The sequence below is a fragment of the Pseudochaenichthys georgianus genome, chromosome 14 (genome assembly GCF_902827115.2).
Source record: "Pseudochaenichthys georgianus chromosome 14, fPseGeo1.2, whole genome shotgun sequence".
Lineage (NCBI taxonomy): Eukaryota > Metazoa > Chordata > Actinopteri > Perciformes > Channichthyidae > Pseudochaenichthys > Pseudochaenichthys georgianus.
Window position 1 is genome coordinate 8750248 of NC_047516.1, and position 137739 is coordinate 8887986.

At 42.4% G+C, this 137739-nt stretch overlaps 2 protein-coding genes across 5 annotated transcripts; one reads left to right on the forward strand and one right to left on the reverse strand.

The window, feature by feature from the left end:
- Positions 1-31890: 31890 nt before the first annotated feature.
- Positions 31891-84017, forward strand: pdlim4 (PDZ and LIM domain 4). Its single transcript, XM_034098960.2, has 7 exons — positions 31891-32217; positions 41634-41782; positions 55341-55422; positions 64832-65310; positions 66702-66859; positions 80244-80382; positions 81976-84017. The coding sequence occupies exons 1-7, from the start codon at positions 32125-32127 to the stop codon at positions 82178-82180; spliced, it is 1305 nt and encodes a 434-aa protein (XP_033954851.1). The 5' UTR covers positions 31891-32124; the 3' UTR covers positions 82181-84017.
- A 30500-nt stretch (positions 84018-114517) lies between these two features.
- On the reverse strand, positions 114518-132572 carry LOC117458956 (chromodomain-helicase-DNA-binding protein 8-like). Of its 4 annotated transcripts, none has more exons than XM_071205453.1 (5): positions 132383-132572; positions 131770-131904; positions 127440-127595; positions 127156-127301; positions 114518-114557 (listed from the first exon to the last, which is right to left on the reverse strand). In XM_071205453.1, exons 2-4 carry the CDS (start codon positions 131773-131775, stop codon positions 127200-127202), a joined length of 264 nt encoding a protein of 87 aa, XP_071061554.1. In that variant the 5' UTR covers positions 131776-131904; positions 132383-132572; the 3' UTR covers positions 114518-114557; positions 127156-127199. The 4 variants fall into 4 exon arrangements, 3 of the variants coding, with proteins under 3 accessions (XP_071061554.1, XP_033955614.1, XP_071061553.1); XM_034099723.2 differs by lacking the exon at positions 114518-114557 and adding an exon at positions 118919-119190; XM_071205452.1 differs by lacking the exons at positions 114518-114557; positions 127156-127301; positions 127440-127595; positions 131770-131904; positions 132383-132572 and adding exons at positions 118919-119190; positions 119671-119974; positions 123488-123537.
- Positions 132573-137739: the final 5167 nt, after the last annotated feature.

Sequence of the window (137739 nt, forward strand, 5' to 3'; positions counted from 1 at the left end):
TCCCAGGCCAGCGAAGAGATATAATCCCTCCACCTGGTCCTAGGTCTACCCCTTGGTCTCTTCCCAGCTGGACGTGCCTGGAACACCTCCCTAGGGAGGCGCCCAGGTGGCATCCTAACTAGGTGCCCGAACCACCTCAACTGGCTTCTTTCGACGCGAAGGAGGAGCGGCTGAACTCCGAGTCCCTCCCTGATGACCGAACTTCTCACCTTATCCCTAAGGGAGACACCAGCCACCCGGCGGGGGAAACCCATCTCAGCCGCTTGTATCCGCGATCTCGTTCTTTCGGTCATGACCCATCCTTCATGACCATAGGTGAGGGTAGGAACGAAAATGGCCCGGTAGACAGAGAGCTTTGCCTTCTGGCTCAGCTCCCTTTTCATCACAACGGTGCGGTAAAGCGACTGCAGTACCGCTCCCGCTGCTCTGATTCTCCGGCCCATCTCACGCTCCATTGGTCCCTCACTCGAGAACAAGACCCCGAGATACTTGAACTCCTTCACTTGGGGTAAGGACTCATTCCCTACTTGGAGTGGACAGTCCATCGGTTTCCTGCTGAGAACCATGGCCTCAGATTTGGAGGTGCTGATCCTCATCCCAGCCGCTTCACACTCGGTTGCGAACCGATCCAGTGAGTGCTGAAGGTCGCAGACCGATGAAGCCATTAGAACCACATCATCTGCAAAAAGCAGTGGTGCAATCCTTAGTCCACCGAACCGCAGACCCCCTACCCCACGACTACGCCTCGAAATCCGATCCATGTATATTACAAACAGGATTGGTGACAAAGCGCAGCCCTGGCGGAGGCCAACCCTCACCGGAAATGGGTCCGACTTACTGCCGAGGACCCGGACACAGCTCTCGCTTTGGGAGTACAGAGATTGGATGGCCCTGAGTAGAGACCCCCTCACCCCATACTCCCGCAGCACCTCCCACAGTAACTCCCTGGGAACTCGGTCATACGCCTTCTCCAAGTCTACAAAACACATGTAGACCGGATAAGCGTACTCCCAAGCCCCCTCCAGGATCCTTGCGAGAGTAAAAAGCTGATCCGTCGTTCCACGACGAGGACGGAATCCGCATTGTTCCTCCTCAATCTGAGGTTCGACAATCGGCCTGACCCTCCTTTCGAGTACCTTGGAGTAAACTTTCCCGGGGAGGCTGAGTAGTGTGATGCCTCTGTAATTGGCACACACCCTCTGATCCCCCTTTTTAAAAGGGGAACCACCACCCCGGTCTGCCACTCCTTCGGTACTGTTTCCGACTTCCACGCAACGTTGATGAGACGTGTCAACCATGACAGTCCCTCAACACCCAGAGCCTTCAGCATTTCCGGGCGGATCTCATCCACCCCCGGGGCTTTGCCACTGTGGAGTTGTTTGATGACCTCAGTGACCTCCCCCCGGGAGATTGGTGTTGATCCCCCGTCATACTCCAGCTCTGCCTCTAACATAGAGGGCGGAGTTGTCGGGTTCAGGAGTTCCTCAAAGTGTTCCTTCCAACGCCCTAACGCTCCATCAGTTGAGGTCAACAACGTCCCATCCTTACTGTACACAGCTTGGATGGTTCCCTGCTTCCCCCTCCTGAGGTGTCGGACAGTTTTCCAGAACAACTTTGGTGCCGCCCGAAAGTCCTTCTCCATGTCTTCTCCGAACTTCTCCCACACCCGCTGCTTTGCCTCGGCCACGGATGAGGCTGCTGCCCCTCGGGCCTGTCGGTACCTTGCAACTGCCTCGGGAGTCCCCCGGGATAACAAATCCCTGAAGGCCTCCTTCTTCAGTCGGACGGCTTCCCTGACCACCGGTGTCCACCAGGAGGTTCGAGGGTTACCGCCCCTTGAGGCACCTAGGACCTTGAGACCACAGCTCCCCGCCGCGGCTTCGGCAATAGAGGCTTTGAACACCGACCACTCTGGTTCAATGTCCCCAACCTCCACAGGAATGCACGAAAAGCTCCGCCGGAGGTGTGAGTTGAAGGCCTCCTGAACTTGGGCCTCCTCCAGACGTTCCCAGTTCACCCGAACTACACGTTTGGGCTTACCAGGTCTATCCAGAGGCTTCCCCCGCCACTCGACCCAACTCACCACCAGATGGTGATCAGTTGACAACTCCGCCCCTCTCTTTACCCGAGTGTCCAAAACATACGGCCTCAGGTCCGATAACGAAATCGATCATGGACCTTCTGCCTAGGGTGCTCTGGTACCACATACACTTATGAGCATCCTTATGTTCGAACATGGTGTTTGTTATGGCCAATCCATGACTAGCACAGAAGTCCAGTAACAAACCACCACTCCGGTTCAGATCAGGGGGGCCGTTCCTCCCAATCACGCCCCTCCAAGTGTCTCCATCATTGCCCACATGTGCGTTGAAGTCTCCCAGCAAGATTAAAGAGTCCCCTCCAGGAGCCCCATACAGGACTCTTTCCAGGGTCTCCAAGAAGGCCGTATACTCTGAACTGCTGTTGGGTGCATAAGCACACACATAACAGTCAGAGTTTTCCCCCCCATAACCCGCAGGCGTAGGGAGGCGACCTTCTCGTCCACTGGGGTAAACTCCAACAACGAAGCACCTAACCGGGGACTTGTGAGTATCCCCACACCCGCCCGGCGCCTCACACCTTGAGCAACTCCGGAGAAGAATAGAGTCCAACCCCTATCCAGAAGTAAGGTTCCAGAGCCGACGCTGTGCGTAGAGGTGAGCCCAACCAGATCCAACTGGTACCGCTCCACCTCCCGCACAAGCTCCGGCTCCTTCCCCCCCAGAGAGGTGACGTTCCACGTCCCCAAAGCCAGCTTCTGCCGCCCGGGTCTGGTCCGTCGAGACCCTCCGCTTTCACTGCCACCCTTCTGGCAGTGCACCCGACCCCATCGTTGTTTCCCGTAGGTGGTGGGCCCGCGGGAGGGAGAAGCGGAGGTGTTGCCCACGTTGCCTTTTCGGGCTGGGCCTGGCCGGGCTCCGTGGCAAGCCCGGCCACCAGACGCTCGCCGACGAGTCCTCCTTCTGGGCCTGGCTCCAGAAAGGGACCCCGGGCTTCCTCCGGGCCGGGTATCCTCACTTCTTGTTTTTCCTTTCATGAGGTCTTTTGAACCAATCTTAGTCTGGCGCCTTGCCAGAGACCAATTTGCCATGGGAGACCCTACCAGGAACACAAGGTTCCAGACAACACAGCCCCCAGGTTCATCAGGGCTTGCGGAAATGTCGTCATCCGAAAATAACCGAGTGACACAAGTAGATTTTAGCAGAGACCGGCGGAAAGGTTGTCTCAAAACTATAGGTTACTTACGTAACCCCAGGCTTCAGAGTAACATGTAGTGAGATGTCTCACTATGGGATGCGCCTCATCGCGGAGCAAACGGAAGCATCTCATTACGCCAATCCTGATTGGCTGGTGATCTTGACGTCAGCGTCAGGGAATCCACCCACCCTTTAAGTAGCTTGCGCTACGTCGCATGCGTCATTCAAAATAAGCACCTCTTCTCGCTTCACCATAGCAAGGAGGGCCGTCTGGTGAGACATCTCACTACATGTTACTCTGAGCACTGGGGTTACGTAAGTAACCTATAGTTCTCATTCATAACACTCCGTTCGATGTCTCACTATGGGAAATTGTAGCTTCCGTATTGCCAGACGAGCTTATCTCGAAAATCACCAAACCAACCAGAACTTAACAGGTAGAGCTCTGACTCAACAAGGTGCCCAGCACTGCTCGGGCCACACTAGGATCAGAGACGTCTAGCCTGTAAAAGTGGACAAAAGTGCGAGCTGGTCCTCGCCGCTGCACAGATGTATTGGATGGAAACACCCTTGAACAAAGCCCAGGATGTAGCCAGACCACGAGTCGAATGAGCCCGCAGACCCGAAGGTGCCTGCAACCCCTGACTCGTATATGTTATGATGTGTGAAGCAGGTAGGACCCAAATGCAGCTTAACGTGAAAATTCCTTTATTTCAAGGCTATACTAACAAAGACAGAACAGAATAATCACCGAGGACAAGCCAAATCACAAGACGAACCGACAAAGACAGACAGAAAAACCAGAACTTAAATACACACAAGACTAATCACACAAACAAGACACAGGTGAGGAGGGAGGAGAAAACACAGGGACACCAGGTGAACACAATCGGGTAATCAGACACACCAGGGAAACTAACGACAGGGAACCACAGATAGATCTAAACAAGACAAAACACAACGCAGACAGAAAACCACAGACAGATCTAGGCAAGACAAAACACCAACACAGACGGATCTTAACAGTATAGGCCAAAGCAATTGCCTCCACAATCCATTGGGAGAGCCGTTGCTTAGTAACGGGCTTGCCCTTGTGAGGGTTAGCCGAGGACACAAAGAGTTGGTCATTATGACGAAATTCTTTTGATCTGTCCATATAGGTGCGTAAAGCACGGACTGGACACAGCAAATCCGTCTGCTGTTCCCCGGAGGGACACAGCGGCGGAGGAAATGCCTCAATGTCAATTGGGGTACATGAACCAACCACCTTTGGTATAAAGGCAGGGTTGGGCTTCAACAACACTCTCGTTTGCCCTGGGGAGAACTGAGTGCCTGAAGGATGTACAGATAGTGTATGAATGTCATTGACCCGCTTGGCGGATGCCAGGGCCAGTAACAGCACTGTCTTGAGTAGGGTTGGGTATCGTTTGAATTTCCACGATTCTGATTCCGATTCTACTTTTCGATTCCGGTTCTTAACGGTTCTCAATTCCGATTCTTTGAGGGGCAGGGTAAAAAAATTATTAAGTTCTTGTTGAGAAAAACAAGCATATCTGGCTCAGGCATACCAGGAAGAAATGTTTGAACATTTTAAAGCAAAATGCTTCAATCTGGTGCACTTTAAGCAGAATTACTAGAGACTAGATCTAGGGGTTACATAAACACCCATATGAAAAATATCGGTTTACATTTGAATAATTAAATAAGTATGTGAGCATAACCAATAAGCCATAGCCAATAACAAATACATGTAACGTATTTTATGTTTGTTGTTCATTCATATCTTATTTTACTATTTTATTTATGCATATTTTGTTATCTCTCCAGTTTAAAACGATATGTCTGGTTTACTGTCCTATAGTATACATTGGAATGATTTCAAACCGGTTTTATCCCAATAATTATAAAGGAGTGCCTTGGAAATATGTGTTTACATAAATGGTGATCAAAACGTTTGAGACCCACTGAGATAACTTAGAATAAAGTGAACTATCTAAACACTGTAGTTGGCTGTAGTTATCAGCCTCAGTATGACTGGAGAGGACTCTCCCTCCACATCATTGTAGAAACATCTTCTTCTTCCGTTAGAGCAGCTAGCACCAGATGCTAATAACAACAGCGCGTACCGGTCCCTCGCTCCCACGCTCACTCACTCGCACTTTGGCTGTGAGCTGCGGGTGCCAGATAAGCCAACATCCCCCATTTTCATCACTTGCAGCGCCCATCGTACAGGGCGAATGAAACGTGTAACCGGGATGAGAAGGGTGTTACATTTACTTAATTATGAATGTTGTTACATCAAGGCCGAAAATTAGGATGAGCACCAACGGTCAAAACATTTGTTTTCCCTCCCAGAGCTGTCAGCGCAGCGCCTCCACAGATCTGGCGCCCTGGGCGAACAATTTATAATGCCAGTGCAACGGGCCGGCCCTGGTCTCAGGTTACACTGTAGGAAGTGTAGGTACAACGCTACATTTCCCGCCTCGCCGCAGTCATACAGTAGGCTACGGAGAGCAGCGAGAAACATTTCCTCAGGCATCGAAAAGCGGAACCGAAATTCACATTTCTAAATGATGCCGTTGGAATCGAAATGTTGGAACCGGTTCCGAACGTGCGCGAGCGTGTCCACGCCTAATGGTGCGTTTAAATCGCGCATTGAAAAGAACAGCTGACATTGAGCATTTTCTTTTGATGCGAACAGATCTACCGCGGCTCTGCCGTAACGCACCCACAGCTGACTCACAATCCTTGGATGTAGAGTCCAGTCTGCATATAGTGGTGCACCTCTTGACAGTAGCTCTGCCCCGAGGTTCATCACTCCCGGTACGTGTGTCGCTCTCAGAGAGAGGAGACGTCTGCCGCTCCATAAGATCAGTTTGCGTGTCAGCATGTGTAACTGGAGAGAACGCAAAGCGTTTTAGAGTGAGGAACACCGCTAAAAGCTCCAGGTAATTTATGTGCGCCCGCTGGAGGTCTCTGTTCCAGAGACCCCTCACCGGACGACCTCCGTAAATACCTCCCCATCCTGTCAGACATGCGTCCGTGGTGACCACCTTCCGTGAAAGGACAGCACCCATAGGCACGCCCCGTACTAGAAAAGTCGGGTGCGGCCAGTGACGTAGTGCCATTACGCTTTTCACAGTAACCATTACTTTAGTTTTAGAACGGCTACTCGGCGCTGACACTCCCCCATGTGTAAGCGTCCCAGTCGTACGACCAGGATGGCTGACGCCATGAGCCCCAGTAACCGCAGGCATGATCTGAGGAGAACATGTTTGCGCAGCTGGAAATGAGCGAGACAAGCTCTGAAATCTTTCACTCTTTCCGCTGACAGGCGGGCTGTAAAGGGCACCGAGTTCAGGTGTAAACCCAAGAAGAGTACAGTCTGTGCTGGGCACAACATGCTCTTTTCTGTATTTATTATGAAACCCAGGTTGAGCAGGTGCTTTACGAGAACATTTGTCTGCATAATCTGACTCTGCTCAGCGGGTACTATAGATATAGCCCTCTTTTCTAGAAGTGAGAGGATCTCTCTCTCTAGAATATGGGCTGACTCTCCCCGGGCTTGTGAATACAGAATGCCCGAGAAGCGAGGGGGGGTGACAGCGAATTGGAGTCTGTAGCCCTGTGTTACTGTTTTGAGAAACCCAAGCAGATGTTGTGAGCATCTTCCACTGCATGCTCCTTAGAGCCAGCGGAGATGTCACGTCTCTTACCCTCTGAGTCTCTATTTGTTGTGTTATGGGGCCCTCTAGTGTCTGAACACGGTGGTGCCCCATTTCGACAATTCCCACCGATACTGCGGATGCGCGTGACGGTGGTGCCTTCACAGCCCCAGCCGGCACTGCGCATGCGCCGAGCCGAAAATCCCCTCGGGAACGATGGGCATGTCAAGCACATCCTCCTTTTCCCGGTCTGGGAGATTGGTGAGGTTGAGCCATCTAGCTCTTTCCTGCACCACCATGATCCCCATTGCCTTGCCCGTGGCCTGGACGGTGCAGCGTTGGACACGGAGACAAATGTCTGTGACCGCGGCCATTTCATCCAGAACGGCCGGTCCAGGATTGCTCGACAGATCCTCGCAGAGCTCCGCTTGGTATGCGGTTAGCAGCGAGGAAACGTTCAGAGCCCTGGCGGACAACGCTGCAGCTCTGTAGGACCGTTCAGTCATGGTCGACTGGAATTGGTCCGCCTTCGCTGGCAGCATGGGGTTCCTGCTTGGTGACGGGCCCATCCTCGGTAGGAGGTGGGCTGCCACCAGCGGTTCCATAGGGGGTATGCGGAGCAGGCCGAGCCTCTCCATATAGTCACAGCCTAGGGAGGAGGCACCCTGGATTGGGGTCTTGTTGCTAAAGGGCCGGTCTCTCCACGAGACCGACACCTCATCCAACATCTCCGGGAAGACCGGAAGGAGTTGCCTCTTCGTCCTCGTTGTTTGGGGGAAATGTTTCCCCTCGTAACAGGACCTGGAGGTCTCCTTGGCCATTTCGGGCCACGGGATGTCTAGCCTGGACGCGGCACGCTGACACACGGCCAGGTCCATGCTTAGACAGGGCGAAGCTGGTGTGCTATCGCCCGGGAGAGCAGCCATCGCTCCCGGCTTTGCAGCTTGAGCCGATGACATGAAGATATCGTCTTCTTGCTCATCCGAATCAGACAGGAGGAACTCAGAGGCATCCTCTTCGTCCTCCATGTAATCTAATTCCAGGACATCCTCCGCGGGCGAAACCATGGTGAGGTCTAGCCGGGAGCATGGGGCTCCATTCCCGCGTCTCTTGCCGCCACCGGGTCCCAGCCTGACACAGCGCGGGACTCCGGTTCTGCAGCTGCCGCTGTTGATGAGCCCCAGACCGACACAGTGCGGGGCTCAATCTCTGCGGCAGACGCCCCCGCGTCTTGATTGCCAGCCGGCAAATCAACGGACATGAGGGGGTCCTGTCCCGACAAGCTAGCTTGGCGTGCTAACCGTCGGCGGAGGCTCTTTATGGTGAAACGGGCACAATGCCCGCACGAGCTGGGGTTGTCAATAGCCTCCTGGGCGTGTTCCAGCCCGTGGCAGGACGAGCAGACCTGGTGTGAGTCTGTGTCTGATATTTTCAACCCGCAGCCGCAGAGTCGAGCCTCCGAGTCCCTGACTCCTCTGGTGTGAGGGAGAGAGGCGTCCATCTTGTTCGCCGCGTGGCGTGGAGAGGACCCGCTCGTAACAGGTACGTCGTCGAGAAAAAGTGTTACCAACCTGTCTTTAATCCGGAGAAAAAAGGACGGTGTAGGTCTTTTTTCTCAAAGAATATTAACTGGTGTGTTAATATTCTTTTAATCCTTTCCTCCTCCGTGAGAAAGAGAAAACGTCCTTGCTACCGTGGTGTCGGTAGCGAGGGAAAGCAAGCTAGCGACAGGTGTGTTGCTAGCTTGAAAAAATCAAAACCTTACCTTAATTCCCGAGGAAGAAGCGGCGAGGTTGATTATAATACTAACTGGTGTGTTAGTATTAGCAGTCTTCTTGCGAAACAGGAAGGGTAGCCGGCGAGCGCCCGTCGACCGACATTTAGATTTGGGTTCAGTCTGTGGACTGTTAAGCTAGCCCGGCTACCATAGAGATGTGCTCTGAAGCGAGAAGAGGTGTTTGAATGACGCATGCGACGTAGCGCAAGCTACTTATAGGGGGTGGATTCCCTGATGCTGACGTCAAGATCACCAGCCAATCAGGATTGGCGTAATGAGATGAATGCTTCTGTTTGCTCCGCGATGAGGCGCATCCCATAGTGAGACATCGAACGGAGTGTTATGAATGAGAACTCTGTGTGTGTAAAAAGACGATCCACAAGCAGAGATTTGAGATCCACAAGCGCATTTTTGGTCGACAAAACAAAATCGATTCACAAATGCCTGATTGAAAGTTGTAAATGTTAAAGAGATATTCAAAGATCTTTTTTTATTTGTAAAAATATTTTGCGTATTTGCAGATCCTTTTTACATTTGCAAATTTATTTGTGAGTTTGCAAATCTTTTAAATGCATTTGTGGATGGTGTTTTACATTTACAAATCACATATTTACACACAAATTATTTGTATGGTCACACAAATAATTAGACATATCTATGACTATGCCCATAGCCAGGCCTCGCTACATGTACAACTCCTTGCTTACAACATGTTATGTGTGTTTGCCACACACTGCTGTTTATGCTTTGCTCACCAGGTGTCACTCTTTGCCCATTGCACATTTTACACTGCTGAGTTAGAGTACATTGAATAGGATCTGTCACATTATCTGTTACATGTAATACATTTCATTCAATAAAATACAGTACACCTTATGTGAACATGTAGCACATGAAGCTATAGCAAGCCACCTTTCCCACAAATACCACAAGCATCAGAATAATAACTCTTATCATAAATCTGCCTTGTTGACACAACAGGGCGTCTGTGTTGTGCGAAACACAGAGCTATTTAGCTTACATTGCTGCATAGCTTGAGGAACAACACGGCAACAATCAAATGTTCACACCTGTGCAGTTAAAAAAAAAAAAGGCTGTAAAACTATGATTTAGTTATTACACTAAGAGAACTGAATGTCTGGCATGTCACACATCCTGACAACCAGAAACCAGTTGTAGAAAACAAATGATAAAGCAAGCTTGAGGAATGTGTTATCCAACTTTAATTTATAGTGTTGGAGACATTGTCAGTGCACAAAATATGTTTTCTTGTTCAAACTGGAAACACCAGCATCATGTTTGGAGTGTTGCATGATGACAAAATGACTTCAGAAAACCAAGAATCTGTACCTCCACCCATTCATTTAGCAGAGGTTAAGGTTTTCCAGATGTTTCAAGTGCGTCCGTACGCTGAGCCTCATCCTGCGCTTAGCTCAGGCTGGTAAATTGGACAGGTCACGAGGTCAAAGATGCTCCCTTGTTTTTGCAGAGATGATTTAGAGGACACACACACACACAGGAGAGGTGATGCAGTACATGTGTATGTGAGCTGTTATACTATCTGACTCTTAACTTGTGCGTGAGCCCCAGTGATTGACAGCGAACACACACGGAGCAGGTTTGGGGTTTCAGACGCTTTAATCAAACCTCATCAGCTGAGCTCTGGGGCTTGACGGTTGACTCCAGCCATTTATTCCACCCTGGTGGGAGTTGAAACAACACAGTAAGATACATAAGAAGCAATGCAATGTGTGTGTGTGTGTGTATGTGTGTGTGTGTGTGTGTGTGTGTGTGTGTGTGTGTGTGTGTGTGCGTGTGCGTGCGTGTGTGTGTGTGTGTGTGTGTGTGTGTGTGTGTGTGTGTGTGTGTGTGTGTGTGTGTGTGTGTGTGTGTGACAGGTCCAGTGCCTCCAACCAGGTAATGAGCCAGAAAAAATATATTAAAGGTCCCCTGTTATACTTTTTCATCAATATATTATAAGTCTCAGATATATACAGAACATGTCTCGGAAGTGTTTGGTTCGAAATACCAAACAGATCACCCATTGTAGCATCCCATAAACCCCTCTGTTTCAGCCCTGTTTCAAAAGTGCTGATTCTGTCTGTTACTTTAGATGAAAATAAGGAGTCACTCCCAACGCCCCTCTGAGATATTTGGTTAAAAAGAACACAATATTGCTCTAGGAGGAGATTCAGGTAATAAGGTGGGGGGGGGGTTACCTTGGTTGGTGATGGCTAATGGTTACACGAGCCAAAAAATCGTTATGACATCATAAAGGGGCCAATCTGATCAGCTCATTTTCAGACAGGTCTTTATATAAATGGATCAGGATCAGTATTTCTGAAACATTCAGCATCTCTTAACACACATGTTTATGTATAAAATATATGAAAATTGGATTTTGCATAATAGGTGACAAAAGTATTATAAGGTCTGCTGTTTGAAAGGACACAGCTATGTCCCTAAAGCTATTAGTGGATTCAAATAAAGTGATACCATATTTTTATAGTACATGTTGCATGTTTTCTTGCAGTTTGTATGTAACTCCAGCATATAGTAGTAATGAGTGAGGGCCGGCTGCAGTACCTGAGGATTGGGTTACATGAGCTGTCTGTCAGCACAGACAGAATGAGCCCCCTCGGGACAGAAACAGACAAAGTGGTGTTCACGCCGCACAGATGTGAAATACTATTAATAAGATATCCCTCACATTTGTTTTAGGGAGTTTGGTCCACCAAATGGGCGAGAGTTTGACACTAGATACCTTTTAGAATTCAAAGGAATGTTTTGTGAAGTTTGCTTGATTTGTGTGTAAGTGACAACTTTAGTGACAGCTAGTGAATCCATCCATTTTCTATATACACTTTTCGCGTTGAGGGTCGCAGGAGGGCGAGAATTACACCCTGGCAGCTCAGTTTATCACAGGGCTGACACACGAAGACAAACAAGCTACAGACAACAAGTAAGAGTACTAACCTCTACCTGTCTGTGTGGAGTTTTATGTTTGTGGACTGTGTACCACTGAGAAACTAGGTCTCCACTCTGAGTCTGAAGACAGAAAATGAGCTTCAAACTTTTACAATGATTGAAAAAGAAATTATAAAGCAAAAGCAAATCAGTCTGCCAAATGTGTAAAATCAGATAACAGTCTTGATAAACCCTTAAAGCTTGGATTGATGAAAAACACGAAATAAAAGTCAGATATAAGCTATTAATGTGAAGTCTGGAATAACCCTGACATTTAAGAATACACATGACAAGTCAGAGATAACATTTCAAATGTTAAGGGTTATTTATTTTTCTACATTATCTGATTACTTAGGGTTATTACTGTACCTCAAATGAACCTTTATTGTGATGTAATCATTTAATGAATAGCTTAATATCGAATTACTCGACATGTATCCTTCTGTTTCCTTTGCTCTCAGCCGTTCCCCTTCTTTGTTCTGTGTACAAGCACGTATGTGTGTTTGTGAGAGATTGCACGGAAGTGTTTCTTGAACACACCTCATTTGACTAAAGGCTGCTATCACTGAAGCATTATCTAACCACTCAACATATCCGTGAGTTACAGCTTCACCAATATTGACACAGCTCTTTCTACTGAAAGAGGAGGCAGCTCTAATAGATGCCAAACAGGTCACAGCCTATTAAGGCTGTATAATACAGGAGGAAGGATTCAGGAGAGAGGCTGACCCGCCCATTTTTATCCAAAAAACGTTGTAACTTATCCTTCCTTGATGAGGCATGTTAGCTGATACAGAGGGGAAATTACACCTGAAAATGAAATTGAGTGTTTCAAAAACAGTGCTTACAACTCAAAACTTCTGTTTGTTCAAAAGGAGTATACAGAAGAGTTGTTTTTGTTAATTTGTTGCCGTCTACTACCATTCAAACACTTTAGAGTTTAGACATCCATAACAGCAAGAATGGTATTGAATTATATATTCAAAATGTTCCTTTTTTACAATCGGGGGTATGTCGGGGACACTGTAGGATCGCGACACAAATTACATTAAAAAAGAAATCAGTGTACAAAAGCAAGCAAAACATATATGAGTATTCCACAAACCCACTTGGCCTGGTGAAAGCTTTGCGTACCTGTTGGATCTTTACATTTCTTTTAAATAATAGAATCAATTATGAATTTCTAACACAAAGTATTTTGATTTATTTTTTTATATTTATATTCAATATTCAATATTTTTCCAAGAACAAAATCCTCCCTTGCTTCTCACCTTTTTTTCCTTACAGTATGTGATAGCTAATTTGAAGTCTTTAGTTTTGAAATGTCTTTCAGTCACCTTACATGTACTGTAAAGCCTTCAAGAAATGTTTATATCATTATTATTCTGTGACATTTGAGAGGCTAGATGAAAAAAAATCAAATCAAATAAATGAATCAAATATGACAAATAATCGCTTGTTGCTGTCTTAAATGATGTGTCATACTCGAATGGATGACGCGCCACATTCCGAGTTCATTTTCACCCGAAGTATTAAAGTCAGAGTTCTCTGTTAAGGATCACTGACAAGGTCACCTCCACATATAGATCATCTATTATGATCTGACAGTCACTGAAACCAACACATCCTGCTCTACAAGAACTCGCCCCTAGTTGGTGTAACACAAACAGAGTTGTGTCTCAAGGGGAAGACCAAGACACATTTGACTTTTACGAACAGGACCCTGGAGGATGCGTCTCCAGAGAGGGCTCTTAGTCCAGAGAGGGCTGTAGTGGTTTTTGACTTCAAGGACTGGAAGCCTCCCTCCTGTCTGCTGTTTCAGTCGTTCCCACAGCAATAATAGATGCAAATGAGAATTGATTAGGAGACGCTGGAAGGTTGACTCCTTTGCTTTCTCCTGGTGAAGGATGGATGATGCTCCATGACCGCTAACTGCTTGCTGTTTTACTCATGCCTTATTCATATTCTTATTCTTACATTTATTCTCATAATCTTATTTTTGTACATAATATGAGAGGTCCTACACCACCATTGTGAGTTGGGGTTTCACAACTAGACCTGAATCACATCTTGGCAGTCAGAAGGTTCCCAGTCAGGAAGGAGGTCGAATCATCTTCCCTGTTTTACATTTTGAGCCCATACATATCCACAAGAACATAGTTTTGTGTGACCTTGGGTTTACTGCTTCTGCTGACAAATTATGCTGACATCCTGAGCACTTAGTTCTCATTTGAAAAGGGTGGTTGACTGGTAACAGCAAAGGGAGGCATACAAAAAAAGCACTACCTCAGACATGTGCAGAAGCAATCAAAGAGCCGAGGGAGGATGGTAACCTTTCAAATGGGAATTTATAGAATTAGAAGAATTGGGAGGGATGAAACCCTCTTTAATGGTCACACATGCAGAGCACACAGCACACACAGTGAAATGTGTTCTCTGCATTTAACCCATCCTAGTACCAGGAGTCTAGTACTATGAGTACTAGGAGTCTAGTACTATGAGTACTAGGAGCAGTGGGCAGCTATTGAACAGCGCCCTTAGGCAGAGAAAGAGCGTGTGCAGGCCCCCTTGTCTCCTACCCTTTCTTATACAGAAATCCCACTCGATCACTTCAGGCTCAAAACCACAGCCTGTTAAAGGAAGTGAGGCCGATTCCTGGGAGAACGACACATGCAGAGAAGGAGAAAAAGAGAAAGGAAAAGTAAAACTCTGAAACCGGGCCAATCAGATATGATGTCCGTGCAGTTATTCATAGTCTAGGTACTTTCTTTTCATCTAATTCTTCACATCTGCACTGCTTCAAAACAAAAAAAGAAAAGCAAATATAATATCCATCTGTGGTTCTTGTAAGTTTTCCTGCAGGCAATACATTACAATATATCCAGACCACATGATGTCACTAACGTTAGCAGAGTCATCTAAAGTAGCTAAAATAAATAATCCTCCAAATGGCAAACATTTAGTGCACCTGTAATCGAATTAGGTCTTCAAGGTAGAGGGAGGGGAGATTCAAGTACACGATTAGTCTCGGCAGCAGACCAGCCTGGCTGGTGACTGTGATGGGCCAACAGCGCTCCGATTGTTGAAGTTCAGCTATTGAGAGGTTTCCTGAATATCTTCCGTCTGTGTGGGCGTTTTTGTCTAATACGTCTATATCTGTACTTGTTTGAAGCACTTCTCACATGAACCTATTTTGTAAAATATCCTTTAATTTGACTTGACTGGACAAATTGGTGTAATATTGCTTGTACTGGGAATAGTGAGGAAAACATGTTGTTACTCTTGGCAGGTGGGTGTCGTTCACTAAAGCCAAACCAACTCTTGCTCCTGACAAAATGCGGAGCTTTTCAGTAAAAAACTACTAATTCTTCAACACTATACATGATTTCGACATTAAAACACCCCTGAATTCATAGCATAGGAACGTCTGAATCTGTAAACAATCCATTCATAACTTGATAGCACAGAAGTCTGATGATTTCTCTAGGTCAACTTGGAAATGGTGTGCCTGAATTTCACCAATCTGGGTGAGCAACATATTACTTATTGACATGACCTTTCTGATCAGAAAACAGCCTTTAAGTAAGGCAGTGGGAATGCAGTTTTTTCCCCCAAGTGTTCAAAAACATCTAAATGTTCTAACAATCAGTTGTATTTGAATTCAATACGTTTTTTCATTTAGGTTTGAACCTGCTTATGCTCATGTTTGCTTACATCACATTTTCTTTTATCCATGGTGGAAGCAAATCTCAACAAAAAGTTGCATGACTGTCTCATGTCAGTTCAGTAATTTTTTCTGAGATATAAATCAGTCAAATCCCTAAACCATGCCATAAAAAGTTAGTTTCACATGGGGATAAACTCAATGACAGGCGTATGCAGCATAAAAGAGAAGCAACACGTCTGGAAGTCATCATGCAAAGAAAGTTAAACTCTTGGTCTTTTTTGCGCATTTCCCCAACCTGCTTTTGTTGAGATGATGCTTGTGGTGCGAAGAGAGGAAAGCGGATAGACAAGCTTTCAAGAAATGAAAGAAAAGCCAGACACCGGTTAATTTCCTGGGAGTGTGTTAGTGGGTGGCTGTAGAGCTTTGTGTGAGTAGGTGGGAGGGGGGTGTGTGTGTGTTTACTGTTTGATAGTCTCTTTTATGTTCCTTTCTCACAAGTACTGTTTGACATTCCTGTACAGGGCTAGACCGAAGTATTTAGAAAGGATGAAGACATACATAAAGGGGGGCAACAGGAGGGATGAGGAACAGAAAGAGGAACACAAAATAATTGTTGCAATCATATTTGTATATTCCTTTTTATTCAACTTGTTTTCCAAAACCTCACATGTTTTTTTTTTGCTTATCACATGTTTTGGTTGAGATGGTTTAAAGACACTTCTTAACTGTGACATTGCACTCTATCCAAACAAAGACTCCCACCGTGTTTTAATTGGTCTGCTTGTCAGGGTGTTATGTCTCCTTGCATGTGTGTGTGTGTGTGTGTGTGTGTGTGTGTGTGTGTGTGTGTGTGTGTGTGTGTGTGTGTGTGTGTGTGTGTGTGTGTGTGTGTGTGTGTGTGTGTGTGTGTGTGTGTGTGTGTGTGTGTGTGTGTGTGTGTGTGTGGTAAAAGTGGTATTTAACAGCAGCTGCTGACCAGTAGCTGTAATTCATCCCATGTTACAGAGCTCCACAGAGGAACACTGTGATCTTAAATTGTGGACACTGCGTGAGATTAACGTACCGGGGACTGTTAAAATCGGAGAAATGTACGAGTCCTTTGGGAAATGCTTGTAATTCAGCCTGGTTTCTGATACAGACCCAAACAAGGTTAAGGCCATTTTCAGACCGTGTAACACAGTCAAATACAAAAGGAGAAGGAAAGCCACCAATGATTATTCAATGGCATAATACAAGAGTAGGCACAGATCATTTAAATATACAAACAAATATATATCGTATTGGCATGCTGTCGCCTTGTATGGTGGAAATTATCTCGGATGCAATCACCTATACATGTAAGGGACTTCCCTTTATGGTTTTTGAAGTGAGCAGTATTTTTACTTCACAACACTTTTTCCTCGTGTGAGGCCTCAGAGTGAGACATGGTGATGTTTGATGTTTTGTGTCTGCCCTTTGAAGCGAGGCAAAGTGAAACCCTGATGTGGTTTTGACTAAGACTACACATTGTGTTGCAGTAGAAGCAAACCCTACTCCCTTTCTTTATTTTGAGATAAACATTGCACAACACTGTGTACTTATTTAGAATTCAGCAGTTTTACGGGCACCCGAGAATCCCCAGTAGTTTACAGTACAGAGCTACAAAGTGAGCTCTGCAACATTCCCTTAACCAACAAAGAAGTTTCCAATTACTTGCCACAATTAACAGACGGAGGGATCACAGAGCATTGAGCTTGTTAAATCCCCTATGACCCATTTACTGCAGAGGATTGTGGGCACACAGCTACTGTTAAATAACTCACGCAATGTCAATAGTACAGTATGCAGTTGTGGAAGAAGTGCAAAAGTAAAACAGAAAACAAAAACAAGAGAAAGTCCTGTGTTCAAGTCAAGTCAGCTCATTTCAAACTGATAAACAACATATTTTCTTACATAGACTAGGGAGTTTCCCACCATGTGGTTTTGTTTTTTGGTCCATCTTGTTAGATTTGTCTTGATTTCTGCCTCCACCAATGCAGTGCAGGTGGATGGATTTGCTCTTAAGGTGCTGACAGCTTTTTCTTACATTTGGCCTATTCTTTTTGTTCACAATGAAAGCTATAGATTATCCAGATTACCCATTGTATTTGGGCGGAGGCAGACATCTCAGAGACTAACATCCTGGAAACTAGACAAATAAAACCTTATACCTGCATGGCTGGGTACAACAAAAGGTAACACAAATGTGTGTTGCGTGGGAACATTATAAGTGGTTGTATGAAAGTATTAGCAGCACTTCATTCAGTTGTATTTGGTTCAGTTTATACTATTGGATTGAAACATTTTTCAATAATGCAAAGGGCAATATTTCCCTTTGAAACTCAAGTACCCATCTAATACCAGTTTGCCACTGCATTATTTGTTTGATAAATATTCTGTCAAAACAGCCACATATTTTCCAGTTTTCCAATTTCCAGTTAGGACCTCTTTGGTCAGGTTTAAACATGTGGCTTGTGAAACATTTTACAAGTTTATGTCCTTGCCTTTTATAACATCCCTTCCTATAACAATGCTTGCAACAAAAGATGGTTGGCTGATTGATTTGAAATGTATTTCCGTTCATGTTTTTTTACTGTATCGTTTATAACATTACTATATTGCGTGTTATAGTTGCACAGTATTTTATGTATACTATCAACAAGGTTAATCAACTTTGGATATGGACAGAATCTCAATCACAATCAAAATCCTGCGAGCTGGCATGAATAGCAGTGGCCTTCCACTCGACTGTAAACACAAACGAAGAGTGAATGTGCTGAACTCAGTTGTCAACAACTGGCATGTGTACACGTGGAAAACGTTTGTCTTTCCCAGGTCAGAAACATCCAGCACACCAGGACAAAGCCTGCATTGTTACAGTGTTGATCCGGTGGAAAATCTGTGTGAAGGGGCACATTTAGTAGTGATTAAGTTAGATCTAAATCATTATCAGATGATTTCCCAACCAGACTCGAGGCCTGGAGCATTATTTCCTTTCAAACTATTAACTTTATCTTCACCAGAAAGTGGTTCTGTTCCTGGTTTTAATTTCTTAATTTCCTATTTTAATCAGGGAAGAAAATGTTGATCAGTGCCTACGGTTATTTTTTTTGATGAAGCAGGCACAGTTCTAATCAGTAATTTGAACATTCAGAATGTACCACGTAGACATTTTATTATGAGGCAGATAAAAACAAAGACTTATATATCTACTGAACTTCAGACTGAAAAATGTAGATAAAGTAGAATGCTGATGTAGAGTCAGTCATACTTTTGAACATGTTTCTGATTCATGTAATTATGGTTTTCTCTTACGGCCCGTCCACACTACAGCTTCGACAGCTTCAAAAAACGGTTTCCAACGCGTCTGCCCATTCACTTTGAATGGGGTGACGTCACTTTTCGCCGAACTGCATTGTGGGAAGCAGAACGGAGCTTTTCTGGCATTTCAGGCTGCAAAAGTTGAGCAATGTTCAACTTTTGAAGCTTCTGAAGCTTTCGGTGGAAGCGTCAGCCAATCAAATCATATGCCAGTACAAGCTCTAGCCAATCAAACCGCTGCTTGTGTGTCAGGGGCGGGAGGTTCATGTGATTGGTTGTTGGTCGAGCTTCAGACACGCCCAGCTCCAAGCTTTTTTTGAAGCTGTAGTGTGGACGGGCCGTTACTCATGTATTTACTGGGTGAGAGCTGATGTATCTCATTAAGCAGTTTTAAAGACAAAAGTAGCTTGTTTCCTTTCTTTCTGGAATGTTTTAACTCGTATAAAAATACATTCTTCTTATTTGGAGTAAGACCTAAAACATCCCTCTTCTCATGCAAACTCGGAGCCATCGTAACTTGAATTGTGACTATAATTGTATTGACTTGATATAATAAAAAACACGAGGTAAGTCTGGCCCACTGTTGTTCAACCAGCCCCTGGATATGTAATCTAATTACAAAATGCATTTTTCATGTTAGCCCCCTTTTGCTGTGGGTTTGTCCAATGACTACTCTTGTTACCTTGATTGTTTAGAGGTATAGAACAACACTGCCTAGTTTAAAGTACAGATTGCTTCATCCTCAGAGTAATGAGGGGGTTTGGTGTCGATTAGGCTTTTTGTTTGTGAGTCTTGAAAGGAATTCTCTATAGCTACTTTATGTTTAAATGAGTGGTTTTGTGATTCATCCTGGTGAGCTTAATGATATGTGAGAGAAGGAACTAAAAAGAGAGAGTTGGTGTAGGGAGAGAGAGATGAAAAGCGTGAGAAATAAAGGAAGAAGTCACACTTTGCCTCAATACAAGTAGTTGTAAAATATAAACACAGGTACTGATCAAGATTCATTTAAGGTGTATTTAGATTAATATTGTGAACCCCAAACTGTCTCACTACAAAACAATAACATCATTGGGTTGGGATTAAAGAGTACTTCAGAGAACTTCAAAAAAATGAAAATAGGTTGTTTGGGTCTGTCCTCTATTAGCAGAACATATTTGTTGGTGCCATCGAAAACCATAACAAATTACTTTTGAAACATTTCATTTGAGGTTTAGAAAACAGACATGAGTTTGTTATATTTAGGGAAAGATTATGGTTTGGGTTCAAATTACAACTTTGTTAAGGTTAGGGGACCTTGTTGTTATACTAGGCCAGGGAACCACATAGTTTGGAGAAATCACTGTTGACTGTTGGCAGGAAACAAAAATAAAGCATCTTTCTTTTGACCCTGACTTTTTGTTTGAGCTTCTTTAACATTGTCACTCTCCTTCTTTCTTTTGCTCACAGTGAACAAAGCTTTGTCACCGCAATGCAAAAACATGATGCTTTGGGCTATTTGCTGAAGTGGTGCTTTCGTTTTTTTTTATTGGATATCGGTCTTGTAAAAAAAGGGTACAAGTCCAGCAAAGTTAACCCAATATGCGTGTAAAAACCCTTAAAGCTGAAGTCGGCAATTTAACATCAATCCCTTTTTTATTGCACAAATGTTGCAGTCCCTCCTCATTTAACTGCCCCCCCCCCCCCCCCCCCAATACACTTTAGCTGAATCTCATAATTCCCCTTAGTTGATTCTAGGTTATTCAGATCACCTTTTGGCTCCTAACTAAGAATTGAGAGGTGGAGTTCAGGGTGTGAAGACCCCCTTTTTTAGAAAAGAGGTAGAAGATTGCACAATCGGTGCATTATGATCCTCCCTGATTTTATGTATCCTGATTTCACCAGATAATATCAGCCAGAAACTCTGGTATTAAGGTTTGTTCTGTTTTGATTGAGGGGGATTGTGAGCATTCTGAAACACAGCTGGAGGGAATGTTTGAAAACCAACTTTCCGCTATTACCTGCATCAGTGCGGATTGCAGTACCATTCGTGCAAGAGTTTATGCTTGCCTAATGATAACCGTTGCTGGTTTTATTTAGTTTGTTGGTTTATTTTTTATAGAAACCTCCTTCATGCACATTTAATAGCAATTGTGCTATAATTGAAAAGGCCTGATTTAATAATAATTAAGGAGTCTTTTTGCTTCAGTCCATAGAATGTATAGCTTCAGACTGATAAGACTGGTTAAGTGACATTATATTGTTTTTAACACTATATGATTGTGAAACCAATAATGTTTATTAACTTCTCATTCAAGTGTTCTTGTTAAGATTTGACAAATGGCAAACAGTACATAATAGCAGGTTTGGAAGCATTCATATCTGCTGAGAACATTTCAAATGTGTCTCTAAATGTGAACTACTGTAGTTCACCTATTCATGGATCTTTATGACAAGCGTATACCTGGATAATGTTATTCCATTGCAGTTTTAGAGGAAAGGTTGGTCAAACAAAATTAATGATCAGACCTGGTTCCTGTGCTTCTGACCAAACACTGAGAGACATATCTTGCTGTTTCATATGTGACTCTAAACTGTGGTACATTTTTCCAGTTTATAATCCAGCTGAAGTTGTTTTAATCTGTTGTCAGATGCTTAGTAAAAAAGGCTTTTACCATTGCAAATTCAATACTAGCATCGATCCTTCATAGGCATCAAATGATACAGTAATACTATTCTGTAAAGTACGTTAAAATAAAGTTTTTCATAATTAAATGTAAGGGTTTGTCGAAATTATGTCTCTTTGACTTTCAGGAAAGTATACTGCATTTTTAAAGTGAGTGAATATATAATTCCTGTTAGATTTGATCTCCAATTTTTTAAATGGAAGATCCAGAAACATCTGTTTGTTATTCCAGCAACAGTAACGCTTCAGAACTACATTCAATATTCACTGCTAGCATCTGGTCACTGTGCATGTGTCTGTGTGTGGCCAGGAAACATCCATCCATCTTCTCCCGCTTATCCGTGGTCGGGTCGCGGGGGTAGCAGTTCCAGCAGAGAGCCCCAAACTTTCTTTTCCCTGGCGACATCAACCAGCTCTGACTGGGGGATCCCAAGGTGCTCCCAGGCCAGCGAAGAGATATAATCCCTCCACCTGGACCTAGGTCTACCCCTTGGTCTCTTCCCAGCTGGACGTGCCTGCAACACCTCCCTAGTGACGCGCCCAAGTGCTAACTAGGTGCCCGAACCACCTCAACTGGCTCCTTGCGACACCAAGGAGGAGCGGCTCAACTCTGAGCGGCTCAACTCTGAGTCCCTCCCTGATGACTGAACTTCTCACCTTATCCCTAAAGCCCCTGTCACACTGTCCCGAAGTTGACACCCGATGGACACACGAATATGGAATTGTGAATTTTGCACGAAGATGGCCCCGAACCACACACGAAGGCAACATTTACATTACATGTAAGACATACAACTGCAATGAAAGTAACAAAAACAATTATGTTACAGTACTATGATACTGTACTGATATCTTCAGACTTTGTTCTTTACTTTATCCGTCTTTATATGTAGAAAATATTACGTTTTCTCCGTAATGTTGTTTCCATAACAACAACAACTTCCTGTCAACTGTCCTTCAAAATAATATATTATATCCTTTTCAGTTTCACAGAACACAAATTGGGTTATTTACATAATATGTTTACATGATTTTGTTGTGCAATAAAACAACCCGATGGACACACGATAAAGGAAATGTTCAAATTCGGCTGTGATCGTAGGAACATCGGGACATTCGTGAGGGCATCTTAAGCCATCGTATGATCACTGGTGGAGTTTCTCAGGCTCCGGCAGCAACTTCGTGAGCGGTGGCAAAATCTTTGACATGCCAAAAAATTGCCGAAGGACCTTGCGAAGGTTCATTTTCGTGTTGAATTAGTGTGTCAATGTTGCCCTTCGTAAGGCCATCGTGAGGGCATCTTGTTATCATCGGTGCCATCGGGCATTCGCCCCGATCAGAGTGAGGGTGAATGCACCGATAATAACACGAAGATGACACGATTTGACAAGATGCCCTCACGAGTGCCTTACGAAGTTGCCGCTCACGAAGTTGCTGCCGGAGCCTGAGAAACTCCACCGGCGGTCATACGATGGCTTAAGATGCCCTCATGAATGTCCCGATGTTGCTACGATCACAGCCGAATTTGAACAGTTCCTTTATCGTGTGTCCATCGGGTTGTTTTATTGCACAACAAAATCATGTAAACATATTATGTAAATAACCCAATTTGTGTTCTGTGAAACTAAAAAGGATATAATATATTATTTTGAAGGCGAGTTGACAGGAAGTTGTTGTTGTTATGGAAACAACATTACGGAGAAAACGTAATATTTTCTACATATAAAGACGGATAAAGTAAAGAACAAAGTCTGAAAATATCAGTACAGTATCATAGTACTGTAACATAATTGTTTTTGGTACTTTCATTGCAGTTGTATGTCTTAAATGTAATGTAAATGTTGCCTTTGTGTGTGGTTCGGGGCCATCTTCGTGCGAAATTCACAATTCGTGTGTCCATCGGGTGTCAATTTCGGGACAGTGTGACAGGGGCTTAAGGGAGACACCAGCCACCCTGCGGAGAAAACCCATTTCGGCCGCTTGTATCCGCCAGGAAACATAGCCATTCAAAAACAAGTTTGATGATGGATAACTGTATAAAAGATCAATTTTAGGATTGGCAAACTAGAAATGTGGCAATTATGAAGCCAATTGTTGGTCTGAAAATGCTTGACATGTGAAATTATTAAATGTGTTTGCACTTAATCATGCTTCCAATCCTGACATTTATCGAACACATGCTAGCTTTTGAAGACAGTTTCTGTTTCCTACACAAACGCTCCTCAGGAATAAACACATTAAACTATTCTTTTCATAGGGGCTCGACTGGAACATCTGATTTAGAGGTACATGTAAAAGGACTGGACAAATACGCTCAGATAAAGATAATGTATTTCCTCCGGAAGAAATTGTTCTCCATCAATTATTTTTAATCACAATCAACTTTCAAATGGTTAGTGTATTACTCTGCAGCATTCTTATGAGATAGCTTAAGGCATGTGGTGGCCTTATGCTATGAAATCATCTGTTTTTCATTTCTGACTCGGCAATATTGCAACCATATAAATTAAGGTTCATGACTTCCAACTATTTGCTTCCCCATGGGGCGCTCAAGGCATATTGCTGTAAGTGGCACCATTGTTTCCAGCCTGTGCCATTATAACAACTAACCATTTTCAATGCAAGGGACATACTGTAGAGCTACCAAATGATGTTTGAGCCAAGAAACGGCAAAAGAGTTGGGTTTTTCTGGGCAAATAGGTTATAAATCGGGAGTTATATCTGCTACTATATTTTCTTGTAGCAGTATCTTGAACTCAATATCATAATGGGATTCTGACACTAAGACATTGACATTATTATTAGCTTGTCGTGGAAATAGGGTTAGGTATTTATTTACATCTGTCATATGCGTGACATGTTTTGAGTTTGGTTTCTAGACATTTAAGGTGGGGTAGGTAATTTTGGAGAAACCAGCTCGAGTGCGCTAGAATTTGAGAATACACAGCCGGAAAAAATCTGCCTCTTCCTTCAGACTTCCTTACAGAGCCCCTCCTCCAACACACACAAACGCGCACATGACCAATGAGGGAACGAGATAAGTTTGTGCACAGATGGAAGGCTGACAGGCAGGTAGGCCATCCAGTTATTTTAAAATGATTGGTCGTGCTTTTTACAGTACTACTGCTTCCACAGATGAAATATTTTTATGGATTTTTTGTGAAAGCACTTAAGATATTCATTGCTATCAGGATGTTAAGAGCATTCCATGGAATATAACAACAAGTGTATCTCAAGCCGGTTTCTCAAACTTACCTACCCCACCTTTAATTGTTGATAAATCAGCTGATTATTTTCCATCCCAGCTTTCTCAAAGTCCATTGTGATGTCTTCTATTATTTTGTCTTCTAATACAAAACCTAAAATATATTCCTTTTAAAATTATATAAAACTGGTAAAAGCATGAAAAAACGATATCCAAGAAGCTTGAAACAGCATGTTCTGCTATGTCTGTGTGAAAAATGACTAACTCAAAGCACTTGGCTATTATATTTCCATCGATCAACAAATCAATTAGTTGACTAATCCCTGAAGCTCTAGACATTCATTGTAATACTTTATTCACTAAGGCTTAGGGATCAACAATTGTTGAACAGTTTAGATGACATCACTCCCCAGACAGTAGAAATAATCCAGACAGAGGCAGACAGCCCATGATTACAACACCGCTCGTCTTACCTGCTTTCACTCAGGTTCTTTTTGGCTATAACTCAGGGGTAGAATCAGGGAGTCGATAGATTTGTAGGGATTTAAAAAGGACTACTTAGCCGCCGTCTGCCAAGAGGATGTCAAATGATGACCATCCGGAGGAGAAGAACAGAGGGTCGGGAGCTCTCTGTAGTTAGACTCAGATTTATTGGATACAGGCTTTGAAGAAGACACATATCCGAAATGTCAGCCTGCTCATCTGCTCAATAAATCTCCAGAGCAGACTACAGCCCTCTCATCCTCTCTTGTTCTTTGGTTAGTCATCCTTTGATGTACCCTTGGTCACAAGTAAAGGAGTAGTACGTAAATACTGTCTGGGTACACCTTTTAAAACATTATTATTATTGTCCATAAAAAAGACTGTATAACATTGTTTTGTTTTGTTCAACTCTGAAACGTTAGTTGTAGAAATGCAACTTGTAAATACAGTTTGATGCACGGAAATAAAACATGATGAGCTAATAGAGATACACACACGTTTTTTTTCCTATAGTTTGTAATTAAAAATGAGCAGCCAGTATTTCATTTTCTGTCAGTCACTAATTTTAAATCTCACGAGAAGGTTTTGAAATTGATCTGACACACCTTGGTGACTTTGGAGAAACATCACCTGACTCATAGTTTTCATTTGTCAAAACTTGCATCATTACATCATTTCAGTCACTACTTTCTCAACATGCGCTGTGTCGTCAAGCTGCTAAATTCCCAAGTTTTTACAAGACTTGAAAAACACTTTTACTCATGATGCTGATAATGATGATACCCATTGATGAGATCCAGTTTGTTTGACATCAGTGCCACTGTTTTACACATGGGACGGTGTCTGAGTAATATTGAGTCAGACCTTCAGACAGAGCTCCAGATGCCTGCAGTTGTCGTAAAGGCATATTCCCAGGAATGTCTATGAGCTCATTCCCTCTGCAGTAGAAACATCGTATTGAAACTCAGTGACTCACCCTGCAATTGGTTGGGAAATGAAATAATCAAGAAGTGGGGAAGAGGGGATACAAGGATATCCCCTGATAAATGGGAGAGGTCATTTCTGTCAGTGGGTCGTCCAAATTACTTCTTCATTGTTGAGGCTGATATACGCTTTAGACCCTAATCTGTTAGTTATTGACTGTTCTAAGTTATAAGTGTGTGAACATATTGTTTTACAAGCCCCAAAAGCCAGTATATTTGTGTTATCATTTCTTTTTAGTCACGCTAGTGGCTCTATGGATGTCAAAGTCAGTCTGTCAGTCAGTTGGGTTACTAGGGAAATTGTCTCGACTGTTGGACTGCCATGCAATTCGGTACAGATGTTCGTGTTCTACATAGTTCAATTGTAACAACCTTGGTGATCCCAACTTTTATTGTGACAGTATTATGAGGTCGGAATGTTATTGTGTGCAAAACCTTTGCATTTAAACAATTACCTGCAAAAATAATAACATTTACCTCAGCTTATCATCAGATGTTGCCACAGGGGTTACACAGGTTTATTAAACAGGGTTTTACCTTCATTCTCAGTCCAAATAAGCAGTGTTTGGAAGAAGTATAACTAGTACTGTTAGAAATGTTATTTGGTCACATTTGCTGGAAAAAGCAAATGTTGTAATGAACCAAAGAGTTTTGGTGTTGAAAAAAGGCCACATAAAAAAAGCTACAACTGGCCTAAGAGGGATACTATTGCACCTTGTTTTCTGTATTCACGTCACCTTGTTTTTCATTTATAAGTTAACGTTTTTATTTTCTTGTAGGCTATGTATTTAGAAAAATGTATAAAGTAAGAATAATTAGACAGTATGACGATGTCAGGTAACCTGTTTCGCTGATGGTACATTTTCGTGTTGACTTTTGATTGTGTTTTTGGTTGTAACTTGTAGCAGCTGTGATTGACAGACCATCTATTTTGTGTGAGGGGGAGTTAAAATAAGTTCTCATTCATAACACTCGATGTCTCACTATGGGATGCGCCTCATCGCGGAGCAAACAGAAGCATCAATCTCATTACGCCAATCCTGATTGGCTGGTGATCTTGACGTCAACGTCAGGGGAAATCGCTATAAGTAGCCTGCGCCACGACGCATGCGTCATTCAAACACCTCTTCTCGCTTCAGAGCACATCTCTAATGGTAGCCGGGCTAACTAAACAGTCCACAGACTGAACCAAAAGCTAATTTCCGGTCGACGGGCGTTAGCCGGCTACCCTATTCTGCCTCGCAGAAGAGTATAGTACTAACACACCAGTTAGTATTATAATCAACCTTGCCATTCTTCCTCAGGAATTAAGGTAAGGTTTTGATTGTTCAAGCTAGCAACACACCTGCTGCGAGCTTGTTTTTTCCATCACTGCCGACACCACGGATTTTTTACTTTTTTCTTCCACGAAGGAGAAAAAGGATTAAAAGGATATTACCACACCAGGTAATATTCTTTGAGAAAAAAGACCCACACCGTCCTTTTTCTACGGATTAAAGACAGGTTGGGAACCTATTTTTTCTCTCGACGTACCTGTTACGAGCGGGTCCTCTCCACGCCACGCAGCGTATAAGATGGACGCCTCTCTCGCCGCTCTGCGGCTGCGGGTTGAAAGTGTCAGGCACAGACTCACACCAGATCTGTTCGTCCTGCCTCGGGCTGGAACACGCCCAGGAGGCCATTGACAACCCCGGCTCGTGCGGGCATTGTGCCCGCTTCACCATGAAGAGCCTCCACCGAAGGTTAGCACAACAAGCTAGCCTGTCGGGACAGGACCCCCTCATGTCCACTGGTTTGCCGGCTGGCAATCAAGACACGGGGGCGTCCGCCGCAGAGATGGAGCCCCTCACTGGGTCGGTCTGGGGCTCATCGACAGCGGCAGCCGCAGAACCGGAATCCCGCGCCATATCAGGCCGAGACCCGGTGGCGGCAAGAGACGCGGGAACGGGGCCCCACGCTTTACCAAGCTGGGGCTCCCGGCTGGACCTCACCATGGTTTCACCCGCGGAAGATGTCCTAGAGTTAGACTACATGGAGGACGAAGAGGATACCTCTGAGTTCCTCCTGTCTGACTCGGATGAGCAGGAAGACGACATCTTCATGTCATCGGCTCAGGCTGCAAAGCCGGGAGCGATGGCTGCTCTCCCGGGCGATAGCACACCAACTTCGCCCTGTCTAAGCATGGACCTGCAGGCCGTTTGTCAGCGCGCTGCGTCCAGGCTAGACATCCCGTGGCCCGAAATGGCCAAGGAGACCTCCAGGTCCCGTTACGAGGGGAAACATTTTCCCCAAACAACGAGGACGAAGAGGCAGCTCCTTCCGGTCTTCCCGGAGATGTTGGATGAGGTGTCGGTCTCTCCCTTTAGCAACAAGGCCCCAATCCAGGGTGCCTCCTCCCTTGACTGTGACGGTATGGAGAGGCTCGGCCTGCTCCGCATACCGCCTATGGAACCGCTGGGGTCAGTCCACCTCCTACCGAGGATGGGTCCGTCACCAAGCAGGAACCCCACGCTGCCAGCAAAAACGGACCGATTCCAGTCGACCATGACTGAACGGTCCTACAGAGCCGCAGCATTGTCCGCCAGGACTCTGAACGTTTCCTCGATGCTAACCGCGTACCAAGCGGAGCTCTGTGAGGATCTGTCGAGCAATCCTGGACCGCCCACTCTGGACGAGATAGCCGCGGTCACAGACATTTGTCTCCGTGTCCAACGCTGCACCGTCCAGGCCACGGGCAAGGTAATGGGGATCATGGTGGTGCAGGAAAGAGCTAGATGGCTCAACCTCACCAACCTCCCAGACCGGGAAAAGGAAGATGTGCTTGACATGCCCATCGTTCCCGAGGGGATTTTCGGCTCCGCTCTCGCTTCCATGCAGAGGAAGTGCGAGTCGAAAAAGAAGGAAGACGAGGCTCTCCACCTCTGTCTCCCTCGAAGGGTCCAGCCGCTGCCTTCGCAACAGCGGCCCTTCGCAACAGCGGCCCTTCGCAACAGCGGCCCTTCGCCCAAGCTGCACCGAACCCTGCTAGGTTTAAAGTACCAGGACAGCAGAGGTCGCAGCCCACCCCGAGTCCCCAGCCCAGGCAGGAGACGAGGGCGAGTTGGCCTAGAAAATCTCCGGTTCTGGCTGCAGCCCAGGCGCAGCCTACCCAGAATTTCGGCCAGCAGTCGAGGAAGAAGAAGCGAGCAGCCTGACAGCCCCTCCTTCTCCCCTCTGTGACAGAGCTGGAAGTTCTTTCCCCGGCTCTAAACGTGTCCCCGCTGCCTCGAGAGATGCCTCAACATCATCCTCAAGTCCGCATAAAACACATGTCACATCTTTGTTGTTTAAATAAACCATTTTCCGCTGATCCAGGCTTCGGCCAAGGGCGCAGCTCAAAAAAATGAAAAGAAAAACAATAAACAGTCCGTTAACTATAAATCCCCTTCTGAGAGCAGCTACGGCCTCTCTCAAAAGGCGGATAATAAACGGGTCTGTGAAGGCACCACCGCCACGCGCATGCGCAGTGCTGGTTGGGGCTTTAAGGGCATTACCGTCACGCACATGCGCAGTGCCGGCTGGGGTCGTGAAGGCTCCACCGTCACGCGCATGCACAGTGCCGGCTAGAGCTATAAAGGACAGCCCGCCAATTCTTCCCCTTTTGAGAGCAGCTACGTCATCTCTCAAGAGGCGGATTATTGACGTGTCCGTGAAGCCACCGCCACGCGCATGAGCAGTGCCGGCTGTGGCTTTAAGGGCACCACCGCCACGCACATGCGCAGTGCCGGCTGGGGTCGTGAAGGCTCCACCGCCACACGCAGGCGCAGTGCCGACTGGAGCTGTGAAGGCACCACCGTCACGCGCAGGCGCAGTGCCGACTGGAGCTGTGAAGGCACCTCCGTCACGCACATGCGCAGTGCCGGCCGGAGCCGTAAGCGTGACATCTCAGCTGGCTCTAAGGAGCATACAGCAGGAGATACTCACGACATCTGCCTGGGCTTATCAAAACAGTTATACTTTATCTGTTCTCACAAACCCAGAGAGAGTCAACCCATATTCTGGAGAGAGAGGTTCTCTCTCTCCTAGAAAGAAGGGTTTTATCTACAATGCCCACCGAGCAGAGTCAGATTACGGGGAAAAATGTCCTCGTAAAGCACCCGCTCAACATGGGTCTCATAATAAAACTAAACCCCGCGCGCCACGGCGTGCGGAGAGTTTTGGTTATTATGTAATGCGTAGTGGCACTACACCCGACTTTTCTAGTGCGGGACGCGCCTACGGGTGCTGTCCTTTCACGGAAGGTGGTCACCATGGACGCAGGTCAGACAGGCTGATAGGGTATTTACGAAGGTCGACCGGTGAGAGGTCCCTAGAGCAGAGACCTCCAGCGGGCACACGTAAACTACCCGGAGCTTTTAGCGGTGTTCCCCACCCTAAAACGCTTCCTGCCTTCTCTCAGAGGACACCATGTCCTCGTGAGGACAGACAACACAATATCGTGTATGAACCGCCAGGGGAGGTTGTGTTGTCTCCAGTCACACACACTGGCACACAAACTGATCCCTTGGAGCGGCAGACGTCTCCTCTCTCTGAGAGCGACACAGGTACCGGGAGTTATGCACCTCAGGACAGAATTACTGTCCAGAGGTGCACCACTCTATGCAGACTGGACTCCTCATCCAAGGATCGGGAGTCCGCTGTGGGTGCGTTACGGCGGAGCCGCGTTAAGTCTGTTCGCAAAAGGAGAAAATGCTCAATGACAGTTGTTCTCTTTAATGCACGATTTAAACGCACTGTTAGGCGGGGACACACTCGTACACGATCGACCTCCGGGTCCTCTGTGCGTGTTCCCACCCCTGGCTCTGTTACCCCCAACTCTGGCCAGAGTGAAGGAGCAACGCCACACACTTACTCTGATGTTTCCGCCCTAGCCCGCAATATACGGGCTGGCGGAGATATATCAGCTGTTGTGCGGGCAGCCCCCACCACGCAGGGACAGATTGTCTCAGGCGGGGGGGGCGATCCTTCACCCACGCCCAGAGCGCGGGGCACTATGGGCCTGACCCGTGAGTGGTACAATCTGAATACAGTGGGACTCCTTCAGAAGGTGATAAACACTATTCAGAGTGCGAGAGCTTCCTCCACCAGGTCTCTTTACGACGTAAAGCCTTACGTAACCCCAGTCTCAGAGTAACATGAAGTGAGATGTCTCACCAGACGGCCCTCCTTGCTATGGTGAAGCGAGAAGAGGTGCTTATTTTGAATGACGCATGCGTCGTGGCGCAGGCTACTTATAGGGGGTGATTTCCCCTGACGTTGACGTCAAGATCACCAGCCAATCAGGATTGGCGTAATGAGATTGATGCTTCTGTTTGCTCCGCCATGAGGCGCATCCCATAGTGAGACATCTCACTTCATGCTACTCTGAAACTGGGGTTATGTAAGTAACCTATAGACTTCTCCCTGCACCTTTCCATGATGGGGTACACAAAAACTGCTTAAAGTGTACATGTTTTGTTATAATAATTGCCATGAGTGGAATACTACTATTTATTTATATATATTTTTTAACATGTTTCACTTGCATAGTACAAAAGCTAAGAGAATCAGTAATAATAGTCAGTGATGAGTAGGCTACAACTTACCTTTGTGTCAAGAAGAGCCAGAAGAGGAGGAACTGAAAGAAAGTGACATGTAGAAGGAAAATCATGGAAACAGAGATGCATAGGCCTACACCACCCTACTGAGCAATTTAGTGGAATAATGTATAGTTACCCCCATTTATACTTGCACCGTTGAACAACAAGCTGCTTTGTGTGACTCACAGTTGAAATGTCGCAGCGATAGACAGTATATCGCAGCACACTGCAGGCTCGGTCCCCCCACCCACCTCTCCGGGCTCCATGCTCCGTTCCCTCCCACTCTGCAGACCGGCTGAAGGCGGGCATGTGGAGCCGTAATCACACGTCACAGGCGGCTTCGTTATTTAAACTTGAATCGAGAGGAGTGGAGGAAAGTTTTCTCAGACGGGACAGCGTTGCCTAGCAGCTGGGCAGAGGACTCTCTACTTCACCTTTTTGTTTCCCGTAGGCTAAAACCGAGGCACCGCGGATATTTTCCCTCTTTCTATCTGCTTGTCATCCACATCTTTATAGCCAAACATGAGCCAGACCGTGACACTAAAGGGACCCTCTCCCTGGGGTTTTCGCCTGGTGGGTGGACGTGATTTCAGCACGCCGTTAACCATCTCCAGGGTAGGTAGTCTGTTGCTTCGCTGTGTATCCATTCATTGAGCCGTGTGCAAAGTGGAGATTGGCTAAACAAAACCATGATGACCATCATGATTATAATCATTTAACCGACAATAAATAGTAAAAAAAGAAATGAAGGGAACGTTTAAGTGACTCTGTGAAGCTGGAATACTTTGCCAATAAATTATTCTTCAATACGTTTTCGCCAAGGTCTATTATAGCAGTGTGCATGGGGCAGTATGAACAGGAGCTGACAGACGGTGCCGTCTAACTCCTGGCAGCTGAAGTTGCCAGTACAATTTAGTGAGTCATTGCAATTTGCCGACCATAGAGTAACATCTTTCACTATCCAAAGCGAGGGAGGAAAAAAAGCAATATGGTAGTATTGCCTCATAATTTGTCAATATGAAATAAATAAAATACAGTTTTATTATTGATATTTATTATTTTTTTCCAAATGTCTCCTCTTTCAAAAAAGGATTATTGAAATGTTTGAACAGATGCAGGAAATGGCAGTATAATAATAATAATAATAATAATAATAATAATAATAATAATAGGCTACATTGGATTTTGATAGCGTTTTTACTAGTGATCAAAGACGCTTTACATAAAAACAGAAACGGTAACAAATAAAACAAAAAATATAAACAGTCGTCCTTGAGAGATTTTTGTTTAAGGATTCAAGAGTGTTGGCCTTTCGGATCATGATTATTGTGTTATTTTGTTGATATTACCTGTTAAAGTGCCACCTAGTAGTAAAGGTAGGGGTAGTGGTTGTCTTGAACCTTCATGACCCTCATAATATGGGTCAGAAGCAAATATCCTGGCCAGTATCCAATAGTTCACCCCGGCCAGGGTAAACACAGCCCGGACCTGCTGCAGGGCTTGCAGAAGGAGAAAGGGGGGGGGGGCTGCTGACATTTGTTTTTCATCAGAGCTCATTGGTGCTGCTGAGGGATTCCAGGTGTTGTGCTCAGCTGTACCACCAGCCCTAAACAGACCCTTTAACTACAGGGCCCTAGCACTTCAAACTAGACATGTCATTTCTCGATTTACGGGCTGCCGATTAACGACTTTGAGAGAAGCAGACAAACCCTGAAGGTCACTTAAAGTGCTCTTTTCTTCAGAACCTATCCCTTTAAAGGAGTTTGTGAGGCAATGGTGAGGCATAATTTGACTCAGTGTCTCGCAGTGTGTCACTTGCTTGCTTAGTTGGCACCTTTGCTTCTTCAAAATCCCAGGAAGTTGCATTTTTGCAACTTTAGAAAATGTCTACGGACAGATCACTCACTTCATGCTTGATCTTCATGTTTGAGTTTGTGACCTTGTGCACAGAGTAGAGTTTCCATCTGAGACCATGCTGAAGCCCAGAGTAATTTAGAAAAAATGAAAAATCTACACTGCAGGCTATTGCAGGCAGCTCTCTTTGTGTTTCATGCAGAATTTGAAGTCAAATGTTGCCAGCTTCAAGGCATCTCCGGTTTTGTGACGCATACCATCCTAACTGCTTTAATCATTTGGTCAGCATGCAAGTTGTGGTTTCAATTGAGTGATTGAACAACTTCTGAATGTTGCTATTTCTTTTCATACTTGTATGACTGCCAATGTTGAAACCATGACATACAAAGAGAAGTCCTTGCATTGTGAACATTGTATAACTTTGCGATAATGGCATCAGCGAGAATAATTACAGGTTACACTTTACAGACAGTTGCATAGCGAGAATGGCAATAAAAACCGATGCTGACATGGAATAGATGCTTGTAAAACAAAATAGGGGAGTTTTGACTAATCCCTAAATCTTGGCGTGACAATTAGAGAAGGAAGCAGCTGGTGAGATGCAAACATTCATCAAAATATGTAATATCAGCGGCATAAATTCACACAGTGATTTGGCAGTATGACCCAGAATTACCTCCCAAAGACTGTTCTCTCTACCAGCCATCCAGAGCAGTTCAGTGTCCACATGATGTCACATGCTGCAGAAAACAGCTGACACACAAATGTATTTTAATTGGCCGAACTTGATAATTGTTTTATCCTGGGGTCTAATATGCTGGTTTACAGAAGTCAATAAATCACAATTATATTGATGGGGAAGTTATTAAAAAAAAGTAAAAATGGTGGGAAAGAATCCTCTTGCCTCACCATGGGAGCTGGCTGTATTCTAAGTTTGAGTCCCGGTGTGATTCATTGCTGCTGATGTACTGGAGTATCTCCTAAACGTGCTATTCATCACATGCTTGCTACATTCTTGCTGTACAGTGCGTGCCCAAGACGGCAATTACAATGTGTTGAATGGTGACACAGAAAGAGAAACATGGAGGGAGAGAGTGTGTGTTTCAGAGAAGGATAGTTTGTGGTAAAGTATCCAAAATGCCTATTCAGGGAGGCTTAAATATCGTGTAAACCTGCAAAACTCTGTGAAGGTTGTAACAGTGCCTGCTTCCTCTTTATGACTAGAGAATGTAATGTTTAAGACTGCAACGAAACACAAGGCCTTCTCTTATTGTATGCGCTATCCTTATATCATTCCTCTACTTTGCACCATTGACAGATCTCCTCCCCTATTCTTACATGTCCTTATATTAAAGCGAAGAAACACCTGCACTTGGAGACAGTGAGAGTTGTACATTCCAGTAAACAAGTTGTGATGGCAGCTGCTGCTTTTCCCCTTAAGGTGATAATGTTCCAGAATAAGCCCATTAGTCCCCTGCCAGCCCGTTCAGACTTTAGCTAGTTAATGACCTGTCTACTTGACTCTGGAAACATTTGCGCTGATAGTGTGTGTGTGTGTGTGTGTGTGTGTGTGTGTGTGTGTGTGTGTGTGTGTGTGTGTGTGTGTTGTGTGTGTGTGTGTGTGTGTGTGTGTGTGTGGTGTGTGTGTGGTGTGTGTGGTGTGTGTGTGTGTGTGTGTGTGTGTGTGTGTGTGTGTGTGTGTGTGTGTGTGTGTGTGTGTGTGGTGTGTGTGTGTGTGTGTGTGTGTGTGTGTGTGTGTGTGTGTGTGTGTGTGTGTGTGTGTGTGTGTGTGTGTGTGTGTGTGTGTGTATATAAAGGTGTTATGTGCATGAGACAGAACAAGTGACAGAGAAACACAAACATAAAACCAATGATGTAGCGGCTGAAGCATTTAGAGAAGATACGTTGGATTTGCAAGGACGTGTCAAACCGACGTCTAGGCAGAAGGTGACGCAGGACACTTGTCCATCCTGACGATTGTCAAACAGTCATTTTATGGACATGGAAATTCACCAACTGAGTGTTAGGTAAATAAGGACCCCGAGCCGTGCACAGAATCACTGTCCAGCTTCCCTTCTGACACCTTTTTGCTGTTCTTCCCTCTGTGTGGTCTGGCTGGTATGCCCATGCATGATGGGAAATGGTCTGTCACTTTTAGACTGTTAGAACATTTAGAAGGTTGTTTCCACAGGCAATATTCCTGCCATTTTTGTGACTTTCAATAATCATTAAATGTTAAAGAAAAGTTAAATGTGTCCATCCCAAACCCCAATAAGACATATTCAGAGTGCTTGTTTTGTCCAAAACCCAAGTAAATAATAATATAAAGCAGAGAAAAGCATACATCTATAAATTGATGCTGTCCCAAATCAACTACTTTAATATCATTCAATATAATGAAAAGAAGCAAATCTCCACAATGAGAAACTTTATATTGAAAAAGTAGTTTAATTATTAATCCATTATCTTATCAACTCAGCAGCACCTGAGGGCTTATCTTTCATAGAGTATCTGTTTTATTACACCTGTTGTAGCTTACTTTATCTTACTGCTATTTACGGATTTTTCTTTGTCCATCTTAACGGATCAAAGTCTAACCTCAGACAGGCAGATAACTTATCAGTGTAGGATAAACGGGGATTTATCTTAAAACAATTCCTATGTGCCCATATAAACATCCAAGGGGTTATATTAGTTACTTTCTGTAGTTATTCCTCCTGTTCATACTGGCTGTAAAGATACCCCGTCTTAGGTCATTTCAATGTAAAATGTCCTCACAGAAGTGTCCCTTTACCACAAGCTAGTGAATTTGCGAACCTATCTTTTAAAAATCAAATACAAAGGAGAGATAGAGAGTCAGAGTAATGTAGAATCGGTGAAATCCTTGTCATGTCTCATACTATTCTGCTGCATATAGAACTTCTGGAATGTGTCAGAGTTTGAAGAAAGTCTTGTAATCCATATTTGCTAAGGGCATTGGAATCATAAAGTAGGAACACATATTTTAGGTTGCATCAGCAGTAGTATAGTCAATGAACTCAGTGCCCCTTGTACCCTTTAATCTCCCTGTCTAACTTCTCTGAATACCAGAGACAGGACATGTGACCCAAAGCCACATGGGTTGTTTCTGTGACGCTGCTGGACATAATAGTAATGTTTAGGCTTTCCTCCGGCAGCTCTTTACCTAAAGCTAAAATTACAGATTCCTACGAGCTGCTTCCCACAACCAATGAACAAAAAGATAACATGGCACTCTCCAAGAATGTCCTGTTGTCAGTGAAGCTTTGGGGTTCCTGAAGCAGTATGGGCCCGAGAACAATGCAAAAAAACCTTGAGTTGTTGCTGAGCTTTTCCTGCCCATTCTTGTTATCTGATGTAATGTAAATGAGTCTCTGTGATTGATGTAAAAATGGAAGTGTGGTGAGTACGTGCCGTGAAGACTATGGGTTGAAGGATTGGAAGAAATTACAATTGTACGATTGTTTTGTTTGACTGTTTTTGTTAAGCCTGTTGAACACGATTTGTAGGACTATATCGCTGGAGCTCCACAATACTTCCCTCAAATGGTATATTTACACATTTTTGGCCTTTTACACATATTGTTCTTCCTGCGGTTTGGATATTGCACTTGTCAACTGTGGTTTTATAAGTATTGTAATAACAGTTTTCCAGATACACTTGCTTTTAGAGGCCATTATGAAAAACAGCAAGTTCTTATTCTTTGTCTATTTATTACGTTAAGTTAAGCACCCTGCAGTTTGACAATTTCTTCTCTCGCCGAGGAAGTCAGTTTTGATTAATGTGCTTTTTCTTGTGAGCTTTCATGCCAGCGTAGCATGACTGCCAATGATCTAAAACATGGTTCTTGGAAGGCTCTTATAATCATGCCAAACATATTGAAGAGCAGATCCCACATGCAAGAAGAATTAGAATTAAAGGGATGACATCACACTTTTTGATGAGTAATATCATGCTCTTTCTGGACATTCACAAATGGATTACAGACTAATTAATTTCCATTGAATCTCCCATTCTCATTTAACCCCACATAGTTCATTTTCAGCCGCTTATTGGTCTTGGCAGGTTCTGCTTCTTTGTTTCAGTGTGGTAATCACACACCAGTCAGAACCTCACACCCTGGGCTGTGTAATGGCTTTCCACAGCGTCACCAAGGTCATATCCATGGTTATGGTTATCGCAGGTTCAACAAACAAACAAAGGCTCTTGACACATTGCCAGCAATTATTCTCTGTGTTACTGAGACTCAGTGCTCCCGCCCAGCATTAGCTTCTCTGTGGGATTCACATGCATGAGGAAAAGATTGGAAGTAATGTTTTTTTTCACAGCTTTATGACTTTTTCTAGAATTTCAAGAGTTTATAATTATCTAATTTTAAAGTGACTGTGGTCATTTTAATATGTGTATGCAGACCAGAAGCTGGGAGTTTTGCCATCCTGGGTCAAACTGTGTAACTATTAAAGTCAAGAACCTCCAAAGTTAGATTTGTCATTGATTTCAGCCAGGATGATGATACAAGAGAATACTCTACGGCATAAATGTTAATGCATCACGTATAGTGCTATACACTATAACCTTCACACACCTTCATTATTTTCTTTGCGGTCTCTCGTTCATGCTCAAACAAACAGAAAAACATGAGCGCCCACAGTGAAACCACACTGTAGCACACACTCAGGCCTCAGCGTGCCACAGGATGAATCTTTGTGACATGAGGCTGTCATTTGCTAACCGCGCTATCTGTTAGCAATTAACTTTGTCACTGCATGTGGAGCAGCCCCTTTATGGAAACTGTGTCTGTTTTTGGATTGCCCAACAACCAGTAAAGTTGCTTTCCACACCATCACCATTAAATCCTTCTTGGTCTTGATCTTATGTGACCTCATCACAAATGAGCACCATTTTTCACCATTGCAACTTTTATAGTGTCAGAGAAACAAAGAACATCACTTTTTGTTGTTTTGATCAAATACCCATAGTCGTTTAGAAACCACTTCACAATTATTCACCAAAGTTTCAGTTCCATCTTCTGCCTCTGCCAAGATAACACTTTATTATCCCATGGATAAGTCCTTTTTTTAAGACAGACTTCATCTGTTATTTTTGACTTGTACTGTCATTATATCCAACAACATGAAGAGAGTAGAAGTGAATCACTCAGGTGTTGTTACCAATGGTTTCATGTGAGTATGAATGAAGACTAAAATAAAATGTTTGTGTGGTATTTAAAGCCACTTGCCCATGTCATAGAGTAAAACATACTGTAGATCTCTGAGTTAAACCATTACATCACTTTACATCTGCAGTGTGTATATATAGCAGATTATAATTATGTGGAGCACGTAACTCTGCCTACTTACATTTCCTTGCAGGCAGGAATGCTTTGTCCTCTAGTGACCACCTCAGTCTTGCCATTGTAGCACTTTGTGTGTGTGTGTGTGTGTGTGTGTGTGTGTGTGTGTGTGTGTGTGTGTGTGTGTGTGTGTGTGTGTGTGTGTGTGTGTGTGTGTGTGTGTGTGTGTGTGTGTGTGTGTGTGTGTGTGTGTGTGTGTGTGTGTGTGTGTGTGTGTGTGTGTGTGTGTGTGTGTGTGTGTGTGTGTGTGTGTGTGTGTGTTTCATGCACTACTCATGGTCTGACCCTGAGGTGGTATAACTCACTCTTGCTTGTGTGTGTTTTGGGGGTGCATGACATTCGGTCCACTATGACACAGCCCAGACACACACACACACACACACACACACACACACACACACACACACACAGACACACACACACACACACACACACACACACACACACACACACACACACACACACACACACACCACATCATAAATGCGTTCTCACCAGGGAGGTTGTGCAGATTAGTTTGGGGTAAACTATAACCTCTAGTTAGTGAATGTCAACAATGGAACTGAATCCGTTACATTTATGCTTTTGACTTTTTAAAAGACTCCATCTGTAATTTTCCTTACAATAATTCCTGCTCAATATTGTGGTTTATGTTCGATTTCCAACATTGCATCGCATCAATAAAGTTACTTTACTTTCTCCGTAATTCAAGTACACATTACACATTTCCCACAAGGCCCCTGACCTCTGAGTTTACCGGAACTGAGTCAGGGACATTTGGGCGGTCAGAGGTGTTAAATTAGGAATTCCACATCTGAACCACACGACTCAGCTATTAGTGCTTGATGGAGCGTGAACTTGTGTGCCTTTGCTCTTAAAATACTCTTCCCAAGTTAGTAAAGCTGCTTGTCTTGCACAAACTGATATTTTTCTCTCTTTCTGGGTGCTGTTTATCATTCCAGGCAATCATATCCTAATTTATCTAAGATTACTTATGTCTGTAAGAGAAGTACGTTTTCCAAAAACAATACATCGCAATGCACAGCTGTCAATGTAATAACAAGATGTTGTGGGGTCACAGAAAGGTATCCACGTAGAAACTTGGATGACAAGACAAAGATGAATCACTGACACTTGACATGTTAGTTGTTCATTAACTTGAAAATCTTCCTAAATACTCTGTTCCCTGTGTGGTTATGGGTACAGGTAGTCATTTTAGTCTTTTAGCTCTTTGGGATGTTACAAAGTGCTGGAATCCATCCTACGTTGTTAGGATTTTTGAGATTTCTTTTTTGTTGTTGTATCTGTTTCTCAATTAAACAATTCATGTGTCAAACTAAATATTAATCTACAATAATCAAGTCATCAATATTTTAAAGCAGAAATATATGTGACTTTTGATTATTTTCTGTTTTTTTTCTGTATTATACAATTAAAATGAGTTTTTCTTGATTGTTGGAAAAAAGCAATCTTAAAATATCAATTTTTTTTACCATTGTATACAATATAATTAATCAAGTAAATAATCAGAACTTTATTCGATTCATTCGATAAGGAAAATAGTTGTTGTTCTTCTTGTAGGTGCTTCTCTTGTCTTTGCCATTTCAGCCAGGTACTCTTGCCAGCTGCCGACAGCTGTTGCTGCTGCAAGATTTATAAATCTTATTCAAGGCATTGTAAACAGGAAATGAATACTGAATAACCATTGCGCTTTTTCAATTTGCTCACTCTTAGTTAGGTGGTAGTAAAATGTCATAGACTATTGCTTACAATTCCTCCTAAAAACAATGTGACTACAGCAATTGCATCCAGCTGCCGAAGATCTCCTCACTTTAAATTGTGAATAAATAATATAGAAATGGAATATGGAAAACGAATCCACATCATACAGTAGCTTCACAGCACATTGGGTGTACAGAGAAGAACGATGACGTGATGACAAATGTTGGCATTTTATTACATTTTAGTTTTTTTGCTGTCAGAGTATCCTTCTTTGCAGCTTGCTGCCATATGATAGGGACTGTTTCACTGTGGATATCTTGGTGTGACAATGGAATTTAATGGGTCTTTTCACAGTTATTTGTGTCAGCCAAAACCAACTATCAGAGGCAGGCCTGGAAATAGCCACGACATTTGTGTGTGTAATAATGGAAAATTGTTATCAGATGTTGCTTAGTGTGCGGGTATGTGTGTGTTCCCGTATTACCAGTTCCTACTCCCGCCTTTGCCTTATTTGATGGCTTGAAATGTCCACAGACTTTTGAGTGGGTTTCTGGAATAAGAAATCACAGAAAGAAACCTGCTTACTGTCCAGGGGCTCAAAGATAATCTTCCAAATTAAAGTGATGTGGACTTATGCATCAATACAGGCCAAGTGAGAAATCAGAGAAAGCTTAAAGAACTTATTGAGCAAATGTTTGTAAATGAATCTAACATTACACAGAGACAGGTTCAAAGTTCCTTCATGCAAACTCTGTTAGCTTAGAAAATGTAAACCTAGAGTGCTGCCCAAGGCAATATCACATAAATCAAAAGAGAGCTGCTTTTTGTTGTATTTGGCCACTGTGTTGACACTTCCACGCTAATACTCTTTTCTTGTTTTTATTTCTTCCTGACAGTTTGACACCACTTATAACGGCCTTTTCTTTTTCGTGTGTGTGTGTGTGTGTGTGTGTGTGTGTGTGTGTGTGTGTGTGTGTGTGTGTGTGTGTGTGTGTGTGTGTGTGTGTGTGTGTGTGTGTGTGTGTGTGTGTGTGTGTGTGTGTGTGTGTGTGTGTGTGTGTGTGTGTGTGTGTGATTCCTGTAGGTAACACCAGGCAGCAAGGCGGCCCAGGGCGACCTGTGTCCAGGCGACACCATCTTGGCCATCAATGGCGACAGCACGGAGCTCATGTCACACATGGAGGCTCAGAACAGGATCAAAACCTGCACTCAGCAGCTCACACTCGATATCAGGTAACACAAGACTGTCCTTAGAGAGCATTAGTCATCTGATGAAACCCTTATACCAGGGGTTCTCAAAGTGCGGCCCGCGGGCCAATGGCGGCCCTCGGAAATGTTTCTGGCGGCCCGCGATAGTTAATGTGACACGCTGAAATGCATGCGTTATATTTTAATCCTCCATGGTTGTATCTAGTAAGAATTAGAATGGAATTTAAAAATGGTAAAACTGCGCCCCCTGGGTTGTCATTCCTAAATTATGAATGACAGCTTGTGGAAAGTTTGCTAGACTACTGGTTGCATGGCAACTAGGCATCTCGCGAGTTGCGGTAATTGGTTGGTACAATAAAGAAAGGATTTGTTTTGGAATTATTTTTGTGTTCCGTTTTTTCTTGGGCGGCCCTCAATCCAATATTGGGTACCTAAATTGGCCCTCACTCATCAAAACTTTGAGAACCCCTGCCTTATACCAACCTACAGAATGTGTAGATTTCATCATGATGTTGCTGTTGCACCACAAACCCCCTTATGCTGGCAGTAGACATGGATCCATATAGGTGCAAAAAGCTTCTACTTTTATACCTCATTTTGAATCATAATGATCAACATCCTCTCTGAAGAACCAGCACCTTACCGTGGTTTGTGTGCCCTGATGAACCTGGGGGCTGTGTTGTCTGGAACCTTGTGTTCCTGGTAGGGTCTCCCATGGCAAATTGGTCTCAGGCAAGGGGCCAGACTAAGATTGGTTCAAAAGACCTCATGAAAGACGACACAGGAAGTGAGGATACCCGGCCCGGAGGAAGCCCGGGGTCCCCTTCTGGAGCCAGGCCCAGAAGGAGGACTCGTCGGCGAGCGTCTGGTGGCCGGGCTTGCCACGGAGCCCGGCCGGGCCCAGCCCGAAAAGGCAACGTGGGCAACACCTCCGCTTCTCCGTCCCGCGGGCCCACCACCTACGGGAAACATCGATGGGGTCGGGTGCGCTGCCAGAAGGGTGGCAGTGAAAGCGGAGGGTCTCGACGGACCAGACCCGGGCGACAGAAGCTGGCTTTGGGGACGTGGAACGTCACCTCTCTGGGGGGGAAGGAGCCGGAGCTTGTGCGGGAGGTGGAGCGGTACCAGTTGGATCTGGTTGGGCTCACCTCTACGCACAGCGTCGGCTCTGGAACCTTACTTCTGGATAGGGGTTGGACTCTATTCTTCTCCGGAGTTGCTCAAGGTGTGAGGCGCCGGGCGGGTGTGGGGATACTCACAAGTCCCCGGTTAGGTGCTTCGTTGTTGGAGTTTACCCCAGTGGACGAGAGGGTCGCCTCCCTACGCCTGCGGGTTATGGGGGGGAAAACTCTGACTGTTGTGTGTGCTTATGCACCCAACAGCAGTTCAGAGTATTCGGCCTTCTTGGAGACCCTGGAAAGAGTCCTGTATGGGGCTCCTGAAGGGGACTCCTTAGTCTTGCTGGGAGACTTCAACGCACATGTGGGCAATGATGGAGACACTTGGAGGGGCGTGATTGGGAGGAACGGCCCCCCTGATCTGAACCGGAGTGGTGGTTTGTTACTGGACTTCTGTGCTAGTCATGGATTGGCCATAACAAACACCATGTTCGAACATAAGGATGCTCATAAGTGTACGTGGTACCAGAGCACCCTAGGCAGAAGGTCCATGATCGATTTCGTTATCGTATCATCGGACCTGAGGCCGTATGTTTTGGACACTCGGGTAAAGAGAGGGGCGGAGTTGTCAACTGATCACCATCTGGTGGTGAGTTGGGTCGAATGGCGGGGGAAGCCTCTGGATAGACCTGGTAAGCCCAAACGTGTAGTTCGGGTGAACTGGGAACGTCTGGAGGAGGCCCAAGTTCAGGAGGCCTTCAACTCACACCTCCGGCGGAGCTTTTCGGGCATTCCTGTGGAGGTTGGGGACATTGAACCAGAGTGGTCGGTGTTCAAAGCCTCTATTGCCGAAGCCGTGGTGGGGAGCTGTGGTCTCAAGGTCCTAGGTGCCTCAAGGGGCGGTAACCCTCGAACCTCGTGGTGGACACCGGTGGTCAGGGAAGCCGTCCGACTGAAGAAGGAGGCCTTCAGGGATTTGTTATCCCGGGGGACTCCCGAGGCAGTTGCAAGGTACCGACAGGCCCGAAGGGCAGCAGCCTCATCCGTGGCCGAGGCAAAGCAGCGGGTGTGGGAGAAGTTCGGAGAAGACATGGAGAAGGACTTTCGGGCGGCACCAAAGTTGTTCTGGAAAACTGTCCGACACCTCAGGAGGGGGAAGCAGGGAACCATCCAAGCTGTGTAAAGTAAGGATGGGACGTTGTTGACCTCAACTGATGGAGTGTTGGGACGTTGGAAGGAACACTTTGAGGAACTCCTGAACCCGACAACTCCGCCCTCTATGTTAGAGGCAGAGCTGGAGTATGACGGGGGATCGACACCAATCTCCCGGGGGGAGGTCACTGAGGTCGTCAAACAACTCCACAGTGGCAAAGCCCCGGGGGTGGATGAGATCCGCCCGGAAATGCTGAAGGCTCTGGGTGTTGAGGGACTGTCATGGTTGACACGTCTCATCAACGTTGCGTGGAAGTCGGAAACAGTACCGAAGGAGTGGTAGACCGGGGTGGTGGTCCCCCTTTTCAAAAAGGGGGATCAGAGGGTGTGTGCCAATTACAGAGGCATCACACTACTCAGCCTCCCCGGGAAAGTTTACTCCAAGGTACTCGAAAGGAGGGTCAGGCCGATTGTCGAACCTCAGATTGAGGAGGAACAATGCGGATTCCGTCCTGGTCGTGGAACGACGGATCAGCTTTTTACTCTCGCAAGGATCCTGGAGGGGGCCTGGGAGTACGCTTATCCGGTCTACATGTGTTTTGTAGACTTGGAGAAGGCGTATGACCGGGTTCCCAGGGAGTTACTGTGGGAGGTGCTGCGGGAGTATGGGGTGAGGGGGTCTCTACTCAGGGCCATCCAATCTCTGTACTCCCAAAGCGAGAGCTGTGTCCGGGTCCTCGGCAGTAAGTCGGACCCATTTCCGGTGAGGGTTGGCCTCCGCCAGGGCTGCGCTTTGTCACCAATCCTGTTTGTAATATACATGGATCGGATTTCGAGGCGTAGTCGTGGGGGGGGGGGGGGGTCTGCAGTTCGGTGGACTAAGGATTGCACCCCTGCTTTTTGCAGATGATGTGGTTCTGATGGCTTCATCGGTCTGCGACCTTCAGCACTCACTGGATCGGTTCGCAACCGAGTGTGAAGCGGCTGGGATGAGGATCAGCACCTCCAAATCTGAGGCCATGGTTCTCAGCAGGAAACCGATGGACTGTCCACTCCAAGTAGGGAATGAGTCCTTACCCCAAGTGAAGGAGTTCAAGTATCTCGGGGTCTTGTTCTCGAGTGAGGGAACAATGGAGCGTGAGATGGGCCGGAAAATCGGAGCAGCGGGAGCGGTATTGCAGTCGCTTTACCGCACCGTTGTGACGAAAAGGGAGCTGAGCCAGAAGGAAAAGCTCTCTGTCTACCGGGCCATTTTCGTTCCTACCCTCACCTATGGTCATGAAGGATGGGTCATGACCGAAAGAACGAGATCGCGGATACAAGCGGCCGAGATGGGTTTCCTCCGCCGGGTGGCTGGTGTCTCCCTTAGAGATAAGGTGAGAAGTTCGGTCATCAGGGAGGGACTCGCTCCTCCTTCGCGTCGAAAGAAGCCAGTTGAGGTGGTTCGGGCACCTAGTTAGGATGCCACCTGGGCGCCTCCCTAGGGAGGTGTTCCAGGCACGTCCAGCTGGGAAGAGACCAAGGGGTAGACCTAGGACCAGGTGGAGGGATTATATCTCTTCGCTGGCCTGGGAGCGCCTTGGGATCCCCCAGTCAGAGCTGGTTGATGTCGCCAGGGAAAAGAAAGTTTGGGGCTCTCTGCTGGAACTGCTACCCCCGCGACCCGACCACGGATAAGCGGGAGAAGATGGATGGATGGATGGATGATCAACATCTTTTTTTTTGTTGACCTTAAAGGGGAGTTCAACATATTTTACACATTTGGGTCTTTTTAAAATTATTTTAAAGCACTTATAAATCCTTTTTTTACCGTTTGAAACACCTCTGAGCTCAGGGCTACAATAGCCCCTGTTTCCATTACACAATTAAATTGTCTGAACTGCCTGCATTGCATTATGGGTAAATAATATTTAACATGAAAAAATAATGTGTGGAGTAAAAATCTGAACTGACAATGCTCCCACAGTCAATTGTTGTAATAATCATATGGAAGTCCACACACATACCAATAATGTTGATGTATTTAGTTTATTATGTGACAAGCATGTAGTCTACTGTATGTCTAATGTAATTGCTTGCAGACGTGTAATTTAGAGGCGCTTGCTTCTTTAGAATATGTGACAAACTGTACATGAAGCCAGTTTTCCACAGATGAAGACTGATGGGAATTTTGACATTCAGAATAATTGGAAATCAGTAAATGATTCCAACATTAGTCACTGAGTCAACGGTCGTCCCTTTTTTGTCAGCAGTGGCTGCTTTTGGTTTTAGTTTTGAAGCTCATTAACTGCAATTTTTGAGAAAAACGTTTTTGTGACAAAGGTGATTTACTGCCTGTGGTCCAGGAACACATTGTTTCTATTTCGGGTCGATTGCTCAGCTTGGTACAGTGGAGTCATACGGACAGATGACGGGTTTACGACGGTTTAAAGGAATCACTCTCTGCTCCTATAGAGCGCTGTCAAAGTAAATGAGGCTTGCGCATACAGTGAGTCACACAGTGACCTTTTGAAATGGACTTCACAGGTCGATGTTGCTCATTTTGCCAGGACATGAGGCTGGAAAATTAGCTCCTCAAAATATTTCTTAGGCTATGTAAGGATGGATGATTCGGCCTAAAGCGAAGGACAGAAGCAACATGTTTCTGTCAACAGGAAATCATCCATCTAAACAGTTAATGACAGAGAGAGGGGAGGGGGGGGGGTAACCAAGGAAAAACTGAAATGTCAGTTGCTTCCCACATTTATATTAGATGGTTAGTGTAGCCAGCCTACTGGAAAGTGCAGAGCAAATCTGGCAACCTCTGAATCCCGTCCTCTCAGATGAAGAACACTGTGTGGTTTAGCCAAATGGTGCCTCAGCTCTCTCCTTTTAGGGCAGCAGACAACACAGTCTCTTTCCTGTAACTGTTAGGAGCACCATGTTGACTTGCAGATGCGGTGGAAATAAGAATAAATCCCGGAGTAATCTGACCTGTCGGATAAGCAAAGCTTCACACATGCTGCAGGAACCTACATTCAGACAGAGAAGCACTTTTCTCTCTCTCCTTTCTTTCCACTGTGTTTGTGCTTTATAGTATGCACTCTAGCATGCAACAGACGTCCCTTTCCCCACAGACTGTAGTAGAAGCCATCCATCCATATATCAAGCTGAGCGTTAAGTGGTTTATCCACATTGGGATGGTTAATTTATTTAAGGATACAGGAAGTAGTATTCAGCGCAAAGACTGGGGAAGCTCTTCTGCAGCTGCATGACCACAAAAAAAGGAACTCCCTCACATAACCCCTTGCACCTTAACTTCGGCTTCAATCTTCCTTTAAGAAGTCAACATTGTTGGAGACATTACAGCATGTAATTTAGTGTGATTAAATAAAATAACCACAAGTACACCACCAGACAGTCATGTTGTTCATCAACCCCCCTTAATTTTCCATCGAAACTGATGAGATAGCAACACAGCAGATGCAAAACAAGGTTATCTGCTGGTATGTGACCTTTCCACAGATTATTGCTTGAATAATTATAGTCTGAACTGCCCTGCCGCTGGACAGGAGCAGGGTAAGGCGTGTCTGAGAGATAGGCATGCACCTTTGGCTCCAGAGCGCTGAGCTGAAATGAACTGCTGGTGAAGGGCAGGGCAACAAGGGTACAAGGAGAAGAAAAACAAGACTTTAAAAAATGGATATAACGTTTTAGGCTAGCAGACAGATAGGAGTTGAATAAAGGCATGGCTTGAAGGTGTGGATTATGAGAAAAGACAAAAACAACAATGGTGGAAAGAGAGCAAGACAAAGAGAAGTCAAAGCCAAATAGAGGAACGGTGAACCAGAGTGACTAAATGAGAAATCCACATGGCCTCTTCTCTGCCTCGACTGCTGGTTTACTGCCAACATTTTCTGCTGGGTACATTGCTGGAAATTAAATTACACGGACAACACAGTGAAGCAATAGTTGAATTTCTTTCCCTGAGATAGGGGACTTGCGTCACCACAAGTTTTGAAATAAAGTGGATATTAATAGAATATCCCTACCGGACACTATGAAAACACAAGATAAAGAAACAAGACTTTCTCACACACACTTCAAGTCAAATATACATTTCAGGCTGTTTATAGGTTCAAACTCATTCCAATTCTGTTCAATCCATAGCCTGGGGATTAAAGTGTTACATTGGGTGTCTTTAACATCCAGTGTGAGGTAGCTTTTGGCAGGAATAAAGCTGCACAGGAAGTTGAGATAATAAATGGCAACGGTCACTATGACAAGGCAGACAAACAAAAGCCACCCTAATAACCTCAACCTTCACCAACAGGATGAAATAGGTCATGGTTTTGGCCTCTACTTATTAACCACTAAAACACGATTCAAATATTGAAATAAAAACGGCACAATACAAAGCAACTCTAAGGTAGGTTTTCACATTTTCAAAACCTTGAAAATGTTCCCTCATTAAGACAGTATGTTCTCCATTTAAACATTAAAATCCATAGAATGGGGATCTCCTATTCGTTTGAAAAATACAAGTACTTAGGTTATTTATTGAAGGAGATTGGTTTTTATTGAAACATCCCTCAGTTGTGGAAATAATTTAGTAAACTAAAAGAGAAAAAAAGTTGGGAGTGACTCAAAGAACTCATGTTGACTCACTAGAAAATAATATTTTAGAGGTCACCACTTCTCAGCCCTCCATTAAAAGCGTAGGCCATAAAGCACTCAAAACAGACGCAGAGTCGTAGAGGGAGAAACGGGAGACCTATAATTTTGTGTTGCTGCCGATGGACAAATATATGAGTCTACATGTCTGCTGAGAACCAAAATTACAGTATACTGGCTGCATCTGAGCTTGAGGTCTTGTATAACACAATAATGTTCCTTTGTAATGTCTTTGCATTTATTACTTCACAACCCCGATTTTTTCATAACTCCTATTACCGGGCATTTTGAAAAGTGCTCCACATCTGAAGTTGGTGCCCAAGGAAGCTCTTGAAAGCTACATTTGAAAAAAAGAAGCTTCATTAAAATTCAGCCCTGCAGCTGTAGTTTTTTCCCCATGAATGCGGTCATTTGAGGAACATTTCACCTTTCAAATTCTCATATACTGTCATAAATGTCAGTTCTCCCGGATTTTCTTCTTTTTGTGTAATTTACAGGCAATTATTTCTACTGACTTTGATGTCGCCTGTCCTTTCCTTCTTGCGCCACTATGACTTGTGTGGTTATTACATGCATTTAGTTCTCAAAGACAATTCTTCCAAAATAAATTAACTTATTTTGCATTGGTGTTCCTTTCATGATTATAGAGATGTCTCTATCTGCCACCAAAGTTCAGTTTTGTTGAAATTTGGTGGCGAAGAAGGCCATAGCAAATGATCGTTATCATCTATCCATGTACCGCCAAAGAAGACACTTGATGCAGAAAATGGAAAGTATGGTACATTAAACAATGACTCTTGTATTCTTGGACTGTAAATACAGCAACCAAGTTACGAGAAGGATTAGAAGATAAAGGAAACGCGTTAATTGGGGAAAAAACAGAGAAAGAAAGACAAGGAGAGGCAAACAGAAAGAAAGTGCTCTGAGGTCACTGCCGCTTTACCATAGCTTTCCATTTCCATCAGGCCTTCTACTGATCCAGGCCTGTCAATGCTCCACTGTGAGGTGAAACACCCTTGCTAGTTTCTGTAAGTTCTTAGCTTCAGTTATTAAATAGAGCTGTGTCATCTCGCTTAGAAGGAAAAATGTCCGCCACCCCCACCACAGACACGTACACTATCCAAGTTCACTGTAATGTCAGAGGACCCGGACAGACACACAATGGACTGTCCGACTGTGTCATGTCTGCTTTGCTTGGCCTTTATTTACTCGGCCCTAAACTTAGTCTTTGAGCATGTGAACCAGCTGTGGTAGAAACCTTTTCTCCCCTATTTCCTCCTTGTTGTTCTTTTCATGCTCATCCTTTGATTTCTCCATCAACCATTCTTCCATGATTTGTCCAAACCTAATTCCTTCACTAATGCATAATGTCTTTTTTATATCTCCCTTCATCTCGCTCTCTTCCAACCTGTCTTCACCTCCCTGCTGTTTCCCTACATTTGCCAGAGCCTATTGGAGAAGGCCATGTGGTTTAGAGGCCTGAGAGACAGATGATGGCGGTTTGGATGTGTTTCCACCGCTGGTCAGGCAGTTCGGAAAGCATCATGCTGGGGTGGCAAGTTAAATGTTCTGAGAAATGAGTCATGTTGTCTGAGCTGTGTGTGTTACTCTGGCTGTGTGTCTTGTTCATATGAAGGAAGGACACCCTGCTGTGTTTGTTTCAGTTGAACTCACTGTTGAAAGGGAAATGTAGGATTAGCTTCAGGTCAGATGGAGATGCAGATGGTTATAGTTAAAAGGGCCAGTTCACCCCAAATAACACAGAAACATGTTAACACAGACATATAGTTGTGCTGCTAATCCAGTTATTGGAGTCATTTGTGCCACTCAAAACACTGACAATGACATTTAGAAAAAAGCAGCTTTCAGAAACGAATTCCTGGTTAGTCGGGATAGGACCTTTTTGTATCGAAATGTATGCTTTCTACTGAAAAAGAATGCACGTGAAAAAATATACATGAACATCCATTTTATTGGGGCCACAGAAGAACAAGAAAATTGTAGCCATTTTTGTGTTTAAATCAACATTTGCATTAGGTAATTTGGATTTAAATGAATCATTACGAATCATAGTAAAACGAAGGCAGAGCATAATGTGAAATCAGAGAAAACAAGCAGAGAAAAGACCTCTGAAGACTTGCCCCTGCTGCCTTTCTTTGACTCTCAGACCTGTTACTCACAGTTGAGGAATTATGCACGAGGCTGCATGGGACCAAAGGAACACAGGACTCCAGCTGCGATGAAGACAAAAAGAAATACACACACTCACAGCGCTCCACTACAAGCTTCGCTGGATTCCCCTTCATCATCCCTTCATCGCATCATTCTTCTCACGCTCTCCCAAGGTCTCTTTCTTTTGTGGTGAACCATCAATAGAGTTTGAGGCTGCAGCCCCACGAGGACGAATTCGGTCGTTTGCGTTACTGTTTAGTGTCATATAGACCGTTCGGCCACACGAGGACGACCGAATATGGCACTAAACGACTGAGGAAACGACAACGGGTCCCAAGGTGGATAGAAATGCATACGCCACTCTCTGGGGGGTCAAACAGCTCCGTGTGTGCGCCCTATACGGACATATTCAGATCACTGATAGTGATTGCGCAATAGCCCCGCCTCTCCCCACCTCTTCTGCTCACCTCCGCTTACCCCGCGCCAGTGCTGAAGTGTTTCGCCACCAACAACAACAACAATGGCGGATCGCAGAGTTGCTATCGTGCTCCGGACGCTATTGACCATGCTACAGTTGTTTGTGCAACATCTACAGCAATAATGATGAGGCAATAGCCCCGCCTCTCCCCACCTCTGCTGCTCACCCCCGCGTCAAAGTAAACTGCATCCTGAATTCAGATTATTTATCTTTCTCTCGCGAGTGAAGTCTAATCTGACAGGACGGAGACACGCAGCTCTGCCCACCTGCAGCTCCTCCCGCTGCAGCAAAACACACACTTCAAGTCAGATCATCACCCTTAGCTATTTTAATTACCTCTCAAACTACCTAAACTAGTTATAAATATGTTTATTTTTTACTGTCGGCCGGGTCACTCATTACTGGATCAGCTGCTGCATGAGACAGACACTGACGCTGTCCGAAGAGAAGGAGGAAAAAGAGAGGCTCCGTGTATTTTATCATTATATTATATAGAGTCGTTATTCATTTGTTTTAAAGCTCAATAAATAACAAAGAAGACCTTTGACCGGCACTTTTATAATTTTGTCCTGAAGATTTCAACTTTAATACACGCTGACTGGCGAAAAACTCTGCCCGGTTCCCTCGGCCCCCACCGCGGAGAATAAACAGAAGGGCAACCATGACAACCATGCTTCTTCGCTGCTTTTGTGGAGGAAGTTACAGTGCCACGTAGAGGCTCCTGCATATGTACTGCAGCTTCTCCAGCGGTTGGAGCTAAACGGAGCGGTCTCGTGTGGGCAGACACTATCCGGATAATTATTGCATGTGGACGGAAGCCGTTTGCGATTGCGTTTGCGTTAATCCTATGCGTTTAGCCGTTTTCGTCCTCGTGGGGCCGCAGCCTGAGAGGCTGTGAGGATGGGGGAGACCACAAACCTCCCTCTTGCTCACTTGCATCGATCTTGTCATTTCCAAGATGGCGATCTTTTCAAGTGACACCCCAAAATTGTTCAGATCAGACCCTCATCCTCTTTAAAAGGAGGTTATCTACTTTTAATCTCAGGGGAGAAAACATTTAGACTCTTCTCACATAACAAAATAACAAAGGAACTCCTCCAGTGTTGGTAACGTATAATAGAAAACCATACTTTTTCAGATGGGTTTTACAGAGCGAGGCATCGGGGCAAGACTCTTCGGTGAACCCTGAAATGTTCAGTGATCAGCCGTATTTTAATTTCAGGGCATTTTGTTTTATAGCCTTGTCTCATGCTCCTCCTCGAATATGGTGATCCTCTGCAGCCAAAGTAAACTCATCCACCACTTTAAAAACCAGATATCCCCGATCAGGAAATTAAACCTGACGGGGGGAGGTCAGGCAAGGGAAAATATGACCATAGGAAAGTGGTTCTGATGACCTGAGACTTTCTATGTTCTCTTCCGTCTCTGCATGTGTTGTTTTTCTTTGTTTCCCCTTGATTTTGTCTATTTTCCTGTTCTTATTCAGACTTCTGACATTGGTAGTTTTTTTCCTTTCTTTTTATAATCCTAACAGTACTTTTATGGCCAATATTATGTGATCTTTTAAATCATGTCCTTGCTTTTTGAAGTTCCTTATGATGATAACTGTGACCATTTGAAAACAAAAACCAAGTAACTTAACAATATGAGAACATGTGGATCTATATTTCAGAAACGTGTGGTCTATGAGTTTTCTTTGTCTTCCACTTTTCTTTCCATTTATCTGTATTCAATAATGTTCAAATCTGAACTATACAGTTCAAAGCAGATGCTGGATGAAAATCAAAGACAACACTTAAGGAATGAGCCTGGAACTACTCATTCCTATCCTATTTATCATTTTGAAAATGTATTAAGAAAGTGCACCTAAACAGAGGAGGTACAAGTAAATATGGGAAATTGATCATTCAATTTGAAAAAAGCTAGGAGGGTGTTTTATGCCTCAGGCTCGATTTTCACCTTCGATCTTATAAAAAAAAAAAAAGACGGAGGAAATTAAAAAGCAAAGAAGAGAAGAGAAAAAAAAGTTAGTGATGATCCACGGGTTGATGAATGTAAAGCAACAGCTGGATCCTGATTCCTCACATACTGACAAAAAAATTATACAGTTCATTGTCCTTATCCAAAATGGTGTGCAAGAAAATGTTTCTTTGCTGTACTAATGCTACATTACATTTAAAATACTTGATTATGTCCATTGCTCAATATTTAGCCTTATAACTGAAATCGCAGCCAATAGGCTTAGCAGTCACGTGGCAAGTGGAATTAATCATAACAACATTACTGACATCCCTCTTCAGAATGACCTAATGAATGCAACAGTGTAACACTGTAAATCCCAAGCTGGTCTGCCTCTCACAGTTTCCACCTATGCGTATCCATTTAAATCTCCATTTAGATGGATGAATGCAAAAATTCCATGTCTTCTGTTTCGCACTTCTGAAATGTCAATTCAAATAGGCCATTTAATACTGAGCATTTACTTGTTTCAATGGGCTGTTTGTGCGGTAACTATCGAAACTAAACTATCAGTCGGCTTTCTGGCGTTGGAGGGGCATGTCAGCCCACGCAGTCTGCCAGACACTCGTCACCTCATAAGAGTGTCCTTGATAGCAACACCTCCGTGGTTCATATCTGAAGCATTGCCTCAGCTCAGCCAACGCTGTGCCAGCTGCAGCCTGGTGACCTCACCTCTTCAGACGTCAAGCCACCCTCACTGTGGGGTCCATGGATCCATGCAGCACACTCACAGTTAATATTCATGTCCTGTGGGTGGAAGTGTGAAAGAATAGAGGGTAGATGCAGTGTCCTTTAGTTGATCTGCATGATGTCCTGGTGTTACTCTTTTGGAAGTTGGATGCTTTCCCACTGCTGAGCCAACACCATGGATACAAAAGCCACCCAACCCGTCGAACCAAAGAATTCCCCTCAGATCTTTTTTGTTGATATGGCATGTAGACTGCCATTACTTTAACACATAACTTGAAAGTGAAAACGTATTGCAAGTGAAGCGTTGAGTGATGCTACTGAAGATTTATTGCAATGAAATGTGTTCCACTCTATTAATTTCATCAAAACATAGAATTATCTGGAAATAAAAGATGTTGGTCCCTGCTTATGAATGCACACTTGGCCCATTCAGCAGTGCTGTAAATAATGTTTTATCATTTCTGCCAGTCAGTACGTCATGTCGTTTCTTGTAAGGAAATGCAACTGGAGTCAATCACTTGTAATCCGAACAGAAGGGGGGGAAGCTTTAGATACTAGTAATTCAGTTATCACTCCTTTTGAAAAATCATGGCCCAAAATGCAATGTGTTTTTCCAAACAACATTTGATAGTTCGTACCATTGAGTTATGATGTGATGAGGATTTTATCTTTGTACCAGTGGGAGGAGGCCAGAATGAGCTGTATCCCATTCCTAATGTGAATACCTGCCAAATGTACAAATCCAAATTCACACACACACACACACACACACACACACACACACACACACACACACACACACACACACACACACACACACACACACACACACACACACACACACACACACACACACACACACGAAAAAGAAAAGGCCGTTATAAATGGAAATATGAGTGCAGTATATGATTTTTTTTTTTTTTTTTTGTATCTGCAGAGATTAGTCTTTTCTGCACATAAAGGGTACAGCAGTTGGCAGGATATAATGTAACGTGAAATTAATATCTTGAATCTCAATACAATTCGATCATCAAACGACTGTGAAGCCAAAGTCATTATATTTCCCAGCTTAATGTGATTCTTTAAGTATTTAAGTTAAATGTGTCTTGGCATTCCCTTTTTGTCCAGTTTCCTTTCAAACATTCCCACTCAGAAATATTGACACTTTATACACTGGATATTCTGTGGAAAGGAAAATTCATACTTTTCAACATAAACGACTGAATGCCTCAACACTTGGGTGTTGGATGGCGGAACACTTATCTGACTCTCTCTTTCTCTCATGGGTATTGTCTTTCAGGTCTGGATCGGGAGAGAGAGTGTGGTCGCCAACAGTTAGTGAAGATGGCAAGACAAGCCCTTACATGGAGCCCGACTCACAGGTAAACACTGTTTACTTTGGATTTATAAAAAACCAAGTAACAATGGTTGCTTCACATTTATATTCACCCCCACTTGGATGCTATCAAAACCCATCTGCTTTTTTTGTGCTGAGTTTCAGGGCTCGGATGAAAACATGTTACATTACTCATCAGACCAAAGAAAGACACAGAAAGAACCTGCACATTAGTTAAGATGGTGACATCTTTAGTTGGATTTGTCACTTTTTTGTATAGGTTTGATTGTCTCTTGCCTTGTGGGGAGACACATCAGGTAAAATATATATTTGAAACATACAGAGATGGGTTGCTGGTTCTTGTTGTGATATATTATATTTAAAGTTAGGATTAATGTTAGGGTTGGTTAGGGTTAGGTCCTATGAACAGGATCTTACACTGTAACTATTCATGAAATATCAGCTACACCAAATTATTCGATTATATTCTACGTGTTTTACTTACCTATGCATGTTTGATGCTGCTCAAAAGCATATCTACTAACCAACCAGTTTCAAACGCTATAGGTAGCTTCTTGTGTCGCACACATTTCACTGGTTTGATTTATTTTGAACATGGTTTTAAGCCTTCAAAATCTACTGCTTTGTGTAAGGGTCCTTTGCTACGTACTGAATCAGCCACGAGAGGATAAATCAGATCATGGGTCATAACTTTAAAGTACAGGTCTGTGTCTGGGTGTGAGACTCAAGTCCTCCCAATCTGTTTATACCACAAACAGAATCCATGGAAACAGCCACAACACTGGATCATTAAATTGCATGTACGCTATTATTCACATGATATAAATGAGATAATGCGTCCCACTGTTCACTGGAATGGTTTTGAAATAGTATCTTGATTGTTCTTCAATCGTACGAGCTGCCAAATGGACGTCAAAGGCATGATGAACTCTAGCAGATGATCTTTCCCAAGTTTTCCAGTGCTGGGAAGCCAACAGATTTTTTTAGCACAGAGGGAATAGGAGGTGTGTGTGTATGTGGTGTGTGTGTATATGTGTGTGAGAAGACTTTGTGACTGAAACAGACAAACAATGAGCATATTGTGGCTCCGACATGCGGGTGTCCATTTGTCATGTATTGTATTGTGGAAGTTGTGAAGTCTGGACTGACGTGTCTCTCAGCCCTCTCTGTGGCAGGGTCTCCTTGTCTGCAAAAGGGTGGAACAGACACACAAAGAGCTAAGTGAAATCCATCTGTCCACTCATCAATGGGAGTTTTGATGCCTTGCTTACAGGAAAGTATTGTTTTCAGTGGCAGAGATGAAAGTCAAAGAATCTTTAGCATATGCAATTCATCTTTGTTGTTGTGGCTGTGAGAGTAGAATTCCCATCAAATGATACCTCACTCGCACACCATTGTATATGTTGTACTATATAGCCACAGAAATGACACGTTTCCTATTGTGATTAAAAGAAGAACAAACTAACCCGATAACATGTTACCAAAAATTAGAATTGAATACAATATTTTCTCGGCTACCCAGAAACGAAAAAGAGAAGAAGATGTGTGTCATTTGAGCTATGAATTCATATGTTGATACATTTAACAGTAACTCTGCTCCAGTCTTCATCTCATAATCTCCGCACCAGCTCTGGTCTTGCTTTGATTAACACAAGGAAATAACAAACTTGTGAGAGAGATTAACAATCAGCACAACTATTTATACAAATACTGAAGTGCACAACAGGAGGACTTTTTGTTCGGGTGCGCTAGAGGAGTAATTCTGTCTCTCAGGCACTTTTCTCTAGGTCTGGCATACTGTATCTCTGTAACATCTTATCCAGTCATTCCTTCTCCCTCATTGAAGCCTTCAAAATGTTCCCTAAAGTCTCTTTTAATGAAACAAACCTGGACAACTAGAAACCGCAGAGTCGGAGCCATTTTATCGCCACGCTCAGGTGGATTCTTCTGTGCATGAAGAGAGGAAACATCCGCTCCCCGGGGTCGCATAAAAGACCAAGGCTCTCTTTTTCTTTCTCTACTCTGACACATAACAATGCCAATTGTTCCTCAATGGAAACAATATATGCACCGGGGCCTCTCTCACGCCGGATGAACCATCTCCAAACTGAAATATGTGAAACGGTTGGCCCACAGTGACTTCATGATGAGCCAGTTTTGGACAGCCTAGGCAAACATTTACTGAATCAAATCACTGTATGAGTGACATTTTTTGTTTGTTATGCTGGCCTGAAGGTTGTTTGTCCGTCATCCACTCTCTGATTCAATATGCTTTGGCTAGCAGGGTGAGAACTGAGTCACACCAGGGCTTGTAGCTATAAAGAAAACAATTCTACTTGAAAATGACCACACATTGTTTTTGGCCTACACAGGCATTTATTGGTGTTTTTCATCTCTAGATTGACCCCATGAACTAAGAACATTGCAATATTTTTCTACATCAGAATGCTACCACTAGAGCCCAATAAGCAGCTCCTGAGTAGTAACGAACCCAATGACGCCAGTCTTCAGGACATTCTCTTTTTTTATCATTTCCCTTTACATTTTGTATTCATTGACTGGAAATTCCAGTCTCACTTGTGGGAATAAGCTTCTGAGCAGGAAGTGTCACATGGAAGCTATGAGGTGTTTCCTTTCCCCTCGGGAACAGGGTAGACTCTAATAAAAGACTGAGGGAACTGCATACATTACAAGTGTATGACTCTATGACTTGACTTGATGCAAGTGTTTTTGCTTTAGGGTGTTCAACGTGTTGGGGTATTCAGTGCAACTGTATGATGTGTTTCCAAAGAACTTTCCTCATGCCTTTGAGCACAGACTACTGGATGTGACACACAACTTTCCTGAAATAGAAATAATTTGATAACGGAGGGTGGGAGGTTGAGATAATAATGATGTGTCACACAGTAAGTAAAAAAGTAAGGGTATGTGTTGGTTCTGCATCACTTCTTTGGCTGTGAGAGTTGTGTCAAGCCTTGTTAAGTAGCCCCTGACCTCATCTGTTTCTGATTGTTCATCTGATATTTTCCTCAGTGGCATTAAAGTGTTAGCGGAATTATCACTTCAAGATGGAAGTTACATCAGTTTTTGCGAGATGACCGTGATGAATTAATGTCTCGTGGCTTTAGCACATATACTGTTGAAACATAATCTGCCGAAACCTTCATAATCTCATCACCTCATCGTCTTAAATTGGAACTTTTTTCCGATGAGAAAGACCGATTTGGAAAGAAAATGCCTCTATGCCTTGTGAATGGTTATCTCATTGTACATCTTTCTGTCCTACTCCTGGAGCAGTTTTATTCAGAAGTAAAACGATACCACCACTTACTGCCATTTCAGGTTTTCTAAGAAATGCCTTCCATTTAATTAAATGGCAGTTTCAAGTAGGTAGGAATGGCCTTTAGGTCCAATTTAAGGCCAAACTGCATTTTTTTTGTTTATCAGAATGCCATTCATTTCCGCTACCCTATTATTAAAGTGATAGCTATTGTGGTGAAGCACTATGGCCCTGTGGAAAGAATGAGGCCTCACAATGCGGAAGCTAAGAGGTCTGGATCACACCAGATGTAGCCCCGGAGCTGGCAGCTCAAGGCAAATTCTGGAAGCTAGCTTTAATACGAGCTGACAGATGGAGTCCTTGCATGACTTATAGACCGTAATTCCTTCACTGCTTGGAATTGCATTTTACTTCAGATAAAAAATGTGTGCATGATACAACATAGTTTTATGAATGGAACAAGGCAGTTACTTTCCAATATCTGTCATTGAGAATAATTTGCCTTTTTAAAACACAAAATAGTACAAAGTTGTAAACCTTCGTAATTTTCTAAGATGCATATTTATGGATAGGAATGATCAATAGTGAATAAGGCCAGTTAGAACGATAGAGTTTGTACACAACTGGATAAACACCATAAAGACCATTAATACAAAAACAATATGGGGCCATTAAAGAGTATTCTCATTGGTTGCAAAAATATGTTTACTAGGTCCACTGCTTCCCAATCCCCTGCCAGGGAATCTCATAATCGTCATTCACACAGCAGGCCTTTAGATCACAGACCTCTGACCCCACTTATTTGGTTGTTTGTGTTCACTAATCAGCCAGTAATCCCCAGAAATGTCCAAATCAGTCTTTTGATTTTCCTAATGGAGCCCTCTCTGCTCTGCTTGGCTGTCAGCATGCTGAGGAGGGGACGGGGTCATTGAGAGCAACTCTGCTTGGGTAAGAAAGACCAAAATACTGCAGCCATCCAGACTCAGTCAGTTTGACGGTTAAAAAAAGAAAATACTGAGTTTTTTAGGGACTGAGACTGGGAAATTCCAAAACAAAGAAAGTTATTTTAGTGTATTGCTGTTGCACCATCCACTTTTACGTAACCTTATTCTGCCAGACTATAAAGTGTTCAAAGTAACACACATGTCTTAAATAAACTGCATGAACTTATTGGTCTTATAACCAATAAACTTCTTGCTGACAGTTAATGTTTGTTTGTAGCCTTTATTTAACCAGGTGAAAGCCCCTTGAGATCAAAAGATCTCTTTTTCAAGGGTGACCTGCAGGACAATAATAAACTCAAACATTGAATTTTGATCAAAAGTAGGATGTCTTTTTATCATAATCTGTAATTGGAGACATCTTACCAAATTTAATTCAACCCAGAAGTGACTTTGTACGGTCAACATGGAAGTAAACGTTTCTAAACAGCTGCAGGAAATTGATCAAATGCGTGACATTGAAATTGATTCAAATGCTAAATCCTTTGCGCCTTAAGCATTTGTTTTCTCTCAGACATGCTCATGGCCCGAAGCCCAACAACTCTACCATTTTCCGGTCTTTCTCCCCCAACCCCCCCACGTCAGCTCTCTGCTACCTCCTCTCTAGCCTGTTTGTCTGTCCCTCCAGAGAGGCACCCAGGGCCAGGCCCAGGGAGCCATAAAGGGCTGGTTTGTGTTTGGTTAGTGGTGCAGAGCGCCATGTGAAAAGCTTAATTTCAAAGGTCCAGGGGGATTAAACCATGCAGGAGGCAGAAAAGAAGGAGGTGCTGTGCATGTGTGTGTGAGTGTTATCATGAATTTGTGTTTCTGTGTTCTCGCTTAAAGACAGGCATATGATTTCAATTAGGGTCCTCCACCTTTTTTCCCCTCCCCAGCCCCTCCTCCTCTGGTGTGTTGGTGTAAGCCTCCCTGACCAATCTGTGGTTCAACTTAAACTGTAGTCTTCTCCTATTAAAGCTCTTATTAATCAGGGTAACATTCAGTCAGGTTGATAAATGGAGGAACGTGGTGCCTCTTGGCTGAATGCACCCTAATAAACATAATGCAGTTTGTAAGGGCTTACACAGGGATGAATGAACATGCATGCAAAAGCAAACTTTCTTTCTCTTTTCTGTCTTTCTTTCGTTCTTGGACATCGGTCATCCTGAACCATTAGCCATGCTTGGTTACCGTTGTAAAACAGGTCAGTGAAATCGGATGACAGCCAGAATGTGCTTATAGACAACGCCGGTTCCCATAAGCAGTTTCTGTGATTGGATCTCATTCCTCTCCTTTACTTTTTTTTTTTTACCTTTCAAAGTTTCTCTTCATCCAAGCCAGAGGAATGTAGTCAAGATTTGGGAGAAAATGAAAGAGTAACCATGCTCAAGAGAGAGAAATTAGAAAATAGATGATCTCACAGATGGTCTTTTTCAACCGTTGTTGAGTTTCTGTCGGACATAAAACTGCAGCTGGCAGCTGCTCATATTAACTCTAAACTGTTTTGACTACATTGGTAAAACACGATAAGGTTTCCAGGGGGATTAGGGTAATAAGGCATTCACTAAATGAATGTGACTGTCACCTTAAAACAAAATCTCAATTAAACCTATATGTAGTCCAGCAGTGAAAAGGTTGAATTAATCTTTTTAATGAGACAGTTGGCTTACAGCTGATTTTTGTTAGAAAAAGGAATCCAAGCCACCATACCTTTAGACCAACATGAAAGCACTTACAGGTCCTGAATGTTACCAAACTGGTATTTTTATAAGGCAAGCACCAGATGTGCTGCCTTATAAATCTGCCATCCACCCAGAACAAATATCTTTGCAACAGGCATGTGAGGCCAGAGAAAGTGTTGAGAAAAAAAGACAAAAGGAATGGTTAGTGAGGGGGGGTTCAGCTGAAACAGAAGTATTCACAATGTCAAGCAGGAGTGTGAGGGTGAGAATTATAAAACATATACTTACTGCTGACAACAGGGAAATCTCCCCGGAGAAGCATTTTTAAGGGGTCCATTGGCCTTCAAGGTATTCACATATAACTTTTCCTCTGAGTGCTGCCTGTGTTCTTTCTTATTTGTCTTTCAAACCTGGACCCTATTTCCCCATGTTTTTGTGTCTAAGTGACTAATGAGGACAACAATCTTTGAAATTGGTCAATTATTGGGGCAATTGCTCACCGTTAATGTACGCTCATTAGAAGTGTTTGCTTTGGCCACTGACGAGCCTGTGTTTGACAAAATATGGAAATCACAAGAGGTGACAGGAAAACAACAGTGAAGACCTGAATGAAAGAATGAAAGTTGGAGGAAACAGTTCGATGAGGAGATTTTTTTGTTAGGGTACAGAAAGCTTAGTTTAGGTTCTTAAAGATCATAACTGATTATTAAACTGATTTCAACAGTGTGTACAGGGGTAGAGAAAAGTGTTGTATTCCTCTCTGAAGTCCTTACCATAAAGAGAAAATAGAGTCCAGGTTATAAAACACTGAAGTCAATGTCTATATTGTTCTGCCTCAACTAAATCAAGGATATAGGCGTCTGTTTGTTCAGATTTTTTAGCACAAATTGTGATTTGGGGCAATGTAAATAAAATGTGCTTCATTGCTCCATCAGGAAAATGTCCCATCTTGTCAATAAAGCAAGACAGGAATGTTTTTCTTACCCTTTTATCACCATATATGTCAGCATGCATTTACCTGTCCTCCTTCGCATGTCATGTTTGTACAGATTAGGAGTCATAAATTAAATGTCTTTACTGTCAAGCCACTGCATGCGGTGTAATATAATACACTCACGGGGATTTTTCCTCTGCTTGCTCCTTTATTCTTAGGACAGGCATGAATAAGCTCGCCTTACAGTCTTACGGTTATTGTCCTGATTGTTATCTGCAGATTTAGCCCTTGTCTGAATATGAGAAATGAATAATGGGTTCTCATTAATACTAAAAACACTGAAGAACTTCACCCTTCCACATTGGGTATGTTCTCAGGAAAATGAAAGACGTCAGATGAATCAAGTTATGAAATAAAAGATAGTTAGGTTCAAAAGGGCACTTTAAAGAAAGCAGGAGGAAACATTAATATCCATTGGCAGAAATGTTCTTTTATAGGAAAAATGTAGAGGATTTGACATGATCATTAAAGTGTAAGCAGGACCAAACAAACTGTGCTTCTAATCCACTTTAAATCGTCCTTGAACTCTTCTATAGCATGGCTGGGATTATTAATCAGAAGATGTTAATGTCTTGAGAGTTTTTCTTGGAGCTGCATTTTGCAACAGTGGAATCAAGATTTTTAAAGCACTCTCAATGTAACATTCCTGCTTAACCAGGTAATGCTCAGCAATATAACTGGGGCATCTTTGATTTGATCAAATGGCCTAATTCTTTCTATATTCAGAAAAAGAAAGAGGTCGAGGGAACCTTTGATTAAAGTCACATGAGGTCCACCATCTGTGAAAATAGAGCTAAAGATAACGAGTAGGATCTGGTTGGGCCGTGCGGTGAGCACCAGGCTTCAGAGTGTCTGGTTTACTTGGAGAGAGAGCCACAGAGAGCTGGGTGTTTCTGACATCCAGCCCAAACAGGGTTTGGCTCTGGAAGAAAAGCTGCATTGAGCGCTGACTCCCCACTGCTTCTACGAAGTCTAACCATCAATAGCTATCTGCTAGCATTTTGTTCAGAGGGTTTCTGGACTCATCTATCTTCACTGTCCGAGGTTTTGGGCCGAGTAGGAAGAAGTGGTTTTAAATGTATCTCAAGTTCTCTGTCTTAACTACAGGAGGCAGGGCAATGACAGAGCAATTGTTTGTCCAAGCTGTGGGCTTATTGGTGTAGGAGGACTGAAAGGTAGTGATTACAGAAGACCTGGGTGTTTGTGTGTGTCAGTACATGTGTGTGCGTGTGGTCCGGCCAAGGACAGGATGACATCCAGCAGACCCATCTGTTGAAATGACAGGGGTCCTTTCTGGAGAAGCTGTGAACCTCCACCTCCTGTGGTTAGGATACTTGAGCTCAAAACACACACACACACACACACACACACACACACACACACACACACACACACACACACACACACACACACACACACACACACACACACACACACACACACACACACACACACACACACACACACACACACACACACACACACACACACACACCATGGCTCACAGTTAAACCAGTCTGACTGTCTCCAATCCTACTGCATTGCCTAACTTATAAACAAGTCACTCTCTCATCTAAAATGTTTATAGTCTGAAGTTATGATAATGTGCAGCCCTGTTTATTCTTTCAAAACTGCAGGCTATCTCTGAAATGCAAAGCACTATCAGAGGTGGTGACATCACTGCGAGCCATGCAATAAAAGTCTTATCTGTGAAGTTCAGTCTCTGAAACGGTAAAGCCAGGCTGGCAGTGAGTGTTATCACTATCGTGTGCTGATAACTGTGGTAAACACTGTGAGGCTCAGTGATGTCACTGTGCAGTTTGTGCAAATGCATGAAAAGGGCGTTGACTTCAGCATAAACACACCGAGTATAAAGTGGTGTAAGTGTAGGTGTCTGCATCTGTCCTGAATTAGTGCAGATTCTTCCAAAGAGCTCCAGCAGAGCATCTATGTGGCAAGAATATAGAAGGTAGCATGTCAAAAAGATGATATTTTAATCTTTCTGAGCTCTGTCTGCTTCTATAAACTGTTCAAGAAGAAGCAGCTAAACTACATGTTTCTATTTACACCACAGAATTTAATTTGTTTTGACAAAATCATCTGCATGAAATCTATTACAAGCTTCTTGTTAATAAGCCTTACCATGAGAAAAGGAAAAACATAAATGAAGTGGAAAAAGCCTTTTCTCTCAACCCTCACCACTGCGAAGCCTCATTTAGGAACAACCACTATATTCGCCTTTGAAGATGTGTGGTTTTTCAGCACCACTGGGCTTGTTTTCTCTGTTGACTTTCATTTCCTCAACCTAAACATAATGGGGCATTCTGTTATGGGCCCATTACCCTTTTTTCTTTTTTTCTAACATTAGTAATTACATCTATGATGCTCTTTCACTTTTACCATTGTATCCATGTGTGCTTGGTTTTAAAGGATTTCAATACCACTAAAAGCTTTATCGAGTCTTTTGAATAAGTGTTGTTCTTTTTCTTCCTTTGTAGAATTTCCGTCCCATCACCAGCGGATATGGTGGTTCCAGTCTCAAGTCTTCATACACCCCTGAACCCCAGTACCCGCCTTCCCCCCAGTACCCGCCTTCCCCCCAGTACCCGCCTTCCCCCCAGTACCCTCCTGCCCCCCAGTACCCTCCTGCCCCCCAGTACTCTCCTGCTCCCCAGTACTCTCCTGCTCCCCAGTACCCTCCTTCCCCCCAGTACTCTCCTGCTCCCCAGTACCCGCCTGCTCCCCATTACACTCAAGCCCCACAGTCCCCAGTGGCTCCTCCCCCTACACCGGTTCCCCAGCCCCCCCACCTGAACAACGGGCACTCCAAATCCAACAACGGCTACAGCTACGGATACGGGAAAGGAAACGAACGCGCTCAGTTCAACAACCCAGCAGGACTTTATCAAAACGGCAGCAATGGAGAAAAAATTCTGCCAAGCAAGATGGGAGGCCTTAACCTCAGCGCCTCACAAAGGTGAGGGGATCGAATTGTGCTGCAAGGGGGAGAAAGAGAACAAAATATAAAGAAATGGGTTGTTGTGTATCCAGGACTAGTATATACTAACTGTAGGGTTTGGAAAAGAAAATTCTTAAATGAATTTAAGTATTGAAAAGATAGAAAATGTAGTAATTGGAAACAGTGAACATCTTTTAATAGACACTCAGTTTGTGTAAAAAAAACAAGAACATTTTTACTGGGGATTAGGTGCCTGCTGCAGCATCAATTATGAGTATATTGTGATACTCCACAGACACATGTGTTCATGTGCTCTCTACCATAACAGATATAAACACATAAACACACTTTGTATCTCTTTAGACTCACGTGCACAGATGGTCCTGTCGACTAGAGAAACACTTTGTCGTGGTGCACCACTTGAGCAGGCAGTACATCTGTGTGTTAAGTCTCACAGTGAACATCTTCTCCAGAACTCAGCGCTCCCCAGGACTGGATTGTTTAACTTAGTCCCTGACACATGTGCAGTACAAACAAACACAGCTTAAAACCATTTGAACTCTGCTCAATGCCCCCTGTCAATCACGTTTCTAATTATTTTTGGTACACAATGTCTCAGTACTCTCCTGACTTTCTTTCTCCTTTCTTTCTTTCTCTCACTCAGTCAGTCAAATGTTCACCAGTTAGGGCTTTCTCTCTCTCACACACACACACACACACACACACACACACACACACACACACACACACACACACACACACACACACACACACACACACACACACACACACACACACACACACACACACACACACACACACACACACACACACAGACTGCAGTGATCCCTTCCCTCCTGGAGTGGAGACAATCGTGCAGTAGAGTGTGACAGAATTGGAACACATCCGTCAGCATCCCTGCTCCTCTCCCAGAGGCTTGAATGTATCAAGTGAATGGGATCCATCCTGTTGGCTCTAGGAAAACGTGATGGGTGATTGAACATGCAGATCCATAGCACAGGGCTTTTGTGATTAAGACTTTATGCATGTGGAATCACACGCAGACTGTAACATGTACCCCTCCTCTGCTGTCTCAGCGGGTCGAGTTTCTTTTTCTGCCTCCGGTGGTCTGGCAATTGTCATCTATTATTTTTTCTGTTAAGGCCACTTTGGCTCCTTTAATTATTTCCTTGCTCAAACATCACATCAGGACATCACATGATAAAAGACACAAAACGGTGGCCATATGTAATACAATAAACAAATGGAAATACATATTACCCTAACATCAGCACATTCACTTGTTGTCAGAACGTCGACCCTTCTTTCTAAATTGATGTGATTTGTCTTTTAATCACCATTCATTCGATAGCAGAACAATAATATCTCTCCTCCCTTGTGTCTTTCAGCCCGGAGCCTCCCTCACAATCCACTGTGAGCCGCAATGGTTTTGACCCGCAGTCAGACGTCTACAAGATGCTGCAGGACTATGAAGAGCCCGTCTCTGCACCCAAACAGTCCGGCTCCTTCAAATACCTCCAGGGAATCCTGGAGGCTGAGGATGGAGGTAGGGATATCTGATGGTGTGTGTGTGTGTGTGTGTGTGTGTGTGTGTGTGTGTGTGTGTGTGTGTGTGTGTGTGTGTGTGTGTGTGTGTGTGTGTGTGTGTGTGTGTGTGTGTGTGTGTGTGTGTGTGTGTGTGTGTGTGTGTGTGTGTGTGTGTGTGTGTGTGTGTGTGTGTGTGTGTGTGTGTGTGTGTGTGTGTGTGTGTGTGTGTGTGTGTGTGTGTGTGTGTGTGTGTGTGTGTGTGTGTGTGTGTGTGTGTGTGTGTGTGTGTGTGTGTGTGTGTGTGTGTGTGTGTGTGTGTGTGTGTGTGTGTGTGTGTGTGTGTGTGTGTGTGTGTGTGTGTGTGTGTAAAAAAGCATATGCACTGCAGCATTCATTCCTAATGTCGAGCTACTTTTCCGTGAACTGAAAAATGAATTAGGCCAATGCTGTGGTGAAATGCTGACAGAAGCACACCTATTGACCTGATTGTAAAAAGGTTATAAGGACATGTGAAAGCTATAGGGCTGTGCCTTACACTTATTTCGTTTTTAGAGATTCATCTGAATTATTTCCTCATGCAGTTGATTTATCTTAGCATCTATGAAATATCAGAGTACAACATACTTCTCACACACTGCCAAAAAGTGAGAAAGCGTCATTTGTGAAAAACAGTTCACCAACCAAATCAGTTGTTCTCAAATATTGTATTTCCGCTAATTTGCAATGAGCACATCAGCTATTTTAACTTTGGTAGACGTTGCTGCTCCACAGTCAAACGACTATACTGTTAAACTGACTAAGACTGTTGAGCTAGTATTTATTAAGATGGCTTTAACATTGCGAGCATCTGGTTTACCCGCGTGCATCCAAACATCCTCACAAAATACTTTGTTATTTATAAACTTATCAAGGTGAAAGTTTGAGTGTAACTATGTTCTCTTATGCAAACAAGTGTCGTGATTCCAGCCAAAAGGAACATCTTGCCTCGCTCAGGCAGTTCCTCTCTCTCTGTTTTGATCTGCTCTGTCTTACTGGCATAGTTTTCCTTTTATAGAAAGACACTAGACAGGGAGATTAGGGGAAAGAGGGATAAGTGAGAGAGGCAGAAAAGGAGAGATGGAGGGAGCAGGAGAAAGATGAATCGCTTTAAATAGCTCACTTACGGTGAGCAGGGGGGGAAGTTTTAGTTTACTGCAAAAACAACTTCAGAAAGGACAATAAAGTGAGAAATATAGTTTTCCTGTCTGCCTTTTGACCGCTCAGCATTCCAGCTTTTGAGCAGGAGTCATGTGATGCTGACAGCAGCAGAGGAGGGCTAATCCTCCAAAGTAAAACAGTTTTTTCAAGTTCTGCGTTTACCCCCAAAGCATGGCAAACGTTGTGTATGTCGTATGTATAATCCGAGTGTTGGTATGTTAAAGCGGAAATAGCCTGGACCTCAAAGTGGCTCTTGACCTGTTAGCACGGATTGTCTATGATTAATGTTACTTTTTTAAACCTCAGAAACATGTCCGCTATGAGAAGTATTAATGCCTTAATATACATATTTTTTCATACTGTATACTCCTCTATGTTAACTCTTAACTCTTAGTTAAATTGGAGAACCCCCTTCTTTACATTCTCTGGTTTAACTGATGTGGATTTTGGATGCCAATACTGGTACAGATGTGTTTTGTTAGAGGACTTAATGATGGCTAATTCCTTTGTGTTTTCATGAAACAAAACAACAACACGCAGTCAATTTGTCCTCCTGAAAACATACTTGCATACAAAAAACCATATGAAATAGAATTCAAGCCGAATACACAGTGGCCTTTTCTCTCTTTAAAAACTGTGTATTATACATTGATATAACACTTTCAGAAAATTTACCAAATTGTTCAACTGATAATGTATAACCGATTGATACGTCTATTGGTTGACTGAAGCAGGGGCTGTGTTTCCCCTTAGACTAATATTCTCTCAGTGCCAGAATAAAAATGTCCCGCTCAGTTATCACTTCGCTTGGTCTGCGTTTGATGTGAGAGCCGACCGGATTATCTACAGCACAAGAAACAATGCTGCCTGCTCCTGAAGTGAGGCCTGGAGCAGAGCCAGAACATACTGTTTCCTTAATTTAGCACTTACCATTACACTCAAAGTAATGAGAGAGAAAGAGAGGTAAAGAAAGAGACCGACTCCAATGACAGACAGAGGGGGTTGGAGGGGGAGAGACACCACTGATGGATTAATTTAAAGGGAACTCTTTTTCGTGTGCTGTCGGTGGTCTTTCAGCTTTGGGAGACTGACAGGATGATTGACAGGTTAAGCCCTTGATGAAACAGTGAGACACCTCAGGTTTACATTTGGGATCTTTTTAAAAGCTGTCTGTCTGTCTCTTGATGTATGGCCGAGTCATTTAATCTGTGTGAGAGTGTTAAATAAAGTCTCTCTCTTGGTTATTATGAAGAAAAAAGTCAAATGTACAGTTGATCATGTCCAGCAAAAGTCAAATCATCCTGTTGTTGAATGCATACCTTGCCGTCAGGCTTTTAAATCACAGTAGTGGGTCCTCTTTTGAAGGTGAAAGCCCCTGTAGAGGCCATGTTGACTTTCAGGGGGCTTTTAAAGTTAAAGCAAACAAGAGTGTCAGTTTACCCAGAATTCCTCAGGCTCTGCCATGATTGGATTGCAATGTGGATGGAAAAGGTGCAGTGAAAGTTAAATACTAGATTTAAGTTGGATGATTGGAGCAAAAGAAAGTTGTACTTATTGTGCCATTATTAGGGTCTCTTTTTTCCATAATGTCATGGTATTACTTGGCTATAGGCTTACAGTACAAATAAGCCTTTACAGATATGATCTAATTTAAGTGGTTTCCAATTGAATGTGAATATTTGGGATTGCTCTGCTGCCGACAGGATTTTATAATTTCCATGAGAGTTGAATTTAAGGGGAGGACAGACAGGAGACGTGATGGGGGAATGTTCCTCTAACAACTGGAAAGAGAAATAAACAACGTTTCTGTGACTTCTCTTAAACGTCACTTGTTCCTTGAACTGCAAGCCTATTTGTTTAAAGGAACTCCTGAATAATATCACAGTTTCTACTCTTCTTTCATTTGGTATTACCAGATGAGTGGCTTAACAGTTTGCCGTGGTTATTTTTCCAGCAGATGGCTTGTCACAACACTATGAAAGATGGTCTAAATACCCAGTTTTAGTAAACGCAAAATACTCAGGAGGGAAGCAGGCTGTGTCCTTTTTGTAGAATAAGACCTCTACTTACTAGGATATCCTTCAGCATCACTTCAATGCAGAGCAGGAAATGATATACTTCCAGTACACTCGTCCAATGATTGGATTATAACATGTACATCCAGTAATGTTTGCCACTTTTATCTTACTTTGCTTCATATGTATATTTAATCAGAATTGTCTGTATTTGTGACCAAAGATAAACATCACAACTGTCACGTCCCCCTTCAAACACTCGGAGTAATTCAATTCTGGATGTGAAGTTCCAAGGAAAAGTAGGGGGAGCATTCCAGGCAGATCGTTATTCCACAGGGATCAAGACAGATCTGAAAAGATACAAGATTTAAAGCCCGAGCAAGACTTCTGGTCCACTGGGGGTAAACATGTGATGCCAGTGGTGAGGGGCTTAACTCTTCACTGTCTGGTAGAGCAGATTGGTTCTTTAGAAAGCACTAGAGCCAGTGTCCAGTGTCTTTACTCATATATATATATATATATATATATATATATATATTATTGTATATGTATAGTATATATATTATGTATATATATAGGGAATATATATGTATATAGTATAATATATATATATATATAAGTATGTATTATGTATAGTCTATAAATATATATGTATGTATATAGTATATGTATATATAGTATATGTTATATATATATATATGTATATAGTTATATAATATATGTATAATGTATATATATATATAATATGTATATATATCTAAATGTGTAATATGTATATATATATATTCATATGGTGATATATATTAATTTAGAGATGGATAGATATAATAATATATGTATCTCATTTATAGTTATAGATATATAGATGTATAGAGATGTATCATATGTATAATATATATATGTAAGGATATTTATTTATATATATAGATGTATCTATATATATATATATTATATATTGTATATAGTATATATATGTATATATGTTATATATGTATATATATATATATATATATATTACACCTATATGTATATCATATATAGTATATATATTATATATATTATTGTATATATGATATATATGTATAATCATATATATGTATGTATTATATATATGTCATATATATATATATATGTGATATGTATGTATATATATGTATATATATATATATTTGTATCTATATGTATATATATGTGTAATATAAGGTATATATCTATTATATGTGCTATATAATATGTTTATATATATGTGTATATATATATATATGTGTATATATATATATATATGGTACTCTATATGCGTATATTATATATATGGTTATATATATATATATAATATAGTATTATATGTATATGAAGATTTATAATGTGTAGAGGATAATTGTATATATATATATAGATAATATATATATATATATGTGTATATATATATATTATATATATATATATTTATATATATATATTGTTATATTGTTGTATTTATATATATATATATAGATGTATATATATTTATATATGTATTATATTATATATGTATATATATGTGGTATATATAATTATCTATATATATCCCACATATAATACATATTATATATATATATAACATATATATAATATATATATAGTATGTGTGTGTATATATATATATATATATGTGTATTATATATATATATATATATATGTATGTGTGTGTATATATATATATATGTGTATATGTATGTGTGTGTATATATATATATATATATATATGTGTATATATATATGTATGTGTGTATATATATATATATGTGTATATGTATGTGTGTATATGTGTATATGTGTATATGTATATGTATATATATGTATATGTATATGTATATGTATATGTATATGTATATATATGTATATGTATATGTATATGTATATATATGTATATGTCCTATATATATGTATATGTAATAATGTATATGATTGGTAATGATATATATACATATATTCTATTTGTATATGTATATATATATGTATATATATGTATGTATATGTATATATATATATGTATTATGTATATGTATATATATGTATATGTATATATATATATATACACATATGTATATATATATATGTATATATACATATATATGTATATGTATATGCTCAAAATGCGCTTCCAGTGCCCAAAGTGAAGCCACTGTTTTTATTTGTTTGAACTAAAGCTGAAAACCTTGAAGTACTAGGAAGCAATAGGAAAGGGTCATTCTTAGGTTTGTTCATATACGCTTCAAATTGAATATCAAACGTATCATTAATTCATTTTCATTTCAACACTTTCTCTTCTGATTTTACTTGTTTTCTCACTTACTGCTTGTTTGACCCCAGGGTTTATAAGTGTGTCTCTCTGACACATTTGATCTGACATGTAGTCTTGATAAAAACCCTTTTTAAATCCCACGGTGACACACAACCCGAGTATATGTGCAGCGTAATCAAGAACAAATCCTGATGGTTTATTATTTTACTTTCTCAAAAAGTAAATACAATATCCCAACATAGCTGTCTGAAATGATATTATTAGAGCTGTCTTTTGACACTGTGACTCTCTTTGCATCACATTCCCTGAGGCTTCCCCCTCTGCATTTGACAGGTTTGAGTTAGGATGAGGGCTGTTTTACAGTATGTCTGGGTGATATTAGTCACAGCGTAGCAGACATATTGTGCCGTGAATGTTGCTTGGGGTGAGAAATGTGTTGTAATCGCCCAACGTGTCACTGTCTGTCAAATAAAAATATCTGTCTGCGTTTGGAACGTATGCACAGGCCCTACGTAGACTGGCTATTTAATAATGTAGGAGCAAGATTAAACGCTCATTCATTCTGCTTTCTGTATCTATGCCTGACTTTGGTGTGAAGATTTTTTTATTAGTCAACCTTTCCCTCTGTGAGAATGTCATGAGTGTGCTGCACATAAAAGGTTTTCCACTGGAGTGCATAATTAGGTAATAGAGACATTAATCTCAGGAATAACATACCCAGCTAATGTCAGCTCTTAAATGCACCATGGCGCAGTCAGAGGCTAACTGTTACTGGTGTAAGGTGTTATCTTTTACGAGATGTTCTGTTCACTAACTGTTCTTAGGTCAGCTCGAATCACCTTGTGTCGTTCACGGTTCTCCTGTGATTGTAGCATATCGGTGTGATGGTTTAAGATTGACTCTGTTACGGGTGAGCGAAGCAAGCAGGACCCAAATGCAGATAACACTGAAAATACCTTTATTTCAAGGATACACGGACAAACAGAACACTCCCCCGGTGAACACAGTCACAGACAAACGATGAACCAACAATGACAAACAGAAAAAACAGAACTTAAATACCCCCCCCCCCCCCCCGCCCTCAAGGGACAGATCCCAGACGTCCCAAAACAGTCCAATAAACGTAAAAAAAAACAAAACAAAAAACAACGTCCAGCAGGGTGGGTGGAGGAGGACCGGAGGAGGGACACAAAACTAGGTCCACCAGGGTGGGTGGAGGGGTCAGGAGGACGGGTTTGGGCTGACAGCCCAGGAGCACAGCGGAGGGCCCGGAAGGGGTCTCGGGTGGACGACCCGGGGGCAAGGCAGAGACCATGGAGGGGGTCTCGGGTGGACGACCCGGGGGCAAGGCAGAGTCCATGGAGGGGGTCTCGGGTGGACGGCCCGGGGGCAAGGCAGAGTCCATGGAGGGGCGAAGGCCACAGCGGGCGAACTCAGGGGGCCGAGCATGAGGGCGAAGGCAGCGGCTGGAAGAGTCAGGGGGCTGGGCCCGAGGGCAAGGGCCGCGGCCGAGAAAGTCAGGGGGCCGGGCTCGAGGGCGAAGACCACGGCACTCAGGGGGTCAGGCTCGAGGGCGAAGACCGTGGCACTCAGGGGGCCAGGCTCGAGGGCGAAGACCACGGCTCTCAGGGGGCCGGGCTCGAAGGCGGCGACGGGACAACTCCGGAGGACGGGCAGGAAGGCGCTGGCGGGACAGCTCCGGAGGCCGGGCAGGAAGGCGCTGGCGGGACAGCTCCGGAGGCCGGGCAGGACCCAGTGTCGGCCGGACAGGAACCAGAGCCGGTGGGACGGGCTTCGGCAGGATACCCCACGGAAGAGGACCAGGAGTTGGCAGGACCCCCGGCGAGACAGGTGACGGCGGGACCTCCAACGGAACAAGACATGGGATTGGCAGGACTCTCAGCGGGACCTCCACGGGAACAGGACATGGGGTTGGCAGGACCCCCGGCAGAAGAGTTGGCAGCGGGACCTCCAACGGCACAGGACATAGGGTTGGCAGGACCCCCAGCGGAAGAGTAGTCGGCGGGACCCCCAACGGGACAGGACATGGAGCTGGCAGGATCCACAGCGGAACCTCCAATGGCACACGACATGGGGTTGGCAGGACCCCCGGCAGAAGAATCGTCGGCGGGGCCTCCAACGGCACGGGACATAGGGTTGGCAGGACCCCCGGCAGAAGAGTAGTCGGCGGGACCTCCAACGGCACAGAACATAGGATTGGCAGGACCACCAGCGGAAGAGTAGTCGGCGGGCCTCCAACGGCACAGGACATGGGAGGGGACTCGAGAGGGAACTCGAGAGGAGACTTGAGGGGAGACTTGAGAGGGGACTTGAGAGGAAACTGGAGAGGGGACTCGAGAGGGAACTCGAGAGGTGGCTTGAGAGGGGGCTCGAGAGGGCACTCAAGAGGGAACTTGAGCGGGGACTCGAGAGGAAACTGGAGAGGGGACTAGAGAAGGGACTAGGGAAGTGACTAGAGAAGGGAATTGAGTAGGGACTAGAGAAGGGACTTGAGAAGGGACTTGAGTTGAGACTAGAGGAGGGACCATGGCTGCTGGGGCCGGAACCAGGGCCGGAACCATGGCTTCTGGGGCTGGGACCATGGCTGCTGGGGCCGGTACCGGAGCCGGAACCATGGCTGCTGGGGCTAGGACCGGAGCCGGAACCATGGCTGCCGGGGCTGGAATCCTGACCTTGCGTTTCCTTCCATGCTGCCTTGAAGCCTTGTGGAGGCTCAGAGGTCCTCCAAAAGCCAGACAAGACCCAGCGAAAGGGTCCTTGAAAGGAGCCTTGTTGGGAACTGTGGCCGGCAGGGGGCTAGCATGCCGGGGGCTAGCAGGCCGGGAAACAGGTTTGACCTCAAAGCTACCGAAAAAGTCCTCCACCCACTCGGGTAGTAACTCCTTTAACCAGGGCCTTGAGGTTACTTCTTGGCGTGCCGTTGAGATAATTGACTACCTCTCTCCACTACTGGAGGCATATCGACAGTCGTTTTTAAAGCACATTAAATTGTACGTCACCTCGTACAGGCTGTCTGCTGGGTCCATCTTTGGTTGGTTCGTTCTGTTACGGGTGAGTGAAGCAAGCAGGACCCAAATGCAGATAACACTAAAAATACCTTTATTTCAAGGATACACGGACAAACAGAACACTCCCAGGTGAACACAGTCACAGACAACCGACGAACCAACAATGACAGACAGAAAAAACAGAACTTGAATACACACAGGACTAATCAAGGAAACAAGAGACAGGTGAGGAGGGAGGAGAAAACAGGGGCACCAATCAAGAAAACAGGTAGGAAGGAACACACACTGGCCGTGTCTCAATTCAGGGGTTGCATACTTCGAAGGGTGCATTCGTAGACCGCCTACGTCACTACCGCCGAAAGAAGACTGTCCCACTTTTTAAAAAAGACGAGACTCCGCCGAATGCGGCCCACGAATGCAGCCTACTTTTCCCCAATTTGAAGGATACATCTGATGTACACTCCGCGGCCTACCATATCCCAGGGTGCAATGCGCACAGGGAAGAGGGAGTTTTTTTCAAATGAAATGGCTTCCGGTCTCCCCAGCAGAGTGGATTTAAAAGCAGCAGCGAGCGGAGGAATCACTAATAAATGTGAGTATTGGGGTTTAACTTACTTTAAATTAACTAACGTCACACACGTCAAACCCAAGGGGCATTAAAACGTACATTTTCGTTAAATAATACGGATACATAGGTGACGCTAACTAGCTAGCTGGACGTACTGCACTGTTGTTTACACTTATTTTTTTATTCAATTCAGAAGTTTTCTAAAGTCATACAGAGATCTTGGCTCTGTTATAGATAAGTTATACTTTATATTACTTACATAGACCAAAGTGAAAACATTTAGACCGATATAGCCTACAGTATGGTGGGATTTATAAAACGCTACCCTGACGTGTAGCTGCTGTTAGCTTTATTTATTTCTCTGACATGTTCCAATTTGTTACTGTTTATTAAACTTTGGGACAACATTACACCCTTTGTATTCAGCTCATGCTGCTTTGAGGTAGAGCAAAAGAAAAGCCTATTTTCAATATTTCCACCATATTTTATCATCTTTTATTTAGGTTAAAATGTATTTAATTTATCCTGATCCCATAATAATAATAATAATAATAAGACCATCACAAATAGACAGCAGCCTTTTGCTTGATGTTAGTTTGTGCCGTGCTGTCAAAGGGATTTACGTGTGACTGTCAATTCATCTCTTTAGTTTTTAAAAAACCAGAACAGTACATTTAAATGATCCTTTAGGGATTGTTTGTCTGAAATTCTGAGAGTTACATTTTGCAATAATACTTCTGCAACCCTGTGTCTAATATGATTAATTCACTTTTTTATTTTTCTCTTGTTTTTCTCTGTAATTAAGACAATTCTGGAGAAATGGATCTGCTGGAGAAGGACCCCTAATCTGAAAAGTGCACAGCGGATCATCAGGACAGAGCTGCCATCCACCTGGACACCCTGTGGTGCTGGAGAAAGCAAAACGGCGATCAGGAGCATCCTCCACCCATACCTCTGCTTACTGCCGTTCCTACATACTTGTGTCTTACTTTCAGAATTTGATTTTGTATGTGTCCTTTCTTTTAATAGATATCTAACGATTATAGCTTGAGTCTGTCTGATTACCCAAACAGCTGCTTCTATATACTTGCTGCACATATAATACAAATAAACAACTCCATAAACACACTTTTGCTGATATTTGTGTTACTGCTGGTGATGTTAAATAACATGATTGATTTCCTCTGTCTCAATGATGAAAGTTATAATAATAGAAGACATGAAGCTGCAGAGAGAGGATGGATATATTCTTACCTCTACTTTGTGATAAGATGAAAATACAATATTAAATTGTAATTGTTAAACACATTATTTATTTCATTTACTGAGGTTTTAACCATTATTTACAACATGTGTGCATAAGCAGTGGAATAATAGGTTATCTCTAGGTCATTAAACTGTCTTCAGTTTAATTTTATTAATACAAAAAAAGGTCATAGAAAATGTTTAATTGTGTATTTCAGCAGAGCGGGGGGTCACAGTGCTGCTGGACCTGGAGGTGCTGACCTGGGGTCAGTGGGACATCATCTGGGCAGGTTTAGGGGAAGAAGGATAATATAAACTGTTATAATCACAGCTATTAAGATTAGAACACTACTATTGTTGACAATCAATCCATACAACATGCTTTTCTTCATTTAAAAAAACATTGTTTTATTAGTACAGAAACATTAAGACTTATTTTAAATATCAGCTATATATAATTTACTTGTTAACTTACTAATGTTACATTACTGGGGGCTAAAGGAACAGCTTCATCGTATTTACCTGGCCATGGTCCTCTTTAATTTATCGCTGACGGTGATCTCCAAAAAAATGTAAAATGTAAAAGTAAAGTTTCTGGATCCTTTTCAGCTGAGTTAGAATTTGCTAGCAGGCTGCTGGAGCAGCGCAACCGAACAGCGCGTATCACGTGACGTAAATACGAAGCCCTCCGTAGGCTAGACCGTCTCATTTCGTAGGCCACTCGGTCCAGCCTACGTGGGCTGGGTCCTCCGTGGACCGCACAGGCTGCATACCCCGAAGGATACAACCCCTGAATTGAGACACGGCCACATACAGGAAACCAAAGACAGATCTAAACAAGACAAAACACAACACAGACAGATCGTGACAGACTCTGTAACATGGGATGTTTTTTCCTGCTGGTTGTCTAGTTAGGTTGACTGATGAATTCCTACTAGGAAATGCTACTCCAGAGTCTTGAATTTAGCACACAGGACAGTGCGAGAATACACCGAGGTCAAAGAGCGGGGAAGGCGGACGCGAGAAAGACAACAATTATATTCAGTAACTGTAACAGCTGAAAAAAAGAGAACACCTTCTTATGAGTTAACACCAAGCTGCAACCTCCGGGACTGAAAGGTGCTGTCAATGCAGGCGGGTCCACTTAAAAAATATTCCAATTGATTAATTTGTTATCTCAGTAAACCTTTTCCTAACAGATGTATGGTCTCATTCGCTAGTTTTAAGTCTTCCCAAATACAACACAATGTTTATTCAGTAAGTTATGGTCTTATTTAGAGTAAAATAGATGATAAAGCAGGATATACTTCAGCTGTTATTGACAGCTCGCTACCATGCTGTCCAGTATTTATATATTGTAGTTTTAACCTGCTGTATGTTTTTCCATTGAAGAATTTCTTGCCAGTCAAAACACCAAATGCAAGGCTTCAAAATGGTTATCCACAAACCAATGGATGACCTCAGGATGACTAACTTAACTTCTTATACACAGTCTATGATTGAAACAGACTCACAGACTTATATTTGATAAGTATAGCATTTTCACATAATTGAATCATATACATTTTGACACCACCATGAAGATTAATTGGATATTACATTGCGTGCCAAAGGTTGTATTTGATGGAATCTGAAAGTGAAAGCATGAAACATGTAGACTCACACAATGGAGAGGCTAAGGAAGAGGACAAGTGGTGACATCCTGTTTGGGAAAGCAAGCAACAAAGTTAATGAGATATGTGATCCCGACTGACAGAAACACTAAGGCTAACGGCTAGAAAAAGAATAAGTAAACAGCTAAGAGCAAGAGAGGTTAAAAGCTGGATGAAAATGGAAGAAGACAGACATGAGTTCAACACTTAATGGAACTTTGAATGGGCCTTTGTACTGTATAAAAACTAGTTAATTTAAAATAATATGTAAAGAGATTGTAACAGTTACCGCGCAAACAACCTCAATCGCTGCGGTCGGGTTATTCATCTGTTTAAAAAGGTCTGGGATATATGGACACTTCTTAAAGTCAAATAGGCCTGATTAATTGCTACAGAGTAACACATTATAAATACAGTTCCAACCGTTTTAATCGATGTTACGTCTCAAATAAAGTATTTATGTATTAAGCAACCCTATAATAACTGACTTTTTTTTTTTTTTTTTTTATTTATTCTACTAAAATCATACAAAAACAAAAACGTATAATTCATACACACAAATGAACAAAATTAGTAGAAGCGGGAGGGCTGAAGCATAGCTTATGGGGAGTAGCCCTCCCGTGCAACATCATTAGCATCAATATAGTAATGGCACATATTTCGTCAAAAACGTATAGAAATTAAGGGGTACAAAAAAATAAAGAAAACTAACGAAAACTGGAAAAAAAATAAAATAAATAAAATAACAGTTAGGGCAAGAAAAAAGTAAATGCATATAAGCAACACTGGGAATATCAAATACTTGTTAGCTGGAGTAATCTGCAAATATAATTGTTTTTACTTTAGTTTTGAATTTTTGATGACTAGTAATACTTGAAAGGTCTGAGTGAAGTCCATTCCACGTTCTAACTCCGATTATGGATAAGCTGTGTGATTTGATGGTTGTTCTACAGGGCTTGCTATACAACCAGTTAGGATGCCTGGTTGGGTATTTCCTAACTGTGGTTTGGAACTGCTTTTGAATGTTAGTAGGCATTTTGTTATGGTAAATGTTGTGCATAATCAGTACTGTTTTAAGTTTTACTATATCAACAAATTTGAATAGATTGACTTGCTGTACACCATCTCTTGCTTGTTGTTGCCAGATGGTCACTAAGGTGATCTTCATATCATAATTAGCCTACTACAGACCTGACAACAACCATGCTTTTGTCTTACTACCTGAAATTCCTCCAGGTTACAAACACAAAGACATGCTTTGATGACTCTATAAGGCTTTTCCCCTTGAATTACACAGGGTTACCAAAGGCCCTCATAGGAAATGTGATGTCAGCACCTGACACCCTCATAAATGTACATTTGTAGCAACCGTGTCCAAAGTTCCTGTGTTTATTCTCTGCTTGTTTTTTCTAGGTGTTTCCCCAACAGACAGAATGAGAAACCTAAAGTCACCTATCATGTCTCCAATCCCCAAACTGGGAAGCCCCATCCCGAGCCCCATGTCCGGTCTTCAGAAGCTGCCCCAGTGCACACGCTGCTGTAACGGCATTGTGTAAGTATATAGCATAGAACATTCCATACAATTAGCATGTAGTTGTGAGTTATTGGTGATATAAGCACTTTAAAAAACATTTGGAAGACCACTCAAGGCATACAAAATGTTTATTTTATAATTGTTCCACTTTTGCTTTTCATTTCAACACTTATAGTGACATATACAGACATATAGTATTAGTTTTAAATGTTTAATTGTAAGGTGGTGTGTATCACAGCATAACATGTTATGGTTTAAAAATGTTGGGTACAGTGGTTTATAATTAGCTAGTGAGACTAGTGAAGATACCTTTAATAAATACATTCAAATATGGATGATTTATTATCAGATTCGCTCTTTTAATCACTATCTGATAATTATATGTCTGTGTGTGGTTGTATCACTCTTCCTTTCATCACAAAGTTGAACAACTCGAAGTGAGTAAAGTTTCCTCCGTGACTCTTAAACAAAAAAGTAAACTTGCACAGGTCGACTTGCAGCAACAGGCCTTTCACAAGAAAACCTATTCCCATTTGTAATGTTAATGATTAAGCCAAGCCATCCTCCACACCCTTTCCCACACACAAACACGTATACACAAGCTTACACTAAACATTGAACACAAGCACACACGCTTTTCTGCCAAAGTAACCACATGCACCGGTAATCCCCCTTCTATTAAGCAGCTGCAGGTAAGCACTGATGTCATCGGCTTACTTTACGTGTTAACAAGAGGGCATTGTAGGAGCTTGCAGGGCACAAAAAGGCTGTTATGACCTAGGAGCATTTTACAGCTTTTTAAAAAGGTGTAGAGCACTGTGTCAAGAGTTTGTCCTTCAAGTCTTGCGGTTAAATGGGGAAAGCAGTTAAAAAAAGAAGTTGGCTTGTGAATGAATGGTTGCTGGCCCTCGTCCAGAAAGGAAAATCTTATTGGGAACTGTGAATGAACAACGCCCTTAATGACTGCCATCACTGTGTGACTGACTGAAGCATTGAACTACCAAATGCACCAGTGTTGATCAGCAGAGAATAAACAACTCTCTATTCAGTTCCCAGGTGTGCGTTGGTGTTATTTCCCTGAAATATGACATCAATAATATTCAAATACTTGCGTGGGCATAGTTGTTAAATGGTATGATAACTGCTGATAAGCATAGATAATGGAAACTGAAAAGAACAACTGTGAGTCATTCATAAGCAATTTATCATCACTTACTTCCTTTTAAAGTGTTCCGCTGAATGTTTTGCCTCTCTCATCTCTTAAACAAGTCCAGCTTTATTTACTCTTTTGTCAATAGCATCTGAGAAACAATCTATGGGAAATTAGAATTAAAAAAAGTGTCATACAGCTCATACTTAGTTCTTACAAAATAGTTAAATGTCAGGTCTTTAAATCATGATTAACCATGATCAAGCAAAAACATTTAAGGCTTGGTAAGCACAGTCTAAGATCAGAGGATAAAGTTGGAAAAAATAGGGAATTACCTACACTAGCACCAAGTCTGTTTCATGTATCTCTCTTTGTCTTTATGAGTCGTTTTTAATGTGCATCTCCATCATTTCAGAAGGTGTTAAAGTCTTATCTGTATCTCCTTTTATCTATTCTTCCAGTGGCACCATTGTGAAGGCCAGGGACAAGCTGTACCACCCTGAGTGCTTCACGTGCGATGACTGCGGCGTCAACCTCAAGCAGAGAGGCTACTTCTTCATCGAGGAGAGTCTGTACTGTGAGACCCACGCCATGGCGCGCGTCCAGCCCCCAGAGGGCTACGACGTGGTTGCTGTGTACCCCAACTCCAAGGTGGAGCTAGTCTGAGTCAGAGATGGAGCCGGCTATACTGTAATATAACTGGGGAGGTAAAATCTGGCAGAATGGGGGCTACTGAGTATTTTATCCTAAATGTATCAGGCTCTGTCAAGCAGGAATGCCGATCTTGCATAAGTGTTGCCTTTGGGAGATTCCAATGAACTGCGTGTGATCCAAGATAAGCATTTCTACACTGACAGTCTTGATAAATGCTATGTATATTAAGAATATTGTAATTTGTTGACAGAATAAGGCTTGGATCTTATGAGTATCCCAAAACTCAAGCTGACATTGTATGTATTTTGCATTTAGGTATAATACATATAACACAATTTACCCTGCAGAATGTCAGTTTGTGTTTTGCCAAGTAATTTAAGGTATAATGATTTTTTTAAAGATTTGGTTAAGGGGTTTAAAGGTTTCAGTGCATTTTTAACCATGTTACAATTACACCTTATACTCCTGTTATGATACATGGACGTTTGCATTTAGTCATTTACATCTATGCAGTTTATATATCAGACTTTCTATGTTACAAGAAAAGAGGAACATCTCTTTATTATGCTCAGTTTCTGCTTAATTTTCAGTTATTTGAAACAATAAATAATAATTCATTATACGCAGATTTCTACCTAGTTATGAGTGTCTGGAGTGTGCTTTGAAGCAGCTATCCAAGCAGCCCCCCCTCTGAAATGTAAATAAACCCTGCTGGAGACATCCTCTGATTTCTTTTAGGAACTAAAGAACTTGTTGAAAATCAGATCCCAGATGTGATTACAACCACTTCAGTTTAAAAACAACTCAATTGCAAGAAATTAAACTTTAATGATTAAGTAGCCTAATGCAGTGCGTGCATGCATTAATGACTTTTTGAAAGCATGTGACACACATTTAAAGACGATTGTAAGTTAAGCGCTCTCAGGCACCTAACTGAGAGAGGAATGTCAACTTTCATGTATGTTCACACTCCAGAATTCCTTTACATAAAAACAAGAGCATAGAGTTTATGGCATGCGTATATTCAAAACACTTCATTTTTTCAACAATATGCTCTCCATCTCTCATGACAATTTGAAAATGATCATGTGTACTTGAGACGGGAGACATATATTTTAAACTGCCCACAGCCTACAACATGTGGGAGTGATTCCCTTTTTGATTTTTTTGGATCTGAAACATAGATGCATTACTATTCTCTTTTTTTCTGATTGGACAGAAATTGGAAGTATGCATACTTGTATTCCCTTCCTACTATGAACTCAAATATCTCGATGAAAAACATATATTTCTTTTACATTTCCTCTGAGAGAGGGGGAACAGAAAGGGAGGGAGGTGAGAAAGAGAGATGAGAGGATGTTTTTATGGAAAGAAGCGTGCCTTTTTGACTCCAATGTGGGGCCATTTGTCTTGGCTAATTGTGAATAGTGAAGTAAAATGGGTGGAGGAGAGTGATCGTATTCCTAATTTTAAAAATATTTCTAACAAAACTACTTTTTTATTTGAAATGAGACAATTAACTTTGCAGTGCTGATGTCCATTGTTTTTTAGATATCAACAGTGATGTGTAGCTGCTGGTATGCCATCTATACTAGTTATCTTGTAAATTATGTGAAAATTATATTGCTACCACATTGTTTCGTTGGTTTTGTACATATTTCTTTTATCATGATGCTTTAACATACTGTTTGTAACATGTCACTTGCGTGCCTTTGCATACCCAGGGTCTTTTAAATGATTGACACAAATCTACTTTTTCTGTTTAACTTATTGTTTTACCAACACATTTGTTATTTCCTATATGCTTTTTTTTTTCTAGAATCAAAATAAAATGAGTGCATTACCATGATATTATTTTTCGCATTCTTTCTTGGGATTAATTTAAAACAGAAACCAGAAATGTATTGAGAGCTGTACTGGGAAAACACAAGGTATTCAGTTCTTGTATTGGCACTTTTCCATAACATTTCATATTAAGACCTCCAGGCTGCAATATGTGTGTCTTGCAACCTAAATACTACGGCCTTAATATGAAGTTAAACCTACATCGTTAAAGGTTAAATTAAGCCCTCATTTATTCCTGTATTTATTCTAGTCTTTCTTCCGAACCTTAACTCATTTATAAAGGAGTCGGTTAAATGTGATTCTATTACATGCCATATCAGAAAAACCAATTTAAGCTTATATGGTTTAAAAGGGCACTTTAACGAAGAAGTAGGCTTAATGCCTGTCTGGGAAATGAGCCAGTGGTGTTCAAGTATTTTCATACTTTGTAGTAATTGTACTAATGTGTTGGATTTCATCAAGTATGTGGCTTCTCATGTTGCTGTATGTGGACCAGCATGTCAAATCTGTGATTCATGCAGTTGCGGGACATGGCACAGATTCAAGGGACCTCTTGTAATCCAAAACCCAGAGGCGAGAGGCCACCTCATACCCCATTAAATGACTTTGCACCTTCAGTATCATCAACTCATTCAACAACCATACTGAATGTCTGCAGATTTCAAGCAAGCGATGAGAGAAATTGTGGTGAAAAAAATGGACTAGACTTCAAGAAACAAAAGCGAAGGAGAGGTAAACAAAGAGCCGACAGCTTCTCCTCTGAAGTGGTTTCTGTAATCACAATGACTCACATTTGCTAATGTGTCCCATGTGCATTGCAGTACCAAATGTACCAATGTACATGTGACACTGAATGTTTACATATATTTTTGCTCCAATCCGCTTTGTGCCTCCAGTAATCGTAATTTGACTTCCAATTTATTTTCCATTTATAAAGCGCTAGTCACTCAACACATATACCCGTTCACACAAACATTAATACATTAATGTCAGGGCTGTTATACAAGGTGCCAAACTGCACATCCGGATTTCATTTAAAGCTCATTCACACACACTCACACACCGAGTGCAATGCCTTGGGGAACAATTTGGGGTTCAGTATTTTACCCAAGCACACTTGACTTACTGAATATCTAGATAAAAAGTGCAGCGTCTCTTATAGGAAACTGTTCTCTGTATAACTCCTTTTGTTTGTAAAGTAAATAGGAATAGCCTCAATATCTGCTGTGAAGGAACTTCAGAACTTCTACAATCCTTCACAGTGTTATCAAAACAGAGGCAATGAGAGATACAGAGAGAGAGAAACCAATGCTTTGCTGCATGGAAAGAATTCTGCTCCTCTCTCATCTATAAACATATAGTCCTCTTAAAGGATAAACACTTCAAGTTGCTTAGAAACAGAGTTTCCTTTGATCTCCATTCGGCAGCCAGTTGCACTACTGTCCAGCACATTTTTCTTCAACGTACTTCCAAAACCTGCACCCAAGTTACCGGGGTCAAATTCCTCACATCGGCCTGTAAAATTAAATGAATAGGTTAACTGTATCGCATGGTCTTTCTGTGATTTATCTCGACATACGCAGAAACATTTACAGTTTTGATCCTGTTTGTATGTATGTGTAAGTTTGTCATTCTTCTCTTTCTTGTCTTTTCCCTGCACACGCTCTGATCTACTTTCTTTCAATAACCAACGATTTATACCTCACTGATGCTCACAGCCCGATTATCCTGTTTAAAAATCAAAAGCTGTACTAACCTCCTTAGTGTTAAATGACAAAACCTGATCTCTCTATTGTCACTGTTGTATATGTGCACCTCTTATCTTTATGGAGCATGCTGTTCATTCCTGATCTGTGGACCCATACGGTACCAACCTGTTGTCCGTGACAGTGGTGATTTGTAGAGTTTGACTGGACGAGTGCCGGCTATAAACTGTGATATATACCGTGAGACTTGACATACAGCAGAGCAGCATTATAGCCATTCCTGCTCAATTTTAAAGTGAATTTCAGACATAACTTCGAAACCCATGGTATGAGGTTCCTTAAGAGTTTAATACGGAGCATGGATGGGTAAAGAGTCTGGAGATAACCTTCTGTTTTAGTTTATATTGACACTGGCAATTTATAGTGCATTAAAGCAATGTTGTTTGGATGTGTGTTATGTAGTGCGTTACAATTGTGGGTTTGTTTATCTGTTATTATTTTTCAATTTCCACATCCTTTAGGTAAAAAATGTCTATTTTAGGTCCCTTGAAATGTAACATACTTTTACAGATAGAGCCACAAGACCAGCTGACTTATTAGAACTTGTCTACATATTGTATATCCAAATATTTCAAGGTCCTAGGCAGATTGCAAGAGCGATTTTATTGGAAAATCTTTCATTTGACGGAGCTTTTATGGACTTAAGTCTGACAGGGTTTGGTTTTGTCTTTATGTATGGATGTACATCTGTGTGTATTCTCGTATTTCTTTTATGAGAACAAAGTCTACACACAGGGATGAAAAGGTGCCCAGTCTGAGTATATAGTATCCTCATGGTTTGTTTGTAAGGATCTGTGTGTATATCCATGGTAGCCCCTTGATCCTCCTTATGTTTAGTTTGGCCTTGTGAAGGGATTAAACTTTGATTGTGCTTTGCTTTGATTCTCATTAAAAAGGGATTTAGATAGAGACAGTCACTGATCTTGAGACACCCACAGGATGACCTCAGTTGGACAGCATTTAGAGCAGTAATACATTCTCAATGGTGGTCCTAGTGAAAAGGAAACGGTTCTGATGCTGCCGCAATGAGAGGTTCTCTCTGAGGTTATATAAAAGTGTGCAAAATCTGTCTCATGTGAGGCAAATATAGCTCTCCCAAAATAGATAATGTGAAAACAGCAAGTGGGTCCAATGAGGCGTTTGATGACAGAATATGTCTGCCTATGCAAAAAGTTGTCCAGCTGTGAATTCATTTTGGTTTTTAACCCAGCCTTTTTTTGCCTCTGATCAGATTTAGCCTAATCTGATCCAACCTAAACTGTTGTTTTTTTCCACAGAGGAGGTTGTATTTTCCTTCCCAATTGTTTGCAAGATTACACAACCTGTTAAACCCGAGAGACCCCGGTACCGGGGCCCTCCCGCAACATCTTGCAGGAAACAGTGTCTGAGGGCATGTTCATTTAATAAACTATGAATGTTTTATATCCATGTAACGGAAAGAAACTCATCTAACTGATCATTTTTATTTTTTTTCCAAAACAAACCCACAATGCTAACGCTGAGCCTCTGAATTAGCAACGAGCGAAAAATGCTAACAGATTTACTGCACCGAAACTCACTCATAAAACCTTATTATTTATCCATTCTGCACATCCAACCCATCGATCTGATCGTGAGATGACACAGAATCGATGGGTATAGACATTATCACTCAATGATACGAAGTTGCGACTTTATAAACAAAAACAGACATCAAAACATGTGGCGCTAGGTAGCTAAAAACGCCAACATGGCTTACCTGTGTCGTAGTCTGGTCAAAAGTGGTCTTCAATGGCATTAAAATGATAAAAACGCTGCTGAAGTTAAGCCATAGGTTAATACAATGTGTCTGTGTCCCTTTGAAATGATTTCTGATAATCCATAAGCAATAAACCTGCTTTTCCGTTTCCAGATGTCAGAGCTAGAGATAGGTTCGCTCTGATGCAAAACTGCATGCACAAAGCCCCCACCTTTTTGTTTGACCATTTGTGTGTGTGGGGAAATCCCCCTTCGATTCTATTGGCTCTAATGGTCAGAAAGAGATGTCAATCAGCAAAATCGACAAAGGGGGGCCAGAGATATGGAAAATCCACCCAAATAACCCCAGAAGTGGGTTTTCTTTGCTAAATCTCTCTAAAAAAAGGTCAGATTTCACTTGTGTTGCATCAATCTTGATACAGGGTACTTATTATATGATGTACTTTGGATTCCTAAAGCTTTTAGTCTACTAACCCATCATCCAAGGGTAGTTTTCACTATAAGTAAAAAAAATGTTGGACGGACACTATAATTTACAGTTTTTTACTATGTTCAATCTGAATTTTCTTTAAAATAAAAAACATCTATATTGATTCTGACTTTTCTACATCCAACTCACAGGTTTATCATTACTTTGAGAAAAAAGATTATTAATGTAACCCTTTTAGAAGGGAAGATATGGTCATTTGTTCTGGGAATGTCATTTTCGAGCCTGAAACCTGAAAAACAGGGCTAAACAGAAGGGGACCTATCATGCAAAATGCACTTTTGTACGTCTTTTATACATGAATATGTGTCCCTGGTGTGTCAGAGAACTCGCCAATGGCGCATTTCCACTGCAGCGGGTAGCCCCGTTTAAGCGTCCTTAACCGTCCTCAAGAGGCCAGGCCAGTTTTTGGTGGCATTTCCATATAGCCTAGTACCGACTAGCGGGTACTTTTTCCCTCTTACTCCAATAGTATGAAGCTGCAGCGTCGGAGACAGCAGTTACAGAACTAATTAAATTCTCGTTTAATTATTATTCAAAAGAAAACAACACTGTTAAACACTGTTCCTTCTACAGCAGGCCTATTCAAATGGCGGCCCGCGGGCCAGATGCGGCCCAGAACCAACTCCCGAGTGGCCCAGCCTCCCGTAGCCAAATTCCTACACTAGTACAGACCATGAATGCAACACTCCGCGTTGCATAGAAACCACTAAACCACAACGCAGCACGTTTTTTGAAAGTGTATCTAGTGGTGCTATTAACGGTGGTCATATGATAGCAACTCTAAAACATGTCTCTCGGAACTCTGAAGCGTAAACAGAGACAAATCGATCATTGATCTTGTGGAGCAGATGCGCGAGTCATTGCCCAAGTCAAGCTGGACCTTTTCGCGACCGACTTGAGTACGGGTTGGATGCTGCATTTTCCGACGCTCCACAAACACATCACATCCCCGGCACAAATCACGGATGTGATGACAGATTTCATTGCGAGGTTATAAGAGAACTTTGCCGGTTGATTGGATGGACTTGCTCTGCCCACAGAGGTGATGGGCTTTGTCAGAGACCCCTTCACTGTTGCAATGGAGGGGGACGTATCAACCAGAGCAAAGGAAGTGGTCCCATGCATTCATCCGTAACCATGGCACAAGAGCAGCGCACTAACGGGCCAGCAAAGTTTTGGAGTGATGTCAAAAAACAGCAGTTCCCTAACATTCAGAAAGTAGCGATCTGTGTGCTCAGTATGTTTGGATCAACATACAAATGTGAATCAAGCTTTTCACACATGAACTCAATAAAAAGTAGCACTCGCTGCTCCCTGACTGACAGCACTCTTCACCACTGTTTTAGGATTGCATTGACATCCTATGAGCCAAAAATCACTGCTCTTGTTAAAAAAAAAAAAGTCAGCGATGACAAATCACAAATGAGGTGATAGTAAGCACCTAGTTTACTATAGTAGACGTGTAGTGTAGTATTCATTCATGTTATTTACCCTTGTCCCTTGTTATGGGTTTGTGCAGGGTTTGACAGTTATTTTTGTATTCATTTAAATGAACTGGCCATCGGGAATACCGGGAGTTTCCCCGGTGGGCCGGTGCTGTGTGTGGGCCTGAGGGCCAACAAAAAAAAAAGTTTCTAAAAAAAAATATATATATATTTTTTTTGCCTAAATCCTACCGGCCCACATTTGTAAGTGTTCCGGCCCAGCCCAGCCCAGTGGGGTGTGGCCAGGGTTGGGTTGTAACGGAATACATGTAACGGCGTTACGTAATCAGAATACAAAAATCAAGTAACTGTATTCAGCTCGTGTTACATTTGAAAAACGAGTAATCTGATTACAGTTACTTTCGTAAACCTGAAGTGAATACATTTTGGATTACTTATTGGAATTATTGGTGGAAAGATTTCCTCACAACATGTAATATTCATTACTAAAAGGTACAGCCTTGTCTGGTTTCTTGCTCAAGGGCACCACGGCAGGGCAGGAGGTGAACTGGGACCTCTCCAAGTAGAAGTCCACACTCCAAATAGGTCTGGTCGGGGACTTGAACCGGCGACCCTACGGGTCCAAGCCCACAGTCCAAGCCCCTACTGACTGCCATAGATTTAGTCCCTAATTTTGCTCTCAAAATGGACCAGATTGATGCATTTAACTTCGACATTTAAAAAAAAATCTTCCCGGGGGACCTTGCCCCCGGACCCCCCTAGAGGAGGTGAGGTCCATCACCTGCCCACACCCCCTGTTAAATTGTCTAACCCACATTGAGGATGCTTCGTACTTCGCCCATGTTTTATTCCATGTGTCAAGTCAGGCAAATTGGGTCAAAATGTTATTGCATCAATGATCTGTTAACATTAAAATCACTAAATATATGCCGTAACTATTTTTGGTCTAGGCAACTCAAGGGCTCAGGTAATGTGATTACTATATGAATAATTGTCCAAAATAACATTAAAGGCATAGGGTTTTTTGTTAAGTAACATACTTTCGTTGCCGGCCGGCCGATACATGCCGCGCATTAAGTGGGCCTGTCTGTCAATTAAAAAAGAAAAACGGAATATTTGACTTCTAAAGCAAACAAATCTCATGCTACAACTGTGCACTTTTTTTCAGACTCTGTTAAATGAATGCTAATTTGTTGTGTTTTTATGCACTATTTGATGTACCTTTGTTAGATGAACAATGAATACAAATTGCATGTTTTTCATCGCAGTAATATGTGTTGGTTTAAAATGTGTTTTTACAGGCCGCTGAATGTCTGGCCCAGCTGAATTTTGTAGTTATCAAATCTGGCCCAACTGAATGTGTAATTGAATAGCCCTGTTCTACAGTATCATAATTCTCGTTTCATTATTATTCAAAATAAAACAACACTGTTAAACACTGTTCCTTCTACAGTATCATAATTCTCGTTTCATTATTATTATTAATAAATCAAAGGTGTCTTCGAAGAGGTGCTAGATTACTGAAAAACAACTGTTAGTGTGTTCATGCACCAGCCTGCAAAAGATAAACAAGCAGTTTGACCGAGAGGCATTTCAGTTCAGAATACATTTTTATTTATTTTTATTGCGGGGTCTGCTGTTTCTTCACTGGGGGTGAGGCGGGGTCTGTTGTTCCCTCTCGAGGGAGATAACCTGTCGTGGCACTCTGAATATTGGCTCAAGGCAAGGCAAGGCATATAGCACTTTTCAACGCAAGGCAATTCAAAGTGCTTTACAAAAAAAAATGTAAGACATTTAGCATTAAAAAAGAAAAGCTAATAAAATAAACATTAAGGAAAAATACATGGATAAAAGTTACAGTGCAGTCTAAAATATGAATAGTTCAATTAAACATTACAAGAAAAAGTACATGGATAAAAGTTACAGTGCAGTTTAAGATATGAATAGTTCAATTAAAAGCAGTGACAAAAAGAAAAGTCTTCAGCCTGGATTTAAAAGTAGTAAGAGTTGCAGCGGACCTGCAGGTTTCTGGGAGTTTGTTCCAGATATTTGGAGCATAATCACTGAACGCTGCTTTACCATGTTTAGTAAACCAGCAGCAATATTTTGAAATATATTCTTTGACACACAGGAAGCCAGTGTAAAGACTTCAGAACAGGAGTGATGTGATCCACTTTCTTAGTGTTAGTGAGGACTCAAGCAGCGGCGTTCTGAATCAGCTGCAGCTTCCTAATAGATGTTTTAGTGAGACCTGTGAAGACACCATTGCAGTAGTCCAGTCTACTGAAGATAAAGGCATGGACAAGTTTTTCCAAATCCTGCTGTGACATTAGTATTTTAATCCTAGATATATTCTTTAGGTGATAGTAGGCTGATTTAGTAACTGTTTTAATGTGACTGTTGAAACTCAGGTCAGAGTCCATGACTGCACCTAGATTTCTGGCTTTATCTGTTGGTTTGAACATTGCAGACTGAAGCTCAGCGCTAACTTTTAAACGTTCTGCCTTGGCTCCAAAAACCATTACCTCAGTTTTATCTTTGTTTAATTGGAGAAAGTTCTGACACATCCAGTCATTGATTTGTTCAATGCACTTACTCAGTGTTTGAATTGGAGCATAGTCTCCTGGTGAAATTGTTACGTAAATTTGTGTGTCATCTGCATAGCTATGGTAACTTATTTTGTTGTTCTTCATTATCTGAGCCAGTGGTAGCATGTAGATGTTAAAGAGAAGAGGCCCCAAGATGGAGCCTTGAGGAACCCCACATGTCATATTTGTCAACTCAGATGTGTATTTACCTATAGAAACAAAGTTGTTTCTATCCTTTAAGTAGAATTTAAACCAATTTAGAACTGTTTCCGAAAGTCCCACCCAGTTTTCCAGTCGGTCTAGTAATATGCTGTGGTCAACAGTGTCAAACGCAGCACTGAGATCTAATAATACTAACACTGAAGTTCTGCCACTGTCTGTGTTTAAGTGGATGTCGTTAAAGACCCTTAGAAGAGCAGTCTCAGTGCTGTGGTTTGGACGAAAGCCTGACTGGAACACATCGAAAAAACTATTTAAATGCAAGAAATTACTCAACTGTTGAAAAACAACTTTTTCAATAATTTTACCTAGAAATGGCAGGTTTGATATGGGCCTGTAATTGTTCATTACTGAAACATCTAGATTCTTTTTTTTTTAAGAGCGGTTTAATGACTGCAGTTTTCAGGGCCTGTGGAAAAATACCTGAGTGAAGAGATTTGTTTACTATATGAAGTAGTTCTGAGGCCATGCAGGGCAAAACATCTTTGAAAAATCCTGTTGGAATAATATCAAGGCAGCAGGAGGAGGATTTCAGAAGTTGTATAATGTCCTCTAGGTTTTTATCATTAATCTGATGTTGTCTGAATTTATGTTAAGTGGACACAGAGACAACACATTTGCTGTTCCTGATGCAGAGGCACTGACTGCTTGTCTGATTTTCTGAATTTTGTCAGTGAAAAAGGAGGCAAAATCATTGCACGCCCTGGTGGTTAGAAATTCAGAGGCTACTGACACTGGGGGGTTAGTTAGTCTGTCGACGGTAGCAAACAAGGCACGTGCGTTGTTTTTGTTTTTGGTAATGATGTCAGAGAAGAATGATTGTCGTGCGTTTTTCAATTCCAAATTATAAAGGCCAAGTCTCTCTTTATAAATGTCAAAGTGAACCTGGAGATTTGTTTTTCGCCACCTGCGTTCAGCTTTTCGACATTCTCTTTTTTCTGTTTTAACGGTCATGGCCTTTCTCCATGGAGATTTTTTCTTCCCAGTCACTTCCTTTACCTTAATTGGAGCAATGGCATCTATAACATTTTACATTTTTTAATTAAAATGATCTACTAGCTCATTTACTGAGGTGTTAGCAGGGGCAAGTGTGGAAGAAAAATTCTGAGTAAACATTTCCCTAGTATTTTCAGTTAAATATCGCTTTGTGGTTACCTCTTTTTGAACACTTGTGTGAACAGAAATAGAGCTCTCAAAGAGAACACAGGAATGGTCAGAGAGTGCAACATCAGTCACCACAACCTTAGAGATATTCAGACCCTTTGAGATAATTAAGTCCAGGGTGTGCCCCTTATTGTGCGTGGGCTCCGTCACATGCTGAGTCAGTCCATAGCTATCAAGAACACAAAACAGTTCTTTAGCCCCTCTGTCCTGGGGGTTGTCAACATGGATGTTAAAATCACCAACAATGACGAGACGGTCAAAGTCAATACACACTATAGACAGCGGTTCAGTAAAGTCATCAAATAAGTTTGCACAGTATTTGGGTGGCCTATAGATATTTAGGTGAAGGGTTCCCTCCAGCAAGCTTCTGGCCTCCAGAGTCCAGAAGGCAAACCTTTGGCCATGCCTTTGAAATAATAAGAACAAGACGTCATCTAAAGTATTGCATAGGGAAAGGCTAAGGCATTGGTGCACAATTGATATGCATTAATAATCTCAACAATAACTGACTAAAACACCTCATGCAATATTACAAAACATTTCAAAATGATGACACTGTCTGATAAACGGTAAACAGGCAGTCAGCACAGTAAAGATTATTTACAATGAATTCAAATTGTAATACAATGACTATTAAAGAAGCATTTACACTGAAGACAGAATTTAGGCTACTGCTGATTTAATGTAGTGGACATATTGACACGCTTTTGTCATCCGTTGAAGTTTAATTAATTAGCTGACTATAATTAATCATTAGGGTTGGGAAGTTTACTTTTTTTAAATGTAGTAGGTTACAGATGAGTAATTACCCTGTTAAAAATGTAATAAGTAATGTAACTTGACTATGTAACTATTTGTATTGAAATTCTAATGTTAATTATGGTTATTTTATGTTTTTTGTGAGTCACTTTGGATAAAAGCCTCTGTCAAATAACATAACCATAACATACAGTTTCATTAAACAAATAAACAAAATGGTTAACAGTTGGTTTTGCAGCGAGTCATCATAGGCTAACAGATTACATTTAGCACTTGTTGCTTGTATGGCTGTTCAATACAACAGAATAGTTGGTAACTTTAAAAAAAAAAACATGATTCACATTACTCACATTACTCACACTCTTACTGTAATTAGTGATTCAATTACTCAACTATGACACCTAGTTGGGCTTGCCAAAATCACGCTAGTTTCATTAAACAAATGATCAAATATGCTAACGAAGCTATAGCTTTTGGTAATGCTTTTGCCGAAAGCTATAGCTAACGAATAGTTGTTTTTAGAGACTTTAATACGGTTAGAAGCTATCATAAGCAAACAGATGTTTGTTTGTATTGCCTTAACACTATCATAGTTAATGTTAGCTAATCACACTTCATTTCAAGACACCGGAATTGTTATTAATGTTAAACAAATAAAACTGTAAAAGCACTTCACATTACTCACATTCTCTGCGTTGACGTTCACATTCATGTGTACGTGCTCCGTCACGTGCCGCCGTGACGCGGGACCTGTGTGTGCGGTTCTACAAGTGCGGTCCTGTAACTGCTGTCTCCGACGCTGCAGCTTCATGCTACTCTCTTTTCCGGCCCCATAAAATCGTGGTTCTATCAGACCAGGCCAGGGCTGTGACGTCAACACTCGACTGCTGATTGGTCAGAGAGAATCGTCGCATATAGATCTAGAAGCAAGCTTGCAGCATTTTGTAAACGGAGGAGCTACAAAAATGGCAACGTCGAAGAAAAGCACACCGTGGTCGACCGAGGAGGTGACGACGTTCCTTAATCTCATTGGGGATGATAAAATCCAGCGGGAACTCGACAGAACAACGCGAAATGTGAAAGTGTTCCAGGATGTCTCTGCACAGATGTCCGAACGCGGATTTTCAAGTCTATTTTATCCTTACATTAATGTTCGACAACCCATGCTTTTATGGAGCCCCGAAGAGCTACATAGCTAGCTAAGGCAGATAGCCTTAGCTAGAGCTATTGTTTGCTAACACCATATGTGCCATTGTTTACGTTCAGTTTTTCTTTTCTATAGTTGTTGTTGCTATTTAGTATTGTGCTGCAGTAGTTTGTGGAATTAACATGTCATTTTGCTGTTCTAGATTACATTGGGACTCGTGAGGAGGAACTCGTGAGGAGGAACATTCCCGAACAACGGTTGATGGCAGTGTTCCGTCCACATCGTCATCGAATCCAGAACGGACCCCAGCCGAAGAATTGACACCAACTCAACCATCAACACCGAGTGCCATCACGACACCGCACCGTGTGGTTCTAGGTAAGAAATAGAAATGGCAAAACGACTGGAATTGTGTTTTGTTTTTTTAAACCTTGGATCATCCATAGTCAGTAATTAAAATAAGCTATACCACTGTGTGGAAATGCTCTGTTACAAGTAAAGCTAGTAAGCAGCTACTACAGTTGTGTGTGACATCCTATCATATACATATATTTATATTCATTATCAACAGGCTGGACATAATGTAATTCACTTTCACAATCATTGTAAACATCTAGGGCCAGAACTTTCTTTAGTTCACCTTACTGTTGTTCTGTTTATACATGTTATTCTTATATCCTTGTGTGACCTGTACCTGTCCTGTGTTTTTTCCTTATTGCTAATTATTATCTTGTTGTCACCCAGGCAAGAGGAAACGAGGAGGAGAGGATCGGGCCCAGCAGGAACGGCACCATGACTGGGCAGCCGACGTGGCCCGTCTCCTCCGTGATACTTCAAAAAACCTTAATAGTTATTGTACATATTATATATTTTTTATCTAGTTAAGTTTTAAATGCAACATTTTTACTTCCTTGTTTATTTATTTTCTTTAAAATGTTCATTTTATATTTACAATTTCATGTATATTTATGCTGGCTGCAATACAGTTTTACATTTTGTATTTGTATTGTTTAATGGCATGCCTTTTTGATACAACATTTTTTTTGTATTTTTATACTGCCATCAATAAAGTACTTCTTTGACTTATCTTATCTCTTGTTGATAATGAATGGCACCCAACATAAAAAAATCAGATTCACATACTCTTGATTTAGAGAAGATATAAACATACATGAATTTATAAAGCAATAACAAACACCATCAGTTAGGAAAAAGCCCCTTACTTTTAAGAGATTTAAAGCAAGAAATTGAGTTTGCTAGCTTGAGGTCCTCCTCTAAAACATTATGACATGTTTATTTTGTAATAGTATTAAGAATACATGATAAATACATAATACATGTAGAAATTGCTCAATTGTAATACCCTCGTTCTACTAGACTCAAACAACACATTCCTTATATATTTCAAAGACGAGAGAACAAAATAAACCTATAACCCATTCAAGCAAGCTTTTAACATGTCTAGAAGAAAGATTGAGGTTATATTTAATATATTATTTTATGTTGTGGATACTTTAGTCTCCATCCATGTTTACAATTGTCCACACTATTTTACACTTGCATTTATGAATATAGTTTTGCTGTGTTTTACACTTTAGTATTTATGTTTATAGTTAGCTTTGATATTGGCTTAATTTATTAGAAAGATTTTCTTTTCATGATCTGATATTTCCTCAAATGTTCTTATTATGGGGCAGTACTTACTGGTGCTTGAAATTCAAATATTTACTAAATATTCAATTCAGATAACATTTGACAAACACATGTATATGAAAAAAAAAAGATTTATTTATGTTCAATACAATGAATGCAATACAATGCATATGTAGGTATTCAGGTAGCGCATCAAACCCTCTCTGATGTCAGTGCCCTCCTCCTCTGCACCTTGAGACACTGCTACCCCAGGCTCTGCTGCTGGTGCATTCCACCCATCATCATAGTCCTCTCCATGACTCTCGCAGACGTTATGCAGAGCACAGCATGTCAGCACCATGGATTTCACAATAAACACGAAAACGATCGCTTCCACATCCTCCATTGTTGTGTGTGTTTTGTGAGTTGTGTCGCATTGAAAATGACGCCACTGCAGTTTTACCCAGCGTCGCTCCGCCCAAAAAGCCCGCCAAAAAGCCGATGCCCCGCCTACACTGCGTTGCTACCCCAGGTCCTAAACTGTAATGGAAATGCGCCACGGCCTCGGACGGCCAGCGAGGCAGCCCGAGGCCTGAGCGAGGACGCTTAGGGACGCTTAAACGGGGCTACCCCGCTGCAGTGGAAATGCGCCACAAGTGTCAGAAAACACAACCCTCTCACTTTTCCTCCGAACCCAAATCTCTAAAAACGGGGCTGCAACGAAGCTGATACAGATTTGAATTGTTCTAACGTCAGAAGAGGGGTGCTCCACCTATATGGCCAACTCTCCACCCATCAGGGGAATGGGGGGTTGGGCCACGGCCATTGCCGCTCGAAAGCGCTGGAAACGCTATAGTACCAACCCGGTCTCACGGCATTTCGTGTTATAGTCACGACATTTAATCTATTGATTCGTGTTCACCAACACGATTTTCCCCTTTTTTTCGTGTCACACAGAACGATTTTAAAAGCAATGTATTTCTATTATGTTTCGTGCCTGCAGCACGTCTTTTTGTCCGTTCGGGTCTTGGAGGACCGGAAGCTCTGGGGTTCATAAAAACATGTTCTTACTCAATATCAAGCCACGATTATTGTTTTTATTTTAAATCTATAGGTTACTTACGTAACCCCAGGCTCAGCGAACATGAAGTGAGATGTCTCACTATGGGAATGCGCCTCAACGCGTATGCAAACAGAAGCATCAATCTCATTACACCATTCCTGATTGGCTGGTGATCTTGACGTCAACGTCAGGGAATCCACCCACCCTTTAAGTAGCTTGCACTACGACGCAGCGTCATTCAAAATAAGCACCTCTTCTCGCTTCGCCTTAGCAAGAAGGGCCGCCTGGTGAGACATCTCACTTCATGTTACTCTTAGAACTGGGGTTATGTAAGTAACCTATAGTTCTCATTCATAACACTCCGTTCGATGTCTCACTATGGGATATTGAAACTCCCGTATTGCTAGACATGCTTATCTCGAAAATCACCAAAAACAACCAGAACTTAACAGGCAGAACTCTGTCTCAACACGGGACCCAGCACTGCGCGGGCCACACTTGGAGCAGAGACATCTAGCCTGTAAAAGAGGACAACAGTGAGCGGCTAGGACAAGCTCGCTGCTGCACAGATGTCTTGGATGGAAACACCCTTGAACAAAGCCCAAGATGTGGCCAGTCCACGAGTAGAATGAGCACGCAGGCCCGTTGGTGCCTGCAAACCCTGACTCGTATAAGCCAGAGCAATCGATTCCACAATCCAGTGGGAGAGCCGTTACCTGGTAACAGGCTTGCCCTTCTGAGGGTTAGCCCAGGATATAAAGAGTTGGTCATTACAACGAAACTCTTTTGACCTGTCCATATAGATGCGTAAAGCACGAACTGGACACAGCAAATTCGGCCGCTGTTCCTCAGAGGAACACAGCGGCGGAGGAAATGCCACAATGTCAATTGGGGTACATGAGCCAACCACCTTAGGTATAAAGGCAGGGTTGGGCTTCAGCAACACTCTCGTTTGCCCCGGGGCAAACTGAGTGCACACAGGATATACAGAGAGCGCATGAATGTCACTGACTCACTTGGCAGATGCCAGAGCCAGTAACAACACTGTCTTCAGTGACAGGTGTTTCATGTCAGCTTCTTCCAGGGGTTCAAATGGAGGTCGAGTGAGCCCATCTAAAACCACTGCCAAGTCCCATAAGGGCACCAGTGACCTGGAAACCGGGAGAAGCCTGCGAGCCCCTTTCATAAAACGGCAGACCAAAGGATGTTGGCTAGCCATCTTTCCCTCAAAGCCCACATGGCATGCAGCAATAGCAGCCAGGTACACTTTAATCGTAGAGAAAGCTCTGTGTTTATCAATTAAGTCCTGTAGAAATGATAAAATCACCCGGACAGGACATTGAAAAGAGATGTGTCCTTTTTGAAGGCACCACTCCTCAAACACCCTCCACTTACAGTCATAGAGAGACCTGGTGGAGGAAGCTCTTGCACTCTGAATAGTGTTTATCACCTTCTGAGGGAGACCCACTGTATTCAGATTGTACTACTCACGGGCCAGGCCCATAGTGCCAAGCTCTCTGGGTGTGGGTGAAAGATCGTCTCCCCCGCCTGAGACAGTATGTCCCTGCGTAGTGGGAGCTGCCACGGCTGCCCGCACAGCAGCTGATATATCTCCGCCAGCCAGTACATTGCAGGCCAGTACGGAGCTATCAGGATAAGTGTGTGGCGTTGTTCTCTCACTCTGGCCAGAGTTGGGGGTATCAGAGCCAGGGGTGGGAACGCGTACAGAAGGACCGGAGGCCAAACGTGCGCGAGCGCGTCCACGCCTAACGGTGCGTTTAAATCGCGCATTGAAAAGAACAGCTGACATTGAAAAGAACAGCTGACATTGAGCATTTTCTTTTGATGCGAACAGATCTACCGCGGATCGGCCGTAACGCACCCACAGCTGACTCACAATCATTGGATGTAGAGTCCAGTCTGCATATAGTGGTGCACCTCTGGACAGCAGATCCGCCCGAGGTACATCACTCCTGGTACGTGCGTCGCTCTCAGAGAGAGGAGACGTCCGCAGCTCCATAAGATCAGTTTGCGTGCCAGCATGTGTAACTGGAGAGAACGCAAACCCCCTTGGCGGTTTATATACGATATTGTGGTCGTGTTGTCTGTCCTCACGAGGACATGATGTCCTCTGAGAAAAGGCAGAAAGCGTTTCAGGGTGAGGAACACCGCTAAAAGCTCCAGGTAATTTATGTGTGACCGTTGGAGGTCTCTGCTCCAGAGACCCCTCACAGGTCGACCTTCATATATACCCCCCCAGCCCGTCAGACATGCGTCTGTGGTTACCACCTTCCGCGATAGGACAGCATCCATAGGTACGCCCCGTACTAGAAAAGTCGGGTGTAGCCAGTGGCGCAGAGCCATTACGCATTTCATAGTGACCATCACTCTCCGCGCGCTATGACGTGCGGGGTACAATCTGAGGGCAGCTACCCAGCGCTGAAACTCCCTCATGTGTAAGCGTCCCAGTCGTACCACCAGAATGGCTGACACCATGAGCCCCAGCAACCGCAGACATGATCTGATTATATTTGCGTGGTTGGAAATGAGCGAGGCAAGCCCTGAAGGCTTTCACTCTCTCTGCTGACAAGCGGACTGTAAATGGCACCGAATTCAGGCGTAGGCCCAGAAGAGTACAGTCTGGGCTGGAGACAACATTCTCTTTTCTGTGTTTATTACAAAACCCAGGTCGAGCAGGTGTTTTACGAGGACATTCGTCTGCGTAATAGCCTCTTGCTCGGACTGTGCGAGAAGGAGCCAATCGTCCAGATAAGTTGCCAGGTGAATACCCTGTTGTCTCAACGGGGCTATCACGGCTTCCGTACACCGTATAAACACTCGCGGGCTGAGAGACAGACCGAAGGGACGTACTCTGTACTCGTAACAGACTCCCTGAAAGGCGAACCTCAGATATTTCCTGTGTGGGTAATATACTGGGATGTGGAAATACGCATCTTTCAGGTCGACTAATGTGAACCAGTCGTTTTGGCGCACAAGACACAACAGAGATGTGTGAGTGAGCATTCTGAATTTGTATCTTTTGAGATATTTGTTCAGAGCTCTCAAATCTAGTATAGGCCGAATTCCGTTCCCTCCCCGTTTGGGAACGAGGAAATACTTGGAATAAAAGCCGCTCTGACTCTGTTCGGCGGGTATTATCGATATAGCCTTCTTTTCTAGCAGCGAGAAAATCTCTTGCTCTAGAATATGGGCTGACTCTCCCCGGGCCTATGAATACAGAATGCCCGAGAAGTGAGGGGGGGTGACAGCGAATTGGAGCCTGTAGCCCCGTGTTACTGTCTTGAAAACCCAAGCAGAATCTGTGAGCATCCTCCACTTGTCGCTTCTCAAAGCGAGCGGAGATGTCACAGCTCTGTCGTCTGCCCTCAGTGTCTCTATTTGTTGTGTCATGGGGCCCTCTAGTGTCTGAACATGGTGGTACCCCAGGTTGACAACCCCGGCCGACACTGCGCATGCGCGTGGCAGTGGTGCCTTCACAATCCTGTCTATTGTCCGCCTTTTGAGAGAGGCCGTAGCCGCTCTCAAAAGAGGGGGAGACGACAGACTGTTTATTGTTTTTATTGTTTTTCTTTTCATTTTTATTGACTGCGCCCTTGGCTTCAAGCCTGGAAACGACAGTGGAAAATGATTTATTTTGAAACAACAATGATGACATGTGTTTGTGTGACTTAAACTGGCAGCGGAATTTGCTGTCTTTGATGTTAAGTCCATTTCCCTGATGGCGCGAACTTGAGTATGACGTTTTGGCATCACTCGAGGCGGCGGGAAGATGGGGGCATGGCGGCACCCCGAAAACACATGAGCATCCAACACTGGAACGTGCTCTGTAGCTGGGGAACAGGGAACTTCCAGCTCCTTCATCGAGGAAAGGAGAGGAGGCTGTCAGGCCGCCCGCATCTTCTTCCTCGCCTGGTGGCTGAAAACCTGGGTCGGCTGCGCCTGAGCGGCCGCTGCCGGGACCGGAGAATTTCTTGGCCAGCTCCCTCTTACCTTGTGCCTGGGCTGGGGACCCGGGACGGACTGCGGTCTCTGCTGCTTCGGTATTTTGAACCGAGCAGGACGTGAGACAGCTTGGGTGAAGGCCTGCCGCGGGACCATTGGAGGTGGCGGCTGGACCCTTTGGGGAAGACAGAGCTGGAGAGCCTCGTCTCCCTTCCTTTTTGACTCGCACCTCAGCTGCATTGAAGCTAGAGCGGAGCCAAATATGCCCTCGGGAACAATAGGCATGTCCAGAACATCCTCTTTTTCCCGGTCTGGAAGGTTCGTCAGGTTGAGCCACCTGGCTCTCTCCTGTACCACCATCATTCCCAGTGCTTTTCCTGTGGCTTGGACTGCAGAGCGCTGCACACGGAGGCAAATGTCCGTGATCGCTGCAATCTCGTCCCACACGGCAGGCTCAGGTCTGCTCGACATGTCCTCGCAAAGCTCCGCCTGGTAGGCGGTCAGCAACGAGGAGACGTTGAGAGCCCTGGTGGACAAAGCTGCGGCTTTATAGGCCCGTTCGGTCATCGCTGACTGGAACCGGTCTGCCTTTGTCGGTAGCATGGGGTTCCTGCTTGGTGTCGAAGCCAGCCTCGGTTGGAGGTGGGCTGCCACCAGCGGTTCCATGGGCGGCATGCGGAGCAGGCCGAGCCTCTCCATACCGTCACAGTCCAGGGAGGAGGCACCCTGGATTGGGGCCTTGTTGCTGAAGGCCACCTTGTCCAGCATCTCCGGAAAGACTGGAAGGAGCTGCCTCTTCGTCCTCGCTGCTTGGGGCAAGTTCTTCCCCTCGTAGCGAGATCTGGAGGTCTCCTTGGCCACTTCAGGCCATGGGATGTCCAGCCTGGACGCAGCGCGGTGACACACGGCCTGCAAGTCCATGCTTAGGACGGGCGAAGCTGGTGTGCTCTCGCCCGGGGGAGCGGACATCACTCCCGGCTTAGCAGCCTGAGCCGATGAAACGAAGATGTCATCCCCATCTGAGTCAGACAGGAGGAACTCAGAGGTATCCTCTTCGTCCTCCATGTAGTCCAACTCCAGGACATCCTCCGCGGGTGGAACCATGGTGAGGTCCAATTGGGAGCCCCAGCTTGACACAGCGCGGGGCTCCGCTCTCGCGGCTCTTGCCGTCACTGGGTCCCAGCCTGAAACGGCATGGGGCTCCGGTTCAGCGGCTGTCGCTGTTGTTGAGCCCCAGTCTGACACAGCGCGGGGCTCAATCTCTGCGGCGGACGCCACCATGTCTTGATTGCCGGACGGCGAATCAGCGGACATGAGGGTGTCCTGTCCCGACAAGCTAGCTTGGCGTGCTAACCGTCGGCGGAGGCTCTTCATGGTGAAGCGGGTACAATGCCCGCACGAGCCGGGGTTATCGATAGCCTCCCGGGCGTGTTCCAGCCCGAGGCAGGACGAGCAGACCTGGTGTGAGTCTGTGCCTGACATTTTAAACCCGCAGCCGCATAGCCGAGCCTCCGAGTCCCTGACTCCTATGGTGTGAGGGAGAGAAGGGTCCATCTTCGATCGCCCGGGTGTCGGCGTGGAGTGGACACGCTAGTAACAGGTACGTTATTGAGAAAAAAATCTAACCTTTCCGTTAGTCCGAAAGGAAAAAAGGCGACGGTGTAGATTTGATTCTTTAAAGAATATTAACTGGTGTGTTAATACCTTTTTTATCTCTGTCTCCTCTGGTGTGAGAGAGAAAAGAGAACGTCCTCTTTACAGTGGAGTCGGTGTGGAGGGAAGAACAAACTAGCAACAGGTATGTTACTAGCTTGAAGAAGCTTTCGACAGAAAGAACGGCGAGGCAGATTCCAATATTAACTGGTGTGTTAATATTGCTAAATCTTCTTGCAAAGCAAAAAAGTAACCGGCAAGCGCCCGTCGACCGAATGTTAGCTTGGGTTCAGTCTGTGGACCGTTAAGCTAGCCCGGTTACTGATAAAACGAGATGTGCTCTGAAGCGAAAAGAGGTGTTTGAATGACGCTGTGTCGTAGCGCAAGCTACTTAAAGGGTGGGTGGATTCCCTGACGTTGACGTCAAGATCACCAGCCAATCAGGATTGGCGTAATGAGATTGATGCTTCTGTTTGCATACGCGTTGAGGCACATCCCATAGTGAGACATCGAATGGAGTGTTATGAATGAGAACTTATAATGTCGGACCTTTTTTGTCATCTGTGAGGAAAAGAAATGGGGCTCAGAGCCTCAGAATACTGAAATCTGTATTTGTTGTAATCTTTTTTTCCTTCTAATTTGTTATCCTTTTATAGATAACACACTGTTATTTACTCAACAATAACACACAATTATCCTTGTTTTTATTTATTTGTTTAATTCCATAATCTCGGGCTTTTTTGGTGTCTGTCAGGAACTGAATTTCAAAATAAAAATGACCGGAAACAGACGTAGGCCTATAAGGGACATTTCGAGCATCATTGCGATACACAGCCACTGAACAGATTACCCAAGATCCTCAGCTATGGTTTAAGCTCGCTGATTGGATGTTTTAGCCACAATGCATGTAGGGATATGGTGTTTATGCGATATCAAATCCGAAAAACTTTTTTTTAAAAAGAAAATAATACTTTATTCTGAGTGTTCTTGCTTTTCTCTTTTAAAGTTATCACATAACGGCATTGTAATACACGGCTCGGCTGCATTATATATTACATATCTGCTGTAGTTCTTTATTTATAGAGCCCTGATGAGAAGACCTTTGGAAAAACTGGAAGAAATGCCGCCGAAACTGAATACTTGACGTGGATCATAAATATATCAACAATTAAACAACATCTTCAATTTCTCTTAACACAATACATCTCCTTGCAGTATCAACACTAATTCGGCTGACTTTTACATTTGATCTAATTCATAGATAGGTTATATTTACACCATAACGGTGCACAGCTGATATAAAAGGACTAGTTTTTAAAGATATTACTGATTTTCTTTGAATATAAGAAGGTAAATACTGAGTCTGAAATAATATAGCAATATGCTGTAAAATTATGTGAAAACATGAATAAAACTGCACATCTTCAGATGTTGTACATACATAAGTGTCCTCCACTAATAATACTACGTTATTATGGCTGTGTGTACCTTGTGTGCGCCTAGTGGTTAAAGCACATTATAAAATTATTGTTTTTATGTGTTATATTTGATGAAAAAAATATTAAGATTACATACTTTCATAGGGAGAAAGTAGAAGGTCAATGATAGAAATATAGAATATAAAAAATCAAGAAGATACTATAAGTGATCTCTACAATAAAACAGTTTAGTGCAGGATGTTCAAAGATATTAATAGGAGGAGGTGCAAAACAGAAAAACGAATTAACCTTTATTTAAACATGAAATAATACTTTAGAATAAGGTCTTCTTTTAAATAACAAAAAAGCTTTGGGGGTATCAAAAGATAAATATTAAGACTGACAAAGTACTTAACGTCTAATATATTGCTTTCCTGCAATGTTAACTATGATGAAGCACTTATTTTAACTGATATTATACATATGAATTATACTCTTATGTATCTAGATAGTATAAGAAATGTGCAGAATATGACAGTTTAATGGTGGAGGTATACACACATATTGATAGATGTCTTGTAATGCACTGTTGAGGAATCTCAGCTGCAACCCAAGTTTTTCATTCATTGCATAACTACACCATAGTTGTGTATATGATATGTCAATACACCTTAGAAAATCTTGAAATCTTGAAAGGGATGTGCAAAATAGCCATTATACAGTCTTTAATTAACTATTAGTAGAGAATAACGAGTAATGAATATACTTTATTACTCGTTTCCATTCATGTCAATTGCAGATAAATGTTTAGTCTTCTCAAGCACCAACTATCAAATATCTGTTATGTTTTGCATGGGGCTTTTGTTGTTTTTGTGTTTAACTTGTGTGCTCCTTTTACCCCTCACTACTCTGTCTTTCTGTCTCTGCAGGGCTGGTGTGTGACAGGGGGGCGTGGCTGGTTACTCCTGGCTGCAGATGAGGCACACCTGTCCCCACTCACTTGATTACCTGCTCTTTAAGAGCCTGGCCCTCACCTCACTTCTCTGCCAGAGTTTTTTTCATGCTGTCCCGCGGTCCGGAGTGCCTTTCTGCAGCCTGGAGTCTGTTGTAGTTGGTTAAGGAGTTCTTTTGAGTTTTGGTCGGAAACGTTTTCCCGCAGCTTTGTTTTTGGTTTACTACGGCCAGCCAAGCTCCCTGTCGTCAGTACCTGCTTTGGATTACCTTGTTTATTAAACCTTTTTGAAACTTTATTTTTTGTCAGTCTCTGCTTTGGGGTCCCAGTAGTATCTAAACGTCACAGAATACTCTGGCCAATATGGACCCTGCAGAGAATGAGAGACTCAGGGAAGTGCTTGCTGCTCAAGGGGTAATGATAGGGCAACATGACAGAGCTCTGCAGAGAGTTATGGAAGCGATTCAGGATTTAACCGCCGGTGTGACCAACATCGGAGGCCGTATGGAACAGGTCGCAGCACATCTCTCCACACTCCCGCCGACTGCCGATGCTCAAGCTACAGACCCTGCTCCTCCACCTCAAGCTGATCCAGAACGACAGCCCTGCAATCCTCGTGAGCCCTTTATCCCCACACCCGTCAGGTATTCAGGAGATTTAGGGTTGTGTAGTCAGTTCTTACACCAGTGTAGTCTTGTGTTTGAGCAACAGCCTTTCACTTATTCCACTGATAGAACTAGGGTTGCTTTCATCATGAGCCTACTGAGTGATAAAGCAGCAGCATGGGCCCTTGCCATATCTAACAGCAACTCGCCTATTAGTCAGTCTCTGTCGTCTTTTACTGCAGAGATGCGTATAGTGTTTGATCATCCAGTGAGGGGGAAGGAGGCTGGTAAAAGACTCCTTTCACTCCACCAGGGTTCAGGCTCTGTTGCTGATTTTGCTATTGATTTCCGCATTCTTGCAGCTGAGAGCGGTTGGAGAGACATGGCTTTGCTGGGAATTTTTTATAAGGGGCTTAATGATGAGTTAAAGGATGAACTAGCTGTTAGGGATGAAACCTCCTCCTTAGAGGAGTTGATTTCTCTAGCGATACGACTAGATAACCGCCTCCGCGAGAGGCGTAGGGAGAGATCAGGAAAACATAGCTCCACCTCCTTTCCCCCTCCGTCCAAGTTTCCTAGTCGGCCGGCATTCTCTGGACCTTCTCGCCATCCTCCTGACTCCGGGCCTCCCAGACCTTTTCCAGATACCCAGGTCTCTCCCTTCTTTATGGAGGAGCCCATGCAGCTGGGAAGGATGACGCTTACTCCATCAGAACGTCAACGCCGTTTTCGTCAGAGACTCTGCTTCTACTGTGGCCAGGCTGGTCACGTCAGCGCCGGTTGTCCCCCTCTGCCAAAAGACATGGCTCATCAGCGACAGGGGGAGCACTGATGAGCCACACTTCTATCAACTCAGCCTCCTCCAACCGCATCCCAGTCAAAGGTACTATTTCCTGGTCTCAGAACTCTGTTCCGCTGCAGGTCTTGATTGATTCTGGTGCGGATGACAATTTCATTGACTCTGACTTTGTGATGCAGTCTAAACTTCCTTTTGAGCCTCTTCCAGAACCTAAGGATGTGTTTGCCTTAGATGGGAGAATCCTAGCCCAAGTTACTCACCGTACTGCTCCAGTTTCCCTCAAGATCTCTGGCAACCATCACGAGATAATCTCCCTGTACCTTATCCCCTCACCCATGTCGCCACTCGTTTTAGGTTTTCCGTGGTTGAAGCTCCATAACCCCCACATAGATAGGGCCAACTCGTCTATCATTAACTGGAGTTTATTCTGTCACTCTCATTGCTTACACTCTGCTGTACCCCCCACAGTTACTAGAGCACCAGACCCCCTCAAACCCATTGATCTCACCTCTGTACCCCCTGAATATCACAGTGTCAAGGAGGTTTTCAGCAAGGACCACGCCCTATCCTTGCCGCCTCACCGGCCCTACGATTGTGCCATAGATTTGCTCCCTGGCACGCCCTTTCCATCTAGTAAACTGTACAATATCTCTAGGCCAGAGAAGGAGGCCATGGAGAGTTACATCTCTGACTCACTCGCTGCTGGGCTTATTCGCCCCTCTTCATCGCCTATGGGCGCAGGTTTCTTTTTTGTGGACAAGAAGGATAAGACCCTACGCCCTTGCATAGACTACAGAGGGCTTAATGAGATCACAGTCAAGAACAAGTACCCCCTTCCACTCATAGACTCAGCCTTTGTTCCCCTTCATGAAGCCACCATCTTCACTAAGTTGGATCTTCGCAATGTGTACCACTTGGTGAGAATAAGGGAGGGGGATGAGTGGAAGACTGCATTCAATACTCCCAGGGGACATTTTGAGTATTTAGTAATGCCTTTTGGGTTAACGAACGCACCTGAGGTTTTTCAAGCTATGATTAATGATGTATTGCGTGACATGTTAAACAGGTTTGTTTTTGTGTACCTTGATGACATCCTTATCTTCTCTCGCACTCTTCAGGAGCATGTCCAGCATGTTAGGCTGGTACTGCAGAGACTTCTTGAGAACAGACTGTACGTTAAGGCTGAGAAGTGTGAGTTGCATGCCTCTTCTGTGAGTTTCCTGGGTTTTATCGTCGACAAGGGACAATTAAGGACTGACCCCGCCAAGGTCCAAGCAGTGACCGAGTGGCCCACTCCCTCTAACAAGAAGCAGTTGCAAAGGTTTCATAGAAGGTTTATTCGGGACTATAGTAGGGTAGCAGTGCCTCTGACTAAACTCACCTCTGTCAAGTTGCCTTTTGAGTGGTCTCCTGCAGCTGAGGCAGCTTTTGTAAAACTGAAATGTCTGTTTGCCACTGCTCCTGTGCTCTCTCATTCTGATCCAGGGGTTCAGTTTGTGGTGGAGGTGGATGCCTCTGATTCTGGAGTGGGGGCAGTTTTATCCCAGCGTTCCCCTGCAGACCAGAAGCTCCACCCTTGTGCGTTCTTCTCTCGTCGGCTGACCCCTGCTGAGAGGAATTACGACGTTGGTAATCGGGAGTTGCTGACAGTGGTTCTGGCCCTTCAAGAATGGAGGCATTGGCTGGAGGGAGCCAACCATCCTTTTATAGTATGGACGGACCATAAGAATTTGTCTTACCTTCGCTCTGCACGCAGGCTCAACTCACACCAGGCTCGGTGGGCTCTCTTCCTGGGACGGTTCAACTTCACCTTGACCTACCGGCCTGGCTCCAGGAATGTGAAGGCAGACGCCTTGTCCCAGCAGTTCGCTTCCCCAGGATGCAACCATTCTGCCATCTTCCTGTGTCGTGGGAGCAGCTAGATGGGAGATTGAAAGGGTGGTCCAGGAGGCCCAGGAGGATCATCCAGCGGCTCAGGATTGTCCACCAGACCGGCTGTTCGTTTCCACCGATGTTAGATCTCCAGTGCTCCAGTGGGGACACACGTCCAAAGTTGCCTGCCATGCAGGTTTTCATCGGACCCTGGCTCTAATTCGACAACGCTTCTGGTGGCCCACTATGTCCGCAGACACGAAGGAGTATGTCTCAGCTTGTTCCGTCTGTGCCCGCAGCAAGGCCTCACATCAGGCCCCCGCTGGCCTTCTTCGCCCACTTCCCATTCCCCACCGGCCCTGGTCCCACATTGCGGTGGATTTTGTGACTGGTCTCCCACCATCAGATGGGAACGACACTATTCTAACCATCGTTGACCGTTTCTCTAAGGCTGTGCACTTTGTCCCCTGCCTAAACTACCTTCTGCCCTCGAGACTGCCACTCTTCTCACCCAGCATGTTTTTAGGCTGCATGGTATCCCTCAGGATATTGTTTCAGACAGGGGTCCACAGTTTTCCTCCCAAGTTTGGAATGCCTTTTGTCGGGTATTGGGGGCGTCGGCCAGTTTGTCCTCTGGGTACCATCCCCAAACCAATGGCCAGACGGAGCGGGCAAATCAGGACCTGGGAACGGCTCTTCGTTGTGTTGCCTCTCGAAACCCAGCCTCATGGTCTCTTCATCTGCCATGGGTTGAGTACGCCCACAACTCCCTGGTGTGCTCTGCCACAGGTATGTCACCCTTTATGGCTTCCAACGGCTTCCAACCTCCCCTTTTCCCGGTTCAAGAGAGAGAGGTGGCAGTTCCCTCAGTACAGGGGCATCTTCGGCGAGCCCGCAGAGTCTGGCGTGAAGCCCGTGCAGCTCTTACCCGCACCTCCGCCCGGAACCAGAGGATGGCGGATCGTCATCGACGACCAGCTCCGGATTACCAACCGGGCCAGAAGGTTTGGCTTTCCTCCCGTGACATCCCTCTTCAAACGGATTCTCGGAAACTCACTCCCAGGTACATTGGACCTTATGAGATAGAACGGGTCATCAATCCTAGTGTGGTTAGGCTTAAGTTGCCTCTTGCCTTGAAGGTGCACCCCACTTTTCATGTGTCACTCCTTAAGAGAGTTTCCTGCAGCCCTCTTTGCCCTCCAACCAAACCCCCTCCACCCACCCGGCTCATCGACAACCACCCGGCCTTCACTGTACGGAGGTTGCTGAAGGTTCGAAGGTGGGGCCGTGGATACCAGTATTTAGTGGATTGGGTGGGGTATGGGCCAGAGGAGCGACAATGGGTTTCTCGCTCGCTGATTTTGGACCCAAAACTCTTGAGAGACTTTTATGTCCGTTTCCCGGATAGTCCTGGTAGGCCGCCAGGAGGCGTCCTTTGAGGGGGGGGTACTGTTATGTTTTGCATGGGGCTTTTGTTGTTTTTGTGTTTAACTTGTTGTGTGCTCCTTTTACCCCTCACTACTCTGTCTTTCTGTCTCTGCAGGGCTGGTGTGTGACAGGGGGGCGTGGCTGGTTACTCCTGGCTGCAGATGAGGCACACCTGTCCCCACTCACTTGATTACCTGCTCTTTAAGAGCTTGGCCCTCACCTCACTTCTCTGCCAGAGTTTTTTTCATGCTGTCCCGCGGTCCGGAGTGCCTTTCTGCAGCCTGGAGTCTGTTGTAGTTGATTATGGAGTTCTTTTGAGTTTTGGTCGGAAACGTTTTCCCGCAGCTTTGTTTTTGGTCTACTACGGCCAGCCAAGCTCCCTGTCGTCAGTACCTGCCTTGGATTACCTTGTTTATTAAACCTTTTTGAAACTTTATTTTTTGGCAGTCTCTGCTTTGGGGTCCCAGTAGTATCTAAACGTCACAATATCTCTCCTGATTGTTGGCACTTGACAATCACCTTCCCTGAATTTTACTCAGGTGTAACTAAAGTCTGATTAAAGGGTTGTTTATATTTCACATCATTAATCAGAATCTGCAAAGTAACTCAAATAAATGCAGTGAAGTAAAAATACCAAGTTAACCTCTGAATTGTTGTGGAGTAGAATTACAAAGTAACAATGAGCTGTCATGTGGGTATATATTAATGCTGCGCATTATGGACACAAGCGATTTTCACCCATTTATTAATTATATGTTTTACATTTGATAACACCAATGTGTTTAATACTGGTAACTTCTAATTATGGGAAAAACGAAAACGTTCAGTCGAGACGTCCCATAGAACATTTTGCGAAACATAATAGCCAGCATGTGTAGTTCTGGGGGGGTGTTCGATTTCAGTTTTGGATAGTCTGGCGTGGTTTCGTTCCATTTCAAACAGCTGTTTGACGCTCAGCGTAACCTTTGCGCACTGCCACTCCAACATCCAATCCCAGAGTTTATAGATTAATCACTGGGACAGTAGACCTAAACGATAGCTGGGAATTATGGGTTGTGTAGTGTCTTCGGCCATCCTAAACTCAGAAATGTTTTTCAAATTTCATATCGCATTAACACCATATCCCTACATGCATTGTGGCAAAAACATCCAATCAGCTAGCTTAAACCATAGCTGAGGATCTTGGGTAATCAGTTCAGTGGCTAAGTATCGCAATGATGCTCGAAACGTCCCTTATAGGCCTACGTCTATTTCCGGTTATTTTTATTTTGAAATTCAGTTCCTGATGGACACCAGAAAAGCTTGAGATTATGGAATTAATCAAATAAATAAAAACAAGGATAATTGTGTTATTGTTGAGTAAATAACAGTGTGTTATTTAGAAAATAATAACAAATTAGAAGGAAAAAAAGATTTAAAAAAATACAGATTTCAGTATTCTGAGGCTCTGAGCCCCATTTATTTTCCTCACAGCCGACAAAAAAAGTCCGACATACGATTAAAAAAAGAAAATACAAAAAATAATCGTGGCTTGATATTGAGTAAGAACATGTTTTTATGAACCCCACAGCTTCCGGTCTTCCAAGATCCGAACGGACAAAAAGATGTGCTGCAGGCACGAAACACACTACCAATTGCTCCATTGCTTTTAAAATCGTTCTGTGTGACACGAAAAAAAGGGGAAAATCGTGTTGGTGAACACGAATCCATAGATTAAATGTCGTGACTATAACACAAAATGCCGTGAGACTGGGTTAGTAGTACGTATGCCAGGCCTGTAAGTGGCGCTGTAGTCTGCCACAAAAGCAGCGAAGAAGACTTCTCACAGAATCAGCCCTTGCAAAACAGGGCTGGAAAAGAGCAAATAGAGCAAAATGAGGCATGGCTAAAATGCATGATCTGTTTGGTATTTTGAAAAAAAAACTTCACAGACATGTTTTATATAGGTATGGCCCTATATTATATTATTCAAATATAGCATGATAGGTCCACTTTAAGCAGGATAATTTTAAATTGTGATGACATATTTAAAGTGGACCTATTATGCAAAATGCACGTTTTGATGTATTTTATACATAGATATGTGTCCCCGGTGTGTCAGGGAACTCACAAAGTGTCAGAAAACAAAACCCTCTCTCTTTTCCTCCGTACCCACATCTCTAAAAAAAATTAAAACCGGAGGTGCGAACAAACAGATCCAGAATTTTGGCTCCTATTACGTCATTGGAGACATCCGGCACACGTGACACGTCCCAACCTATCGTCTCTGTATACAGTCGTCTCTACAGTAGCTGAATCCCCTCTCGCAGCTGTGTGTCTGTGTATTCAGCAGGATGTCTGCAGGAGGCACTTAGAGTAAAGTCGTTATATATAATACATATAATGGCACTGTTCTAGCGGTAAAAACTTAAGAAAGAACATGTCAAGCTATGTGCTGTATCAGAAACAATGCGCGGCGTGTTTTGGGAGTAATATGCTGTGTGTTTACATTAGCAAGCATGCAACACTCAGAGCTAACCATGGCGCTAACGCTGTAGGCTACTGGAGAGAATATGTGTAACGTAATGTCCTTGTGGTAAACCCTGCGAGAGAGAAAGGTTTGAGCTCCATACTGTTTCAGAAATAATGCTTGAAGTGATTGGGAACATAAGATGGCATTTAATCACTGCAGCGTTTAGCTGAGTTTCTCCCGGTAGAAAACTCTCTTAGCAGGGGAAAGCTGCATGACGCTACAAAGGGGCGTGTCTAGCAGCAGCCGTTCCCTTTAAAGCAGAATCAGCCTTTTTGGAACAGGACTGGAATAGAGGGGTATGAGCAGTATGAGGCATGGCTACAATGGGTGATATGTTTGGTATTTTAAGCAAAAAACTTCACAGACATGTTTTGTATAGGTATGGCCCTACAATATATTTTTCAAATATAGCATAATAGGTCCACTTTAAATAAATATGGTGGAATGTAAGAACACGGGCCAAGCACAAGATATTAACTTCAAACCCTTTTTTGAGTTTCTCACAAACAAGCTTGATTGGACAAATGTATCATATGTTGCACATCAATATTTTTGATTTTACAAATCAATATATTTTCTGCTTCTACAAAAGAGTAATGTCACATTTATGTTGTTTGTGCTGCCTTGGCAGAGGACTGCACTTTGCGAGCAATTTCTAGTTTATTTTAGCTGATTCAACTTGATATTTTATCTGCTTACATTGAACTGTGACCAAACAGTTTCATGTGAGAGTACAACATGTCAAAAGTCCATTATGCTTTGAAGAAATATGATGTACTTGGAAACTGTGTTGACAACATTTGTGTTTGTGATTACATCTTCATGGCTGAAGATGCACAAACAAGAACTGACATGGTGTAAGCTGGTTTTGGAAAAGGAGTTATTGTCGATCCGTACGAAGACTTTTATTCAGTCAATATTTATTCATGGTGACATTGTTGATGTACAGAACATAAATTAAACATAAGGCAGCAATGGAGTCCCGTCTGAGGTATTTTGGTTACACAGAAGAGTATGAAGGCCAAAGTGGCCCTCCATCACCACATTGCTACAGAATGTATTATTATTATTCAGACGTCCGTTTGAATGAAAGTGGACATAAAAAGAAAACAGATGGTTTGTGTCGAAGAGGCATGTCTGCTTTCACCAAGTCCGGATTCAGAATTAGGTAAACTGAACTGAAAGTGATTACACCAAATCTATGGATGGATTTTTTTTAAACAACTAAAAACAATTGTTTTTTTTTTACTTAACCAATTTAAATGATATCAAGTACCAGACTTATCTTGTCCGTCCAAGCTGTGTTTCTTTTCATCCTTTCTGCCTGTGAATCTGAATGAATTTGACACAAAAACAAGAATTAAAACACAATAAATTACAAGTGTTTTTTCTTTCTTTGATGCATACTGTATTCATACTCCAACAACATTTTATATCAAATCATGGTACAAAATAAAACATTGTACCATATATGATGAGTAGCCTGTAGGTTGCGAACATCAAGTTTCACATTAACTATTTTATTAAAAATATGGTTGGCCACTTGCTGCTCTAGAAAGGGTTCCATATGTTCGAAAGCAATTTCTCAAGAACTATGAGTTGTTTTCAAATAATGAATTAATGGGGATTTGAACTTTGAGCAGTACTACTAATACAATTAAAGACTAGTTTGATCCCCTCCAGTAAGCCAGAGAAACTCAGTCCCTGTCATTTAGACAAAGTCTCTTCTCTCTTTTTCTGTCTGTACTTTTAAACTATTTTCAATGACACAACTAAAGCACACTCATTCACACACGTTACTTTACCTCTTTCTACCCTGACAACATGAAGTAGCTTTGTGTTTCAGCGGATACCATAGTGACTGTATGAAAAGTTCCTCAGCGGTCGGTACTACAGGACAATGTTGCCAAGTCTATTTTTGTCTTGCTCTTTCTTTCGCTTTCTTTCTCTTTTGTGTCTCTCATCATGCTCAGACATCTTTAACCTAGTGGAAAAGGTCTTTATTTCTCTAACAGCTCAGTCTGGACCTAATAAAGCAGACACACTGGAGATAAAATCGTCTGGAAGTCCAAGTATAGAGGAAAAAGAGTCATTATTCTGTCAAGCAGACAGAAGGAGGTGGGCCCTTTTTTTTTACCAGAGTTATTATTGTTGGCTTTGGCCATACACTGTCAGTCTTTGCTGACATTGTTACTCTTAAATACCACAAAGTAAATGTAAGGGAATGGTGTCATTGTTGTATTCATATTATAGGGCCAAATGTATAGTTATTGATTGTTTTAATTAAAGAAGAAGGCACAGAAATTAATGTCTTTGGTGGTAAAGATAAACTGGCTTTATAATGGGATTACTTAGAATATGTATACAGGATGAATTGACATCAGAGGCATGAGGTTGTGAACTAAGTACATAAAAGATGATGAAAAGTGTGTTTTTCAAAGTCACAAACCACAATGTGAACAGTTCATAAAAAGAAGTTAAGTGCGAAGACCAAAAACATCCACTCACATACACTAAGTCCACAGTAAATGATAGGGATAGTGTAATTATAGTTGTGTTATTATGACATAATGTTCGATCCACCCACAGATGTGCGGGGGTTTCTTCAGACCGCCCCAATGAAAGCATGCAGCTACATCATGTCTCTCGCAAAAATAAGCTCATCTCCAAATTCAGATTCATGACTCAAACCTGGGTCTTAAAATCTGATTAATGTGCATCGCAGAGTGAAGATTTCATGTTCTTCTTCCAATTTACCACACAAATGTAATATTTGCAGCTGGGTAACTCCTTAACCTACTTGGAGTAAAAATGTGTTGAGCCTCACTTGAACCATGGAGGCCCGGGTTGAGTGGCCAAACTCGAAGAAGTCCATTAAATCACCTTTAAAGTGCGTTTCCATCAAAAATGTTAAAGTGCTATTTATGTCACTTTGGGTAGTCACAGGTTAAATGAAACTAGCTTATCTTGTATAGAATAATAATGTTGCCATTGTAGTTTGTGCCCTGAGGAGCTGGCAGCCAACAGGTTGTTATTAATATTTATTACTTTCAGGGCAGAGGTTTAATGTTACCTCATCTTAATGTTATTTCAGATATTATCCCATCCCACCAGGAGAAATATCTTAGAGGAGGAACTATTAGATTGCACAGTATGCTCTTGTGTCTCCGGTGAAATTGCTCAAAGATACTGATGGGATTGATGTTTAAATCAGGCCAAACTGGGTTCATTCATAGTGATATAAAATTACTCAAAACTGTATAATGTATAACTGTCGGTCTAGGATGAAGGATCAGATCATAGGTTAGGAATACCAGTGACAAGAGCGTTGTAGTACTCATCCGGTCAATAGTCAATACAATTTTATCGTTAGGTGAATTACCATGCAAATCAAAAACACAGAAAAACAGTTAAGGACAAATATTGTGGTCAAACAAGATTGTATGTGGAAGATGAAATATTTTCAGCTGTAGAAAATAGGACACGATTTAACAATTGACATGACAATTTTAACAAAATTCAGCATACTACGTTAGTTTGAAGTTTTTATTCCGTCCGGCTCAGATCCTTGGCTATAGATGCAGATGAATGGAAGAAAAGATCTGTGGTCCAGATGCACCGACTCACTGCGTGATTGATGTTCTGGAGAAGAAGAACAGAACATCTTATTGTGTCTGTCTTCCCCCCTCAAGTCATATTCACTTCAAAAGGTGATTTATCCGTATAATACAACACTTTACAATACCAAAGGGAAGCTGATATGCATGGGATTTATTGACTCAATTGAATAAAGTGCTAACCATTCAAGCAAGCAGAAGGGAACACATCTGAGTTGTGATGTTCAAGGATGGCAAATGATCAGTGTTGCAACGACTCTAACTTGAGTTAAGAGAACAGATATATGTAGGCATATATGTTCCAATGCAATATAAACCCTCATTGCATTTTTGAATGCATGGTAATCAATTGATTCAAGATTGGTTTTGGGAGAGAGACTTCAGTATATGCAGGTGCCGGTGTCCAACTCTATATAATAAATAAAAAAACCTAAAATGAATTAGTTATTATTAACATATAAGTTGTTAGTTCAAATGTGATAACCTAAGAGTAAAATAGGGTAGGATTCAACTTTTTCAGGTTCAATATTTCTGTTTAAAAACCTAAAGAAAGACAGGAAAACAAAAAGATTCAAAAGTACTGGGAGACCATGCAATTTACTAAGAACCACTGACATTGGTCTGATTACTGAAAATTAGAGTGTAATTGTTGTGTCTCATTTTTGTTCCTAATCATCGAGTCAAGCTGCCTCAACTATGAGAGAATGAGTCAAACAGGAACATAAAAATGGTCCTCTGTGTTGACTTGGCTATCGAAAAAAGCTAAAACCAGACATCAAAACAGCTACTTGAGGCTCATAATAGGGCAGAAAAATGCTTCAAATAGCCAATAATAGTATGCTACTATCCTTAGCACATGCCATTTATCTCGGTCTGTGCTATTACAACCCAGTCTCACGGCATTTCGTGTTCACCAACACGATTTTTAATCTATTGATTCGTGTTCACCAACACGATTTGTCCCTTTTTTTTGTGTTACACAGCACGATTTTAAAAGCAATGTATTTCTACTGCCTGCAGCACGTCTTTTTCTCCGGTCGGGTCGTGGAAGACCGGAAGCTGTGTGGTTCATAAAAACATGTTCTTACTCAATATCAAGCCACAATTATTGCTTTTATTTTAAATCGTATAATTTCGGACTTTTGTTTCCGTCTGTGAGGAAAATAAATGGGGCTCAGAGCCTCAGAATACGGAAATCTGTATTTTTAAATATTTGTTTCCTTCTAATTCGTTATTCTTTTCAAAATAACACACTGTTATTTACACACCAATAACACACAATTATCCTTGCTTTTATTTATTGGTTTAATTCCATAATCTCTGGCTTTTTTGGCGTCCGTCAGGAACTGAATTTCAAAATAAAAATAACCGGAAACAGACGTAGGCCTATAAGGGACATGTCGAGCATCATTGCGATTGTCAACATTTCTGAGTTTAGGATGGCCCGAAGACACTACACTACCCATAATCCCCAGCTATCGTTTAGGACTACAGTCCCCGTAAGGTTACGCAGAGCGTCAAACAGCTGTGTGAAATGGAATGAAACCACGCCAGACTATCCAAAACTGGAATCGAACGCCCCCCCAGAACTACACATGCTGGCTATTGTGTTTCGCAAAATGTTCTGACGTCTCTACTGAACGTTTTCGTTTTTCCCACAATTAGAAGTTGCCAGTATTAAACACATTGGTGTTATCAAATGTAAAACATATAATTAATAAATGGGTGAAAATTGCTTGTGTCCATAATGCGCAGCATTAATATATACCCACATGACAGCTCATTGTTACTTTGTAATTCTACTCCACAACAATTCAGAGGTTAACTTGGTATTTTTACTTCACTGCATTTATTTGAGTTACTTTGCAGATTCTGATTAATGATGTGAAATATAAACAACCCTTTAATCAGACTTTAGTTACACCTGAGTAAAATTCAGGGAAGGTGATTGTCAAGTGCCAACAATCAGGAGAGATATTGTGACGTTTAGATACTACTGGGACCCCAAAGCAGAGACTGACAAAAAATAAAGTTTCAAAAAGGTTTAATAAACAAGGTAATCCAAGGCAGGTACTGACGACAGGGAGCTTGGCTGGCCGTAGTAGACCAAAAACAAAGCTGCGGGAAAACGTTTCCGACCAAAACTCAAAAGAACTCCATAATCAACTACAACAGACTCCAGGCTGCAGAAAGGCACTCCGGACCGCGGGACAGCATGAAAAAAACTCTGGCAGAGAAGTGAGGTGAGGGCCAAGCTCTTAAAGAGCAGGTAATCAAGTGAGTGGGGACAGGTGTGCCTCATCTGCAGCCAGGAGTAACCAGCCACGCCCCCCTGTCACACACCAGCCCTGCAGAGACAGAAAGACAGAGTAGTGAGGGGTAAAAGGAGCACACAACAAGTTAAACACAAAAACAACAAAAGCCCCATGCAAAACATAACAGTACCCCCCGCTCAAAGGACGCCTCCTGGCGGCCTACCAGGACTATCCGGGAAACGGACATAAAAGTCTCTCAAGAGTTTTGGGTCCAAAATCAGCGAGCGAGAAACCCATTGTCGCTCCTCTGGCCCATACCCCACCCAATCCACTAAATACTGGTATCCACGGCCCCACCTTCGAACCTTCAGCAACCTCCGTACAGTGAAGGCCGGGTGGTTGTCGATGAGCCGGGTGGGTGGAGGGGGTTTGGTTGGAGGGCAAAGAGGGCTGCAGGAAACTCTCTTAAGGAGTGACACATGAAAAGTGGGGTGCACCTTCAAGGCAAGAGGCAACTTAAGCCTAACCACACTAGGATTGATGACCCGTTCTATCTCATAAGGTCCAATGTACCTGGGAGTGAGTTTCCGAGAATCCGTTTGAAGAGGGATGTCACGGGAGGAAAGCCAAACCTTCTGGCCCGGTTGGTAATCCGGAGCTGGTCGTTGATGACGATCCGCCATCCTCTGGTTCCGGGCGGAGGTGCGGGTAAGAGCTGCACGGGCTTCACGCCAGACTCTGCGGGCTCGCCGAAGATGCCCCTGTACTGAGGGAACTGCCACCTCTCTCTCTTGAACCGGGAAAAGGGGAGGTTGGAAGCCGTAAAGGGTGACATACCTGTGGCAGAGCACACCAGGGAGTTGTGGGCGTACTCAACCTATGGCAGATGAAGAGACCATGAGGCTGGGTTTCGAGAGGCAACACAACGAAGAGCCGTTCCCAGGTCCTGATTTGCCCGCTCCGTCTGGCCATTGGTTTGGGGATGGTACCCAGAGGACAAACTGGCCGACGCCCCCAATACCCACATGACAGCTCATTGTTACTTTGTAATTCTACTCCACGACAATTCAGAGGTTAACCTGGTATTTTTACTCCACTGCATTTATTTGAGTTACTTTGCAGATTCTGATTAATTATGTGAAATATAAACAACCCTTAAATCAGACTTTAGTTACACGTGACCTGAGTAAAATTCAGGTAAGGTGATTGTCAAGTGCCAACAATCAGGAGAGATATTTGATAGTTGGTGCTTGAGAAGACTAAACATGTATCTGCAATTGACATGAATGGAAACAAGTAATAAAGTATATTCATTACTCGTTATTCTCTACTAATAGTTAATTAAAGACTGTATATTATGGCTATTTTGCACATCCCTTTCAAGATTTTCAAAGGTTTATTGACATATCATATACACAACTACGGTGTAGTTATGCAATGAATGAAACACTTGGGTCACAGGTTCCTCAACAGTGCATTACAAGACATCTATCATGTGTGTGTACCTCCACCATTAAACTGTCATATTCTGCACATTTCTTATTCTATCTACATACATAAGAGTATAATTCATATGTATAATATCAGTTAAAATAAGTGCTTCAACATAGTTAACATTGCAGGAAAGCAATATATTAGACGTTAAGTACTTTGTCAGGCTTAATATTTATCTGTAGATAGATACCCCCAAAGTGTTTTTCTTATTTAAAAGAAGACCTTAATCTGTTATTTAATGTTTAAATAAAGGTTAATTCGTTTTTCTGTTTTGCACCTCCTCCTATTAATATCTGTGTACATCCTGCACTAAACTGTTTTATTGTAGAGATCACTTATAGTATCTTCTTGATTTTTTATATTCTATATTTCTATCACAGACCTTCTACTTTCCCCCTATGAAAGTATGTACTCTTCATATTTTTATTCAAATATTCAAATAATATATGATGAAAAAAATATTAAGAGTACATTATTGTTTTTATGTGTTATATTATAACACATAAAAACAATAATTCAATAACGTGCTTTAACCACTAGGCGGTGCACACAAGGTACACACAGCCATAATAACTTTGTATTATTAGTGTAGGACACGTTTTATTCATGCTTTCACATCATTTTACAACATATTGCTATACTATTTCAGACTCAGTATTTACATTCTTAGATTCAAAGAAAATCAGTAATATCTTTAAAAACTACAGTCCTTTTATATCAGCTGTGCACCGTTATGGTGTAAATATAACCTATCTATGAATTAGATCAAATGTAGAAGTCAGCCGAATTAGTGTTGATACTGCAAGGAGACGTATTGTGTGAAGAGAAATTGAAGATGTTGTTTAATTGTTGAATATATTTATGATCCACGTCAAGTATTCAGTTTCGGCGGCATTTTCTCAGTTTTTCCAAAGGTCTTCTCATCAGGGCTCTATAAATAAAGAACTACGGCAGATCTGTAATATACAATGCAGCCGAACCGTGTATTACAATGCCGTTATGTGATGACTTTCAAAGAGAAAAGCAAGAGCACTCGGAATTAAGTATTATTTTATTCTTTTAAAATGTTTTCCGGATTTCATATCATATAAACACCAAATCCCAGCATGCATTGCGGCTAAAACATCCAATAAGCGAGCTTAAAACCATAGCTGAGGATCTTGGGTAATCGCTCGAAATGCCTACGTCTGTTTCCGGTTATTTTTATTTTGAAATTCAGTTCCTGACGGACGCCAAAAAAACCCGCGATTATGGAATTAAACCAATAAATAAAAGCAAGGATAAACGAGTGTTATTGGTGAGTAAATAACAGTGTGTTATTTTGAAAAGAATAACAAATTAGAAGGAACATTTTTTTTAAAAGATACAGATTTCATGGATGCCTTATGGCAAACCATTTTCAGTGGATGCCTTATGGCAAACCATTTTCATATATTCTGGTCTTGCACATCATTGAATCCTTTCTGGCAGCAGGTTCATGGAGTTTTACAAAAAGTTTTTCAGGTAGACATTCCATTTAAATTTGAATCGTTATATTTGGGTGCTTTACCACCAGAAATGTTTTCCTCTGAAGATAGATATCTGTTTCGAGTCTTGAGTGCTGCTTGCAAGAAGGCCATCACCAGAATGTGGTTAAAACCAGGAAAACCTACTTTGGATGAGTGGATTGACATTGTGTATGATATTTTTAAGATGGAAAGGATAACCCTTGCTTTGAGACTGCAACAGGGAATGTTTTTGTCAAGATGGGAAAAATAAATAATATATGTTACACAAATACAACCATCATTTGTCTAGAAGGGACTTTTATATATTTTTGTTTTTAGTATTTTTTATTTCTATGCCCCCCTTGTTTGAATAAGTTGCAGGTACACCCCATAACCCTGTTCGTGTTTATGTTCTTTCTATATGTTATAGCATGTTTGATGGTCAGTGAGGCCTGCATCTGTATTATCCCCAAATATGCACGTTTGATTTGTGATTTTACTGTTAAATACAGAAGGCTTACAGAGAATATTGTATTATCTATGACTGTAAACATGTAAAAAGCTGAATAAAAAGAGAATTTCAAAAAAAAAAAAAAAAAAAATACAGATTTCAGTATTCTGAGGCTTTGAGCCTCATTTATTTTCCTCACAGACGGAAACAAAAGTCCGAAATTATACGATTTCAAATAAAAGCAATAACTGTGGCTTGATATTGAGTAAGAACATGTTTTTATGAACCACACAGGTTCCGGTCTTCCTCGACCCGACCGGAGAAAAAGACGTGCTGCAGGCAGTAGAAATACATTGCTTTTAAAATCGTGCTGTGCAACACGAAAAAAAGGGACAAATCGTGTTGGTGAACACGAATCAATAGATTAAAAATCGTGTTGGTTAACACGAAATGCCGTGAGACTGGGTTGGCTATTATAGAGTGAGTGATCACATTGTCATCTAAAATTAGACAAAACAGCATGGAAATAGCTGTGGCTGTAGGAAGCATTGCAGTGGTTATCCATCATTTACATTTTACTCGCCTCTTATATTAAGCCCAGGCATTTCAAAGTAAAATCACTGGCTAGCGTAATGGTTTCAAGGGACAATGATCAGGTTAAATTATTTTCTTGACTTCATTCACCAGTTTATGTTGATCAATATACAAAACGGATTACCACCACATCTCTCATAGTATTCTCTACATCTTTATGAATCATAATGAAAGTGGGCTACTGTTGGGAATTAGGTTAACCTTCACTTTAATGTTTTTGACATGCATTTGCTACCTTTGAAACTGCTTATAAAGTAGTAAATCTACATCTAAAAAATCCATGTCAGTTACCTCACCACCCTTAAATTAGGCCTTTATGGCGTCCCATCATACATCTGACACAGCAGCTTACTAAAGTAGTTACCATAGACAGGAGCCAGCGCGTTGCCTTCCTGCCAAATGAGAGCATTTGTTTGCTTGGCATTTCCATGGTTTCAATGGGCAAGGGCTTAAGAGAGGCGTGTGTTGGATGTGTGTGTGGGTGAAACCGTGATTGCATGTCAGAGGGTTTTCCTAAAAATTCTGAGCATGCACATGTTTCTATTTATTAACATAAAAACGCATATATTTGGGGAGTGTTTTTCGCATGCACTTTTAAACTTGTGTGGGCTTGTGTCAATGACTATCCCATTTGGCCTACTAAGATACATAATATCTTATTCCTGTTGTGCACCACAAGACCATTTGGGGACCTGTATTCATTCACTGACTCGTTACTCTGTAATCCAAATGACACAAGACTTTCTGGCAGGTTCCATTTGTGAACAAAAGGGTTCCCTTTTTGGATAGAACTACACTGGGCCTTTTGTGTTTTGCACTGGATGTTTACTTGACCATTTTATGCTTTTGACGATTTAAGCTGGGTAATGACCGTAAAAACATTATAATGGGTTTGCAATTCTTTGCGACTGATTGGGAACATATTTAAAAAGGAAAAACAATTATAAAGCAGTGTTTTTGCTAATGTATACTATATTTCGCCTCAGGATACATTTCCTCTTTATTCATTCCTGGGCAGTGGTGACCACAAGGCTCATTAGTTTTTGTAACATTCTTTACACTGTATTCTGTAAGACATTTTCCCTTCTATGTGCCTCTTAGCTGGGCGTGTCAGGGTGTTTACCTACTTCACTGACCAAGGATCTTTTATTGAGAGATAAGAGTCTTTATTGTTTGAGTGACCCTGAGAATTATACAGAGAGTATAGGCTACTGCTCACTCCAAAGTGAATTAAGACACATCAATAACAATGTTCCTTGACCCTGCTTCATCATATTTCCAGCTGAAATGAATAGCAACGGATTTCCAAGTGGAAAGCTGGAGGAGGTTTGGGTTGTTTTGATTAGTGGAGAAGTTACCGATAAGAAGTGAGGAAACAACCTTGGCTGATGAAGTTCACATTATTGGAAGAGACTTGTACAGAAAGAATCAGATGGTATCGGTTGATCAACTGCTTCAACTTGACCTCTGATGTCATTAATTTGCGGTGTGTCAGGCATTGTTGGGAGGTTGCTATGAACACACAACAACAAGGACGAACCTGAGAGCGCCCAAGCTTTCACTTGAATACATTTAAAGGAAGCTCAACAAAGTGCATCCCCTATTGTTTCAAAGCAGCCTTGAAAGTATGTTGTTGGCTCCACCTATGTCAGATATGTAGGCTGTATATTGTATGTATGTATTGTCTATTGTATTTTGTACATTCTTAACATATTATTGTGTTTGAGCAACAATTTATCTATATGCCAGCTAATTAGAGGGCTACTTCTCCCTCCTTCAAATCTCTAACATCCACCCATCTTAGTCAAATAATACAATATTTTACTTTTATTCTTTCTATTTTCCATTCAAACTGGTGGCATCATGGTACAAATGATAACATAATGAGTATTATTTTTTTACTTCTCATATGTACTTTTTTTATTAATATTATTATAACTTGTACTATTATTATCATTATTATTATTATTATATCAAATCTGAATTAGCATATATTATTAGCAGGTCAAGTGGTCAACGGAGTTTGTGTGGTAGATTTCAATATGTAACATGATAGCAAAGCCGGTCGCCTGAGGCTAGGCTACTATTAAGTTCACCTGTCCTCAGGTATGTGTTCTGCGTTACTGAGTCAGTATCTTTTCCTTTCTAACTCTCAAACTTAACAAGTGTATTGGTCGTATGCTGGAAATAGTCGAAAGATGTGTGTGGTCTTCAGGGCTAATTATTACGTCAATTAACGTCCTCACAGATCCAGACCATGCTCCAAACACCCACCCCGCCATCTTTGAACCAAAACAAGGCGATTTAAGGATTTAAGTGAGGCTAGATAGCTAATAGCGCCCAACACTAGTTATCGTTTAAGAATTGTGGATTTTACTTGAAGGCTAATCTTTATTGGAAGACTCCAACGCAAGCTCTGTCCGACCTTCAACCACCGGTAAGACATTAGCCTCATCCCAATACCCCTCCTCGACTCCTCCTTTCCCTCACTCGCTTCCCTTCCTTGCGTCTTAGCTCCGCCTCCGTAAGATGCGAGCGAGAGACACAAGGAGGTGACGCGAGGACAGAGGAGTCCTCAGGTATTAATTGGATGGCCTCGTTCACTCAAACGTCACTTTTAAACGACGTGTGTTAATGATGACATGTGCACAGCTGTATCCCCTCTCATCGGGCTTAACTGAATAACCCCTTAGAACCGGCCCATTTGTTGTTAAATATTTAAATGAATGAATCTTTCTCTTCAAGGAATTCAGTGTATGATTGGTTGGTCCTACTTTTGTGTTCCGTTTTGGTGTCAAATGTAGCCTACATTTAAATAAATATATAATTATAGTAATGTGAAAGCCTTTTAGAAATGAATTGCACATAATAATTCCCACGGAGCTGTGAGCACTTATACATTTATGGGACGCTTTTCCACTCATCTTCCAGTTGGTCGGTTTTTCCTCTGTTGCAATGGTTTGAAATCGACCAGCTGTGAAGGTGGGGGCGGGGCTTTTATATGCTAGTAGTGAAAACACTTCCGCGTAGTCTGCTCGCGTGTATCCTCCCTTTCGTCTCTTCCCGCACCCCTCCTCCCTCACCCCACGTCGACTCCTCCGTGTGCATTTCAGCTATTGGGACGTCCTTCAACATGGCGTGTCTTGATCGATTTCCGGGTCAAGTCCCGGAGGAGGGGAAGAGAGGAGGGATGCATTTTGTAGTCTTATTGCATATTAGAAACGGAGTTGGCGACAGTAAGACTGCGATATAATGTTTATGTAGATATAATACATATGACATCTATTTTTTAAATGTCTCCAGTAGGCTACCGATAAAAATATCGATAACGTTGGACCTTAATGGTACCACGGCCTTTAATAATTCAGCCCCGGGGCCCGTTTAATACCAGGGCTCTGTTAGGGAAATAATTGTCCTAGACTCCTAGATATGACGTACAGGACCAACCCTGACGTCTGTTTATCTCCTTTAAGGACATAGGCTGCTTCAGCCATAATGTTATTGTTCCCATTCTGTGACCGGTCAACACTAGGTCACAGATGGTCTTTGTTGTGGGTGCACTGGGACACTTCCTTCTTTGTTGTTTGTGGACTCCAGGGTATGACATATTCGAGGCCATAAGTGGCGGACGCAGGTAACTCAGTGTGCCCAAACTGTCTAAAGCTATCTTATCAAAACATGTTGATTACTCTCTGTGAAACCAGTTAAATGGGCTAGCAAGAGAGAGGCGCTCCAGAATTGACGTGGCAACCACCCGTGCAGTCAGACCGTGACTGCTGTGACTTGTGATGTGAATCCTCCGGCCGTAACTCCAAATACACCTCCAGTGTTTGACATCAAAGCTCCTGCTCTACCGTGTCTCCTTCCTGAGTCGGTGACTCCCACTGCATTGCTACACAGAAGTTTCCCTTACAGGCTCGGTACCCATCCCTAGTTTTAATTATTACATAATCAATATTACATTTCAAATAACCAAGTAGGCCAACTTGGTGTCTCACAAAGAGCAAGTGGCTAGTGCTGCTAAGAACATACCTGGTGATGGTGGCTCTTCGCTGCAGGATCTGGTCGATGTCCTCCTAGCAGAAGCGATTGCCTTCGTCGTTCTCGTCCATGATGGCGGCGTAGGCTCCTTTCCTCAGCAGGTCCTCGATCTCCTTCTTGGAGAACTGCTGGACCGGCTAAAGGCGACGCAGAGAGACATTTAAAACAAGTGGATTTAGAAAACTCTTTTAGAAAATAAACTACGCGTACTGCAACAGCGACTGACCCAAAAATGACTTGGCATCTAGAAATATGACAGATTTTGTTTTTCTCACCCCGTTGTTGTTGCCACTCATGCTTTGCAGGACGGCACGGTTCAGCCCGAGCTTCAGACTAGCTTTATCTAGCATTTCCCTCTCATAGTTGCTAGTGATCAGACGGTACACCTTCACCGCCTTAGGCTGGCCAAAACAATGACACCGAGCTTGAGCCTGAAATAAAAAATGAAAATAGGGGTCAAAAGAGCATCATGTGCAGCCGCTGTTCAATGTTTTTAAGCATTAAATGGGAAAATATACACTTAAAGAACCGAGGGAATAAACGGAAAAACGGAAATGTATACATATTTATTTCATAGGCATATTTATATATATATATATATATATATATATATAGGCTATGTATTTATTTATTTATTTAATTTTGGATTAAATGGCATTCCATAAAACTGTGTGCAGTGTTTTAGAGTTGCAATATGGCCAATTACCTTTATCGCAATGTAAAGTTGCTTTCTTATTACAAGGTGTTCTTACAAGGATACATAGTGTAGCTTTCATGTGCAAGAAAAGGCCACCAATGCATTTTAATTCTGCATTGAAATACTTGTGCTCTAAGTCTAAGAGCAAACCATTTTGCATTGTCAAGTTTATTTGCACAAGCTTGAGTGTTTAGCCAATCAGAGTAATCGATACTGTGTTATTATAGCCCCTGTTACACATTTTGTTTGTATTCATGCAATATTGTAACATTATAGTAAATCATTCAGGCTCAGGATGTGGCCCTTTTCTACAATAGCTGTCTAAGTGAAATAAATATATCTTATTTTATCTTACTAAAATAAGGTGGGACCATTTTGTGTTTTCTTGTGCTATCCTCTGAATGAGGGTTAGTATATTAATGCTCGGATTGTGTTCCACTCTCTCATCTGGCTGTATGCCAGACCTACAGTACAACCCTGAGTCTGAATGGAGGATAAAGGCTGCAGCTGTGGAAGCAGCAGGCAGTCAGACAAAAGTAAATGGAGTCATTCTCCAAATCAAGGCCAACTCATTGGACGGCTGCAGTTGTAACCCAATTATTCCCAGGCCACATGTTCTCAAAGCAGGGGTGCCAGGCAGAGGGGGAAACCCTTCTGCTTTCTCCTGCAGCTACCCCATAAAACACACAGAAGGGGGGGGGGGGAGAGCAGAAGGGATAGAAAGTGTTATTCCATACGCCTCAAGTGTAAAGATTCAAATGTTGTGGCTGTGGGTGAGGTTTGGCATATCTTATAATATAGTGTTTATGGAAAGACAGATGGTCGAGTGGAGATGAACATGAACAGGGAATCCCTCTTTGGAAACACACAACCACAGATATGACGGTAAACCTTTGGGGCACAGAGAGATATCATCAGGTGTGTTAATAAATCAAGATTCAGTTTTAATTTGAATGTTTTAGTGTGTTTTATTTAATGTCACAGTTGAATGTGGTTACAACACTTTTTTCATAAAGGCTATTAAGTCAGTCAATGTGTGATGTGGATTGTGCTAATTTTCCACACTGTCTATAATTGTTATGAAAAGTAGGACATTAAAGAGCCACATTTTGAGGGACGGTGCAAAGAAAACATGTGAATGAACGAAGTTACTATTCATAAACACTGAAGCCCCAGAGGAACCACATCCTTCCACACCTCTTGAGCTGCAATGCTCCAGAGGAGTAGAAGGATGTGGTTTATTCTACTGTGTGTTGTGAGGAGTAAATAATGATGTGAGAGTGAGTAGTTTAACATTGAACCTTGCACAAAGGTAACAATCACTTTCCCGTAACACCCTGTTTAACCTTCATCCCCTGCCTCTGTCTCCCTTAGTTACTCCATCTGCCCTAGAATGACATACACTCTCCTCCATCCAGCTGAAGGAATGAGAGATTTCCTAATGGGGCAAATGTGGTGAGTTTGATATGATAAAATATCATTGTTGTCTGCCATGCTAAATACATGTATTTATGGTTATTTATTCAGGCATTCTAATTATGATTGATTTAAATAAAATCACTTTCCAATAAATGCCAACAAAAAAATGCAGTTTTAGAAATTAATTAGATGGCATTTATTCTTGACCAATACAACATAGTGATACAGAGATCAATGAACAGAATGAAGTTTCAATTTGATTTTAGGATGGTAAAGAATACAAACTGTCTCTCAGTTGATGAGAAATTAGAGGGTTACTTTTTAAAACATTCTTTACATTTGGTGAAAGCAATGCTTTGCTTCACACTTTTAAATTACCATCAATGCTAAAATGAACAAGACATTACCTAAGTTGGACTGATAAGTGATTTCCTCTTCATGCTTCAGTTATGGCAATGGCTCTACCATGTGGTCAGTGATGATCACTACAATACTTGCAACTCAGACTTCAAGCTCACTGACTGAATTTTCAGAACAGTTTGTATTGTAACATGTTAGAGAAATCAAATCAAGTTTTATATATAAAGCACATTTAAAAGCGATTTTTGGTCGAGCCAACGTGCTGTACATATAATAAAAACACATTACTACAATCACAATAAAAGACAATAAATTACAACAGATATATAAAAAAACACAGGGAAAAGTCAGGAGTCGTCCTCCGCTCTCTCTAGAAGGCCAGAAAGAAACACAACCTCTGTGTAAAAAGTCTGTAATTGGTCATCCTTCAGACAAAGTTTTAAATGAATATGTCATTTAGATTCTACCTCACAAAAGGTATTATTTACTCCAGAACAGTTATATTTACCTTTGAAATGATACAATCATCTATTGCTGTCACAGAAGAGATTATATTATTCCATCTCCATGATGACGATGGAACATTGCATATGTGGTCCTTTTCAAGGGACACTATAATGTGAACTTTAGACTATACCTACCTGCAGTGTGCTTACAGTGACTGATAAGTCAATGGTAAGAAAATAAACGTCAGATTGTTCTTCTGATTGAGGAAATTAGATTTTCATATGTTAATTACACCTTTAAACAATTTACATCTAGTGTTACTTTTTAGTTTCAAACTGAGTTGTGTAAGGCAATCATTGTTATTACATCTCTAAATGGTTCATACACACAGGTATAGAAAGCGGTTTTGTTCTTATTCTTGTTTTTAAGTTTCAGATTGAAAGCCTAGGACAACTTTTTCCATTATCAGTCTCTGCTTCAGCCACAGTGACAACAGTGTCTCTATGTGTGATAGCAACAATGTAAATGTAAGAGATGGTTACACTGTGGTCTGGTGGGAGAATCGACACCAGACCACAGTGTGGGCGAGCCTCCAGAGCAAGTCGGACCAAATGACTAACCATCATGCAACGCACTAGCAAGACGTTGATCGCAACTGCGCAGGTCTGCGCAGGTCTCGCTTGTCTCAAACAAGCTACTTACACGTCACTCTATGGCTCCCTTCCCCCCTCATTAAATATGAGGGCGTCACTGCTCAGCAGCCAATAGCTGCACATGCTAAATTGTGAAGGCCCCCTGGTTCTGCTAAGCAATAGTCTTATTAATTTGAGCAAGGGGATGTGTAGCCATTCTAAAATAGAACATTGTGAAGACAAATTAAGCGTGTATTTTTTCATGACCATAACAGTTAGGGCTTCATCTTCTGAAGAAAAAGTAAACTTGCATTGCTAATGCTTCCTTCCAATACACTCCAAAAGTTCCATTATAAATTGGGAAATTGTTGCCTGATCTAAAGTTCTAAAGATGACATGACATTTCATGGAAACCTTACAGAAGACTTAGTATCCTCTTTCGATTCTGTTAGATTGTTTGTACAAAATAAACATAGAGGAAGTCATCTGAGTTATGTAAATATTTATTTAAAAAATACAAGTAAAAATACACTTTGAGAAATATTACAGAGAATTTTCTTCTGCATGATACATTTACAAGTCAAATAACTGGGGGAAAAAATCACATAGAAGCATGTTAATGTTTGAAAAGTAAATTGATGACACTTTGATTTAAACTCACAATTTTATTGTAGTAATTACGAAATTAGATTTGTTATATATATATATATATATATAGCCTATATACAATAGACAAGTTTATGAAAAACTTAAACCGGCAGATGGAAATTATTGTCAGCCTCAGCCAGGTTGATCAAGATTAAGTTTGAATTTTAAATGGCGCTGTCACTTGTTTTAGGAAATCCTCATGTTGCACACTGGTTGGGCCCAGAATCTCTTGTATTCCTCATTATTCGCACCTCTGTGTAGACTATTTCTTCTTCAGGCTTACCTTAAATTAAAGTTAAATACAGTAGTTACAGAGAACATCATGTCATCTTTTTACATTTTACAAAAAAAAAATCATTTAGAATATAGAAAGGCTATGGTAACAGTTAAACACATACTTACCATCATTAAGAGTTGCGGGTCTTGGTAGGTAATGCCTTTTTATTCCATAAAGAAACACAGCCACAAGAAGAAGAAGGAAAGTGATAGCAGTCTCAGCCACAGCCAAAACCACAACAGGGAAGGAAGGAACACAATCTAGAAAAAAACAGATATCAAACCAGATGATATATTATAATAACATTCATTTAAGAATTCCCAACCAAATATATTGGATACAAATATATGCCTTGTTGTCTTCCATCTGATATTTTAACTACAGTACCATTTTTATTAGCAATGGATATGAGATTAGGATTGCAAAATAATGAAACGGCAAACAGTTAAGACGATTCCAGGTAGATGCCTACCACCTAGACGACTTAAGAGATGTATGAATAATATCAGAAAGCAAAAACAAACTATTATTCCTTTAATTCTACTATTGAAAAGCTAAGCAGTCCCGTGCCACGGTAGGAAAACAGTGTCTTCATTTATTTGTTAAATTATTTATAAGTATGTGGATTCTTTTTATCTATATATTTTCTTTTTTCTTTGTATTTATAACAAATATAAAATATTTGTAATGAGCTGATGTTGAAATAAAAAAAGCGATCATCCGTTTAAAATACTTTACCTTGGCACTTGGCAGTTCTTCAGGTGAATAATAGTTTCATCTCGGCTAATGTTGTTTGAAACACGACACACCAAGTCTCCTGTTTGCTGACACTGCATGCTGATGGTCACATTTGAAACACTTGTTTCACTTTGGATAGCTAAACTATCAGCCACTGCTTCCATGTTTGCTGTCCTGTAGCCCGACGGGGACTGGCTGTGAGCTCTGGTCTGCATCAGTACAAGACCGTTCAAGGTCAACATGAACTCGACCTCGTCTCCCTCAGAGAAGCAGCTGATGTTCATCAGCTCTGGTGACAAACACATTTGAGAAACAGCTGGCTTTGACACTGGAGCTGAAAGAAACGTATACATTTATTTACAGAACAAGTTGCTAAGTAAAGTCCAATACCAACTCTTTTAACCGTGAAGTCATTAGCTGAACCAATTCCTATTTGTATTGTTAAAAGAAAGAATATGTTCTTTTCAATCTGAAAATGCTGTATGTAAACTGTAAACATAATTGCCTAAAACCCGATGGTGACAACACAATTGTATCTTTTGCAACTCTTGTTCACAATCCCATTTTGCATAAGCACATTTAGGTTAAAATTGAGTCATTACATTTTTTAAGTTAATTATATTTGTATGTCAGTGTAGATGTGTTGTTGCCTAAGTTATATATCTAACTACAGTTTAGGATTTGTATACAGGTACCTAGTCCACACATATTAGTAAATCACAAGATAATTGAATAAAGTGTATAAAATGCAAATGTTAACGCATGTTATCCAAGATCAAAATATATTCCATAACTGGTGTAGATTTACCAAGTTATTTAACAATTGTCTCTTAAAAACATTCTAAACTTATTTTCTACCTACCTTGTATTTCTAGATGCACTTGCAACATTTTCAGTAAAGAACCATTAGATCCAAATTCTTCCAGCAGGTAATCTCCAGAGTGTCTCTTTGTCGCGTTACCCAGTTTGACGGTTCCATTTGTGAAGAGTTCATACTGATTCACAAACTCTTCATGTTTATACAATGTCTTGTTTTTTTGTATTTTTAAAACGATATATTCATCATCCTTTTCAACCTAAGTCTTGTTTTCGCTGTGTTTGGCAGATGGAAAATCAACAGTTCTCCGACTGCTCCAACACACGCCTGAGCTTCAGGATGCTCGGATAAATTGCACTCGATAGATCCTAAAAAGAAAGAGAAAAAATACTGTAGAAATGTCTTGTTTTTGTCAGGCATTTCATCTCAGTTTAGAAAGGAAATTATGCAAGACCATTTCAACATTTTATAGATTTTTGTATCATTAGATTACATTTTGCTCCAAAAGTCATACTTTTACTCTTTTTCTCTGCTAACTTTTCCTTAAAGAAATACAGATACACCGTACAGTACCTTTTTTGCCAGAACTGTGGTTGCCAGAGTGAAGAGCATCATGGAGATGGAAATCAATCATTGTTTTCCTGTTTTAGGATATACATACAAACAAAATGAATTGAGTTCCACATTGTATTTATATTTTAATTCATTTCTAAATTATCTTTTAGGTTTTAACTAAATATATTTTTAATAAAATAAGGTCTGAACAATATGAATAGCGCATAGAAAATGCAACAAAAAAAATGCAAAATAATGTATACCCTCTCAAATAGTATACCTTCTACAAAAAACAGTAATACAATGTTTCTACTCACTTTACATTATTTCAGAACAAGATAGTACAGTATATTCTAAATTGTCACTCACCGCCTTGACAATGCTATGTTTGCTTCCTTGCTGTTTGACCTTTGAATATGCTGCTGACAGAGGGCTGGCGTATGCTCCTCGTCTTTTTGTCGTCTTGTGTTTCATGAAGTGTTAAGGCGGAGGTTTTGGCCCATTCACCAACATCTTGCCAGTGAACAGTGGTTGCCTATAAATGAAGCTTAGCTCAAGTTCAATAAGGAAGACCTAACCAGAGGCTTGTTTGAGACGCGTTGCGGCTCGCCTCGAAAGTAGACGAGAATAGCCGATCGCAGCCGGGGGAGGTCTCAAAAAGCTTGCCTGAAGTCGGACAGCTCGGAGTCGGGCTGAAGTCGAATAGTCCATTTAGCTTAGGAACCTTCCTAAAGGAGTGAAATGACCCGGAAGTCCCTCAGTGGCAGCCATGATAAGTGCCGTTCGAATTCTCTAGAATGATGAGAATGATAGGAAAGGAGGTTTCAAACTTCCTTTATAACCTCCTTTAGCTTAGGAACCACTGGACCTCCCTAACCGACAGGAGAAGCGAAAATGCTGCCCCACAATGCCTTGCAGCCGCAGCATTTGCCGTCACTCAACAGTTGGCCGTTCACGGAAACAACCGATTATGACCGAGAAATGATATCATGAAAGTTACGGTGCTTATTAAGCATTTTAAAACATAGGTGGTAAGTTGCCAAAGTGCTTTGTTCTGAACGTTAATCAGTATTATAATCAAAAAGAGAAATATGAACGTTAGTTTTTACTGAAATGATCAAATAAAGTCAACATTTCACAGTCTTTACTGAGCTGTGTGGGGTTTGTTCAACTTTTAAAAGATGTTTGAATGGTGATATACACAGTGATAGATGTTAAGGACTAACGTTTATAATAAATACATTTGTTTTGATTTTAAGATCTTTTCATAGTTCATACAATCTTTGGGATCATTAGTATTAATGTGGACCGGAGGGAGAGGGTGATGAGCATAAGTTTCACTTTCCTTTTTTATTTCAATTCCAACTTTGGTCATGAAGAATATGTTTCTCTGTTGTCTACGTTCATAAAGCAAAACAGCAGCATCAGAGCACAGTGCAGAGTCTCTAGATGAGTTTACAGTAGTCCCTCGTTCTTATTAAACATCCATGTTGTAGTCCGCTGTATAGAAAACTGTAGTTTCCTTCCATAGTTTCCCCACAGCAGCAGACGCACAAAATTACGTCCGCTGGCGCATCTAAAACACGTCGGATAGTGATAGTCCATTCTGATTCTCTAAAGCACTGCACTCTCTTCTCCTAAGTCCTTTTGAATTCTCCTATCCACTATCCCTTAACCCTGTGACGTTTCACTTAGAGGTCAAGGAATAGACCATAGGGTTAGAATTTAGGAGCTGATTTTTAAACTATCCGACTGCAGCCTCGGCTTCGTCTTCTTCTTCTTCTCTCGGTTTTTTGGCGGATTGCAAACAACTTTAAGGTGCATACCGCCACCTCCGGAGTCGGCTTGACTCGGTTTGCATTTATAAAGAATGCACACGTGTTTCATCGTTAATGTCAGATATGTACTAAGTAAATACATTTGTTCCTGCTCAAGATTAGATTCAACTTTATTGTTATTGCACATATTACAGGTACTGAGACAACGAAATGCAGTTTAGCTTCTAACCAGGTGCAACAAGCAGTAAAGTGAAAAGTAATGTACACAATAGACAGAATAAAATATAGAATTAATTGAATGATGAATAAACAGTGAGGGGTATGAATACACTAGATATCAGCCTGTGAACAGTATGAACAGTGTGTATGAATATGCTAAGATATATAAAGTATGAAAACGGTAAGCAGTCCAAGTATAGTATAAAAATATATAGATATTCATTTCATGATGATAAACATTGTGGAACAATGATGAAAAATGGGAATGGAAGTGCGGTAAAACTGACACAAAACAACAACAAACTTTTGCCGAGCCAATTGGAGAGTTTCATCAGCAGTAAAAACTACTAATGAGCGCTCAGCTCGAGATACCAGCGAGTCGTTTCCCATCAAGCATTTCGCTTCCGCAGCCCGTGGAGAGGAACTGCGCCGCCTTGCCGCGCCTTGCTCTCAAGGCTGCGGGCGTCTTTGTCCCGCGAGATTTCAACGTCTCATGTGGGCGAGCCTCCAGAGCAAGTCGGACCAAATGACTAACCATCATGCAACGCACTAGCAAGACGTTGATCGCAACTGCGCAGGTCTCGCTTGTCTCAAACAAGCTACTTACACGTCACTCTATGGCTCCCTTCCCCCCTCATTAAATATGAGGGCGTCACTGCTCAGCAGCCAATAGCTGCACATGCTAACTTCCTTAAATGCCTGCTCTTCCTCCCTGTCAGTTGTCATTTGCAGATGACCGCACGCAGCAGCAGTACTACAATACTCCTCCTCGTGAGAAAAAAAAAAGCACAAGAAAAGTTAGCTCAAGATGTCCAACTCGGACAATTCAGATCACGAACCTGGTATGGAAATCTTCGAGCCCGGTTCGGCTCCCCACAGCGGCCTATCACCAGAGGCATACTTCCTCATCGCCCGGCTCCTGCAGCAGGGCATCCCCACAGCCCCAGGCCTCACTCTCTCGCAGCTCCGAGAGCTCTCGGATCAGGTCTCCAGCACAGCTCCCCAGTCCGGGGCAGCAGCTCCAGTCAGCTCCCCAGAGAGCAGGGCGAGGGCAGGAAGTCGAGCCCTCCAGGATCCCGTCCACCTCCAAAATCCACCCCTTCCCAGGCTCACCAGTCTGGGAGCGTCACTAACACACCCCTCATGGTAGCGTGGCCGGCTCCCTGCAATCCCTGGCTAGCTCCATGATAGCTATCGATGCTCGCCTCCAGGCCCTGGAAGACTCCGTCACAGGAGCTTCGACTTCCGTGGCACTCAGGTACTAGTGTTAACGAAAATGTTTGAACTCACCCTTACACAGGATTGGGTTGTAACGGAATACATGTAAAAGCTTACGTAATCAGAAATACAAAAAATCAAGTATATTCAGCGGGCGTTACATTTGAAAAACGAGTAATCTGAGTCAGTTACTTTCGTAAACCTGAAGTGAAAAGTTTCCTCACAATGTAATATTCATTACCGGCAGAACCGTGTGCACACTGCACAGCGCTGCAGCGTGTCTGTGAGCGAGAGATGCAGCGTGTTAGTGAGGCCCCGCCCCCGCACGCAGATGAGAGAGAGAGAGTTCTCTTTCAAAATATATTGAAAGGTAGAAACGGAGATGGTTAGATAAAACGTGGAAGATAACGTTTATGTAGCATTTATTTATTGTCGAAATGATGACATTTATAACGGGATCAAATCAAAGTGAATGACCTGCTGAATGCATAGGGCAAGTGACTGAAAAAAAGTTATTACATCGTTTCAGATAATAAATAATAATAATAATTCATTCTATTTAAGCACCCAAGGACACCTTACAATGCATAACATATTTCAAGGAAAGGTTTTAAGACGGTACAAGAATGCAGTATGGGTGAGTTTTTATGTGTGGTGCAAATGAGAGCTGTCCAGAATGACACTAAGATGTTGTGTTGTGCTGTTGATAAGCCATTAAAACAGTAACATACGTGTCTCCCGTTCACCAAAACATACCCATCTGTTATGGA

Bases quoted from the DNA above. Each gene is read 5' to 3' on its own strand.
- pdlim4 (XM_034098960.2), top strand. From the start codon at position 32,125: ATGAGCCAGACCGTGACACTAAAGGGACCCTCTCCCTGGGGTTTTCGC. The intron at 65,311-66,701 runs GTGAGGGGATCG...TGTGTCTTTCAG, and splicing joins AACCTCAGCGCCTCACAAAG to CCCGGAGCCTCCCTCACAAT. The intron at 80,383-81,975 runs GTAAGTATATAG...CTATTCTTCCAG, and splicing joins CGCTGCTGTAACGGCATTGT to TGGCACCATTGTGAAGGCCA.
- LOC117458956 (XM_071205452.1), bottom strand. From the start codon at position 123,532: ATGCTCTCATTTGGCAGGAAGGCAACGCGCTGGCTCCTGTCTATG. The intron at 119,975-123,487 runs GTAACTACTTTA...CATCTGCCATAG, and splicing joins CGCGCTGGCTCCTGTCTATG to GTTGAGTACGCCCACAACTC. The intron at 119,191-119,670 runs GTACATTGGACC...CTGTCTCTGCAG, and splicing joins TCTCGGAAACTCACTCCCAG to GGCTGGTGTGTGACAGGGGG.